This window comes from Anastrepha ludens, chromosome 2, assembly GCF_028408465.1.
Source record: "Anastrepha ludens isolate Willacy chromosome 2, idAnaLude1.1, whole genome shotgun sequence".
Taxonomy (NCBI): Eukaryota; Metazoa; Arthropoda; class Insecta; order Diptera; family Tephritidae; genus Anastrepha; species Anastrepha ludens.
Window position 1 is genome coordinate 23,057,324 of NC_071498.1, and position 128,916 is coordinate 23,186,239.

General features: G+C 36.5%; 12 protein-coding genes across 13 annotated transcripts; 5 read left to right on the plus strand and 7 right to left on the minus strand.

The window, feature by feature from the left end:
• Positions 1 to 10,081: 10,081 nt before the first annotated feature.
• Positions 10,082 to 21,174, plus strand: LOC128865194 (uncharacterized). Its single transcript, XM_054105296.1, has 3 exons — positions 10,082 to 10,355; positions 12,615 to 12,768; positions 20,408 to 21,174. Exons 1-3 carry the CDS (start codon positions 10,207 to 10,209, stop codon positions 20,768 to 20,770), a joined length of 666 nt encoding a protein of 221 aa, XP_053961271.1. The 5' UTR covers positions 10,082 to 10,206; the 3' UTR covers positions 20,771 to 21,174.
• A 5,167-nt stretch (positions 21,175 to 26,341) lies between these two features.
• On the plus strand, positions 26,342 to 31,914 carry LOC128865198 (beta-catenin-like protein 1). The gene is made up of 5 exons (XM_054105310.1): positions 26,342 to 26,501; positions 26,573 to 27,125; positions 27,192 to 28,060; positions 29,291 to 29,486; positions 31,754 to 31,914. The coding sequence occupies exons 1-5, from the start codon at positions 26,472 to 26,474 to the stop codon at positions 31,840 to 31,842; spliced, it is 1,737 nt and encodes a 578-aa protein (XP_053961285.1). The 5' UTR covers positions 26,342 to 26,471; the 3' UTR covers positions 31,843 to 31,914.
• Positions 31,863 to 45,896, minus strand: LOC128865202 (succinate--CoA ligase [ADP-forming] subunit beta, mitochondrial). The gene is made up of 9 exons (XM_054105325.1): positions 45,790 to 45,896; positions 45,627 to 45,698; positions 44,077 to 44,180; positions 37,397 to 37,549; positions 37,148 to 37,310; positions 36,819 to 37,083; positions 32,954 to 33,378; positions 32,720 to 32,889; positions 31,863 to 32,123 (listed from the first exon to the last, which is right to left on the minus strand). Exons 2-9 carry the CDS (start codon positions 45,690 to 45,692, stop codon positions 32,000 to 32,002), a joined length of 1,470 nt encoding a protein of 489 aa, XP_053961300.1. The 5' UTR covers positions 45,693 to 45,698; positions 45,790 to 45,896; the 3' UTR covers positions 31,863 to 31,999.
• A 517-nt stretch (positions 45,897 to 46,413) lies between these two features.
• Positions 46,414 to 52,074, plus strand: LOC128871822 (uncharacterized). The gene is made up of 2 exons (XM_054113947.1): positions 46,414 to 47,398; positions 52,064 to 52,074. Exons 1-2 carry the CDS (start codon positions 46,420 to 46,422, stop codon positions 52,072 to 52,074), a joined length of 990 nt encoding a protein of 329 aa, XP_053969922.1. The 5' UTR covers positions 46,414 to 46,419.
• Positions 52,021 to 54,168, plus strand: LOC128865210 (serendipity locus protein delta-like). The gene has a single exon (XM_054105335.1). It carries the CDS (start codon positions 52,149 to 52,151, stop codon positions 53,472 to 53,474), a length of 1,326 nt encoding a protein of 441 aa, XP_053961310.1. The 5' UTR covers positions 52,021 to 52,148; the 3' UTR covers positions 53,475 to 54,168.
• Positions 54,169 to 55,058: 890 nt separating this feature from the next.
• On the minus strand, positions 55,059 to 56,594 carry LOC128865217 (serendipity locus protein delta-like). The gene has a single exon (XM_054105346.1). The coding sequence runs from the start codon at positions 56,317 to 56,319 to the stop codon at positions 55,090 to 55,092; it is 1,230 nt and encodes a 409-aa protein (XP_053961321.1). The 5' UTR covers positions 56,320 to 56,594; the 3' UTR covers positions 55,059 to 55,089.
• A 2,075-nt stretch (positions 56,595 to 58,669) lies between these two features.
• Positions 58,670 to 60,887, plus strand: LOC128865229 (serendipity locus protein delta-like). The gene is made up of 2 exons (XM_054105357.1): positions 58,670 to 58,958; positions 59,523 to 60,887. Exons 1-2 carry the CDS (start codon positions 58,811 to 58,813, stop codon positions 60,830 to 60,832), a joined length of 1,458 nt encoding a protein of 485 aa, XP_053961332.1. The 5' UTR covers positions 58,670 to 58,810; the 3' UTR covers positions 60,833 to 60,887.
• A 1,915-nt stretch (positions 60,888 to 62,802) lies between these two features.
• LOC128865239 (60S ribosomal protein L32) lies at positions 62,803 to 63,690 on the minus strand. The gene is made up of 3 exons (XM_054105370.1): positions 63,584 to 63,690; positions 63,262 to 63,361; positions 62,803 to 63,201 (listed from the first exon to the last, which is right to left on the minus strand). Exons 1-3 carry the CDS (start codon positions 63,667 to 63,669, stop codon positions 62,890 to 62,892), a joined length of 498 nt encoding a protein of 165 aa, XP_053961345.1. The 5' UTR covers positions 63,670 to 63,690; the 3' UTR covers positions 62,803 to 62,889.
• An 8,582-nt stretch (positions 63,691 to 72,272) lies between these two features.
• Positions 72,273 to 82,755, minus strand: LOC128865251 (probable cytochrome P450 313a4). The gene is made up of 8 exons (XM_054105396.1): positions 82,460 to 82,755; positions 82,185 to 82,388; positions 79,806 to 79,991; positions 79,605 to 79,674; positions 75,562 to 75,676; positions 75,328 to 75,495; positions 74,817 to 75,240; positions 72,273 to 72,436 (listed from the first exon to the last, which is right to left on the minus strand). The coding sequence occupies exons 1-8, from the start codon at positions 82,656 to 82,658 to the stop codon at positions 72,273 to 72,275; spliced, it is 1,530 nt and encodes a 509-aa protein (XP_053961371.1). The 5' UTR covers positions 82,659 to 82,755.
• A 91-nt stretch (positions 82,756 to 82,846) lies between these two features.
• On the minus strand, positions 82,847 to 86,310 carry LOC128865244 (mitochondrial nicotinamide adenine dinucleotide transporter SLC25A51). The gene is made up of 4 exons (XM_054105383.1): positions 86,032 to 86,310; positions 85,261 to 85,970; positions 84,352 to 84,481; positions 82,847 to 84,293 (listed from the first exon to the last, which is right to left on the minus strand). The coding sequence occupies exons 2-4, from the start codon at positions 85,761 to 85,763 to the stop codon at positions 84,009 to 84,011; spliced, it is 918 nt and encodes a 305-aa protein (XP_053961358.1). The 5' UTR covers positions 85,764 to 85,970; positions 86,032 to 86,310; the 3' UTR covers positions 82,847 to 84,008.
• A 5,607-nt stretch (positions 86,311 to 91,917) lies between these two features.
• On the minus strand, positions 91,918 to 111,210 carry LOC128865257 (putative fatty acyl-CoA reductase CG5065). The gene is made up of 6 exons (XM_054105408.1): positions 110,914 to 111,210; positions 103,847 to 104,086; positions 96,856 to 97,250; positions 94,897 to 95,006; positions 92,660 to 93,095; positions 91,918 to 92,587 (listed from the first exon to the last, which is right to left on the minus strand). Exons 2-6 carry the CDS (start codon positions 104,066 to 104,068, stop codon positions 92,170 to 92,172), a joined length of 1,581 nt encoding a protein of 526 aa, XP_053961383.1. The 5' UTR covers positions 104,069 to 104,086; positions 110,914 to 111,210; the 3' UTR covers positions 91,918 to 92,169.
• A 13,980-nt stretch (positions 111,211 to 125,190) lies between these two features.
• On the minus strand, positions 125,191 to 126,189 carry LOC128856815 (uncharacterized). 2 transcript variants are annotated; one of them, XM_054092181.1, is made up of 2 exons: positions 125,861 to 126,189; positions 125,191 to 125,791 (listed from the first exon to the last, which is right to left on the minus strand). In XM_054092181.1, the coding sequence occupies exons 1-2, from the start codon at positions 126,083 to 126,085 to the stop codon at positions 125,297 to 125,299; spliced, it is 720 nt and encodes a 239-aa protein (XP_053948156.1). In that variant the 5' UTR covers positions 126,086 to 126,189; the 3' UTR covers positions 125,191 to 125,296. The 2 variants fall into 2 exon arrangements, with proteins under 2 accessions (XP_053948156.1, XP_053948147.1); XM_054092172.1 differs by having other exon boundaries at positions 125,191 to 125,800; positions 125,861 to 126,188.
• Positions 126,190 to 128,916: the final 2,727 nt, after the last annotated feature.

The window sequence follows — 128,916 nt, forward strand, 5'->3', positions numbered from 1 at the left end:
GATATTCTAGCACAAGAGCGCAAACGGAGATGGGAAGCAAAAAACACAGGAATCCCAGTACCACGCTTCCCCGATATTAGAGTTCAAACGCTCACACTCTGGCAGGCAAGATGGAACTCTGAACGGTGTGGTGGATGGACAGCGAGACTAGTACCTAACCTAAAAAAGTGGGTAGAAAGAAAGCACGGCGAGGTTAACTATTACCTCACACAGTTTTTGTCCGGACATGGGTCCTTTCGCAAGTATTTGTGGCGAATGGGAAAAGTGAGCCAACCAAACTGCATATATGGAGATACTGAGTATGATGATGCGGAGCACACCTTCTTTAAATGCGAGAGGTGGAACGTAGAGAGAACAGGTCTGCAACAAGCTATTGGTGTATTTACACCTGAAGAAATTATTGAGAAAATGATGATAGACGAAGAAAAATGGAATGCCGTCAAAAATTTTGTGGCGGATATTATCCGAAAAAAGAAGCGCGAAATGGAAAGTTATGCTGAAGAGCATTGAGCATAGGCTTCTCAAAACAGGCGACCCTGGACGCAGGGTGAGTAAGTAAGTGTCCTTCTTAGGACGCCGTCTTGGCCCTCTACCTCGAAGCAATGCGGAAGCATTTTAACCCAACCTAAAAAAAAAAACAAAAAAAAAACACCGACATGCAGAACAAAATTGACGATTTGTCCTCAACCTCATTAAATGCAGGGCTAAAAATAAATCACGAGAAAACGAAAGCCATGATAATTCGATCCATTAGCAACCGCCTGTTCCTTTTAAATGGTGATCAAATTGAGAACGTTGAAACTTTTACCTACTTGAGTAGTATCATTGCCGCTGAAGACAGTGCCAAACTCGACGTTATCGACAGAATAAATAAAGCGAACGGCGCCTATGCACAGCTCCGAGCTATCTGGCCTTCGAGCATTCCCAGCGTAGATACAAAATTACAGATCTTTAAGACAAATACACTATCACTACTCTTGTATGGATCGAAAACCTGGCTCACAAATAATTGAGTCGATAACAAAATTCAAAGCTGTGTGAACAGATGTTTATGTAGGGTATTGAAGTTCTGAAATCCAGCCGGTAGCTAGCATGATAAAACTGCGAAAGTTGAGGTGGATGAGGCATACACTTTGCAAATGAAATCTGTCGTCAAGTACTGGGTTGGAGTCCACAAGGTGCACGCAAGGTTGGCTGTCCAAAAATATCTTGGAGGAGAACTGTCCAGAAGGAAGTTGAAACGTCAGGAAAAACTGGGAACGAAATCAAGCTCCTTGCAAAAAATAGAGCAGATGGAGGTGTTTTACTGAAGCCCTATACTCCAGTGGGAAAAACAGGAACCGATGATGATGATGATGATGATGTGAATTCATACATTTCTGTTTGCAAATGTATGCAAATTTTACAGCTCGCCAACACAGCTTTTATATTGTGACGAAGATGCGCAGAACGAAAAATGGGCGCAATCTTTGTAAACTATCATTCTTGCAACCTTCTCGCTTACATACGCTATTCCTGCAAACATACCTTTCAGAGTTGTATTGGGATATTACAATTTTGCATGTGAAACAAAAACAACACTTGTGAATTACATAATTTTCTTTTTACTGATGTTACTTATCTATATACAAGTAATTTAAACAAATTCCCTACATCCACATAAAAATGCATTCAGCTACATCACTTTACACATTCAATGCAATTGTTATACAAAGGTGTGCGATCACATATGTATGTGCATACGTGTGTGTACGTGAAAATTACTCAAATAAACACGTGTAACACATTTTATTTTTTCTCATGGCACATTCTGATTCACTTTCGATGTGCATATAAAACGAAAGTTACATAAAAACGGGATTTTTACATTTTTTATCTTGTCTACATGCCAAGGTCAATAAGCATGGGGCTGTGCCACCAAGCATTATAAAACAATTTCACCAAAAATTTACAAAATCAACAAATCAACTCAGCAAACAACTTGCTCATCTGCGTCAGTAATAAAACACCCATACCTACATACTACATGCATACATACTACTTGTAAAATATATGAGCATAAAAATCATGAGGCGAAGACACCATAAATTTCTCGAGAAAAATTCCATTAAATGTGATGCGCATGCTCGCGCATTTTCAATTTTTACTTTGCTGCACTGAGTTTATTAAAAGATAAGAAGAAAAAATATAAAAACAATATTTTTCCCGTATGTACTTTTTTGAACATAGTTACCGCACGTACGTTGCTATTTCGAAAGCTTACTGATGTCCAAGAGTAATTTAAATATATAAGTTTTTTATTCATAAATTTGCAAGTATTCTTTAAGATTTTCAAATCGGCTAATTCACGCACCAAAATGCTCTTTTACGAAATATTTTTACCGAATTTGCAATTGTTTTGTTTCAGTCTTTTCGTAACCATTGGGTAATATTTGCAACATTTTGTTGTGAAATTTTAATAAACTCAGTAGCTAAAAATATAATTTAATTCCAAAACCTCGATGAGGAGAAGTCAATACCTCCTGCACTTGCATACACAACTGTCGGTTCCCACGATAATTGGTTCTGCGTTGCCGGAACGAAGCGTTTTTTTATATCCGGCCAAGCATAGTTACTCCAGCAGCATTTTCCAAACATTTATGTAGAATGCTTATGGTGACACATCAACACCAACCGTTTGATAAGACATTTCTTGCCTTAATTGTAATGTGTGTACCTATGTTACTCCTTTGCTCCACAGCCGGATATACAGAGATTTAAACTCTAACTCGGAAGGTAGTATTAGAAAAGTACGGATGGCGGAAGGTACAACTTTCAACGCGCCACACCTTTAATTGGGTAATTTCGGCAAGTGGTTTTTATTGATTTCTAAATGTTCGATATAAAATACGAGTACCTGATAGAAATGGTTGGTAGACCTGAGTCATATCAGATGACAGTGGTCACCACATTTATACTGACTGCTCAAATATGAACAATGGCGATGAATCGGGAGTGTACTCGGCACAATTATCTTTAAATTGCTCCTTCGGACTCCCAGACCGGTGGGGCGTCTTCCAAGCGGAGATCTACGCTATAGGCAAAACAGCAAAAACGATGAGACTAATGGTCATACCTTCGGAAAAACCTTGCCATTTTTGTTGATAGTCAAGAAGCGAGAAAGCACTGGCTCAGCGCGCATCAATTCAAGATGTGTTAAAGAATACAGGAGGCCGCTCTCGCTTATCCAACAACACAAGACCACACTTTGTTGGGTCTCCGACCACTCTGAAGTGGAGGGAAATGAAAGAGCGGATGAGTGTGCAAGGAAAAACTCTGAGATTGGCTTCAGCGAGGGGTAGAGGACAAGAGCATCCCTCTAAATGACCTGTACACTTCGATTGAATTGAACGTAATCGCGGAAACCAATAGAAGGTGATCTCTGGCTACTAACTGCAGAGAATGAATCTTAAAAGGACAAAATGTCCATTTGAATTCAACAGATTAACTACCAGTGTCCTCACAGGTGTGTCTAGTTTAAATTTCAATTTTTCCATTGTATTAAATTCAACCCTTGAGTCGCTTTTTGCCGCGTCATAGGCCAATACACCAATGTCATGATTGTGAACTTCAATGGATCTTTCATAAAAAAATTAATTATATACATTTATATATATATAGCGCATAGTAAGCACCGACAATCCAATCCCGCATTTACACACGCTGTATTTTGTCTTTGCAATGTCGGTTTGTGCCTTAAGTCTTTTGTTTGGTTGTGCCATTTCGCTTTGAATCTCTCTTCAGAGCGTGTTAAATTCACTTGTCCATTGAGTGTGGACAAAGATGCGCGCGAACCATGCAGGCCGCGGAAAACAAGCTGTAGGCAAGAGGCATAAGCTGAAATTTCTATTCCATAAATTTTGCTGTAATTTTATCAAGCAGTGCGTCACTTGTATGTGTGTGGGTGTCCATTGTCTCGTGTTTGGGGTAATTGCTGGCTGATTCGGCGTTGTGATTTATGTCATTCCATTAAATGTTTGGTCAACAAACAACGAAACGTTTTAAACTTATGAAACATATAACCTTTGTGCATTTCATAAATAAGTTTTTTTATCTCCTTCGAACGAAACGTCGCACTCAGCAGCAATGCTTACTTTTGATTATATTTATGTTTCGTTGGTTTTGCAATGGACTTTTAAGTTTATAAATTCAGTCTTTAACGATAATTGATGAATAACAGTAAATACATTAAATACAAGTGAAGAAGTGTCACAGTTCAGGAGAAACCGAACTTTATGTAGCTGATAAGGGCCATCATTAAAACATCAAAACTTTTTACTTTTGTATTTTTGCTTGAAGCCCGTCTTTGGTTAATGAAATTACGAAATTTTGAAAATTTTAATACTATCGTTATACGAGATTTGTTAGAGAAAAATTAACTTCTCAAATTTCATGGGCTACAATATGATATTCGTTTTTTTTTTGTTATGTTGGTACTCATATCCTCAAAATATGCTGGCATTATAAGCTCTAGTAATTTTAGTTGTTTTTAATATAGTAGAAAGAAAGATTAGACGTATTTGGTGCACTTGGTGATTTATTTATGAAATCGCTCAAATTTCATTTTTCACTTCGAGAACCGTTGCACTAGTATCGCTCAGATGCTGTTGAAAGACGCTAACCACGGCCCAGTTCTGCTCTAAAGAGTCCAAGCTGCTGACTTAATGTGAATTTTGGATTATAAAAAACGAAGCCCCTAATTGTCTAACAACCTGTCATACGTCATTGCGTGTTCCTGATTTTTGGCTAGAAACAACACCGTGTTCCAGCATCAGCCACCGCACTTACCGAACTTGGCTCCTTACGACTTTTTCCTGTTTCCACTGGGAAATTTAAGAGAGCCAAAAAGGATGAGATTTGCCACGATTGAGCAGATAAAGAACGTAAGAAAAACCCTAGCCCATTCCAAAGGAGGATTGGAAAAACGCTGCCACTACTACTTCTAGTGTATTATATTATATCTAATGCAGGTTACTTTGAAGTGACTAAATTGATAATAATAAATAAATAAGTATTTTTCAAGAAAAATATAAAAAAATCACATTTGTTTAACAAACCTCGTATGCCAATTGGGAGTGATTAGACCATTTCAACTATACTTATAAACAAATCCTTTGTCAGTGCTAAATGTGTTCCAAGTTTAGTTAGATAATACATTTTTACTTAAATTATGCCTTGCATTCGTCTGAGTGAGTTTGTGTGTGACTATTGGTACCGGTTCGGTGGCCACTATAAACAGGCAATGGAAAACATGCGAGTACATTTCTCGTACAAAAAATCTGTATGTGCCTAATTTTATGTGTATATATTTCTTGCACAGGCTCTTGGACGGACAGAAATCAAAATTGATGTGATTTTATATGAAATGGATCAATGAAACTACAAAACGCCTGGTTAACAGCATAATTGGAAGACTAGCATACTTGTCATAATTTTACCAATCCATAAGAAAGCCAAGATAGAAAATTGCATTGGCACGAACTACTTGCGGACAATTCCCTTGGAATCGTAAAAGCAAATGAGCATCGACTTGATTTTTGACTGCTCCAAACGCGATTTTTTGGATGGTGGCTGGTCTGGGGTCTTCCATTCGGCACTTTGATTCTCAGTTTTAGGAGGGTTGTAAAGGAAGTTCTCGTCTATTCTCGCCTCTTGAATGAGGTCTTTCGGATGTTGAATTCTTAGCAATTTTTAGTTCTCAGTTAACTTGTGAGGAATGAAACGTGCACATACCTTTCGTAAGCCCAAATGATTAGTTAAAATGCGATAAATCGACTTTTTTGAGATATTCAACTCCGATTCGGTTCATTTTTGATCATTTTGTTCATTGTCATTTATGTCCTCACAACCATCTCTGAAACGTGTAAACCACTCATGAACGCTGACACGAGATAGGCAATCATCGCCATAAACTTTCTTCATCAATTCAAATATTTCGGTAAACATTTTACCGATTTTAAAACAGAAATTGATATTAGCTCTTTGTTCGAAACTCCATTTTGTACCGATGACACAAACATACTGACACTTTAGGCGCAATAACTTCGCTTCCACTGAATCGAATGTCATCAAGCTTTCACTGGAAGTCAGTTAGAGATGTGGCTCCCAACGCACTAACTCATTAAAAAGATGGTGTCATCAAAAACATATTTATGACGCCAGTCTTGCTTATTTTAGACTTCACCTTATAGAATTTCTGAAAGCGTTCGATAGTATTGGAAGAGGCAAAATTGAACACGTGAATCGTATGCAAGGGAAAAATTGGCTTCGCTACTAAGTCTAACCCTCGCTGAGACCTATTCTAAAGCGTTTTTTATGTTTTTTTGATCCCAACCAGGTCAAATTAAATTTTACTTAAATGTGCACAGTATATAAAGTTTGGTTCGAACCGAATTTAGCCTTTCTTACTTATTTTAAATTTAGTTACCAATATTTGGCAATTTCTTGCATTCATCTTTGCCGTTGTTCATTTTCTTGGGCATTGCTTCCTCAATTCATTTCCATTAACGTTATCGTACTTCAATATCTATTGATTTTTGTCCATTATTAGCCATGTGTCTCTTAGCGGAATTTTATTTGCTATATCACTAAAAACGCAAGATTAAGACGTAGATTAAGGATTACGGTCATCAGGCCAAGTTTTTTTCAAACTGAAGTCAGTATCATTATTTTAAATTCTAGAATCAAACCAATTTGAAATAATATTCAATTTCAATGTCCAGTTCAAAATGTGAGAAATTTCCATATTTTGAAATCCTTATAAATGTAGATATTGAATTACTATATTATTTATTTAGCGTTGTTTTTTTTTTTTTTGTAAAATATTTTACTTGGTTATCCAGTAAAAATAATAATCATTAAATAATAATCATAATGTAGGGAAGTGCGCTTTTCTCTGTCCATAGCTGATCTACAGACCCTTTTTAAAATTTTCAAATTAAAAAAATCTCAAATTTTGCTATATATTTGATTTCAGCTTCAATAGAACGACGGATCGATGCTTGGTTTTCAATGTGTTAACATTATTCAATTTTATAATTCTAAATTATCATTTTTTATCTATAAAAATATTTCAAAAATTGAGCCCTCGATTCATGACAGCTCAATTTTTGGCTTGTGCAATGAAGTATTGTTTACCCTTATTTTATCCTAACCCTCAACCATTTATCTATAATACGATATAAGGACGTTTATTTGCAATATTTGCGAAATTCGTACGCGTTGCTGCTAATGGAAATTAATGAATTGTAAATAACTAAAGCTAAATATTCAGCACAAGTGCTTATAAATATACAAACAGGCGTATGGTATACGGTACATGTACATTTATATGTATGTTTTACTATACACTTCAATGCATACCACAGATGCATTTATTTTTCAGTTCATACTCCAAAGTGTTTGAAACCTGTGCAAAGCATCGAAAAAGTTGCGTAACTTAAGCGTCCAAAAGCATACTACAAGTACCATACAATAACAAAACACAGCATACATGCATAACAAACTGTAAATATTGATCACCAAAATGCTCACACCAAAGGAGTGAACCTCAGCTGACTGCGGCGAAATTTTCAGAGAAAATCTCGCAGTCGCAGCGTAACAAAATTTTGTATTCAAGACCCAGATGACACCTAAAAGCTCTACATATGTGTGTGCATATGTATGTAAAATTGTAAACGAAATTGTATTCGCATCATTTGATTTGTAAAATTAAGAAAAAAAAACACAATAATATAATGTACATGTGTGCTTATTCACAACATCACTTGTAGGAATACGAAATTAATCAGGCTTTTGGGCTCAAAAGTAATAACATAACGAATATACAGAAGCGCATACATTGTTATGTATTTACGTATCTATGCGTTGATATGTGCATATATAATCGGCATTTACACCCTTTATTGGGTGTTTGACTCAGCTTCTCTTGCTACTTGTCGGGATTTTTTCCACAAATGGAGGGACATACAGTTTTATGTCGCCCCCAAACGGCAGATGCATTTTCATGAGGAGCTTTTTTCATTGCAGAAATACACTCGACAGTTTATCATTGCCTGCCGAGGGATGACCGCTTTAGAAAAAACTTTTTCTATCATTTGGTGTTTCATGACCGGGGTTTCGAATCTGGGTACTACCGCAAGATAGCCACGCACCAACCATTCGGCGACGGTGTCGGTGTTTTTACAAGCTAAAATAATGACTTTACAAATGACATTTATTTCAGAAGTTATGCAAGAAAACTAAATACTGTGAGCGTCAAAATAAAGTGTACAAAGCATTTTGTTATAATATGGATTTTATTTGAGTCTTTTATAACAACACAATATATTTTAATTTCATGTCTTTTAAATTAGTATCTGATTCTCTACTTAATACTAGAAAACAACAAAAAATAAATTACAACAACAACGGTTTTAAAACAAAAACAAAATTTAGTGCATATTTTACGCGTCAAAATAAAGTGCACAGATATATATTTTATCAAAATTATATCGATTTAGTATTTTGTTGATTTTCCTTTTGCTTTTATAACGAAAGACAGCCTGCGGGGCATCGACTCAACTAGTTTTTTTGTCACGTCAGATGACAGATGCTGTGTGCTAGGGATCATTATCTTGTTGAAAGATCCAAGATCCCTGCAAGTCTAATTTCTGCACACTGGTTAGCAAATTATTTTGTAAAATATTCAGATAATCAGTTTTGTTCATTGTACTTTCAATAAAAACTAAATTTCCAACTCCGCTTGCCGCCATACATCCCCACAGCATCACAGAACCCCCACCGTGTTTAACTGTGGTTATCAAGTTTTTTTCGGCATACTCACTATTTTTGGTTCTCCAGACTATAACCGGTTTTTTCTGCCTCAATACCTCGAATTTACTTTCATCGCTAAACAAGACGTTATTTCGGAAAAAAATATCCCGATTTAGTACCAGTTCTCTAACATCAGTCGAAGTTTGTTTACCCATTATTGAAAAAAATAAATAATAGAATTTAATTTACTGTAGACAAAAACTTTTCACTCTGCCGATCGTAACCAATTAAAATACAATATGAAAAAAGTTTCAATGCAACGAAAAACGAAGTAAACAACCAAAAATAACGGTATTTTTCACGGTACAACATAGCTAAAATGCTACTGATGTATGTACGTTGTACACTTTATTTTGACGCGTAAAATATGCACTAAATTTTGTTTTGGTTTTAAAACTTTTGCTGTAGTAATTTATTTTTTTGTTTTTTTCTAGTATTGAGTAAAGAATCAAATACTAATTTAAAAAACATGAAATTAAAATATATTGTGTTGTTAAAAGACTCAAAAAAAATCCGTATTGTAACAAAAAGCTTTGTACACTTTATTTTGACGCTCACAGTATGTTGACTGCATTTCGAGGTAGAATAGTTTTTAAGTTCAGAGTGCCCAGCAAAATGTTGTCATATCAAAAATCGTTTTACCAAGTAGTACTACTGAACTTGAATTTTGTTTCCATTTTGTATGCCTTCTCAGATTGATATTGGTTTAAAATAATACAAAAAACGTTAAAATAATGTACCACATCAATTGGTATTCTAAGCTCACAGCGAACGGGAAACAAATATACATACATCCGTATATACCTATTAAAAAGCCTTCCGAAAAGCGGTTTCCTATGATGGACACAAGTAGCTAACTTTCAGCAAATAACACCCGATAATCACGTACCCAAATGAACTTAACGCTTTTTTTCCTTCTTTGTTTATTTTTTGGGTTTTTCTTTTTGATATTTTTGGTTTTCTCATTGATGTTTTTTGAATCAACGACTAACACAGTAAAAAACAAACAACAAATATCATTCAACAAATCGACTCAATGTTATGAACATGTCGTATCACGTTGCAATGACAAAACTCAATAAAAATTGAGCGCGCGCGAATCGTTGTTGGAGACCAACTGGCAGAGCAACGCACTCACAACTTACGAATACTCACTCAATACAACTCCGTCTTGAATGGTAGGCCGTATATAAAGCAAAGTAGCATAAAAAATTCCATGTCATTTCAAAAAATACATACGGCTGTGGTGGTGCTCGCGACTGACTGAAACTGAAACGAAATCGAAAGTGTTAAATAAATAGACGCTATTTGCTGTAAAACAAATAAGAAGCGTTGACATAATAGAGTATTAAAATGAAAGCGTTCATAGTGGCCGGTATTTGCTTGATTAGCATTGTGAGTTTAAGCTCTGCGCAATTTTCCAATGGTCGCGTTTTGGATCCACCCAATCCACAATTGTGCGCTCAAAGGATTATTCACGAAAAGACACCCGATGGCAAAGGGTGAGTAATGGATGGAAAAGATTAAACTCAACGAAAAAATCGCTATTACTAAAAATCTAGAAGTTTATCTAAATAATGTATATGTACTTTAATGAAATGGAGGCTTGCGCGTCGGATCATTTATGATCAAATAATATAAATAAACTATACACAGTCTAAGAATAATTTATGATAATGAGTGTTACTGAAAACCGTTTTGCATACAAAGAAACTAATGAGCTTCAATACCAAAAGGGCAAAAGTGCAATATTAGAATTAACTTTTTAGTGAAAAAATAATAAATAAAAATTTTAAATGAAGCTATGCAAAATTAAATATTTAGCTTCAAACAACTTTTTTTATATTTTAAATGAAAAATAAAAAATACTATTCCTTAATACTTTTATGGAGGCATACGTATTTGCAATAAATATAAGATATTCTACAGCAAATAAGTTGCTTTGTTAATATGATATATAGCAATGCATTTGTATACAAATGGTAAAAATTAAGAAATATTCTGCATGCATTTGGGTTTATTGAATTTTATGACATATTTTATATTTCATTTTAATTTCATCTTCTTTCATTTAATTTAATTTTATTTTAATTTATTTTTATTTTTTATTCCATTTTATTTTTTATTTTACTATTTTTATACTATTTCACCTCATACATTTGGGTTTATCGCATTTTATGACATATTTTGAACTTTACTTTATTTTTTTATTAATTTTATTTTATTTTATATTACTGTATTTTATTTAATTTTTTTTATTATTTTATCTTTTATTTTGTTATTTTTTCGGTGAAAGAAGGTTTTATCTCCTTATACTACGAGAAAAAATTATTCACACATTTGAGTTTATTGCTTTTTATTACATAATTAGAGATTTACTTTATTTGAATTAAATTTCATTTTTATTTATTGTTTCCTTTTATTTAATTTTTTTATTTAATTTAATTTTATTTTTTTTATTCTTTTTTTATTATTTTATCTCTTATTTTTTTCGGTGAAATATGGTTTTACCTCCATATATTACGAAACAAATTATTCAAACATTTGGGTTTAATGAATTTTAACACATAATTGGTATTTTACTTTGTTTTAATTTAATTTCGTTTTAATACATTTTTTAAATTTTATTTTAGTTTTAATTTACGTATTTTATTATATTCCACAATACTTTTTATTTAGTTTTTTTTTGAATGAACGAAGGTTTTCACCACACAGTTATATAGTATAAGAGGTGGCGCAAAATTAATCACCCTATCTAAAAAGTTGCAGTATATAAATAGATGAGCAATGGAGCGCGTAAAGGCTAAAATAAAGATTTGATTTACTCAAAAACATTATTTTTTTTAACCAAAAAACAAATTTTGATGATTAATTTTGCGCCACCTTATATAATCTCCTCGTAAGAAACCATCAGGAGGAGCTCGGCCAAACACGCAACAAAGTGTGTACATATAGGGTGGTTTTTAAGAGCTTGAGAACTTAAAATGATAATACAACACAGAAATATTGTTGCAATTAATTTTTTTAATCTATTGTAGTTCATAATTTCATGGCATTTATTTTTTGAATAATAGATAAGTTCACCGCGGCTATTAGTTACTTTATTCGTTCGGTCCAACTTTTGACTACTTTTTCTAATAAATCTGTATAAAAAATCTAAGTGAATCCAATTAGCAAAAATGCAACGCAAAGGATGGTCAGTTTGCTTCAATTCTTGTACTAGCTATATTTTATAGGCACGTAAACCTAGTTCCTTTGTAAAATTTTCCACGTCGTTGAAGGGAAAAGGCCAACAAGTTGAGAACGACGACGAATCGATGTTTCGGCGGCTTCTTCAACACTTCGTTCGATGAGCTTCGCAAACATATTTTGTTTTTCTTTTTTAAAGCAAATTTTGAGAAATTGGAAGTGTTTATCTGGCGGTTAAATTACTCATGATGGTTTGCCAAACCTTACTGAGCAGATATGTCAACAAAGTTTACCTTTCTTAGCTGTCAAATCATAGTTATCTATGTAGATAGTTCTTATACAGCTAAAAAAACACCCACAGTATTTATATGTATAAAGCGATTATAACTGCAGGGCAATACCCAATTTTAATTCAATATAATACCTATATAATAATATGGCATGATTTGATGGTTATATCTTAGAAATGTAATATAAAATAATTATATATATATATACTATATATCAATAGTATTTAAATTTTTTGTCTGCACCAACAATTTTTAAATTTGTGATTTTTTTCTTATATGCAGGTATTTCTTCTCGTGGCGCGATCCACAATTGAAGGGTGTGGAAGAAGATTGGTTGACAGCCAGAAACTTCTGTCGCAGACGTTGTATGGACTCAGTTTCGTTGGAAACAAGCTTAGAAAACGAATGGGTTAAACAGCGCTTGGTTAACGAAAACGTACGTACCAAAGTGCATTTCTTATACAAAAATATTATAAAATTTTACGCAATCAAACCTTTTTGAAAATACCATTAAATTCATACTATTACATATTATTATTTCAAACACACTTAATTTGATGGAGAAGTCCCAAGGAAACTACTTGTACATTGCCAAACTTATTTGTTCGCACATTAGTACACAATGACCAACTTACATACAAAAGACTGTGGAAACAAAGTAGGCAAATTTTTCACTGAATAATATCATCTCGTTAAATTTGCGATTCAAAAGCATTTCACACTTGACCAAAGTAAAAGCTTGTGTGTATTACAAATAGAGTAGAGTTGTAGAAAGTGAAACCCATTTCGAAACACAAGCAAGCATACTCTTTAGTAGGGGTACACATACCCGTACGAACTTATGTTACCAAAATTGGCCAGTCAACGTAATTGAACATTGAGGCTTTTTACAAATTTCATTCACTGCCCAAAAGTTGCCTAAGCATGCCGCATTCTGCAAACTTAAAAAAAGTTTTAGCGCTTATAGATATGAGCGAAAATTGTATGCTTCATATATCTGTATGTATGTATGTACTTTTCATACGCCCATAAGGCCACCAGAATAGTTATGACTATTGAAGAGTTAAGTTTAATTAGAAAGCACTGGAAAGTTACTGACGTTGTTCTCTTGGTAATTGTGGAAGTATTTTTGCTCTTATTACTCTAAATTACAGCCAACCAAATGCTAGGCTTGCTCGGATAATACGTTTCACAGCAAGACGAATCTATCAAGTGTTATTATTTGCTGCGTGACTTGTATTGCATTTTTCGCCTTGACGGGCATTGCCACCGAAGCCAAGTTCAGATTTTGGTCATTACCCAGACATCAACCAATCCCAGAAAAATAGAAACACAAAATACATTAGGATTTTTGTAGTTGTACAACTAATACCACCTCGCTAGATTCATCTTATTTCACACTTTATTCTTGTGATTTGCACTTCTTGCACGTTTTGCCGCTGTTTATGGCCGATTTTAAGACATGATACAAAGCAATGCCCTGTAAGTAGCGCCAAGTGGAAGAGTTGACTACCTCACGATTGGTGCATGGAAAGAGGTCGACACATGCATATATGGGTACGTCACCTAAGTGTACGCTCCTCTTGGCTAACTTTCCAGCTATTAATTTCACGAATCTCTTCTTTATTATTATTCCTATTCACTTATTTTCTCTTTCAATGCATTAAATTCAATATTTTGCTACGCCAAACCGCAAGAAAAGTTGGTTTTTTCACCATTCGACAAAGTTCAATGTGAAAATTAGCTTTTCGTCCCGGTAATGCAATGTGGAAATTGTAACAAATCATCTGGTGCCAACCAGTGATAGCTACATCGCACAACGGCCACCAGTGAAGTGTCAAATAGCGTGCTCATAACGGCACAGGTGCATGTGGGTATGTGTATGTGTATTTATAAATTTTTATTTACCAGTCAGTGGTTGGGAAAACTAATTTTCCATGATGTAAATAAACTTCGCAAAACATGGAGGCAGACATCGAGCGCTGTGGCTAATTGATTAGTGAGGATACACGCAAAGTGTTGCAATTCAATTAAAAAAAAACTTTGCTAAACAAATGATGCGAAGCGGAATTAATGCAAATTTCATAATATCTCCATGAAAAAGGAAGTAGCAAGAGCAATAGATAATCAAATTATCCAACATGCCAAAGTGGAAGTAATGAGGAACTGTAAGATCTTTTCTCTTCACCATTATATTCCTACAGCCGCTATATGTATGTATTTATTAAAGAGTTATTCTTTTTTTTAAGTATTACTTTATTGCGAATCCTACCATGTATGTATGTATATTTTGTTTTGTTTTTGTGGGCGAGGTAGGGCTCAAAATGCCTTCGCACTTACACCGACCGTCGTCTACTGCGTTGAGTGATATGGTTACTAAAATAGTCCCCCTATCCTTCTGGGGAGGAACCTTCCCCGCGACTACTTTCTGTTTTACTACGGGGGTGTACCCAGGACGGTATTCTATTCATCTACGTCTGGGTCCACCGTATTTGTAGCCAGCTTTCATGCTATAGGGTAGCCTTTCTTGTGTCTCTATCTGTGATGCTTCGCTTTGTTGCATTGTGTCGAGGTCTATCCTTTTTACCGTAGTACGTCCTCTATGTATCTCTTTACCACGTTCCAGCTGCCCTCGAGTTCGAACATTTATCTGATTATGTTGCTCGGCGCGATGTCCCTAAACTGCTTCCTCAGAGCATCTCTTTCCGTGAGCCATCTGCCACAACTAAAAAGCGTATGTTCAGCGTCATAAAATAGTGTTATTTGTGATATTTTTTTTTCATGCTCAGTCGAAGTTCCCAGTATTGCAAATAGAGAAATAAAAAAAGGAAACATAACGAAACAAAAATGTAATACTGGGCATGGGAATAAGTTTCCATCCTTTCTTAGCCAAAGTTACAAATTATTTAAACAATTAAATAATACATGATATTACGTGAAGTATTCAATGGCACGAAGCTACAACTTTATTCCATCTGGCAGCATACGGATTCCGCTCACCAATAAGGGCTGACTGCATTGATCGGAACAGATGGTAATCTGAAAGTGCAATGTCTGGGGAATACTGCGGATGCGGCAAGGTTTCCCAATTCAGCCCCTCTAAATGTTTCTGGACCGATTCAGTAAAATCAGTTTGTCATGTCTACATCCCATTCCGGCCGCTTTTCTTTGAGAGCTCGATTCAAACGCATTAGCTGCAGTCGGCAACGATCGCCAGTGATGGTCTCAGATGGTTTAAGGAGTTCATCATCACCCCTTCTGATCCCACTAGATGCACAACGTGAGGGTTATCATAATGGATCCAGCTTCCATCGCTAGTGACAATGCTATGCAGAAAACCTTTTCTTTTTTGCCGTTCAACAAGCATCTCACACGTCAACCAACATCCAACTCTTTAGGCATATCATCAAGGGTTCCCCATGCGTCTTCCTCCAATAATTGTTGTAGTTGAGTATCTTCGAATTTTTTCGGTGACCCTTTGCGATCTTTACCACTCTCGTCGAAATTGCCACTTTGGAAGCGTCAAAACCACTCTTTACAATTTGTATTTGATACATTTGTATGTACGATACGTTTCAGCTGAACTTTTCTTTAAAAAGGTAATAATGAAGCATGACTTCCAGCAAATGCTGTTTTTTCAGGACGAACGTAGATATTTTTGACGTCAGATAAAAGAGGACTACTGTCAACTACTGCACAACCATCTTAGATGAGTACAAGGAACTCAGGCTTCCACTTACTGATAATCTTCTCTGACAAAATATATATACAATTTTCGGATACACCCTTTTTGGGTGTTTGACTGAGCTCCTCTTTCGATTTGTGATGTGGATCTGTTCCAGAAATGAAGGAACCTACATTTTTGAGCCGACTCCGAAAGGCAGACGCTTTTTTATGAGGAGCTTTTTCATGGCAGAAATACTTACACTCGGATGTTTGCCATTACCTGCAGAGAGGCGACCGCTATTAGAAACAACTTTATCTATAAATTGGTGTTCGATGTACGGAGACTCGAAACTGTGCACTTCCGAATGACAATCACGCACCAACCTACGTCAGCTACGGCAGCCAAAAGGTTCAGCAAAAACGATATTCTCCCCAAAACAATTGACAGTCTAGATCGAACTAAAGTAATGATACCATTATCATTTATATAGATGACTCCAAGCTGCATAGAAAAGTTGGGTGAGGGGTATTTGCGGATAATTTAAATATAAGTGCTTCCAGCTTGTATACAGTTCGTTCGTTTGCAGTAACCTATGATGAGTTATTGCTGTGAGCTAAACTTGAAAAGTTATGTATTTGGTCTGAGCCGCTAGGTGTCATTAAGGGCTTGAAACTGTGAAAGATCATACTCATGATCCGATTTGGTTCATATTTTTGTATATATGCAAATTATACACATATTTATAAATGCCAAGGTAGGGATATCCCGTATACATATATTATTATATTGCTCGTACCATACAACGTAGTTAGTGAAACATATGTACATACATATACATATGTATGCAACTCAATTCTTTCTGAAGATGACTTTAGCGTTTATTGCTTATGACCACAGAAGTATTGTGTAAGTGAGTACAACAACTGTATAGTATAATATAAAAAATAGGCAACTCAACAGGTGGCTGCACTCACTTTCATCTTAATTGATGTCAACGCAATAAAGCTTGACATTTGTCACTGCTACAACCGAAAAACTTAAGTTTTTCATAAACCTATTCACTATACATGATTATATACTTGTGCATACATACATTCATACTCATTTCCGCACCTACCTGCAGTCAGTGTATTTGCCCTATAGTTGATGGTCGTTTGTTTTTTGTTGCTTGTGAGTTTGCTGTAATCTGTCGCCAGTTAAGAGAAAGTGAAAAACAAATATTGTGGTTAAGCTTGCCCGCGGCAATTGATGTGACAAAGGGGAATGCCAATGGCAGTAGTTGTGAGCATTCAAAACAACAACATTGACACTAATGCTTTAAACTGCAATTATGTATGTGTGTATGTAAGCCCATATTTATAGTGTATTTGCATTTATGAGAAACGGCATATTAAGTATGTCAACTTGTATGAGGGAATTTAAATGTATTTTCATACAATTATTTTCACTGTACATACATACATACTTAGCTAAAGAAATACATACACACATATATGTATGCTATGCACCTGTTTTTTTATCGTTTTACATTTTCTTTCTTGTCTTTTGCTTGACAGTAATGAGTTCAGTTAACATATTTATTCTGTCACTTTCGAACACACGACAATGGTGTTGTATTCATTTTTTGCTACTTGAATAATTTTTTACAACCAGTACATTTTACATACATACATATACTTATCGATGAAATACCACCATCATTTTTGTTAGGCCATTGTGTTGGATTAGTTGACGAGAAATTTTTCTTTTATGCTATCTATGCGCTAGTATGTACATATAATACATAACATAAGTGTTGTATGCGTTAGCCATAATTTTTCGTTGACTTACATGCTGGTTAAAATATACTGCCGATCAAAATCGGTGTCACACAACGTGTAAGGCAAAGCACGCAGACTCGGACACGCCAAATCACCAGTCTTTGCACTCGCCCGCAATTGGTCGTAAGACTTTTAAACGACTTAAAGTGCGTAAATAGATAATCGTGTAAATTTTGCTCATTTCAATTTGTGTAACTTAATTTCTTTTTTTTTAACTCCATTTATTAAATACACTCTGATATATATAACATTCAGTATTGCATTTAATTTAAATCATGAAAAGATGATGAGTGCATTACCTAAGGTCTACATTTTACATCTTTGTGACAGACCAGTAGGCATACAAGTTCTAAGTCTGCGTGGTACGTTGGTTTGGTGTGATAGGTTTGACGCCCGAGAATATAGATGGTTAGCAAGCCGGCTATTATATCTTATGCTGATGGTTCCAATTTCTTCATGTACCGATAGCATTACAAGATCACGATGAATTAAATCGGTGCAGGCAAGGGATGCGCAGCATTTTTGACTGGAATCTCTGTATGATGTCCAGATTTGATTTGGACCTAGCCCCCAGATTTGTACTCCATATACCCATATTGGTTTCAGTATGGCTTTATATATTATCCAGCGAAAGTTCTGATTTTCGTCCAAGTAGCCAATAGAGAGAACGAAGTTTTATTCCAAACGGCTTCCGCTCTGAAAATATATGAATGCCCAAGTATTTAGCGTGGTTTTGGGGTATCTCGCAATTGTTAAGATGCATTGGGGAAAAAGTATCCGCAAAAGTTATTTGCACTGATTTTACTTCATTGGCTTTTATACCCCATTTGTTCAGCCATGTGCTAAGGCTTTCGAGGTTTTGCTGAAATTGCACTTCCGTGCGGCAAACTTGCATGGATTTCAAACTCGAAAATGTCTGCTTTGTAAGTACGATTTTAGCAGCATAAAGAAATTATGAGGAACATTCATTTTTATTTGTATAGCAGGTCCTCATGCCATACCTTGTCAAATGCTTGTGCTATGCCTAGGAAAACGGCAACAACGTAATCTTTCTATTTTTCCTTTAATATGTCGAATAAAAATGTTAAATGAGTATGCAGTTTTATAATCCATTTTGACAATTTTTTTTGCATACAATGTTGAGCATTTTTTCCATATCACAAATCTCTGAAATTTTATATGGAGAAAATACGCAACACCGTCAGGGGAAGAAATATCAAAACTCAACGTAAATTTTGAGCCACTTCAAACTTGCTCTTAATTGCAATGAAAATTAATGGGCTATAAAACTGCGTATCAATTTTTTTTTAATTCGGATTAAAAATTTGTAATTTTGATGAAAGCTTGCCGAATTTTTATGAATTTTGTACAAAGTATGAAACATGAATTAATAAGTATTTTATTTTTATAAAAAAAAAAAAATAAAAAAATATAAAATAAAAATAAAAAATTATAAAAAATTGAATTTAAAAATAAATAAATAAATAGTCAAAACGTTGAGATCGTAAATTTTTTTTTAGTTTTTTGCAGGTATATGTACTAGTTTTTCGCAAGTTGCTTGCAGTTGTGTCGCGGCGATCTCAAATGCGATACTTTCAAACTAGGCTATATGGTTAGTTATCGGTTTAAAAACACTACACTTGAGGTGAAGTTCTTTGCTAAAGTCGTTTGATTAGTTAAAACAGCAATGCCACAGAGTGGTCATGTAAAATAAACTTACTCCGCTAAAACTTGCTTGCAATTCACAGCAATAGTCTTACTAAAACTTCGTTTAACCATAACGATGACTACGAATTAATGCTTATGGGGGAAAGAAACGCTAATTCGATCATAGGTATAAATGGAACTGTTAAAACATTGCTACGAAAACTTGGATAATATTTTCTTTAAATAGCGTATGTTGTCAGAATCCATGGGGGTGGATTACAAAAAAAAAAAAAAATAATTGGTGCGTACACTTCTGTTAGGTGTTTGGCCGAGCTCCTCCTCCTATTTGTGGTGTGCGTCTTGATGTTGTCCCACAAATGGAGGGACCTACAGTTTTAAGCCGACTCCGAACGGCAAATATTTTTATGAGGAGCTTTTTCATGGCAGAAATACTCTCGGAGGTTTGCCATTGCCTGCCGAGGGGCGACCGCTATTAGAAAAATGTTTTTATTAATTTTGCTTTCACCGAGATTCGAACCAACGACCTCTCTGTGAATTCCGAATGGTAATCACGCACCAACCCATTCGGCTACGGCGGCGGAGGTGGATTATTCATAATTAAAAAAACAAAATAAAAAAAAAAATTGTTAACTATGTAGGAATAACCACAGGCTTTTCTTTTATGCTGTGTAAAAAATTCGGGGTGATATCTATTAACAGCAATAAACAGATATAATAATAAAATAAAAATATTGTATATTATATATTATACATAAAATACTAAACAGTCATTAGATGAAAATATGCCTTTACTTTTACTTAAGTAGGCATTGTAAACTGAAAACTTTAAAGTCGTTTTTTACCACTTTTTTGATTTTTTAAATTTTGAAGTGAATGCAACTACAGAGTCTCTAATTTCTACACCTTTCTTTTGCTTTCAGGTGAAATACATCTGGACCAGCGGTCGATTGTGCGACTTTAAGGGTTGCGAACGTCCCGATTTACAGCCCACCAACATTAATGGTTGGTTCTGGACCGCTACTCTGCAAAAATTGGCACCCACCTCGGAACGTTCTCAGGGCGATTGGTCGCCCAGCGGTGGTATTGGACTTCCCCAACCTGACAACCGTGAATACAAACAGAACGGTGCTCCTGAGAATTGCCTGGCCCTGCTAAATCAGTTCTACAATGATGGCGTCAACTGGCACGATGTTGCGTGCCATCACAAGAAACCATTTGTGTGTGAGGAAAACGATGCCCTACTGAAGTACGTGCGCTACACAAACCCAAATCTGCGCATTTAAAGATGATGAATAATGAAATGGTTGCGTATAAAAGGAAGCAAAGCAAGGAGAATAATGCAACTGTACTAGAAAATGCTGGAGTGAAACCAAAAATGTTTTCTTTCGTATAAAATGTTATCGATAAAAGCAGATGCTCCTATGAGCGATGCACTCTTTCCTTCTTTCTGCTTTATACCTTTTGATCTATTTCCCCTTTCTATTAACTACAAGGCACATATATACATACATACCTATGTAAGCGCCAATATACATATTTATGTATATATATATATATATGTACACAGTTAATTGTACCTATGAAAGCTTTATACTTTCTAAAGCTCTTACTTACTGTTTAGTTAAATAAAATTTTTTTATTAATTTATGATTATAATTATATGTAAACGCCGAAAACAAAAATAAACATCATTTTAATTATTAGTTAAGTTTATTGTGAAGAGATTTTTTTTGGTGTAGTCCAAAATAAACAAGACTGGCGTCATAAAAATGTTTTTGATGGCACCATCTTTTTAGTGAGTTGGTGCGTTGGAAGCCACATTCCTAACTGATTTCCAGTGAAAACTTGGGGGCATTCGGTTCAGTTGGAGCGAAGTTATTACGCCTAAAGTGGCAGTATGTTTGTGTCATCGGTACAAAATGGAGTTTCAAACAAAAAGTTAATATCAAATTTTGTTTTAAAATCGATAAAACGTTTACCGAAACATTTGAATTGATGAAAAAAGTTTATGGTGATGATTGTCTATCTCGTGTCAGAGTTCATTAGTGGTGTACACGTTTCAGAGATGGTTGTGAGGACATAAATGACAATGAACATACGGGCCGCCCAAAATCAGTAGTCACCGAAAACTCCATCGAAATTGTTCGTAAAATAAAACAAATCCTCAGAATTCAACATTCGAAAGACCTCATGAAAGAGGCGAGAATAGACGAGAACTTCCTTTACAACATTGCAACTGGTGATGAAACGTGGTGTTTCCAACATGAACCTGCAACTAAGCGTCAAAGTGCCGAATGGAAGGTCCCAGACGATCCACCACCCCAAAAAAAAATGTGTTTGGAGAAGTCAAAAATCAAGTCGATGCTCATTTGTTTTTACGATTCCAAGTGAATTGTCCGCAAGGAGTTTATGTCAACGGGCCAAACCGTCAATGCAATTTGCCATCTTGGCATTTTGAAGCGTTTGTTGCGTCGCATTCGTCGAATTCGCCCTGAATACCGCGAAGGAGGAAGCTGGCGCTTATTGCTTGATAATGCATCATCTCATCGATCCACTCTTGTGACTGATTTTTGGACAAGAAATCGCATTTTAACCATGAGTCACTCACCGTATTCGCCTGATATGGCTCCCTTTTCGGGAAATTGCATTTGGCCATGAAAGGAAAACGTTTTGCTCCGGTAGAGGCCATCCAAAAGGCTTATTCTGACATCCTGAAGAACATTCCGGTCAATGGCCTGAAACACTCTTTCGAAAAGCTTTTAGATCGCGCAAAACAGTGTATCGAGGCCAGAGGGGACTATTTCGAATAAATAAACTCGAATTAACAGTTAAAAGTTTTCACGCCTAATTTTTTCAAGTCCTCGGTGACGTTATGCCACGAGGTTGTTTTCGGTTATTGTTGTTGTTTTAGCAGCATAAACATTCTTCATACTTACATACGGGGAATGCTGCTAGAGTGACAGTGCTTGGCCGGATATAAATCCGGGTCCTTTCGGTAACGTAGAACCGACTGTCGTGGGAACGAGGTTGTTGTTGTTGTTTTTGGTATTTCGCGTTTCTGTCATGTCTTGAGCATAAAGTATTGTATGACCTGCCCATCTAATGCATGGCAACTTGATAAATCTTACAATATATTCACCTTTGCAGAGACTCCTTATTGTGTCTGATTCTGTACACGTCATCTTCTTCGCATATTCGGCCAAATACTTTCGCAATATTTTGGGCTCTAATATTCTTAGGCGCTCCTCGTTTAAAAGATTCATGCTCTAAATTTCTGCGCCGTAGGTCAACACGGGTCGAATGAGTAATTTATAAAAAGCGAGTTTGCACCAAGTGAGATAGGTCTTAATTTCAGGGGATTTTTGTTAGCGTAGTATGCACGATTCGGCGGAATTATCTTGTCAGATATACAGTCCTGCATGCTGTTGTCGTTACTTATTAGTACGCCGAGATATGTAAATTTGAAAACGGCGATTTGTACGATCGAAATTCGTCGAGGAATGTTGACCATCCCTTTCGACCGCATCTGAATATTTCGTTCGGCGAAAAAAAAATGTAAACTGCCTTCGATCCGAAAAACGTTTAAAAATTTTTTGGCAAGCTTTAATTTACTGCTATTAAGGTTGTACGTTAGGGTGGTAGCCATATAGTGTTTGCTTTTTGAACCACCTATTTTTTTGAGAAATGGTAACACAAATGACATGTCAAATGTGTTCATAATTTACTTAAAGGTTTGACATTTACGAAAAGGGACGCTATACGCTTGAACAAAATTGGGAAATATTGAAAACCTATTTCCAAAGTAGTGAGTCTTCTTCTTCTTTTCTGATTTTCACATCGGTGGCTACGTCAATAAGCGAAATTGTCGGATTTGGGGCTCGGAAAATCCACACGTTACTGTACACAAGCAAATGCATCCACAATGACTCACTGTTTGGTGCGGTTTTTGGTCTGGCGGCATCATCGGGCCATTTTTTGTTTTAAATGAGCGAGGAGCCGCGGTTACACTAAATGGCGAGCGTTACCGTGACATGCTCAACGAGTTGTTTCCAAAACTTGAAGAGGATGACATGGACGACATTTGGTTTCAACAGGACGGTGCAACTTGTCACACTGCCAAAGTTACACTCGAACTTTTGGCTACCGTTTTTGAATTCCAATATCAATTAGTCGCATCGGAGCTGCGATTTAAGCCCATTGGACTATTTTTTGTGGGGAGCCGTTAAGGACAAATGCTATGCGAACCATCCAGAGACGATTGATGCTTTAAAACACAAAATCGAAGTTGCCATTTATGAAATTGGAGCCCAAACAATCGAAAATTGGCTTAAAAATTGGGTTGATCGAATGGCCTACTGTAAAGCCAGTCGTGGCAGTCATTTGAACGATATTATTTTTCATTCATAAATGACAATGTTCAATCTTCAAAATAAAAACAAAAGTTTGAAAAAATATTGATTATTTTTTTTCTATAGCCGATTCAAAAAGCAAATTTTACATGGCCCACCCTATACAACAAGCTGGCGCAAAATTAATCTTCCAACTTTGTTTTCGACTACTACTAGATAAAAAAAAAGATTTGAAGCGATGGAAATCTCTATTCTGACCTTTACGCACCCCATTGCTCGTCTGTTTGTATACTGCAGCATTTTAGTTCACAAGTGTCAAATGTGATTGGCATACGACGCTATTTGCAAAAATTATAAATCTTCCGATAAAGTTATTCATTTTGCACTACCTTGAAGAACGGGGTACCAATGAAATGTGAAAAAAACAAAGTTGTCTCCTCGTTACAAAAACTTCGATGTATCATAATTTAAAATGCGATTGAAAATGCCAAAGACATGAGGAAAAATGTCAAAAGGCGACCCCTACGTTCGGTTAACAAAAAAACCAATTTCGAAAATACCTCGCAAAAATAGTGTAGCCGCAGATGTTTGCAAACATTTTTTTCGGTACGATCTAATAGCAAATAATGTGATTTTTATAAAATATTTGTGCAATTACTGTGGCAGCGGATTGTAAGTCCGCCACACAACCAAATAGATTAGGGTTAGGTAGTGATGACGCGTTGTTTCACAAAAAAATTTAGCCTCGCCGTACGAAAATGGTGCGGATTTCATATGAGAATATATGATAACAAAAAAAATTGCAAAATCTATACAAATTCTTTTTTTACTTTCATGTTTCATTATTGTATTCTGTACATGCAAGAAACAAAACATAAGAAATCCATTTCAAATCACTTTAAGACAAGACACAATCAAATAAAAATTGAAAAAATATAAATAAATAATATAATAAAATATATACAGTCAGCGTCCAAAGAAAGTGTACACAACATATTATGAAGTTTTGACTATTTTATTATTTATTTTTTAATCTCAATTATTTTCTTATAAAACTATAATACTACATACAAAGAGCATGTAATGAAAAGTTTCAAACAAATTTACAAAAAAATTAAAGAAAATTCGGCGAATTTTCTTCAAAATTTCAAAGTTTGTAATCAGAATTTTTGGAAAAATTGTGTATGCAGTTTTGTAGTCTATTGAATTTTGTTATAACCATTTTTTCTGCTGACGGTATTGAGCTTTCCTCCATATAAAAAAAATTGTTTGAACATTCGTTAACAAAACTCAATGGACTATAAAACTGAATACTCGAATGCAATAAATGCGAAATTCCAAGCACCAATTATTTTTAAACCGCTACTTAACATGCTTCTTTAATTCATTATAAATGTTAAAGCATACATTTAGGAGGCATATCTTTACTAAAATGTATTCACCGCTTTGTTTCATGGAATATCCAAATTTAGCCCCTCAACTATGTAAAACAAACTGATCGTAAATTAAATTTTGTGAAATTCATACATTCCAAGAAAAACTTTTACTTCATAAAACAGTATTTTGAAAATTATGTTCTACATGTTCCTAATCCGTATGCTGCAGGTAATAATACGTTCACATATAAGCGGATGATCTAATTTTCCGTGCTTAACTCCCAATTCGTAATTAAAAAGCGAGATTTCCCATACAAAATTTCTCTCTCAAAATTGTAAAATAATCCTAGATAATAACCATACTTTTTCACATACAACCCTGTGTTTTCTGTGTAATAGCACTTTCCGAAAACCACTACTATATTCTTGGCCAATTTTAAAAATTGAGTGACGTCAACAAATCTTTTTACCTGCGTGTTAAATTATTTTAATTAAAAACTTTAGCGCATCCTAAATACCGCTTGTGTTTCCACGTGCTATAGCTTATTCTTCCTTTTCTTTTTGTTTGTTTATACTGAAATTTTATTAATTTTCTTCCTTCTTAGAAATATAGTTTAGCCGTAAAAGGGATTTAAAAAAACATGTTTGCTATTTATATATGCAAATAATTGCATAAAAATACCAAGAACACACCGCAACAATTCTTCGTGGACATATTGGACTTGATTTACGGCACGCACTATAAATACAATTAGTGTCAATTCGTGTTTGAAAAAAAAACCCTAGAGAAACTTCAAGATTGATTGTAATTCTGGTAAATTAAAGGTCTCCAGTTCGGTAACATCACAATTTGGTATTCGGTATCACAGGCTTGTTTTCCCCTAAATATATTTACTATATTCTGATATATAAATTATATTTATTTGATATGTTTATAAAAGAAAAAATTATGGAATGCGATTTTACTTAATAGCTGCATTGTGACTCGGTTTTATTGGGTAAAGCTGCTGTTTCAACTTAATATTTTATAACTTTTACAGGTAATTTTAAGCGCTGTGTTCCAAATATTATTTCCAGCGGTAACTTTAGTAATTGTGAATGTAATTATTTCATAAAATCTGGTTAGGCTGTGTACTCCTTATTGGCTAAGATGGCAACGCTTATAACAAAAAGTAGAACCAAATAAAATAAAACCTTTGTAAATATTATAATTTTCACTACTGAGTTCTTAGCCGGTAATTGCTTTATAATATTTAAATATGGATGTTGGCGAGTTACTTTCATTCAAGGTAAATAAATCATCAAGTTTTGAATTTCTGAAAAAAATTAATTTTCGTCTGTGGTAATTATTGTCGTACAGCCGGAACAAACCCCAAAGCGGCCTCATGAAGACGATGATGATTTCTTAGCAAATTCTACGGAAGAAAGATCTTCCAGAGAGTTGAAAAGGGATGAAAAATCAAAACGAATGCGTCGCATAGAGCAGGCAAAGGAATCTGCAGACTTCGTAAAACCTGATATACCGTCTTTGGATGCATTTTTTGGACCTGAACTTACAGAAGAAGAGCGAATGAATATTTTAAATTATGTGGAAAATGAAGATGCGGATGGTGATGTGCTTGATGAAGTGGGGTTAAAAAAGTTGTTGCTCGCTTTTGAAAAACGCAATTTAAAAAATCAGGAAATGAGAATCAAATATCCGGATAACCCGGAAAAATTTATGGAATCCGAAGTTGATCTGCACTCAGTTATACAAGAGCTAAAAGGTGTTGCAACAGTGCCGGACCTTTATCCTGTGTTGGTAGAGCTGCATGGTATTCCTAGTATATTAGAGTTACTTGCACATCCTAATACAGACATCGCGGTGGCAATTGTGGACCTTTTGCAAGAAATCACCGACGTAGATATATTGGGTGAGATGTTTGAATAAACTTAAACTTTTTGTGATTCTCGTTAATAAAAGAATGAAATATTTTCAGGTGAAAGTAGTGATGGGGCCGATGTATTAATTGAAGCTCTACGTAAACAACAGGTTTGTGCGCTTTTGGTACAAAACTTGGAGCGCCTGAACGAAGAAATAAAAGAGGAAGCTGATGGAGTACACAACTCCTTGGCAATTGTGGAAAACCTAACCGAAATGCACAGCGACATCGTTCATGAAGCGGCAACTCAGGGATTACTCGCTTGGCTCCTAAAGCGGCTGAAACAAAAATCGCCCTTTGATCCAAATAAGCTCTACTGCAGTGAGATACTATCCATACTAATACAGACCAATAACGATAACCGTTTAATGCTTGGCACAATAGAAGGTATCGATGTTTTATTGCAACAGCTAGCCATCTATAAACGACATGATCCATCATCTACAGAGGAGCAAGAATATATGGAAAACCTATTTAATTGCCTCTGTTCCGCCTTAATGGCAAAGGATAATAGAGAACGTTTCCTAAAAGGTGAAGGCTTACAACTTATGAATCTAATGTTGCGTGAGAAAAAAATGTCACGAAACGGTTCACTAAAAGTGCTCGACCATGCCATGTCTGGTCCAGATGGTCGTGAAAATTGTAATAAATTTGTCGATATCCTTGGCCTGCGTACAATTTTCCCGTTGTTTATGAAAACACCAAAACGCAACAAGCAGAGACTTTTGTCAGCAGATGAACACGAGGAACATGTTTGCTCCATAATAGCATCGATGCTTAGAAATTGCAGAGGAGCACAACGGCAAAGATTGCTATCAAAATTCACTGAGAACGATCACGAAAAGGTAGATCGTTTGCTGGAGCTGCACTTAAAATATTTGGAGAAGGTAGAAGCTGTTGACAGGGAAATTGATCAACAAGAGAAGGTTTGTTATTAAAAATAGTAGCCATCCTTAATGGATTTATGCGAAGTTCTAATTAATTTGTGTACCATAGTTTTGTCCTAACAATGAGGTGATAGGGTGATATACTGTTCACTAGACAGGGCTAGTTCGCTGGGGCGGCAGCCCTTGGTCGGGAAAAATCCGAGTCATTCCGGTAACGTAGAACCGACTGCCATGGGATCGGCATTATATGCCGCCTGATCGATTTATTTTATGAAGAGCTATTGCATATTGGAAATACACTCAGAAGTTTACCTTCATAGCTGCGAAAAATATGGCTTCATTTTTTCAAAAGCTATATACATATATACTATAATATCATCGCAACTTTTACACCCTTTTGGTAGCATACCTTCTGGCAAGTAACGACTTCAATCATTGCTATTGGAATTCTTGGCAATGTAATTTCCTCAAGGCTCTTAGACCAGTTGTGTACCATCTGAAAAGCTTTAACCTTGGGGTTAGATGGAATACGGCATGCCTCCCATTCGTATACTCTACAATTTTGGCCGATAGCCTCTTCCGATATGGCCAGTCGCGACATAATACGAATTATTCGCCCTCCTATCCCACCAAACATACAACATAACCTTCTTGGCCATTAATACTGTCATTTTGCGTCAATTCACATCATCCTGAAGTTCTTCTCCAGTCCAGCTCTTTACAAATGGTTCCAAAGAGTTTTCTGGCTAATCTTCAGTTCTTGGGCAATAAAGTTAGTGCTCACATGCCGATCAGACTTCATAAACATGACTTTATTTACATTTTCGACGATTGACCAACCAAAGCGTACCTCGTCATATACCTCAATATTACCAGATCGATACTGTTCACGGCCCATAAAAAGCATATACTTTTCTGGTCTCGTTTCCCGACTTTTCACCTTAGACGCAATGGCACTGAAGAATTTATTTTCTTTTTTTTAACCCATTTTGGTACTGAAGAATTTATAGAATTTCCTTTTTTTTAACCATTTTTGGATCGCTTTAACACACAACTGACTGCACCAAACACAAAACTGTCTAATCAATAATTTTTTTTTTAATAATATCACCTTCAAATCGAAAGATGCAATGTACCTTAAATATATCTAGGGGAAAATATCAGAACTTTTTAATCCACCTTATATGAACATAATGATTCCTGCTGTGTTCATGCTGCAGTGGGCTTTATTTATATTTATTTTCTTTCTCTTAATTGCTTTTCATTTAGAATCCTGAAATCGAAGATGATGAGGATACGGAAAATAATTACATCAAGCGTCTGACAGGCGGTCTTTTTACTCTTCAGCGTATCGACTATATAATTTTGGAAGTATCAGCTACAGCGGACACGGTAAAACAACGCGTTGTGCAGATTTTAAATTTGCGTGGAGCCTCAATGAAAACTATAAGGAATGTGATGCGAGGTTTGTACAAATTTATAATAAACTATTATCGCCACTCTCGTCATGTATTACAAAAATTATTCCTGAAATACTATACTTACCTTTTAAAAACCAAAAATTAAATATACAGTCTGTCTAATAGAAGCTTGACCGGCAAAATTCATTGCTATTGGTGACAATACATTTAATTGAATAAATTGCATATAATAAATTCTGTGAGCCCATACAATGCAGTCTGTGGAATCGGTCCTTTGCGCTCACGGCCAGCGCTCTAGCAATAATAATAGTAGTACAACGCAGTTGGTTAGAATCAAAGTGGTCAACAGACTGTTATTTTCTCTATATTTGCCCAATTAAATACACTGAACCTACACTCTTACCCTGATGTAAAAACGTTAGCTTATCGGCACTTTCACTTTCCTACCAACACCCTCTACCGATATAGAGCTGACTTGCGGCACTGAACAATTGCTCACTAGCCGTATTCGCTGGAGAAGCTCATGACATTTCAAATCAAATTAAAAAGAAACGAGCTTTGATAGCAGTATTCAAAACAAGTTACAAAATGTAAAAGTTGATAAAAGTTTTCTACAAAGAATATCAAGAAATTTTCCGCTAAAGTTCAACTCGTTTTTGGCCGAAGACGTAGTCGAGCCGAACTGAAATTGTTTGACCGAGCATGACCGAAATCGAAATTCGATCGTTCTCTAGTTGGTATAAACGAAATAGGGCAATAACTATGCCCATCTTCTATATAACTGTAATTTTCAAAAACGAAAAAAATGTGAGCCCTGTAAGTGAAGCCAAACGAAAACACTTGGAACAAATATTGAACAAAATAAAAAAAAAATATTCGGAAGTACATCTCGGTAGCGGCAGGTTAATCACCTACTCTACCAGAAAGGAAAAATAGATTAACGAAACCAACGCAAGAGTGTTGCCGAGGCCCTATGCCCCCGAGTGAAGTGAAAAAAAAACCATCTCGATAATGAGTTAAAAAATGTCGCATACTTGGTGTATGTATATATTGCTCCTCACCTCAATTAGATCATTCAAAAATATTATTGAGATCGGATAAAAACCACGCTTACTAAACTTCCGTCCGTCCGTCACTTACTAAAGGGTGAACCGGACAGAATTTTGCACTTCCTTCTGCTTTGTGCTTCTGGCTCCAGGTAGCAGATAAAATAAAACAATAAAACTCAAACAAAATGGAATCTAGTATATACTTAGTCCTGCCATAAGTTCTGTTACAAGTTATGTCCAATATAGGCATGAAATTATAATATCTTTTTCAATGAAGTTAGTATTATTTAGTCATGTAAATATAAAAAAAAAAAATTTCATTCGAAATGGTCACCATTTGCTTTTAAACGAGCTTTCAAACGATTAGGCCATTCAGCTATTGCAGCACGCACAGTTTCCGGCTGTTCGAACCAAAGATTGTTTGAGACTCCAATTTTCTGTGACGTCTTCGACAGGCCCTATTCACCAATTCTGACCACAAACTGTAGTACAATGGATTCAGATCTGGACTTCCAGACGGCTATGAAGCCAAGAATATTGTTTTTTAGCCATTAGGTGGTTTTTGTCATAAGGCTGAAGCGGAATCCTGCTGGAAGATCCAACGCTCTCCATTGAAGATAGTCCTCCTCAATTGCTTCATCACGCCTTCTAAGACATCCTCCTGGTACGCTTTTGCCCCGCTTTAACCCTTTACAAGACACTTCCCACCAAACCATTACGGAGGCTAGATGGTGGCCACGCTGAACTCTTCAACAAAATTTTTTGCGTCTTTAGAAGTTTTAGCATAGATTTTTTCGTTTTGCTTATTAAAAACTTCTTCAACAGTGAAAATTTTCTCATCTGTCAAAAGATGAGCAACAAAAATTTTTCACAAAATGTATGGCAATACTCAGTAATATTAGAATTGTGCTATTAATTTTTTGTTTTTCGTATTAACGTTATTTAAAAAAAAAAGCAAAAATGTAACTCAGTAAAGAATTTCTCCATATATTAGTTTTAAATTGCTGCAGCAGTTTTCAATATATTTGCGATAAGGCAAAAATTAGCCTATTTTAAAGTTTTTTTTTTATTGACACGCCTCTTTAAGAAGAGACAGATTTCAAAGTAGCAAACGTAGGAGAAAAAACATTTTGCAAAATCGGTTGAGTTTTATCTGAGCTGTGAACGAAACATACATAATTTGAGGCTTTATTTCATAAGATCGTATACATGTGATCTATGCGTATTTGACTATAAGAAACCTCTACTTTGATTTATTACAGAATACGCTGGAAATTTGGGTGATGATGGCGATGCCGATTGGAAGGAACAGGAGCAGTCCCATATTGTTTCATTGATTGATAGATTTTAAATTTTGTAAAAATGTTAATAAATTTAAACTACATCATCAGCATTTTATTTCATTATTAAATTCAGAAAGCAATTCAGAACTAGTTATAATTTTCTGTGGACACAAGTAAATAAATGATAGTTAACTGAAGATTTGGAGAACAGACAAACAATTTTGCTCATTTTTTCTTTTTGTCGCAGACGTTTTTTTTCTTAGGTTTACAAGTGCTGGGTTTATCACCGCCACTGGGTTTATCACTGCCACTGGGTTTATTGCTGCCGCATTTCTGATCCGTGCCTTTGCTGATAATGAAATATTTTTTTAAAAGCGAAAAGTACGGCAATCGATTTAAAGCAGATGGTATTTTTTGTAAAGAGTGTAAGGGTTGTTTGTAACAGTTGATTTCGGTTTTAATTGTTTAACAACATAGTTTAAGCTCTGCTAAGAATAACAATAAATAAGCATAAAATGTAAGAAAGAAGATTAAAATAAAATAAATTATAACGAATAAGGCATTTTATAATTTGTTGCTGTTTGCTCGCTGGTAAATTAAAACTAGGGCCCAACAAATTGGGACAAATAAAAAGTCAAAAGGAGTCATGTCATGTGTGTTAAACTTGCACTCGAATTTCTCGTATTTGTAGTTTCAGCAGCAAGTTATACAAATATTTCGTAGTGAATTTACTAATACATATTCGCTCATCTGCTTCTTTATACTTATTAACAATTCATAGATTAACAATTTTCGTGAATCAAGCCAGGCTTGAAGCGTACAATGCATGTTGCACATGGTTTATATGTACGTGTTATCAAATAATAAAATTAAATTGCGTGCCTATTTGCGTGTTGTGTTGATCGAGTTTGAATTATGATACTTTTAGTAATATGAAATATCTACTTCACACTGTCAGGAATCTCAAAGCTGACATCCATGTTCATTTCACGTGCCAAATGCACAATTTGGGCCAAGTGCACCGACAAATTTGCTGCCTCGTCTAAATCGTGACGCGGTATTATCCTCAGACCAGATTGACGAATCAATTCTCGTGCTTCATTCACATTTGTACCCTGAAGACATACAACAGATTTAGTATGAAGTATAAAATAGCAAAAAGATTATTTATTATCTTACCTGCAATCTGACTACAATCGGCATTTTCATGTTCAAATCTTTGGCAGCAGCAATAATACCCTCGGCAATAACATCACAACGCATAATACCACCGAAAATATTCACTAAAATGCAGTGCACTTTCGGATCGGCAGTAATAATTTTGAAGGCTTCCTTCACAGCCTGCGCAGTGGCACCGCCACCAACATCAAGGAAATTGGCTGGGTCACCGCCATACAGCTTAATAATATCCATTGTGGCCATGGCCAAGCCAGCACCGTTCACCATGCAACCAATGGTACCATCCAAAGCAATGTAATTCAAATCATATTTGGCCGCCTCCACTTCTTTGGGATCTTCTTGTGTCCAATCACGCAAAGCAAACAATTCCTTCTGACGGAATTCAGCATTGTCATCAAAACGGAATTTGGCATCCAATGCGAAAACTGGTATAAAGAGAGAATATAATGCCATAATATCTAATTAATAAATGTTCAAACGCGTTTGTGTGTATGTAAAAGTAAGAAAATCTTATATTAATTTGTTTGCCTAAAAAAAGCGAGCTTGATTTTGCTGTTCACACAGCTATTTGGAAGTGTGTAAGCTGTTCAAATTAGTATTGAAAAATAATAGAACCAAGATATTGAAAAGCACATAAAATAGATATCAGTCCTCTCATTTCGTTATAGTGACCTCACTACAAATAAATAAGTTCCCACGACAGTCGGTTCTACGTAACCAGAACGGCCCGCATTTATATTCGGCCAAGAACAGTCACTTCAGCAGCATTCCCGTATGTGTATGGAGAATGCTACAACAACAAATAAATAAGTAACTATATAGATATATATTAGAACGAGGGTGGGCGTGCAAACACAGAAGCTATCTAAATGAGTCAGAGGAAGAGACGATCTCGCATCTAACATTTTCATATGCCCTTCAAAACCCACTCATCTAACACCCCTCTCCCTCTAGACCCAACCTGTTCAAACAGCATGTTTCCTGGGCCTACCTTTAGATGAGTTAGGCGAAGACGACCGGTGATATGCACTACACTGACAGGGCTTGTATTACTGCAAAAACAACAATGATCTCGCATCGACAGAAGTTATTCGTTCCCCCGACAGTGGGTTCTACGTTACAGGAACGATCCGGATTTACTATATATATACCCGGCCAAGGACTGTCACTCCAGAGGCACTCACCGTACATGTATGGGGAATATTTTTGCTCCTACAACAACGACAACGACCTCGCACCTTCTGTGCCATTGTCCTGCTCTATACAGACGTAGATTCACCACTTTAGGTAAACCATTTTTTAATGACTTGGAAGATATCAGTGCTGTGGAAATAAGGATTTGCTAAAATTTTTTAAAAGTTCACACTACTTCTAGCAGAGATAAGGACAAGTTTTCCAAGCGGCATCACTAGTTACCGAAGAAATTGAGCCGTTCAATGTTTTTAATTTTCCCAATTTGAAAAAAAAAAATTACTAATCTGATTTGCAGCGGTTTTGGGGGAAAGCTTGACAAACACTTTACTCTAAATGATCAGAATTGTTATAATAATTGAAATAGAGCTGCCGAAAATATCAAAGTAAACATCAAATGGGAAATGTGTAAGAAAGAGTCTTCTATCTACGCGTACTTCAGCAGCATTCGCCGTATAAGTATGAAGAATGTTTATCCTGTAACAACAACAACCCGTACAATGCTATTCAGATTTGCAGGGCAATACTTATGTGGTAAAGAAATGAGCACATTTTATACATATGATTGCATAATAGATCCCTGGTGCCTATAATTACGTACTTTTTTATATTTTTTTTATTATTTTCTACTTTTTTATGTTTGCATAACATAATAGATCCTTGATTCATATAATTACGTATTTATTTATTTTTTAATTTTTTTAATTGTCTTTGCCTTTTTTATTTATTTTTTTACTGTTCACTCTATTTTATTTATTTTTTATTTTTTTTTGTTTTTTTTATTGTTTTTGTTTTTTTATTTATTTTTTTTTCTGGTTATTTTATTTTATTTTTTTTTTTATTTTTTTTTTTTTTCATGTTTGCCTAATAGATCCTTGATGCATATTTTTTATATATTTTATATACTTATATACTTACTATACATTTTTTTCTTTATTTTTTATCATTATTTTTCAATTTTTTTTTAATTTTTTTTTATTTATTTTTTTTATATATTTTTATTTATTTTTTTATTTATTTATTTATTTTTTTTATTAATATTTTACATACATATTTGCTCGCATTTGAAATAATAGTCCTTTTTTATTTGGCCAACAGCTGGAGCTATTTGCTTATTTTGTATGGAAGACCTAAACTAGTAAAGTAATCTAGCTAGGGAAGTTCAAAGCAATGGAAACTTTAAAAGAGTTTTATGGATTTATGTCCAAAATATCAAATTTTGGAGTCTTACTTTCTTATAAAGCATAATACTGATTGTGTGCTGTACCTAAATTTAAGAAAATCAGAGAAAAACTTAAGGAGATATCTGACTTTAATCGAAGTAGTCTAGTTAATCTAGTATTGGAATTTGAAAAGTTCTCTCTTAGCTTGTAAATTTAACTAGAGGCCTTGCAAGTGCATGCCTATTTCTGTGATGAAAGACAGGAGTACATGTTTACATCCATACACATGGCAACCGTTAAGAACTGTTCAGAAATCTGAGCGACAGCAAAACAATAATCGCAATTCGTAATTTTCCCCTTGCTGTTGCTTCACTTCTGTGTTGCAAAGATCGTCACAACACATTAACAGTCGAGTTGCATTTTTCTTCGCACTGTTGTTGTGCTGCTATTATCTTGACGACAAATCGGCAGTACAGGTCCTTGGTTTTGCTTTCGGTTTGCTGTTGGCTTTGAAAAGTCGAAGTGAATTAAATAAAAAAATTAAAGCATTTTCAAACGCTAATAATAAAAGTTGTTATTGTTGCAATTTGTGTTACGCCTTAAGCGTACTACTAAACACATCCGTAGGTGTTCCCACGACAGTCAGCCTGCGTTATTGGAAAGACCCGGAATTATATCCGGCCAAGGACTGCCCGTGCGTGTATGGGGAATGTTTCTGCTGCTACAACAAAAGCAAAAAAGCATCCTTCCAAAACATTCGTTATTAAACATATTTTAGGTAATTTTAAGCAATGAATGTAGAATAAGGGTTAAAAAATGTGCTAAATATTTTTCTGAATGTTTTTTAAAGCGACTATTTATTCAATTCAATGCCTTTGAGAGTTACAATCCGGCGCAAACAAGGGGTAATTGGTCCTAAAACCAAGAGCATAAATTAACGTAATAGCGAAATATAAATATAAAGTTAGGTTTTAAAACAATGTATATAAGCCGATTCCTTCAAAAAATTCATGAAGGTCGAAATATAAACCATTTTCTTAGGAACTAGAAATCATTGAACTCCCCATCGATTAAAACCTTCGATGAGTTAATTTGGTATCATTCAACAAAGTACTAACAAATTATTTAAGTTTATGGATTTATGATTCGAATTAGAAATAGATACAAGTAACTTTTACTAATATTTTTACAACGTATATATGTAATAAACAACGAACTACGCAAATATTAATGATATTTCAACTTTGCAAATCCAAAAATAATTTTTATATTAAACAAATATTACTTACAGGAACCTGCAGATGTCGTGGCAATAGAAATGCGTTTAATAAAGTGATTTTTACAAAAAAATTATGACAGAGTAATTCCATTGATTTTCATATCGAAATTGATTGATGATGCCACATTTGAGTCATTGTTGTTAGTATTGATTTAAGTTATTAGATTATATTAGTAAATTAAAAGGAAGTGCATATTCTTTAAATTCTCTAATTTAGTAAAAAAATACTTACATCCTTCAAGGGCATCCTCGGCATAAGGATTGATTTCGATGAGCAAAGCATCCTTCTTTACGAACAGCTGATACATATTCATCAACATTTTTACAGTATCCTCTTGAAACTCGCCCAAACCAACTTTTTCGACTACTTTACAAGCTTGTTCAGGCGTCAAGCCAACCTTAATATCAATAGGTTCGTAAGTAATGGCATCAGGATTCTCGGCAGCAACCTCCTCAATGTTCACACCTCCTTGCGACGAAGCAATTATAACTGGTCCCTTTTTTCATGTAAGAAAGTTATATGAGTTTCCTATTCCAAGTAGTATATAATTAAATACAAACATTAAAAGCACGCTCCATCATAACGGCAAAGTAGAATTCTCGGCGAGGAAATTTACGCTCTGCTACCATTACAGAATTGCAAATACGACCAGCTGCACCAGTTTGTTTGGTAACCAAAAGTTGATTTACCATTTTGGTGGCAATCTCTTGAGCCTCACTGGGTCTGTCGCCGTAAATAAGTAAATAATTATAATGCAATTAAATTAAATAAGAACAAAAATTTAAGGTATTAGTAACCGAGATACTTACGTATTTACAACACGTACACCACCCTTCAAACCATTCTTAAAGTGACCTTTACCACGACCACCAGCCAAAACTTGCGCTTTTAATACAAGGTTATTGGTTTCGAGTTTCTCAGCAATCGCCTTCGCTTCTTGACCGGACTTTGCGACGCCGAATCTGTGAAATGCCAAAAAAAAAAAAACGAGCAATATGTATGACTCAGAATAATGAATTCTATAGTATTAAGCGAAAACAGATTTAGTTAGATAACAGAGAATATGACGTACTTTGCGGCTAACACAAATGATAATATTATCACACATTCATAATAAGAGGCACATAACGCCTCTATATATATCTACATATCAATAATATGTGAACATAAAGGGTAGGCCAGCTACTGGTTTCTTCTTATATATCCCAATATTTCAACACCGACAGCTAACGCATAAAAAAACTTTCGAAATATTGCAATTTTTTTCCAAAGTGAATGCTTATGTACGTTTATTGAAAAGTATTCCAGAAAGAGGCGGATTCTCATCTCAGCGGCTATGTTCATATAGAAAATTATCGCTTCTGGTAATCGGAAAAGCCCCACGCAATTGTAAAGAGATTGACGGAATTTGGAAAAGTAGAATTAATAGTTATGTTCGATAACAAAATTACCTATCAACCCGAATCAAGAGAGGCATTCCCATGGCAGCCGGTTCTACGTTACCGGAATGACTCGGGTTTTTATTCCCGACCAAGGGCTGCCGCCCCAGTACACTAGCCCTGTCTAGTGTATCGTATATCACCCCACCCCTTACGTCACAGGAGCAAACTCCCGCAGCTAACCTGCTCCAAATACTTCTCCTCAGGGCTGGTGTCGAATCCAACCCTGGGCCAGAGGTATTCTACTGCTGCGTCTGCCATCAACGGCTCCACCCGAACTCCACCTCGGTTAGGTGCAATAAGTGCAACGGGTGGAGCCACCTTAAGACCTGCTCAGGCCTTAAGTCGCACAGGGAGTGGTCCACACGGTATGTGGCCACGTGTTGCTCCCGCCAACAGGCGTCTGATGCCTCCACGGCTACTACACCCCCTGATAGGCCGGCACTACCAACCGCCACCACAACCCACACCTCCACGGTGAGGAGCCTATCGGAGCAACACAACTCCCCTTTAACCCCTCCTATCCCTTCCTGCTCCAACCCCAGTGCGGGGACAAACCAGCAGCTCCTGGTCCCCCGTACAGTCTGTTCCGTGTGTCAGACCGTAATACCTCGGAATCTGGTATCAGTCCAGTGCAATTCCTGCAATGGCTGGTGCCATTTTCGGAGATGTTCCGGCCTGCGCACCACCCGTGAGTGGACAACTGCCTACGTTGCCCCCTGCTGCAGAGCTCTGCACCCACTACCTCCCCCGGAGGAGCGGCCGCCCACCACCATCAGGCCGCAACAACCACAGTGGATTGCACAGCAGGTCCAACGTAGACAACCCCACGCGTCCCTCACCCCCCGGATTACACTGACCTCACCGAGAAGCTTCAAGCTTCTCCAGTTTAACTGCAACGGACTTACGAGTAAGGTCGACGAGATAGTCGACTTTATGAACCGGCACAGTATCAAGATAGCTGCGGTCCAAGAAACAAAGTTGCACGCTAGGTCATCTCTGATCACCAGGGATGGCTATAACGTGCACAGACACGATCGCGAGCGAGACAACGGTGGTGGCCTAGCGTTTATAGTCCACCACACTGTGCAGTATCGTCTTATCGATGAAGGAATCGACCCCAGGGACAGCACCTTAGAATGTCAAGGCATAGCTGTCCGGTCAGGCGATTCCGAGCTCGAAATTTTTAATATATACATACCCCCTGTCACCTGCTGCCCGGCAGGATATCACCCTGATATAGGTGCGCTCATCAGAGGTGAAAACCGATTGGTTGTAGGTGACTTCAATGCGCATCACGATCTTTGGCATTCAAGCCTGCCAAATGATCGTAGGGGACAGCAATTGGCAGAGCAGATAGACGACTCGACATTCAGCACAGTGAACGACGACGCCCCCACCAGGGTAGTGGGCAATTGTAGCAGCTCGCCTGACCTAACAATAGCTAGCGCGGGTCTGATAAATAGCATAACGTGGCGACCCATGCTATCGCTTGCATCAGACCACTTGCCCATTATCGTCTCGATCGAGAGACCTGCCGATTTCGTTTCCGCGAATCACCGGTCCTATTTTAACTTTATAAAAGCTAATTGGGCCGGCTTCACGGAATTCACCGAGGACACCTTCGCCGCTCTTCCCATCCCCACTGATGTGCGCGTCGGCGAACGCGCATTCCGCAAGGTGCTCACAGCTGCTGCGGCTCGCTTCATCCCAGCTGGATGTTATAAGGACATCCGTCCCCACTTCCCAGCAGAAGCAGCCAGTTTAGCAAACGAGCGTGACCACCTACGCCAGGCCGATCCCGGGGATCCCCGCATAAGGGATCTCAATTTGGAGATCCGGCAACTGGTAAATCAACATAAGCGGACTAAATGGGTTGAGCACCTGAAGACTTGTAACCTCACCTCCGGAGTGAGTAAGCTCTGGTCCACCGTTAGGTCCTTGTCGAACCCGACGAAACACAACGACAAGGTGGCTATCACCTTCAACGGTTGTACTTCGTCGGACCCGAAGAGATGCGCGAGCTATTTTAGCCGGCTGTTTACACTGCATCCTCCGGGCGACAGAACCAAACGTCGTGTTACCAGAAGGCTGCACAAACTGACGAACGACAGTGCGCCACTCACTTTCTCCGGTGATGAGGTTCAGGGGGCCATCAACAAGTCGAAATCTTCGAAAGCCATTGGCCCTGACGGACTTAACGCGCTGATGCTGAAGCACCTGGGACCCCTGGGAGTAGGATACCTCACAAGGGTCTTCAATTTGTCTCTGGCCACTCTCATCATCCCTGACAAGTGGAAAGCAGGGAGAGTGGTCCCTATATTGAAACCTGGGAAACCCGCCAACCAAGGGGAGTCTTATCGGCCGATAACTCTCCTTTCCCCAGTAGTGAAGACACTTGAAGCCCTCCTACTCCCACTCTTCACGACCCACCTGGCCCCAGCCCCACATCAGCACGGATTCCGACGAGTGCACAGCACCACCACGGCACTCACCGCCATAAACGCCCAGATAAATCGCGGGCTTAACCAAAACCGCCCCTGCGAGAGGACTGTCCTAGTAGCGTTGGACCTAAAGAAGGCTTTCGATACAGTCAGCCATTCCACGCTACTAGATGATATTTATCAGTCGACGATCCCGCCAGGGCTGAAGAGGTGGTCCGCGAACTACCTGAGCGGTCGGCACTCGTCAGTGATTTTTCGAGATCAAGTGTCAAAGCAGAGGAAGATTAAGCAAGGCGTACCGCAGGGTGGTGTCCTTTCACCCTTGCTTTTTAACTTCTACATCTCGAAGCTCCCCCAACCACCAGCGGGAGTTTCCCTGATCTCATACGCTGACGACTGCACGATAATGGCGTCGGGCAATGACATCGATGGCCTGTGTTCCAAAGTGAACAACTACCTCACCGACCTTTCTCGCTTTTTCACTGCGAGGAATCTCCAACTTTCCCCCACTAAGTCCACGGCGACCCTTTTCACCACCTGGACAAAGGAGGTCAAGCTGTCCCTTAAGGTAAAAGTCGACGACACACCAATTCCGACCGTGAATAACCCCAAAATTTTGGGTGTAACCTTTGACAGCTTGCTCTCCTTCTCTGCGCACACAACCGCAATTGCCACTAAAGTCCAAAATCGCAACAAGGTCCTCAAATCGCTGGCCGGCAGCACTTGGGGCAAGGACAAAGAACTGTTGCTTTCGACATTTAAGGCAATTGGCCGGCCGGTTCTAAACTATGCTGCGCCTGTCTGGTCGCCTGGCACTAGTGATTCGCAGTGGATAAAGCTTCAGACATGTCAGAATACCGCCATTCGGACATCGACCGGGTGCCTCCTGATGTCACCCATACAACACCTGCACAACGAGGCACAAATGCTCCCAGTCGCGGAGCACAACAAACTGCTCAGCAAGCAGTTCCTGCTGGGGTGTTACCGCAGGTTTCACCCCTGCAGACACCTGCTTGAGCCTGAGCCGCCTCCCAGGCACGTCAGGAGACACCTCCTCGACTACGCTGACGAACTCCAGGACAAAACTGACCGAGACCTACTGGACCGGACAGTATTCAGACAGTCAATAAACGACATTCACCGGGAGTCCGTTACCACCTTCATGAACTCCCGTCCCGTGAATGCCGTAATCGGAGTCCAACCACCACCCATTGCAGATGAAGAGCTCCAGCTTCCCCGTGAGACTCGTGTAACATTGGCACAATTACGTTCTGGATATTGTAGCAGGTTAAACTCCTACTTATCCAGAATTGACCCCGACATACCAAACACATGTCCGGCATGTGAAGGTACCCCGCACGACACTAACCACCTCTTCACATGCCCCCTTAATCAGACTCATCTAACCCCCCTCTCCCTCTGGACCCAACCCGTCGAAACAGCATGTTTCCTGGGCCTACCCCTAGATGAGCTAGACGAAGACGACAGATGATATACCCACACTGACAGGGCTAACTATGCTGTTAAAACAACAACAACAACAACAACAACAACAAGAGAGGAAGTGAATACTCTCGCTCAAAGAGAAGAAAAAACAAAGAAGTTAACGAACGGAAAACTTGCCTTCACTTGCAAAAACCGGTAGAAGAATACATATCAGTTAGTTTACAAATTTTTGTGTTATCCAAAAAATTATCATAAATATACTTTATATGCTCGTGTTTTTTATTGAAATTTTTTACACTTTATCATTTCTGACTATAAACTGCAAATTGCTAATCAGTGTAAGGCCAAAAGTGCACAAAATACCAAATTTCACAAAATAATAAATTTGTTTATTTACAAAAGGTTCAGTCATATGTTTTCGTGATGGATAAATTTTACTGACTCAAGTATTACAAGCACAAAATGAGCGTCTCTCCTAAATCGAATTATCTCAATTTTTGAGTGATGGATAATTTTTTTCGATAAACAGCGTTCCAGTTAGAGAGGGAGCCACTATAACCTTTTTTTTTTTTGGAATTTACAATTATGTACTCGGCTGAGTTTTAGTATCAACTTGTTGGCGCAGCATGGAAAACAGATTGTCAAGCAATCGATATTTTGTTCACTTGTTCGATGGTGTGTTATCAGCCGTAACGTTTTTGTTGTACTTCGTTGTTATATAACATCAATATCACGAAGATAAACCAGAAGGAAGCATTTAATATGAATATGAACTGAGCTCTTCGTGATATGGGAAGATCCACTGCAGATATGGCCGGGGATTTAGATGAGGTAATATCTCATAATTTATCGGAAATTCTAATATTCCAAATGAGCAAAAGTCAGTGAAAAATATTTTTATATTGTAGCATTTCAAAAAACCACCCAATGGTGCACCCTCTATAACTCAAATTAGGACCAATATGGTAACACAAAAATGATTATTTACTTTTTAAACAGTACATTGCGTAGCTATTAAACATTGTAATCAACACTAGAGTACAAAGTCTTCTCACAGCGTGAACTAATAAATACAATAGAAATTGAATGAAATGTTTAAAAATTGCGTTGTTCCCATTATCCGATCACTGAAGCAAATAAACCACGGACAATATGTACTATAAATAAATATAAATAATCAGACAAATACAAAAAAATGAACTTCGGTAACCTAGTAAAGCTATAATTCTTGAGGGAAGGCAAATTTTACGTTCATTAACTTTTCCGCTTTTTGCGCTCTTTGGGAGAGGATTTTCAGTTACGCTCTTGATATGATGGCTAATTGTGTTATCGATCAAAGCAACCAGTTAGTTTTTTTTTTTTTAAACAATGAAGTTTGTTTTTAATAGACGTACAGAGCTCTCCCGAAATGTTGAAGATTTATCCTCAATTGCCGGTAGATATAAGAAAATGTAGCCGCTTAAAAAATGTTGTAAAACTACTGTAAAAAAACTAACGATTACACCCTTTATTGGGTGTTTGGCCGAGCTCCTCCTCCAATTTATGGTGTGCGTCTTGATATTTTTCCACAAATGGAGTAACCCGAACCGACTCCGAACGGAGCACTTAATAAAAATATAATTCAAAAAAATTCAATATTCAGAAAACATTGGCCACATCTTTGCTACGTCCTTGACAAAGGATTGTATGGTGGTTATCTGAATAGAAGTTGTAATACTTTTAGTACTTAGGATTGCGTTGTCTGACCGGCAGAAGAAAATTCAATATGTTAACTCGAATGTATCCAACATAGCAGTTGTTGTTGTAGCAGCATAAAAATTTCCATAAATGGTCTGGGATTCCAATCCTTGACCGGATAAAATTCCGGGTCTTTTCGGTAACGGGAACGGTAACAACTGACTTTCGTAGGAATGTATAGCTGGCACACCACGCCTTGTGTGACAATTACTTATACACTTTATTAAAACTTGAATTAATTTAAGAGAAACCCGGCTAAATTCTCTCTCAGGAACTAAACAAATCATATTCGGTATGTTAATTTATTTATGATAGCATCCTATTATTAGGACATCACACCACATATTGAAGAAATAGCTCAGGCAAATACCTAATATAGAATGCAGGCGCCATTATACATATCTGTATTATATATTAGCTTACTTTGGCGTTGGAATTCCAGCTTCATTAAGTAGAGTATAAGAGACGTGCTCCTGAACGTTAAGGTTCCTCTTCTGTAGATTTCCACCGGTTGCAAGCGCAAGAATCTAAACAAAGTATACGCATATTTTATTATCATATGAATCCTATGTTTAATTATTACTGCTTATTTGGAACTAAAAAAAAAAAATTGGCTGAGCTTTCCTTTTCTACCACGATATATTTGGTTATAATGTCTAAGTGCGTGGACCGAATTTAAAAATTATAACACGCAAATGTAGTCACTATATCAGCCTTTTGATTTATATTCTTTTTATAAATTAAAATTAAGAATTAATAGCAATATTTAACGTTAAAAATGCATCTTTTTTTCATAAGCTTGAAAAAATGCCCCATTACAGAGGCTTATTTCACTTAAATACAAACACAGAAAAGTAACAAAATCACTTATAAAGATTCTTTATTACATTAAGATTCGATTTAAAGCTATTTTTCTAAATAATAGTCCAAATTCTATTAAAATTCTATTATTACAAATGTTCTTCTAACCGTTTGTAATACCGTGCAGAATAAATTTGAGGAGCGAACTGTCAAACGAACGATGAGAGAGAGAAGAACAAAGCGAAATAAGAAAAACCCAGTCAACCAAAAGGGAACAATTCTTTCATTATTATTTTTATTATTTATAGGGGCGCTTTTTTGATTTCAAATATACGTATATATTACAAAAACAAATATTTTTACAAATACTGAAAATTTGGAATAAAAATCGCGCGATTTTTAGTCCAAATTTTCGCCTGCGGCGCTTTTTTGATTTCAAATATACATATATATTACAAAAACAAATATGTTTACAAATACTGAAAATTTGGAATAAAAGTCGCGCGATTTTTAGTCCAAATTTTCGCCTGCGGCGCTTTATGTGATTTCAAATATATATACATATATATTACAAAAACAAATATTTTTACAAAAAAAAAACATTTTATAAATAGTGAAATAATGCAAAATCGAACATTTTTTTACCTAAATTTTCGCCATTGGCACTCATAACTTTTACGATAAAACAACGTTTTCATAAGAGCTATGAAATATAAAACCTAAGTTAAATGCTTGCTGGGTTGACGACTGCTGTATACTCTTCTCTTCAACTGTATTTCAGTACAAACTGCAAATGCGGTCGGAAAAAACCTAATTTTTAAACATCTCCTGGGAGTTCTATAGGGACACTAGGAGGTTGGGACTTTCACAGTTATAATGGTGTAACCTTTCTCTTTCTAATGGGCGTGGTGGGTGGTGCCACGCCCCCTCCCTCTCCGCCCCCCATTCAAATATATCGTGGTAGTAAAGGAAAGTTTTGCCAAAAAATTAGATAGTAATTATTACGTCACTGATAAAACCGCAGACAGCTAAAAAATCTCTAATCTACAGGTGATTAAGCGAATCAGACACCGAAATATGTTTCTCTCCTTCTCCGCATTCAAATCAAGATCATACTACTACACCACATACTAAACAATTATGTAAAAATTTTCCTAAAATTTTCACCATACCTTTTGTCCAACCCTTGGATTCACAATCTCGGTTAATATACCCGTACGAGCCAAAAGAGAAGCCATTTTTAACTAATTTGTTTACAATAAAAAATAGACAAATTATCAGTATATTTTATAGCTAGTTCGAAAAATATATTAAAACTTATTTTCTAATTCGCACCACCAGAAATTCTCTATCACCGAAAATTGAGAGAAACAAGTGGAAAAAATGAAGAAAAAGTTCTATGAATTAAATGTCACACTGAAAAGTACTGCCAAGTTAATACGATTGGCTACAACCACTACAACCAAGTTCACGATATATAAAATGTAATCTATCGTTTTTGTACCAAATGGTATTACCAATTCAAAAATTATGCCGTATACACATAAGACAACGTATATGTTTACGGGAAGATCAAGCGGTAACTATTGGTAAAAGTTTCCTTTCAACAGCAAAGAAATTGAAAAAGAAATTGTTTATTATTATTATTAATGGAAAAGGAGATCACTTCTTTATCGAAGAAAGGATTACTAGAGTGAATACCTTCGACTCGCTCAATGAGAAAAATGATCGACAATATTTCAATTCATTTGGTTACAGTTGGGAGTTGGGTGTATATATTTTATTTTATTAAATATATAATTTGGGGAGGTTTGGTATTTTTTTGTTCTATTCTCATAGGAAAACGCAACATTTTCATAGACCATATACCTATATTTTCATAATGTTTACATATATGAGTTGAACTTTGTTTTTCGAGAAAAGAAAGCACTATAATAATACGTGGTGAAACATGGCACATTGGCTATGCCAATGGAGAGCCGAGTGAGTGTGAGCGATACACCGCCATCGAAACGATCTGAAGCAACTGAACAAGTTGTGGAGGATGTGGAGATGGCGGACAATCTCTCAGTAGACTCAGACGGATCTCTGGTACCGAGTAAGTCTTTGACAACGGTTAAACCTGGTGTGAATCAGGTAAGTACCGGTAAAAAGACCGAAGTTATTGGAGAGTCGAACGCAGGTGTTGGTCTAACCGCAAGGCAGATCAAACGAAGAAGACAGAAGGCGAGGCAAGCCGAAGCACTAGCTAAGGCAAGGACTCAAGCTCCGTCAACTTCGACACCTGTAACGGAAACGGGAAAGCGTGGCAGAACAGAGGATTCCTCTGTAGCGCTGCGCTCTTCCGGAAACGAAACGGGGTCTGTGCCAACGACCGGGAAGAGGAGGAAGGCAAAGAAGAGGAAAGTTGAAAAACGCAATTCGGAAATGCCTGCATCCTCGACCCCATCCAAGGCAGACAAACCTTTGCCTGACAAGGCAGAGGCTAAGGGACCTCAAATGTCGAATGACACTCTTCCGTCAACGTCTGGCGAATCATTCGCGAGAATGGCAGCAAAGGCAATGACGGTGGAGATACATACCGACAAACAAGATGGTCTACTGTCCAAAGGGCAACAAGACTATCTTGACAGCTATCTGTGGAAAGCTATCGGTGAGTCGAAAGACGCGCCGACTTTCGAGGGGAAAAGCGTGGTGGACGGCATCGTAAAGGTGCACTGTTCCAATGCTTTTTCCCGAGAATGGCTAGAAAAAGCGATAGCAAAAATCCCAGCCTGCGAAAACAGCAAGTTTATTCTTGTTGAGAGTAGCAAAGAAAGGCTGGTACGAGCGAGTGTCTGGATTCCGGGTCCTTCCTGTAATTCAGCAGAACTCCTCAAACGCATCCGTGTTCAGAATAAGGATCTTGACACGACTCTCTGGAGAGTATACTCGTGCACCAGGCAGAAATCCGCTACCACTTCGGAGGCAGGTTCCCATCTGGTACTGGGTATCGATCTTGGGTCCCTCAAGGTTCTTAAGTCGAAGTACGGGTGCCGTCCCCACTTACATCTGGGGCGGATCCAGTTCCGCGTCCAGGATAAGGTGGAGGACAAAGCGTAAATATACTCAGTCTCATGACTGAAGTAATATTTACACAGATAAATCTGCAGCATAGCAAAGCGTCTACGGCTCTCTTGTGCCGTAGGCATGCAAAACTGCAAACAAACCCACACATAATACTTATACAAGAACCATGGGTATGTCACAAGCGTATCTGTGGTCTAAGTGCTATGTCGTGGGGACAAATACTTCATTGTGAAGGGAATGTGAGACCGCGAGCATGTATTATCATGCCGAGGTTGATCGAACACACGATGTTAAAAGAGCTATGCTCCGGAGATATCGTTGCTGCAAAAATAAAGTACTTGAAAAGTGGGAACAGTGTCGAAGCTATTATAGTTTCGGCCTACCTACCCTACGACTCTTTACAGCCACCTCCTTCGAGGGAGCTAAGAGAAGTGGTCAAGTACGCAGAATCCAATAATCTGGGGCTAATAGTGGGCTGTGACGCAAATTCACAGAACATTGTGTGGGGAAGCAGCAAATGCAACCCCAGAGGTCTCAAGCTACTGGATTTTATCCTGTCATCCGATTTGGTCATTCAAAACACTGGTAACAAACCAACTTTTGTGACCAGAAGGAGACAAGAGGTGATTGATTTAACACTTACCAATAGGTCAGTTGGAAATCAAATCAACCGATGGCGAGTTTTGGAGGAGGACTCTCTTTCTGATCATCGTCTTATCGAATTCCGACTGGGAATTGACACAATATCAATACCTTCCGGTAGGAATCCTCGAAATGTGGACTGGGACAGGTATGGTGAGCTTGTAACAGAGCGATTACCAAACCTGAAAAAACTCAAATCAGCAGAAATGATTGAAGATGCGACTAAGAAATTAGAAGGTACTTTAATCAATTGCTTTGAGGAACTGTGTCCACTCAGGCAAAGCAGACAGGGGAAAGCGGTTCCTTGGTGGAGCCCTGAACTGTCGAAGCTTCGTGTACGGTCCAGGAAACTTCTTAATAAGGCCTTGAAGACCAAAACAGAAGAGGACTGGGCCAATCATCGACTTACACAGAGAGAATATAAGAAAAAAGTACGGCAAGCCAAACTTGAATCCTATAGAAATTTCTGCAGTAACGTCGAAGAAATGAGGGAAACAGCGAGACTTTGTAAGGTCCTTCATTTAGACCGCTCAGTAAGGCTGGATTCCATTCGAAAACCTGATGGTTCATACACCATTTCCAAATCGGAAACGTTTAATGCTCTACTCGAAACTCACTTTCCGGGTAGTAGAACTATCTCTGAAGTTGAGAGTGGCATGAACAACAACGGTGGCAACGGTGGAACCTCTAGGTACAGCTGGTATATTGCTAGTCGGATAGTGACAAGGGAATCGATAAGGTTTTCCTTATCTTCCTTTGAGAACTTTAAGTCCCCTGGACCTGACGGAATATATCCAGCAATGCTTAAAAAAGGAGGAGACAGGCTGATTGAGGCCCTGAAAAGGATCTTCACAGCCTGTCTTGCATTTGGTTATATACCATCCCAATGGCGACGCGTAAGAGTAGTATTTATTCCGAAACCAGGAAAAGATGACTATTCCCTAGCAAAAAGTTTCAGACCAATCAGTTTGACATCGTTCATGTTGAAAAGTCTGGAACGAGTGGTGGAGAAACATATTCGAGTGGGGGTATTGCCGAGAAGTCCACTTAGTAGAAATCAACACGCTTACCAGAGTGGAAAATCATGTGAATCAGCCTTACACGATCTTGTTAGCAAGATTGAAGCTGGGCTGGAAGCTGACGAATACACAATGGGCGTGTTCGTGGACATTGAGGGGGCTTTTGATAATGCCACTTTCGACTCGATATGTTCTTCTGCCGAACGACACGGAGTTAATCAAGCCATTATAAAATGGATATACTCCATGCTCTCTGAGAGGCTGTTAACCGCTGGTGGGAGCGATGACGAGCAAATCACAGTCAGGGCCAAGCAAGGATGTCCCCAAGGGGGTGTTCTTTCTCCGCTGCTGTGGTGCTTCGTCGTAGACTCCCTATTAGTGGAGATGCAGGAACTCGGCTTTCACGTCCAAGCATATGCGGACGACGTCTGTGCGCTAACATCGGATAAATCCTTAAGGAGGCTTTGCACGAAAGTGCAGAGGATTCTTGACAAAATCGATGATTGGTGCATGAGACAAGGTCTTTCCGTTAATCCGAACAAAACAACTATAGTCTTGTTTACGAGAAAACGGAAATTGGAGGGACTCAGTCTTCCAACACTGAAAGGTGTGACACTTGGTCTTTCCAACGAAGTTAAATATCTAGGAGTAATCTTGGATAAGAAGCTGACTTGGGAGACACACGTTTCACTGAAGGTGAATCGTGCATTGAAGATTTTTCAGCAATGCCGTAGAGCCTTTGGCAAAACTTGGGGTCTGAAACCTGCTGTGGTCCTATGGGTATACACGGCACTTATCAGACCAATCATCACTTACGCTTCTGTGGTCTGGTGGCGACGGAGCATGGTTAAGTCCACAATCCGGGAACTATACACGCTGCAAAGAAGTGTATGTTTATGCATCACGGGTGCCATGAGTACAACCTCTGGAGATGCCCTAAATGCTATGCTTGATTTGCTCCCCCTGGATCTTAAGATACAACAGGAAGCAATAAAAGCTATGTGTAGACTCCATAAATATGGTTTCTGGCACGAAGATGGAGCTTCGGGACACAGAGAAATCTTTAAGTTGCTGTCGGAGCAGTATCCACTGTTTTTGGCACCTAAAGATGACCTGATACCCACAGTTTCATTCGGAAGGAAATTTGATGTCAGATTTCCATTGCGTGAGCAATGGAGCAATCCAGGAGGCATGCAGGGAGGTTTGACGGATATTTTCTTTACCGATGGGTCCAAGACTGAAATAGGGTCTGGAGCCGGATGGTACTTAAACGATAGTAATAAGTATCACTACGCTATGGGGGGAATGGCAACTGTCTTCCAAACAGAAGTTTTTGCCATCCTAAAAGTAGCCGAATGGATAATCGAGAGGAGATGGAGCGGGAAACAGATTGGAGTCTTCAGTGACAGTCAGGCTGCATTGAAGGCCCTGGAGAACGCGAAGCAAACCTCAAAGATTGTTCAAGAATGTAAGAAGAAGCTTAATTCTGTCGCAAAACAGAACAGGCTTGTACTTATATGGGTTCCAGGACACTCCGGTGTTCAAGGAAACGAAATTGCCGACGAATTGGCCAACCGTGGATCAGCGGTGCCTCCACAGGGGCCAGAGCCAATAATCGGAATCAGTCCCGCAGGAATCAAGAACTGGATCAACGATTATGTAGGCAATCTACATAAAGAGCGATGGTCCGGTCTAGAACGCTGCAGAACTGCAAAGTGTTTTGTGACGAGTCCGAACAGAAAACTGTCAAACTTTCTACTAAAACTTAGAAGGAAAGACATTCGGTTGATGGTCGGCATCATTACAGGACACAACCCATGGGGTCAGCATATGGCCACCATTGGAATCATCGAGGACCCGGTATGCCTGTCGTGCTTGGAGGAGGCGGATAGCACTGAGCACTTTCTCTGTGAGTGTCCTGCCTTTGCTAGAGCGCGACTACGAGTATTGGGTTCCGATGTCATGAGAATGAGTATTATTCGTTCTCTAAAACTGGAGGATATTTACAAATTTGTCAAAGAATCTGGAAAATTCTCACAGGACTAACTATCTCTATCTCTGTCTCTATTCTTTCCTATCTCTTTCTATGATACTTTTCTCCCTCCCTCCTTGACTATCTACCCCCTTTCCAGAGCTTTAAATACAATGGGCTTTTTTAGCCTGAGTGTTTTAGGAGCCACCAAATCTCCTGGTGCTCCTTGGCTCGACCTTTTCAAATTCAAATTCAAATTCATAATAATACGTTCACACATAAGTAGATGATCTACTTTTTCGCGCCTTACTCAAAATCCGTTATTAAAAAGCGCGATTTCCCATACAAAATTTCTCTCCCAAAATCTGAGATTATAAAATAGTCCTCGATAATAACGATACTTTTCGACATATAACGTTGTGTTTTCTGTGTTACTGATAATTATTATTACAAATGTAAGGAGAAAAATCATAATAAAAACTAAATGAAATGAATACCGGCAAAGAGAACAGGTCTTTAAAAATAATTCCAATAAATTTTTTGTTAAATATTTTTAAATAGGGATTCATTTTATAGAAAAAAGCGTGTGTCCATAAACATTTTGTCCTCCTTTTACTTATTATAAAATGTAATATAGAATTTCCTATGTGTATTACTGCAATAATTTTTTGCAACCTCAGTAAACGTCGCATACGGATTTTCTCCAACTGTTTATTATTAGCAGTCAATTGCGTAATTAAATTAGCTATTCCTTCTCCTTGTATTTTCTTCATATCATTAATAATAATTAAAGAAAACGGGGTAAACAGCTCTATAATTCAGATTTATCATCGATAAGCAATAGTCGATTTTAAATAAAGTCCCCCATCAATGTTTCGTTTCCAAAATAATGTTGATATTCTTACAGCTGTGGTATAAGTTTTCTGCAGATATTTTTTATTTAAAATTTATTGAAGTAATTGAGTTAAATAAACACTGAAACTAATTTTAAAATGGCGACGGCACAGACAGAAATTACTAGAATAAGATGCTTTTTGTGTCGACGGAAAGTCACATCTACGCGGGATCAGTATATCGTTGACAGTAGTAGGTGCCCTGCATCAAAGAAGTCCTTTAGAGATGTATTGTCTTATTTGGCGCGTCATGCTAATACAGAACTACACATTGCCCGAGGGGAATCTGTTTGCTCTTCATGTCATTTCGATCTGGTGGAATACGATACTTACCTTATGAAAGCTCTAAAGAAACAACGCATTCTTTTGGATTTAATTGAAAAAGCTGTGACGGGATTTGATTCCGATTTTGAAAATGAGATCGAACCCGATGTGAGTGCGCTGGACGATCTCACTGACGATCATTTTTTTGACGATGCACAGATATCAGATTCAGAAATCGCGCAAACCATAGAGGATGTTATGGGAGAAACCGCTGAAGGCCAATCTAGAAGTTCAGGTAGTAATAATCGCAGAAGCCGCTCAATCAAGATTAAGTGCGACTTTTGTGCGATGAAATTTCATACTAAATCGGGTTTAAAAAAACACGTATCCAATGCTCATAAAAAATTCAGTTGCGAATTGTGTAGTTACAGCCATCGAAACGAAGACTACGTCATGTTACATATGAATACACACGAAGGACGAAATGAAAACCAATGTCGGTTTTGTGATAAAGAGTTTACTACAAAAATTAGCACTATCCGACATATGGAAGTGCATTACAATTCGAAAAAATATCAATGCGATAAGTGTGGCCTTTGTTTTTCACAAACAACTGTTTTGTACAACCACAAATTACAACATGAAGCTGAAGAGCAACCGTTACAGTGCGAAGTTTGTTCGCAAGTATTTAAGACAAAGCGCACATATCGCCATCATATGATAACGCACCGAGAGGATCGTCCGCGTTACAATTGTGAATACTGCTCTAAAACGTTTACAGAGAAATATACACTTAAAGTTCACAAACGTACACATCCTGAAGCCGTTGAATCTAATGAAACAGCACAATCACAACAACAGGTGCAAAATACGGCACGAGATAACGATGAATCTACGTATACCCCAACGAAAGCTCTATCTCAAGAAATAAAGTTTAATTGTATAATTTGTGACCAAATATTTTCAGTAAAGGATCACTTAAACAAGCACATGGAAAAAGAGCATGACGTTATACTTAAGTCTTTAACGATCAACAATTTTTCTGAATTCGATGTGGTAGAAGACGACGCCAAGAAAGCGTGTCATATATGCGGACAAATGTTTAGTGCCCAAGCAAACTTAGATTACCATCTAAAATATGTTCACACAAGTACATTGTAAGCATTTTCACATACACACATGTCTAGTACCAGCTTTAAGTTCATTTAAGTATAATTCTGAATTATAGAAAATCAATTTTTGTTTTATAAAATAATAATTAGCTTACCTTAAACATGTATTTATAACATCGTACATATGTATGTACATAAGAGATCATATTTGTAGTTAATATTGACTATTATAACTTTTTAAAAGCAATTTATATTTAGTTTTACGCCCAAACTACTAATTACAAAAAAATTATACTAGAGCGGAAACGGCAGGAACTATCGAATGATAAAGTATAAAATTTTTTTTAGTATCCTGTGAGTCTTAGAACTAGTGGCACATGTAAGCTATCAGCCATTGGATTAATTGGTTCTTATTAGACGTCAATCTTAAGGGCATGCATGTTATTCCGACTTAAACAATTTTTCCGTACGTAGATTTTGTTGAAAGCAATTTAGCTGGACGTCGTACTGTTATTGTATAAGTATCCCTAAGCCCTTCTGCACATTATACTCCTAATCGTAGTAAGAGTAATTTTTTTTTCATTCCGTCTTGATTCTGGCTCATGTGAATATGTAAACTTCAAATATGCGTACTACCGTATTAATACAAAGTGTACCAGCCAGTTTGATGTACATAAAAATTACGTGTTAGACGAATTATGTTAATTTATGTTCAAATAAAGATATTTTCGTAACATTAAAAAGGAGAAGAAAAATTTAATATCATATTTTTGAATGGGGTTGAGGTCAGGGAATTCCTGAATGACTAAGTCTTGCACTTAACTAGATTGACCCTAACCAGCCCTTTGCCAGAGTAGTTAGAATCATTGCATGTTTGGAATATCGATTTTAGTAGCTTATTACACTCATTTTATAGCAGCATCACCTTGACAAAAATTTGCGCATAAATGCATTCTCTGGTCCATGAGTTCCTAAGTGGATGGAACCTACATAGGAAAGTTTTTAGCGCAAAGTTAAATTCAAATCAAACGAAGTTATTAGTCCATAATTTAAAATAACACGTTCGGCGCGAAATACCTGCTACAATATTGCGGCAGCTAATCAGCGCAAAGTTAAATTCAAATCAAACGAAGTTATTAGTCCATAATTTAAAATAACACGTTCGGCGCGAAATACCTGCTACAATATTGCGGCAGCTAATCAGTGGAGTATCAGCCATTAAAAACCATCCAAAAAGTAACAGGTTCGCAATATTACTGTAAATGAACACCCCTTTTACTTGATGTAGAAAAAACGTGTTTATTATATCAATTTTTTATACACAACTTTTTGATATGCAAAATTTACCGTAAATACATACTTACTTACATATGCCAAACGATTGATGTTGGGAATGAGGATGAAATCGTTGCCTATCTCATCGAACTTTTGAATTCCTTTGACTTACCAGGAATGCCGCCATTGCTTGCAGTCAATGTTGGTGCGCCTGTTATTCTCCACAATCCACTTCGGTTTTGTAATGGAAGTATACTTGCTATAAAAGAATTGTTTACCTACATTACATTAGTGCATTATTAACTCGATGATTCCTAAATAATGTGCATATGAAAATCCATATCTCAAATAAGTGAACACATATTTTATCATGAGCTCATAAATTTATTTTACATAAAAATATTTTCCGCTCTCAAAATTACATCGTGTTGAACTTTCATGTGTTGATCACATAAATCTTTAGAGGAAAATTGCTCGCCACATATGACACATTCAAAGGTTTGTTCCTCCTGCCGTGGTTCATTTATGATTTTCCGACGTCCAGTACTACGTTCTTCCTCTTTTCCATTATGGCACCTCAGATGCACTTTAAGTGTATATTTTTCAACAAAAGTCTTGCCACAAATTTCACAGCTATAACGTGGTCGATCTTCACGATGCACCCACAAATGATTCCTATAGGTGCGCCGAGTTTTGAACGATTGATTACACACTTCACAAATAAGTGGGTCTTCCTCAGCTTCATGTTGTAATCTGTGGTTATAATAAATTGGCCTCTCGGAGAATCTTAAACCACATCTTTCGCACTGAAATTTCTTTTTGTCCCAATGCTTGTGCATATGCCGTATAACATTGATTTTTCGGGTATACCGTTTGTTGCAGTATCGACACTCTAAATCTGATTTTCCTTCATGAATATTCTTATGCAATTCTAAGTATTCTTCATCCTTCGTGGTAATTCCGCAAATTTCACATTTCCAAATTTGTTTAGTGGGCTTATGTACAACGTTTACATGGCGACGTCGCTGCGTTTTATTTTTAAAAATTTTGTTACATACATGACAATTTACCGGAACATTGCATCTCCTATTGTTTGGGGTAGATTCCTCAACAGTTTCATCTAATTCACTTAAATCTTCTAAATCTTCGACGTTTCCAAAATCTTCATTGTAATTTACATCAGTTTCTTTTATTTCGTTATCTTCAAGCGAAGAGTTATTTCCATCATCATTACCGCAATCACTTGATTCAATATTAGCTTCGACACTTATTTCAACCTTTTCAATTTTTAAATCAACATTGCTCATAGATTCGTCTAATGATTGAATCACAAGATATTCTTCATTTATCGGCGGATTTCGCAAAGACGAAATAATCCGTTTTTGTACTTCTAATAGTTTTATCATATACTCATCATAAATTAAGATGTCATTAACACAAATTTTACATATGTTGGCATAGGTGTCACCACTCCATGGCACATCTATAGCGGGTTTAGCTGTTTTCGCTAAATAAGTTATAATTGCGCGGATAGACTTTCTAGAGAAAGGAGTTTTTTTGTTTATATCCTCCAGGTCATCAAATCCACCAACTGCTATTTGACATAGTTGACAACGCATGATTCACATGAATAACAGTATAGATCTTTCGTTGTTGTTAAGTGTACATTAGAAATTTTTATATATCTTAAATTAAACAAATTATTTTATCACAACAAATTCGCAATTATTATGTACAGACAACATGCAAACGATTCATCGATTTATTTATTAGTGGGAATTAATCGAAACAGTTCCGAGATATCGCATGGACAACCGGCTGCTAAAATAATATAATTTTGAGATGAGTGCCTTTTAATTATAATATTTATAGTTACATTACTAGTAAATAAATAAATAAAATAAAACTATATTTAGTGCCTGAGCACTTTAAATGAGAAAAAGGAGTAAAAAACGAACACCTAATCAAAACTAAATCGTTACGGTTTTCAGCAAAAGTAGTAGGTGGGTTTATGAAGCGATAGTTTTGCATTATTTAAATTACGCATTTGTCCTTGTTTTTCGGTCACAAATTTTACAAACCGACCATATATTTTGACAGGTGACAAAAAAGCGGTTTTGAACGATCATCTGTTTGTCTGATGCAAAAGAAAGTTGACAATATGTAATTATATAAACACCTTTTAAATAACAAATGCCAAATTTGGTAAAAGATATAACCTTTTTTTATATAGAACATAAACGGGACCTTCCAGGGCTTTAATAAACTTAATATTCAGTTCAACTATGCATTCAACTTTTGAAAAGAAAAATTATTGAAGTGAAACTTCTTTAGGCACGTCGGGGGCCCCAAGGCAGATTGAAAATAGGCGAGTGAAACGGTAAGTTCGGAGCGTTACCGAAATCCGTCAAATGGGCGGGGCCAAGGAGCAGCTGCTCCTTCCCACTCTCGCCTATTCGCTCTCTCTGTCGCTCTCTCGCATCGCAAGCGCTGAACGATGTGAGGGAGCCACCGAGACACGCCGAAATGTATATAGCACACAAGTAAGCATTGAAGTAGACTAGCGACATGCAGGCAACCGACAATCGACAACCGACAACGGGTATTATAGATAGCCATAGCCCGTGCAAATGAGTGCTGTGTGTGAGTATCAGATAAAGCGCCGATTGAATGTGTGTAAGCGGGAAAGCAATAAGAAACTGCTGTGAAGTAAATAGATGGTAGGTATGGAGGAGACGAAGCGATACAATGAGTGCGTTTGCCAAACGAGTGACGATAGTTGAAGTAGAAGGTTGTAAAATGACATTTCAACCGTTTCGGTGATCAAAGCAAATTGATTAACGCGGCAAAAGTAGGCAAAAAATACCATTGGAAGTGCAAAGAAATGTCAGCGTCAAGTGCAACACTGCACCCAAGTGTCAAATTTGAAGCTAATAAGGACAAAAATAAATAGTACAAATTTATGTGGAGTGATATAGAAAAAAAAAAAATGAAAACCTGAATTTAACACGAGAGAGGGGGGAGAGATCTAAACCGGGGCTCCCATGCATGGAACAACCAACTTAGAAGTTTCACTTCTACCGTGCGTGAGTCTGACAGACCCTAGTTTTTTTATATTATCTGCATTCTTGTTCAACTGGCCTATCTGTCAATTGGTTGTTGTGGTTGTGTTTCCCATACAAATGCCGGTGTGAAAGTCCTTGGCAGGATATAAACGGTGGTAATTGGTAGCACTGGTAAGTGAATGATTCATGAACAAGGATTTGTGTGAAGTAAATAAAAAAAAACCTTTTATTTCAGAGACACATTCCATGGAGAATGGGATTTTTTGCAGAACATTTTCATGCTTTAGACATTAAGCACTAACTATTACGGCAAACTAATGTCATTTTAATTGATTAGCTTTGAAGAACTATATTATCCCGGGTTCCAGTTGAAATATCGTTCTTTTGAAAATTTTTATTATTTACAGGCTACAATTTGATAAAAAATTTTGCAGTGTTCTATCAGATCATATGCTTCCGGGGTTTATGAGGCATTAAATCGTTAAGATAAATTACCCTATCGCATCATTTCGAAGAACCTAAGCCAAATATATTTATTTAATTTTAAATAAAAACTCAAGTTGTTCAATGACGCAAATAATTTTGGTTTATAAAAAGTCTGAAAAAATAAAATTGATTTTGAAAACTTTATATTATATTTTGTACCCTAGTAAATGGTCACTATATATTCGGATATCTTCTTATTTGTTCACTTATATATAATTAATTTATTTTTATTAAGTATTAAATTTAGAAAATATTATTTGGTTTGAACTAAATAACTCAACTTATTGTATTATTTTTTTAAATATCTTGATTTTTCCGTCTTTGGAGATGAAATTATTATTTAGAATAATCTTAGAGACAGTAAACGATTTTATTTTCAGACGGCGCATATCATTAGTCTACCATCCTTTGTTTCAATAATTCCACTCGTTTCCACACGGCCAGCGATGGTCAACTACTAAAGTTATTTATTAGTGTGCACCATTAATAAATTTATTACGGAATACCTCGTAAATGTGCACGATAAAATAAAGTTTGCCAAATTTTTTAATATTAAATAATGCGAGTGAGCGCAGTTTGGCGGCATTTTGTCAAAGTTGATGAAGGAAGAAGAGTTAGATGCAAAGAGTGTAATAAATTGTTGAAATACAATAAAAGCACCACGACACTTTCGTTCCACCTAAGAGCTATGCATGGAATAGATACAGGTATATTATTTATCGCTAATCGCTAGTCTAAATAAACGAAATATTAGCTCCTTGTGTTTCCCCATCGCTTAAGTAAGTAGTCGATCTTAGAGTTTGTAATAAATAGTAATATAGTTTATAAATCGGATATCGACTAACCATCCCTAACCCCACTTTTCGGCGGTACATTTGTCGCCATTGTCCAAATCGATAAAGGTCAAAATCGACTTCCAGAAATTCATAATGCTACCCGCGTTATGGTAAATATTTTTCGGCTTAGAACAGGTTTAAGCCTTGATTTTTGATAATTTTTAGGTTTGGAGTTTAGTTACTAAAAGATTTCGGGTTTTTGTGTTCCATGGGCTGACCCGATCCAAACTTTAATTTAAAACAAAATTTCTGTATACAAATTTATTAATAAACTCAGTTTGAAATACGCATTTTTCTGAAAATTTAAAAATCTTTTCAACATGGATAACAACCACCATGCGATTGACGCGATTGTAGAGTTTTAATTAATTTTTTTTGTTGAACAAGTAAATTAATAGCATTTGCACAGAAATAACTCCATTCTTTTCTTTCCAGCTAAGTCTAGCACACAACTAGATGTTTCCGAAACAGCAAGTACCATCCGAGAGTTGACCAGCGAGTATTGTTTCTTATGTGGCAAATCAAGCAAACTTTCAAACCAAACATTCCAAAATATAGAGACATGCAAAGTTCCTGCGTCAGGAAAACCTATTCAGGTTGTATTACAACATTTGGCTAATTGCGTCAAAACGAATTTGGTGTTTCAAGGAGTTGCTAGTATATGTTTGGAATGTTGTGACGAATTAGCCGAATATGACAATTTAATGGTTAATTTACTTTCTTTCCAAAAACGGTTAACTGAACGTCTTCGATCAGTTTTATCTGGCGAACTCAAATTGGAGCAAGTCGACTACGATGAGTCGATTTCCGAGGCTATAATTGTTGAAGACGATGGTCAGATAGAAGATGCCTTTAACCCAGATTTAGACGCAAAAGAAGAATTCATTGAAATCGTTGGTAATGAAGAAAATGTTGAGTGTAATGTCCAAGACGAAGAAAGTTTGCAAAGCGAAAAAGGTATTGACGACGATGATGATGACGATTGGATGGGGGGAGATAGCAGTTTAGGTGAGAAAAACCAAGAATGCGTTGTTTGTGGACTGATATTCAAAACAAAGTCTGAACTTTCAAAACATATAAGCTCAGCTCATAATATAAAACAATTTATTTGCCCTATTTGTGGGGTAGTGCGAAGGGACGAGGAGTATTTGGAGTTACATATGAATGTGCATGATGGTAAAACAGAAAATGAATGCCGATACTGTGAAAAGCGCTTCACAAGGCCAGTAAATACCCTGCGCCACATGCGTAAACATTGGGATAAAAAGGAATACCAGTGCGAAAAATGTGGAGAACGTTTCTCTTTGGACAATATGCTATATAATCACCGAATGCGACATGAAGCCGAAGAGAATCCACTTATATGTAGTATATGCAACCAATCATTTAGGTCACGAAAAACTTACAATCACCACATGCTCATACATCAAGAGAATAGACCACGGCACCACTGCACACACTGCTCAAAATCTTTCACCGAACGTTATACACTAAAAATGCACATGAGAACGCACAATATTGAATTACCATCGTGTCGGTATCGCGTGGCTCAATTATTAGATGAACAGGAGCAAAACGAAACAAAGGAAGCAGTGTCAACGCTCATATCAAAATTTGAAACGACATCACCTCAGAAGGAGTTTAGGTGTGTCATTTGCAGTCGAATATTTGAGAATAAGGAAAACTTGGAGAAACATTTGGAAAGCGATCATGATGTTATCTTAGACGAAGAACAAAACCAATGATTTGCATATGTATATATTTTATTATAAAAACAAATAAATGGTAATAAAAACTAAATGTTTGAATTATGAATTAGATGTTTTGAGGAATGTTGCTGAAGTGAAAATATTTGTGAAACAAAAATACTATAAAACGACAAAAAATAGTACTAGAGAGTGCCGCAAATGACTAAAATAAATTATTTAAAAATATTGAAGGAGCACATTCCTAAAACTGACGGAAATTACAGTTACCACCAACGTTCATTTTCATGCACGAAAACGACCCAAACAATACTACGCAGATTGTAAGGGAATGGTGGCTTCACTTTGTAAAGAAAGTATTGCCCATCCTCTTCACAACGCAGATCTCAATCCCATTGAGCACTTGTGGGCGCTCGCTGAACGAGAATTGCGCAAACGGCAGATTAGTGGTAAAAATTCCCTAAAATCAGGGAAAATATTCTAGGAGTTGCCACCAAAACTCAAGTAACGACATCTACAAGCAGCATTTTGTGCAAAGGCATATCTTTCATTTCTATATTTTCTTCACTGTCTCACTTTGTGTTTGAGTTATAAAATTAAGTGAATGCTTTGCTTACTGGAAAACTTCTAAATAATTTAAATATATTATTTTCTTTTTTTATAATACAATTCTGAATTAAATACTTTATACCGGTTTTTGCCTTTTGAAAATTGGTTGAACCGTTCTAAAGTTTTAAAGGATTGATGTCAGAACAAACAAGCGCCCCAGTTTGTTTTTGGTTACCTGTAACATATACTCGTATAGTAAATATATGAACGGATGGCTTCGGCTCAACTACCGTTTTAACTTGTCGCTATAAGGATCTACCGACAAAACGTTGCCAACGAAAATAAAGTGCACCCGGAAAATCCACACCATCAATAATAAATAACCTTATGGAGGGAAAAACTCAAGCTAGACAAAAAGCGAGTGAATGGTAGCTCTCCGTAGATGATGAGCAGATGCCGTAATGGATGATTTAAAATAAAAATCATTTGATACAACAAAACAATTCTCGTTAGATAAGATTAACGATGACATCTCCGCGCTTGATAGATTATTATAAAAAAGGATTTAGATCCAACTTTTAAGTACACTAAAAGTTTTTAAGGTATTTAGTTCAACTGAAATGTTGTAGAAGATTGTCGCAGCGCTTTGGGCACCTTTAACAAAGATATTGCTTCTGCTGATGTTTTAATTTCTAAGGTAGTGCATATACATATATAATGTCTATTAGTATTAAATATTACTTTTGCTATGACGAATAATTTTGTTCAAGGGGGTATACGGAAGCCTTATTTTCTTGCCTATATTGTAGAAGGTGCAGATGCAGACGGGCATATGGTCTATTTGTTGTATTTTTTTAACACTAAACCTACCGATATGTTATGTATTCCTATTCCTACAAAAGTGGGTCAAATGACCCGTCTTAAAAATATTATATATATTATTAAGATCACATATATTTCTCGGTAAAACAATTAGCAAGAGAATAAATCTTGAAAAATACATTCGATGTATTTTTTAATAAAAGTCGTGAAGGCAAACGACGATTTAATAATGTTATTTCTAAGAACTTCTGACAAAAAGTTTAAAATGGGTCATTTGACTCGCCCATGGTAGGTTTAGTGCTAAGGATTTTATAAAAATGGGGACTAATTTTTTATCGTATTGAAGTTCCTTACCACGTTTCTGTAAGATATGTTGTGGCAATATTTCATCCAAACCCAGTTACCTCAATAAACTTAGGTTGGGCTGAGCGCATTTACTTTTACACCGGCTTCTGAAGCAATTTCGGGGAAATGCGAAGATTTGTCATTGCCACTTTGCTGTAAATAACTATTAGAAAACTATTTGTAATCATTATATTCTCATTTAGCTTTTTGTACACATCTGCTGTGGTTGCCGAACTCGTTGTTTTGGTGACACAAACTTCCAGTACATACTCCTTAAAAGTAAGAAACCGCCATTAAAATGTAAAATACTACACATTTTTGGAGTTAATTTCTATTTAAGTTGTTGAGGAAAATAAAAACGAACAGCGACAAACTTAAACTTATTCGTTCTCCTGTGATCGCAACCGACTGTTGGGGTTGGTAAGACGAATCGCCAGCTGCTTGGCACGCTCAACAATTTCCTTCCGCTTCTTGGAGGATACGCCGTGAGCAATTTCACCGCAGTATTCGCGATTTTGCATCAACAGCACTTCCAATTCTCGAACATTGTGGACCAAAAACTTCTTGAAACCGGTTGGCAGCATATGACGAGTACGTTTGTTTGAACCATAACCAATATTTGGCATCAGGTACTGGCCCTTAAAACGACGTCGTACTCTGTTGTCGATACCTTTTGGTTTACGCCATTTGTGCTAGGAATAGGAATTATTTATTAGCAATGAATAATTGAAGTAATATTTTGAATATTTTACCGAAAGTTTCGCATAGCGATCCGACTGGTGGCGAATGAAGTGCTTTGTGCGCTTCTTCACAATTTTAGGCCTGTAAGCGGGACGAATCGTCATCTTCACGCTATAAATATAAAATATTTTCTTGTTAATGCAAATTGCATACTGTGATGTACTAATATCTGCTGTCAACAACATAAATGAATCCCATAAATTCAGCCAAAGTAAGGATAGATTTACACACAGAATTCACAGCTGACATCATGAAACCATGATAATTTATATTTATAATTATTTAACTTAAAGATGCTAGATATATTTTATGATTATATTAAAAACTACACACCGATATTTCTTAAGGTGCACGTCAAAAAGAAAGAAACTTGAAGTTGGTGGCAGTAGGGCAAATTTCAGGCTGTCAGTTGTTGTCATACAACAGTACTGACAATGTCTAAACTTGTAATATTTCCGGTTCGTACATTCGCTAAAATGCAGAATAAAATGGTATAGACTAAAAATATAAATTTGGCATTAATAAGCTAAAGATGTAAATATGCGATATTATTATATTCAGTTTCGCTCTGGCTAAATCACTTTTATTTATTTATTTAATAACAATAATCTAAAGGTACAGCATTTCTTACAGACTATATTAACAGATTAATGCGATAAATTAGATGAGTTAAGTATGTATACGAAAGTGTTATAATTTAGCGAATTGAAACACCAAGACTTTATTTGTTAGGTCAAATTGCCATTTTAGCTAGTTAAGGGGTTAGGTGTAGTCAGAATTTAAAAAAAATTGGATTTTTTGCATTTCATTAAAGTATAATATCTTCAAAATATTGTTTGAAAATTTGAAGTTAATCCGACAAATACTTTTCGAATTATTCAAGAATTAACAAAGGGCGCTCGGGCGCTCCGGATATTGATAGCAAAACTTTAAATACATTTTCTCAAAGCTATGTTTTTTGAACAGGTGATCACTGGAACGTAAAAACCGCATGGTAGATTTCAATAAATTTTATACTGCTTTTGAAAACCATAATAAACTCGTGCCTGATCGAAGGATTTTTTTCATTAAATTTCGATTTTTTTAAAGAAACGCCTTATTGTTAATTTTGAAAAAAAAAGGTTCGATTGACTATCAAATTAACTCTAACCCCTTAATATGAATATGATTTACACAGAACCGTTTAGGCGGTTACGATGTCACTCCAGAAAAGGAAAAGTTAAAGGCTTATGAAACACTAATTGGTCTGTACTTAACATCAAAAACTGAAATTTAAGCAATAAAAAACGTAAAAGTAGGAAAATTCTGTATATTATAGAAAACGAATCAAAATACATAGAAAAACATATACAAAATAAAAAATATTAATTGTGCAAACTGAAATACTACAAGCACTGCTCATATATAAAATTAATCACAATATCAGAAGGCTTATAATTTTTGCAAATGGCGTAATACGTCAATCAGCTGGTGAAAATAAAGATTTCTATCGCTCAAAATCATTTTTTTATTTAGTATTAAATTTATTCAAAAGCAAAATTGGATGACTAATTTTATGCCACATTGTAGTACTTACCCACCAGATCTGAGTTGCTACTACCCTAAAGTACCACTTTAATACCAGTAATTTAAGCTTGCCAAAAAATTTTCAACTTTTTTCGATTCGAATGCAAAAAATATATATATATTTTTTTTTTTTTGCCGAGCACAGGTGTCGCCTTTTTACATGTTGTGATATCTTACAGTAGGATCTTAGAGTACGAAAAGTCCCGGGCCTAACAAGCAGATGGCACTAGTTTTATTGCGTACACCTCCGTTTCAGTTAGTATATAAGTTATAAGTATTGGTTCACTTTCCCTCTGGAGCAGTGATGATGCCTTGGTCCAGCGGCGGGTGTTGCTGACACGTCTCAGCTACTTCTTGATTCTAATTAGCTTTAGGATGTTTAGGTTGGGAGACTTGACTTCGTCCCCTTTGTTGGACTATTGGCCTTGTGGCTCAACAGTGTAAATCAATACATCAAATATTAACGGCGGCGTGCCGGAGTAAAGTCAATCGTTCTTTATTAAACAATTGTCTGGACAAAACTGATTATAAGAATGGAATGAATAAAAGACTAAAGCTAAGTACATAAATGGAAATATGAATCTAAACCTAAATACATAATAAGTACATAAAGATCATGCCATGGGTTTGTGGTCTGTAAAACCGACTCAGCATATTTCCGATCAGAATTCCAACGCTTGCGACACAACGGAAACGGCTGACCGTTGCTCCGACTCACATTATTTTGTTTATGTTGCATATGTGGTCGGGCTCAGCGACATTGTTTGCGCGCGGGTTGCTCGGTGAATTCATTGCGAGGGACGTTCGATGATTTGGCTGTTAACTAGCTCCCCTTTAAGATTGTTGCCGTCCTCGGTGACACTTAACTCCTTTACCAGTTCTTGCAATTTGATGGAAGATCTTCTCCGGTACCAACACTGATAGATGATGCCAATACAGCCAAAGGCAAGGCTGAGTGTTACACCAACCATGAACCAGACTCTGGGAGTCCCTCCGGAAAACATATCGTCTCTTAACTTCTGAATTATATGCAGATTGTGCTCATTCATCCTTTGTAACATTGGTAGGCTGAGCACTTGGTCGTGTCCTGTAATATTCAGCAATGGTGACGCCGCGATGCCTGGACTCTTGTTTACAACACCATTGTAGTTAATGTACGTGGCCTCGTTTATAGTCGCAATACGTTCAAATGTGATGAGATGTGTGCCTTCAATTGTCATCACTGGGCCGTCATCTACTCTTACTCTTGCTGATAGTTCGTTGACAACGATTATTCCTTCGTCTAATAGGGTAATCGGTTCCAAGTGGCTTGGCTGTGTGTGGCATAACGCTGAACCTCCGGAATGTAATCCGCTGGCGCATGTGTCATAAGCAGATTTCTTGCAGAACGTCGCAAAGTTGGTTGTAGCGCATTCTGTCACAGCTAGGACTCCATCGTCGCATTCAGCTACTATGTCATCATGTACTTGCAGAATGGTGTTATTTGTTATTTGAAATATTTTTATATTTGATACTGCCATTAAACTAACTATTGGGACCTCTGCGAGCTGTTCGGTAAAAATTGATTTTAAATCTTCGTGGTCGAGAATTGCGGGGTTTATGATGTTAGATTTGGCGAGCGTTATAGTGAGCATAAGGTTTTGGATTTCAGTGGTTAACATTCTATTTCGTGCAAGTAAAGTTTCATACAAATGAGGAGAGTCTACGAACTCGCCTTTTTTTTCTTTAATTAATTTATTTACTGCATCAGTTAAAAGGTTAATTTGTTTCTGTGCTTCAGTGATTACTATTACTTGTCTGTTGTTTGATTCTATGAGCTCGGCTTCGGTAAGTTTTATCTTTTCTAAGTCTGATGCATCAGGCGTACCTGCAACGATTTTTAAAGCTGTTCCTAGAAAGTCTAAACTTCTGGCCATTCTATGGTGTACCGTTAAGCTAGATAAAATATTCTGAATATGGTCGATATCTACATCTAACAATTTTCGCATGTGTGACTGAGGGAAAAGTTTTGATAATTTAATTGTATCATCTATAATGCTCACGAAATTAGATAAATTTGTAGAATGTCTCACGTAACTATGTTGTTCCCATACAAAAACGTTTCCGTCCAATATCGGAATGTAGCTTGCGTGCGAGAAATCGGTGATGCGTGCGTGAGTTGTGGATAAGAGTATGAGGGTCACTCCGATGAACCTGTATGAAATGATTAAACTGAATTGTAGTAACTATCTGTAAGAATCTTATGCGTTATGACCTATGTTTACCTCACATTGTCCTTATGGACCACCCTCCCCTTAACAAGTATAGACGTTCCCAGGTCTGCTTGTACGGCGCCCTCTGTGCACAAGGGAGATAGTTTGTTACCTAATCTTTTGTTATTTTTGAGGTAAACTTTTTCTCCTACATCAAACATCCTGTTCTGTCTGTTCGGGTTGCATCTAGCTAATTGATCTTGCTGAGCTTTTATTAGTCGATCTTTGATTTTTTGCTTAATTTCGTCCGGTATAGAGTGAATTATATTACATCGAGTGGTTTTTGTTCTGTTACTGAATGTATGGTTTTATTATATTCTATTGTTGCTCTCATGATAGCCTGAACTGTATCGCTAACTTTTTTATCCAACTTTAAACACCTTGCGATTTCTATTAATGTACTGTGGAAACGTTCCGCTTGCCCATTGGAACAGCTATGTAATGGGGGGGCGTTTACAACGTCAATGTTAAACTGATTTTTTAACAATGAAGTGATCGTTTCGGAATTAAACGCTGGCTCATTGTCGCAATAAACGGTTTTTGTGTTTGGAAATGTATTAATTATAAGTAAAATGGGGTTAACAATATCGACTATTGATCTAGAAGGTAAGGGCTGGACGACGGTGAATTTGGAAAATTTATCGATGCAAGTCAGGAAAAGTTTCTGATCGGTAGAAAATATGTCAATGTGTAACATTTCTCCGACAAATGAGGGAATTGGCGTCTTCCCGAGTTCTTGTTTTTTGGGGTGTCGGTCGTACTTGGCGATAGCGCAAACTTTGCAATTTAGTACAACCTCGTTAGCCAATTTAGTCATTTTTGGGAAGTAGTAGTCCCGAAGTATCTGTTTTACGTTTTCTTGTGCCGCTCTGTGCGCACGATTATGTTCGGTGTTGACTATTTCTACCTGTTCGTCTTTGTTAGTGATGTCTGACACTATTCTTTTGCAATGCCAGAATTTGGTTGTCGGGAAAATTGAAACCAGCTCATGTTGAAATGCAGCTAAAGTTGTGAGTTCGCAATAAAACGCGTTTACAACATCGGGGTTCACAGCAAGCTTTAATGTTTCTATGAGATTAGTTTTATCTGTAAATTTTTTTTTTTTTTTTTTTTTTTTTCAACAAAAAAACTGCACTTGCACGTCAATAATTTCGCGACTATACCGTAATGCTCACTTTCGCATTGCCAATTTGTTCACAATTTTTTTTATTTAAAATAGTTTTTCATCAATACTTTTTCTAATTTTTACCGAACATTCACTTACATGTTCTTGTTTAGGGCCATGGTGTTCCTAACTTAATAGATATCGTAAGATTATCTAATTCCAGTTTTAACTCTGTTGGGCGCCAGTTATAAGTATTGGTTCACTTTCCCTCTGGAGCAGTGATGATGCCTTGGTCCAGCGGCGGGTGTTGCTGACACGTCTCAGCTACTTCTTGATTCTAATTAGCTTTAGGATGTTTAGGTTGGGAGACTTGACTTCGTCCCCTTTGTTGGACTATTGGCCTTGTGGCTCAACAGTGTAAATCAATACATCAAATATTAACGGCGGCGTGCCGGAGTAAAGTCAATCGTTCTTTATTAAACAATTGTCTGGACAAAACTGATTATAAGAATGGAATGAATAAAAGACTAAAGCTAAGTACATAAATGGAAATATGAATCTAAACCTAAATACATAATAAGTACATAAAGATCATGCCATGGGTTTGTGGTCTGTAAAACCGACTCAGCATATTTCCGATCAGAATTCCAACGCTTGCGACACAACGGAAACGGCTGGCCGTTGCTCCGACTCACATTATTTTGTTTATGTTGCATATGTGGTCGGGTTCAGCGACATTGTTTGCGCGCGGGTTGCTCGGTGAATTCATTGCGAGGGACGTTCGATGATTTGGCTGTTAACTTATATGTATATATATATATAATTGGCGCGTACACCCCTTTTTGGGTGTTTGGCCGAGCTCCTCCTCATATTTGTGGTGTGCGTTTTGATGTTGTTCCACAAATGGAGGGTGGACAGTCTTAAGCCGACTCCTAACGGCAAATTGTTTTTATGAGGAGCTTTTTCATGGCAGAAATACACTCGAAAGTTTGCCATTGCCTGCCAAGGGGCGACCGCTATTAGAAAAATATTTTTTTTCATTTTGTTGTTCACGTGTGTTTTCAATTAGTACTAATCTTAAAAAGACAGCAGTTAAAATTTCATGATATTCTATTCATTAGTTCGTGACGCTACTTTTGTTATTTTCAAAACAATGGATCAAAAAGGATTTCGTGTTTTAATTTTACACTGTTTCTTGATGAGAAAAAATATCGTTAAAGCGAAGGAATGGGTTGAGAAGTATTATGGGGACTCCGCTTCATAAGAAACAACAATAAAACATTTGCTGACTTCAAACGAGGTCGTTGAGACACTGATGATGCACAACGCAGTGGACATCCAAATGAGGCGGGAAGACTAAAAAAAATTAACAAAATTGTTTTGAATAATCGAAAAGTGAAGTTGCGTGAGTTAGCTGACATCGTAAAGATATCCAAAGAACGTGTTGGCTTTATATTGCAGGAGGATTTAATTATGAGAAAACCCTGTTCGAAGCTCACTTTCAAAACAACGCACCGTATCACAAGGCAAAACTACATGAATTTAACTTCGAATTGCTCCTATATCCACCGTATTAGCCAGATTTGGCTCCCAGCGACTACTGGCTATTTACAGATCTAAAAAAAGTGCTTGCCGGTAAGAAATTTCGCTCGAATGAAGAACTGTAGCTGAGGCCTGTTTTGAGGCAAAAGATAAATCGTTCTACAAAAGTGGTACTGAAATGTTAAAGCGGCACTGAAATGACTTGATGGAAATTGATGAATAAAGTCAATTTTGAGCAAAAAATTGTGTTTTCTTTGTTAAGTCCGTGACTTTTCAGTTCAGTCATATATAACTTTATATATATCGGAAGGTTTATAATTTTTGGAAGTAGCGGCGAACGTCAATAACCCTCTTCAAAATAAAGGTACAAACTTACTCCGAAGCGAAACGCACCATTTGGCACCCATGTAATTTAATATATCATATAACTTGTGTAAAATTAAATTAAAGTCAATTTTCTAAAGAGGCTATGACTTTTTCAAACCTTCTCTTCGCCAAGATGCACCGTTTGGCACCCATATATTAATATTTCATACAACTGATGTAGATATAAATTAGTTAAATGTGACTTTTCATAGAAAATACAGGTGGACACCTTTTCCTCGCCGAGACGAACACGTAGGTATGTTCCAGAAGCAGATGCACGGTTTCGACGTCTATAGAGTTCTAACAAACATAAATTTTTAGAAGTAAATGTATATAGTTTGGCACGTACATTCCTGGTTGAGTTTTTGGGCGAGGCCCTTCTCCAATTTGTGGTGTGTGTCTTGATGCTGTTCCATAAATGGAGATACTTGCATATTTATGCCATCACCGAGCGTCAGATGGGTTTTTATGAGAAGCTTTGCCAAAAATATCTACATTCTAAATTAAAGGAATCGAGATAGATATAGACATATGTATATGTATATATGTTACTAAAATCCTTAGAGTGATGAAAAGATTTTGCCATGTCTGTCTGTCTGTCCATGCGTCCATGTCATGGCCACGATAACTGGAGCAAAAATTAATATAATTTAATGAAACTTGGTGCACAAATTACACTTTTTCTAAAGTAGGTTGGTATTGTAAATGGGAGAAAAAAGAATTAAGGACTGATCAATGCTCCCCTGAATTTCTAGAAATTACTGTTCTAAATATGTCTCTGTGGTGACGCCTTTTTTTCCATACAAAGTATATGTTCGAAATTTTTTCATGTGGAAAACAAGTCCTAGCACCGTAAAAAAAATTGCCAAAATAAACGGTAGTTTATTGTCACTTGAAACTTGCTCTTTATTATATTTAAATTTTCAAATTCAATGATCTATAAAATTGCATACCCAAAAATATTCTGAAAATTCTGGTTAAAAATTTTAAGGTATTAATGAAATTTTGATAAACTTTGTTCAAAGTTTGAAAGTGGCACGAAGTAAGGAGGTCAGTACCAACTGGTACCACCTCGAATATTTTCAGAGCCGGAGCGTTTGTATCCATTCGAACGACATGACCCAGCCAACGGGGCCGCTGGATTTTTCTTCGCTGCACTATGTCTATGTCGTCCATTTGTAGAGCAACATCAAGACGCACGCCACAAATACGAGGAGGGGCTCGGCTAAACACCTAACAAAAGTGTACGCGTTATTTATTTGTTTTTATGCCTATGTTGTCGTAAAGCTTATACAGGTCATTGTTCCATCGCCTATGATATTCGCCGTCGCTAAAGCGCAAAGGATTAAAAATCTTTCTCTCAAACACTTCATCGGTTGTTGTTATCGTCAAAGCTTCTGTGCCATCGGTAAGGCCAAGGGTGTCAATGTCATCGGCATACGCGAGTAAATGATCGCTCTTATAAAAAATAAAAAAAATGTGCCTGAGCGATTGAGTTTTGCGACTCGCACCACCTTTTCCAGCATCAGGATAAAGAATTCACACGGTCAACATTTAAAGGAAATATGATAATAAAAAAAATCCACTTTTCTTTTCTTTGTAATGTTCCTGTGAAGTATAGTATTCAAGACGCACGTCACAAATAGGGTGAGGAGCTCGGCCAAACACCTAACTGAGGTGTACGCGCCAATTCTTTATTTATTTATTTTTGGTCTTATTCGCAATTGTTATTGTAATAAACTTTTATCATTAGTAATTTAATTTTAATTTAGTTGTTAATTTCTAATTCAGCCACCGAGAAATACTAATACTAATACTAATATGTTTAGTAATACCGTAAATACCTTTTCTACTTTTTATCTGGATATAAATACTTGTATATGCACTTATATACACTTAAAAGGACGTCTGGTATCCGGAAGAAGGAGTTAAATGAGTACAAAATTGTTTTATTTACTGTTGAATTCGCACTAGAGAGCCCTTTTAGATAGCCATTAGATGGTATTTACCCCTCATTTGGCAATACCCCTCATTATATAATATATAATATTTATTGAATGTTACACGCTATTCTAAAAACTTTCCGAACAAATTATATGATAAAGAGCAGTAGAAAATTCTTGGTGTAAACATGCTTTAATTAGTTCTTTGATTCTTTTAATTTTATTCATTACAAAAGAACAAATATTAGTTAAATTTCCCTTAAATCTACTTGTAAATTTGGCTCCACATCATACAACAAACTTATATGGTCGACAAAATGTAAATCTTCGTATTTGAAAGATGTTGAGAATTTGAGATTCCGCACGAGCGCGATTAGAGAAATTCTTACTGCAATTTCCGCATATCGCCAGCCTGAAAGTTAAATTGAAATGCAAATACTTAACAAACAGTTTAAAATAAATCGCATACCGTTATATGTTATAAATTAATGAATTCGAATATAGAAGAAATTGTGGGAAGTCTTGGGGAGCACTTGTACTGAAGGGGGTATGATGCTTTACAGATAAAATTTGGCGTCAATACCGTTTTTGCATTCTGTTGCGTCCGAACTGCAAGAATAACACCGAAAATCGGTTATCTTTTACATTTACTTCGAGTTGCTCTAACTTTTTTCGTTTTATGTGCGTATCCAGAATTTGGACGTTTCGTTTTATTCAAGACGAATCCATACAAGGTGATAGCAGTAGTACAAACCCCAACTTTGCAAGTTTCTTCTCTGCACCTATTTTAGTTTTGCAATTTTTGGTTTGTGTGTCAAAATTTCAACCAAAATGTAAACAAACAATTCAAACAACGACAAAAAGCCTATCATTCTGTCATTGAAAACACCAAATCACAAGAAAAAAAGCAAATCAGCTATTCTACTGCTATCACCTAGAATTTATGCGCCTTTGTTTTATATGTGTGTCCATGATTCAATAATAAAAGGTTTGCTCAGCAAGCAGCATTCTCCTTCCCTCTTGACAAATCGGTGGCATTAGCAAGGCACAAAGGTTGATAACTCTAGGAATTTTGAGTGAAAGTGGGGGAAGAATAAAATTTGTGGGAAAAACATTTCGTTTTCAAAAGGGTATGTTTATGAGCATGTCCAGGACCACAACGATATCATAGAGCATTTTTATGGGCATAGCGCGAAATAGATGGATATTTTGACAAGCTGAGGCCGATCAAATATAGGTTGGGGTAGTACTTATTACGATGCTTCAAAAATACATAAGTTACCAACAAGTTACCGTTATTAGAAAAAACTATTTCTTCATTTTGGTGTTTCACGGAGATTCGAACCTACACACACTCTGAATAGTAGTCACGCACTAACCCATTCGGCTACGGCGGCTGCCGTCGATATAATAATTATAAGAATAATCGTGACTTGGGGGTCAAAAATCCACACTTACGTGGAAAGTAAGGCGTGAGTATGTTCAAAGTTTATTTTTAGTCAACCAAATTTATGACGAATCCGCTTCTTCTATCAAAGAATTCATTAGGGTCATAATGCTTAGGTAACATAATAGCATCATATTAGCGAAACTTCGCAACTTCGCGATCAGTTTTGAATTTGAAAATTAATTCCCAAAATACAATTCTGGGATTAATCCATTTTTTTCACGTCGGTGTCTATGTAAACAAACAGAATTATCATTTGGGGTCGTCGTAGGAAAGTCGATGCATCCACAACAGTGGCTGTTTAGTGCGGTTTTTAGTTGGGCATGAGGGCGAGTATAACCGCGACATGTTACCCAAGTTTTGTTTTTCTCGAATTTAAAACCATTATGTATATGTATATACAGGGTCCGGCACTCGAAGTGTAACTAACTTCAGAACGCAGACGCAACGTCACGTGAAATGGTTTAAAAAGTGAAGAAGCGACTTGAACGAGATCCCCGACGAAGTACCAATCAAATAGCAAAAGTCAAGCCTTACAAGATCCAAAAGGCGCATGATCTCACACCATAGCAGCAACAAGTCAGACTTGGAAGAGCGAAAGAGTTGCTTCGCTTGGCGGAAAGCGGTCAATTTCCGAACATTGTGTTTTCTGACGAGAAAATGTTTCAAATTGAGCAATTCGTAAACTGCCGAAACGATAGGGTTTATTTGACCGACCGTCCATATGATAATTTGAGTCATCGATTGGCCACCAGGAGGCAGCACGCGCCACAGGTAATGGTTTGGGCCACTGTAACCGCAGATGTGCGCTCTCCAATCATTTTTATCGAGCCTGGCGTCAAGGTAAATGAGAAATATTATCGGGAAAGTATTCTGGAGGTTGCTTTGAGTCGTGACGAGTCGCAACTACTCAATAAGCCGCGTAGTCTTCATCGCTGTCGAGTATAGCCTGACATCTTCTTAATGCTTTCAACCAGCTTTTCTGCATAGCTCGTCGAAAAACAGGACTAGATTTCGAATGCGTCATAAAAATACCCCCTCAAAACGCTTCGCGTGCTTCTCACTCATTTTCTGTTTGGTTGCGTTTACGGTTACGATGCTAACCTGAGTTAGCACTGGCGTCGTAGCCCTTGAGTGGGACTATTATGCAGCAAAAAGCAGAACGAAATATATCTTGAAGTTGCAAGAAAAAACTGGTTCTTTTCTTTTGACACAGACTGTAGGTAATGCATGAAATACATGGTATATGGGAACCATTTTGATCTACGCAGTTATACAAATTATGTGAACGTACTTTGTTAAATGAGTATTTTTGAATTTTTCAAAAAGTTACTTCAATACTTACCAACACAATTTCTGGCTCCTTTCGAGAATGGCATGTATGCATACGGATGTCTTTTGGCAATATTTTCTGGTAAGAAATTATTAGGATTGAAAAGGTGAGCTTCGGGGCCCCACCAAGTTTTAGAACGATGCAAACTAAAAATAGGAATTATCACTTGCATTTTCGGTGGCAAAACCATTTGAGATGTTAATTTCGTTTTGTGAATAGTTTCCCGTCCTACAACTGGTATGGATGGCATAAGACGTAACGTTTCCTCCACGACCATATCTAGATAAGGAACTTGTTTCAGATGTTCGTAGGTAACTTTCATGTTCTTTTCTGGAGATAACGTATAGATTTCTTGAAAGAGATTTTCTTGTACATCCGGATGCATGGCTAACATTAACAAAGCCGAATAAATTGATGTGGCAACTGTTTCGAACGACTGAATTTAGAAAGAAATCATGAATAAAAAAAAGAAAAAATACTTAAATGTGAAATACCGTTAAGCGTCATATTATGATTTGCTTACCGCGCCAATCAAACTGATTGATTCGATGATAACATCCTCCCTTTGTAATTGTCCCCGTTCACAATAATTCAGAGCGATTTCCAAGAATGAACTCATGCTTTCTTTGCCATCTGTCCAAGTTTCACTATTACGGGAAGTGTTATTGTTGTCCGTATGCTGTTCTATTAACTAATCGAATTGTTAATGAGTTTTAGAAATAAACATATATGCAATTATGTGAGTATGGGAACCAACTTTATTTAGAAACTTTCGTAGGAAACGGATTGATTTATAATAACTGGAAGTGCGTGCTAAGAAACCGAGACCCATGGTGGAACACACTGCAACTTTGGCAATTCTGTTCATCATGCTATAAAGAAATTGGAGTTGTAAAATAAATATTACTTTTTGAAACCATGTACGAGGTCCATACAGTAAACAGGTATTAAAATATGATTAATATAAAATAAAATATGATGATCGAAGTGTAAAAAATTCAGACCGCTCGCTCGTTAGTTGGCTAAATGACAGTCCAGAGTATTGTTTACAAGCGCGTGGAAACATTTTGCCGAGAGTAGACGCGAAAAAAGAAAATCAGTAATGAATTTCAAACGTCATAGCGTGATTGCATTATATTTGGCTGGAAAATCGCAACCAGCGATTTTTCGTGAGCTCGAGCACCTTAAAGTAAATAAATTTTTTGTTTATCGCACCATTACTCGTTACAATGATTCTGGTAGCATCGCGAAACGTCATGGAGATGGTCATCAAAAGACTGCAACGTAACGTGAAATGGTTCAAAAAGTGAAGAAGCGACTTGAGCGAAATCACCGACGAAGTTCCAAACAAAAGAACTAAAAAAATCTGAAAGTAGCATCCGCCGCATACTAAAAAATGATCTCAAAGTCAAGACTTACAAGATCCAAAAGGCGCTTGATCTCACACCAAAGCAGCAACAAGTCAGACTTGAGAGAGCGAAGGAGTTGCTTCGCTTGGCCGAAAGCGGTCAATTTCCGAACATTGTGTTTTTTGACGAAACATTTTTCAAATTGAGCAATCGCTCTCCAATTATTTTCATCGAGCCTGGCGTCAAGTTAAATGCGAAATATTATTGGGAAAGTATTCTGGAGGTTGCTTTGAAGCCGTGGGCAGACAAACATTTTGCTGGCAGATCATGGACGTTTCAACAGAACTCGGTACAGCCTCACAAAGCTCGAGTGAACTAAGAATGGTTAAAAAACAACGTTCGGAACTTCATAACGTCCACACATTGGCTCTCAAATTCACCAGACGCGAATCCGATGAACTATTTTTTTTAGCCATTTTGAAGAGCAAGGCCCGAACTAAAAGATTCACCAGTCTGGAGGCGCTGAAAAAATCCATTGTCCGCGAGCTTTCGAGCAAAAATAAATTGATTACTAATTTTGTATTATTTTCACACATTTTTTACTTTGAATTCAATAAGAGTAATTTTCCAAAATAAATTTATGGCCTTTTTAATTAGTTACACTTCGTGTGCCGGACCCTATATACACATATAAGTATAAAGAATAGGTGTTTCACAGAACTTCTTCTCCAATGGTTGTGTGGATTTTGTTGTTGCACTACAAATGGAAGGACCTACAAGTTTATGTCGACTTCAATGTCAGATGGTTATGAGGAGATTTATGGCACAAATACTCTGGGAAGTTAGCCATTGCCTACCGTGAAACGATCGCCATAATTTTATGTTTCATGTATCAAAAACTCATTTAAACTCCCTAATTATTGCACTTTGAAACACAGTTGAGATATTTGCTGTAAAGAAAGCAGCAGAGCTTGTATGTACAAGCGAAATAACTAACGTGGACAGCCAAGCGGCTAAAAAAGCAATAAAATCATACTATGATTCAAAAATGTCTATGATTCAAAAATGTCAATGAATGCAAGGAACCAATCAACAACGGCAGGTTTTTGTATATTGGGTTGAGAGGCATAAAGGCATAGAGGAAAATGAGATAGTGGACGGAATAGCTAAAGAAGGTGTGAGACTTGTAGGGGATCAAATAAGTCAGGTACTTAAACAGGTTAAAAAATAACTAGAGGAGCGCACATGTGAAGAAAGGCGAAAGGCAGATGGCTTAGCTTAACCAATTGCAAAGTTTCCAGGACCAATATGCACAGCAAGCAAACTAAATCGGTTACAACTTTCGATAGAAGAAACCGTAGTACTTTAGTTGGTTTACTAACAGGGCATTGCCTAGTTGCAGCGCATGCTTACAAGATAAATCTAACTCTTAACGATGCTTGCAGGAAATGTATAGAGATAAACCCTAGAGCATCTTCTAAACTACTGTCCGAAAACTAGACTATGCTACCTGGGTGCTCTCGGTTTTGAAAGACTAGAATCTAACCCTGAACTGGAGCTTGAGCGACTCCTAAAATTCGCGAACAGTACTCGCATCTTCGCTAAAACAAAAATATAAATACTCCGATCTGGTATCGCTATAGTGAACTTCAATTAGAGGCTCACTGAATGGTAGATGCGCACAAGCCCACTCGGACACGGTGGCGACCGATTTGCATGAGATTTAATGCACGAAAAATAGTTCCCTTCCGACGTGATGCATGATTTTCGACTTCAAATATGCAAAAGTCATGTCATGTCATCATTTTACAACTGGGCATGCGGAATTAGCTACCGAAAAGTTAGGCGACTTATACCTGCACAAAATTCTTTCATTTCATCGGCTAATGTGTTTTTCAAATAGGTAATAAGAATATAATAGCCAACTTAGTGCTTAAAGCACTAGATTCAGTGCTCTTTGAAAATTAAAACGAATGGTTTAGTGCCTAATGCCCTTTTTAGTGCTTTTTTCTGAACCCAAATTCAATGTACATACATATATCCATACTTAAACATGCACAGATAATTCAAAATATGAAATAATTTGAGGTATTTAAAGCTGATGATTTTATGGCCACACGTTGAAAATGATGAAGAAATAGACACTTTAAATGTATTGCGGCAAATTTTTTTTACAGAATCATTTTGAACGATTAAATTTGGTGCTAACGAATTATATGTATAATACATTATACATATGTTAATTTGTTTTAAATACAAAAACAAAGTTTTTGTTTTTATTTAAACAAATTTAGTACTTTTATGGTGAGATAGACTTAAAAAACCAGCACTAAGGTCTTGGAAAACTGGATTAATTGGATGCACTACTGCCAAGCCAGCCGAGGCAGCCACATGATTGACATCGTCTTCCATAAATAATATATATTTTTCGTAGCATTTATTTAAATGGCGGGATGAAAATTCACAAAACGCCAGGGTATTCCGCCGCCTGTGAGATCATGAGTGTGTAAGGGAATGCTAAAATTCAATGTTAGCTTAATTAGTAAACGAAAGCAAATTTGCTGTGTAATTTTCATTTAAAATCTTTATAGTTATCGAATTGCTTATATTAACTCCTTATTGGATTAAGTCTGACCCAATGAAAAACTTGGTGTGTGTGGGATATTACCTCTCCGCACTCACATAGCTCTGAATCGATGGCATGAATCATGTGCAAGCAACTGCAGTCGTAAGCGTGGCCAACCAATATTCTGTTGATAAGTTTTTGTGCCTTTAACATTGAACTTACAATTTTTGAACCAGGTCTTTGTTGGTAACTTTGTGAAAATTTGTGCAAAAAGTATAGGTGGATTACTTGCAGATAATAGAAACCCTTCGAACCATTCAGATAAAATGCTACTGCGATTCATTCTCAAAGCTTCTTCGACAGTGTATTCAACTTAGATAACAGTGACCATTATCTGCTGATTGTTTTGTAATTTGATCTGCCTTTTCATTAATCATAAATAATATTATTATTTGCTCTTTCGAATAGACCAAAAATATTCCGAAAAAAATTATTTTTGTTAGTTTTTTTTTTTTTTTAATTTTTACAAAAAAACCAAATAAATGGACCACCCTGTATAGCATTAAGTTTGGTAGTTTCACAGCCAATTTTTTATTTCGACGAAATGCTCAACGCACAAATTTAAAAAGGGTTTGTTTATTTAGTCTATAAGTTAGAAAAAAATCAACTAATACAAAAAAAAGCAAGCCAATTCAACGCATAAAAAACAAATCCGAAGCATCGGAAGCACAGCACATTGAATTAAAATAGGTGTCGTCAATTCGACGAATATGGGATTTAGCGTGAAGTGCCACCTAGCCATAAAGAACTTTTGGCAATTTTATTTAATTTTTAATAATTTATTTGCATTTGGCCCACCTGGTATGAAGGAATAGGAGTACTTACATACTAAATGATTCTACCAGCTCCTTGTTTTCCGTGGATCCTTCTTTCATTTCGATTCCCATGGTAGTTTCTAAAACAAATAAATATGCCTGAGATTTTTTAATTCAATTTACTTTAAAAAATGTGTAATATACCAGTAGGTAAAACTTTCAATATGCATGGGGGCACATACTCGTATATACCTAGTCATTAAGAACTTACCTATCGATACCTCCAGTATGACACGTTTGATGAGATCAAATAATTTGTGCTCGCCGCGACCAGACATTTTTCTTAAACGGTTCACAGCTATATTCGAGCCTCGGTTAAATACAGGAATAAAACTCATCAGCGCCTTGTGGTTGAAAAACCCATTCATTAATTTGCGATTGTGTTTCCATTTATTAACTGAAAAATGTAAATTGTGAAATTATGAAAATCCTTATTGAATTAGACAAGCGTCTAGAAATTAGAATTTTCATTTGTCTTTTACTTATTGCAACTATAAGTATGATGTATTATATCATCATATGCGATTAACTGCAAAGTACTGAATGGAATGGACGGGTTTGATCTGAAACGTAAAGTAACTTAGCTGCATAGAGACGCTGCAATGGCGAAAGACGAGGTATTTAGTAGTAGTAGTGGTTTTGGTATGGGAGTTTATTTGTCTTTGAGTGGATACACAGACTATGCTTAGCTAGTGGTCAATAGTTCAATAATTTTTTTCCTTGTTCGCTCCTCTCGGGAGCATAGACCCTCGACAAGACTTGCCTTGCGTTGGTTTTGTTAATCTATTTGATTTCTGACAGGGTAGGTGATTAACCTGCCGCTACTAGTCCTAAATAGTGGAAATGCCCACCTGTCGTTGCTTAGGAACAACGCCTTCTTACTACTTGGAGCGCCATCTGTGTTTCACATTTTTCTGGCAGAAGGATCGCACAGATGGTTGAGGACTTCGCTAAATTTGGTATGTCTGCGCTATTACCGCGGTTGCCCGTTTTCTATTGCTGGTGCTACTGATGCAATGTGTAACCGTGTGCTTTTCTTTATTGTTGCTTGTTTTAGCAGCCAGAATGCAAATAATGCGTTGACCATTGTGGGGGAGTAAGGATGGAAAGGATAATTTTTTTTTTTTGGGTTTGAGGAAGGAGACTTTTTTATTCTTTTTCTGTTTCTAAAATTACTAAGAAAAAAAAAACGATTCAAGATGGTTTTCTAAGATGCCTTACGGCCATGCAAAAGAATTCGGAGCATTCACCCCGTTATTGGTTCTTGAGAAACAAATTTTCAAGGTTTCATATTGTTGTAGTTTCTTACTTGGAGCATTAAATTGAATTTCATTCAGGAGGGAAGGGCTATCTATAGTTCTAGTAATGATACGAATAGTAAATGACAACGTTGTAGTGGTTGTATTAGGAGTAGACCATCAATCATTTGAAGAAAGCTGACTCACTTTAAACTCATTCAATCAAAAAATGTTTATATTGTACTTACTCGTATGGTAACATTATTCACTTCAATCTCAACAGTTATTTTCCTTAAATAATAATAACTTTGACAGCTTTTATAGTTCTCGAGATATACAGGCATGTTCTGCAAATCGTTAGATTTAAAATCGCTGTAAAAGATGAGTTTATGTTCAACGTTGCGATTTTAGAATTTAACTTTCACATGAGAGAAAAAAAGTTCCGTACCAAATTTTTAGTCAATTTAATGTTGTTGTTGTAACAGCGTCAACACGGAGAATGCTGCTGGATCTGCTGCAATTGAATTATTCAAATCAATCAAATTTTATACTGTCCGCCGAGAAATTTTCCAACAGAGTTTACTGTAACTTCGGATCCAGCAGCGTTAAATCGATATATTATTATTTTCGAAACAACAGGATTATTTACTGAAAATTTTTCTTTGATGTTTTCATGTTAATAAATAATCACTGCAGCTCTTTTAACCAGGACTTGCACATGTTCCAAGGCTTAGTTTAAAATTTTAGTTTGGGGAAAAATAAATCTTTTTTTTTTGTTAAAGAAAATATCGATAAAATCACAGAGATAATCGAAGTTGACCGGCATGTTAGTAGTCATAGCATCGCCTAGGAGCTAAAGATCGACCATACACTAGTTTTGAACCATTTTCGCAAACATAAAATAATTGATTTCTTGCTCCTCAAACTAATATCATTACTTGTGAAACAGCCGAGTTAGTTACTGAAAACTTTTCTTCGATATTTTTTTTTTGGTAATAAATAATCACTGCAGAACTTTTAACCAGCCCGTGCACATGTTTCTAGGTTTAGTTTAAAATTTTTTACATGTTACACAAATTCTAATTTACCATGCTTTAGAGCAAAACTGATTTACCTACGAATGTCTAACGAATTAGGCAGTTATTGGTTGAGAAATCCTAACTCTAATTAAGTTAGTTAGTATTGGTCAAGGAAAAACGGCTTCCTTTTCAGGTATTTGCAAAATATATAAAAATTAGGGAAACATGGTTTCATTTTTTTTTTTTTTTTTTTAAATGTTCTAAAGGGCTGATTTCACTCGATTTAGTTTTGACCACGCGTTTTACTAAATGCACTTAAAAACTCAATATTACCTTTGCTAGTAATGATCCCTTCCGGTACAGCACCATCAAGAGGGTCGTATAACGTTTCCGCTTTGTTCAAAAACTCCGCAGACGATGTAACTGTCTTTATTATTTCTGGATCTATCGTGATAATTATTGGACTTATTCCGAGCCACACTGCATATGTTGAAGTATTAAGTTCTTCAAAATACGAACTTATTGCATACAAAAACCCTGTCAGGTTCAATAAAATAAAATTCTATTAAAATATTAGATTTTCACTAAATGCATTTTATTCAGCGTACGTTTTATGGGTATCAATTTATATACTACTCCAATAAATGGTATTCCAAAAACCGTTGGTATATTTGAAGTAATATTTTGAAATCGTCTCCGTTTAAGGTACAGGTAGAAGTATGCTAAAACGGTTATAAAAGTTATTAAATACAAAAATCGCCATTGCCCGCACGAACAACTGTCAAACTTCTCCGAACGCGTTAACATTTTTAGACGGAACTACAATACGCATATGCCGGTACTAGTACTAACTTCGGCACCAACATTGTTTTTATAGCTTAATGGTTTTAAAGTTTCGCGAAATTTTCACTCATCATTCCAAGCGCATACATACAATAATTGTCGTTGCCCGTCGTTTATATATTCATACTACAAAAGAGCAAACATCTTTGCGGTTATTTTGTAGTAATTATTTTTTATTTCCATTACTTTATTTTTGTGATTTTTTATTATTGAAACATATGAACAGTGCTTATATACACGTTAATGTGTGCAGGTTTAATACAACTACTCTCGAACTGTTGATACAAAGGGCAAATGACTAGAAGATATTAAAGTACAACTACGAAAAATACAAAAATGATCAGACGTGAGAAGCTTCCTGTATCCCAAAGCGATACGCACATAAGTAATGACCGCGCCGTGTGCGCACTTTGAACTTATTTTTAACAGAAAATGTACGCATATAGCAATAACAGCAATAATACTTCAAAATACATGTATGCCATGCTAAACAAAAGTAAAACGTTTTGATGAAACGCGCTTTTGCAAGTGAAGAAAATAAATATATATACCACATTAAAATATAATGCATTGACCTCTTCAAATATATACACACATGCATGCATCCTAAAAACATATGCACATACGAATGTACACTACACACTAGTAACTTGTTGTAAAACATAAACGTTATGGCAAATTACAAAGCAAATTTTTAGCGTGCGAAAGTTCTGCACTCTGTAGTAGTAAAATACCTAAATGCGTATTTTATTTATATTTAATACACGAAACACCTATGTTTTTGTTACTTTACATGTTCTTGTATTTTTATATGCAATTTAATAGAGGTATGAAATAATAATATAGAGAATATGTAGTAAATAGAATGCGAACAATCTTAATAGGGTGACCTGCACTACTTCTCTCTCAGCTTCTATATTGATCACATTGCTAATGTAAAAATACTACGATATATCCCGTCTAGAATGGCATGATATAAGGGCAGTTTATAAAAATAATTTAAATGATATTAAACTTTACTTAAATTTACGTAACAATTTTGCTAATAACAAACTTCAAAACACTAATTCTTATTTCATATATAAACTCGTAAACAAAGTCTACTTTGGTTTCATGACGACACTTGGAGCAGGCGTCACAGTACACATACGTACACATGAATTTTTAGTATTTATATATGGTACATGCACGATCATCTCCTGTCGGACTCGGTTCAGTCACCTTCCAATAAAATGCGACACTGTCACACAATGGACATTTCATATGCACGGTAGTCATTTGCTGAAATTCACGATTGCAGCAGTATAAATAAATTTACGACATGACTTTCTTCAAATTTTCATAAGCTGTGTTCATAATTCCCCAACTGAGAAAGGAACGAAATGAATTGAAGCCACATCCTCGATAGAAATATCGAATCCGATTTCCGCGTTCAAAGTAGATTCGTTTGCATATTGCCCACATTGTTTCCGATTTTTGACCCATTTCACTTTGCATGGCAACTTTTATCACATTAAATGGATAAAAAATTGTGCTAATTGACGCTCCAATGATTGCTCCTGCCACAAATTCTTGTGCTGTTTTAGTTGCTTTGGATGTCTGCATAAAGAAAGAATGAAAGTTTGGCAAAATGGTATTTGTGTTAATTAATTCTTACAGTATCTGGCAAAAATATGGATGCTTCTTCCCGAAGTATAAAGAACATGGCATTGGATGGCCCATTTCTCCAAAGCACTGGCACAATACCCCTGTATAATTCTAAAAATCCATGGTGAACCAATACATAGCTGAAATTAAATGAAAAGTTATTTAATTACAAAATGGATACAAAGTTTTACTGAACTAAAGAAATTTTGAAATTTTCGTAACAATAATTTTTATAATCGTCGCTGTAGCCGAAGGCGCTACGTGAGTACCATTCGGCCTGGGTTCTAAACTCAACGTGTTTATGAAACATCAAATAATAAAACAAATTTTGTCTAATAGCGGTCGCTCTTCGGTAGTGTGTATTCCTGCTATGAAAAAGCACTTCGAAGGGGGCACAAAACTGTAGGTGCCCTCATTTGCGGAATAGCCTCAAAATGCTCACCACAAAGTGGAGGAAGTGCTCGAACAAACATCTAGATGTACGCAGAAATAATTTAAAACTGTTCTATAGTATATCTTTAGCTCCTGGGCGATGCTACGACTAGTAACATGCCGGTCAACTTCGATTGTTTCTGCGACTTTATCGACATTTTTTTTAACATAAAAAAAAAATATATGTATACACGTATATAATTTTTAAATACATTGACTTTTTAACATTACAGGCGATTATATATTAACTCCCGACATTCCATACATATGCCCTGTAGTAGATCCCACCATCTCTGCATGAAAACCGGTCTATACCTATAGTAGTACTTTTATTTTTTGCAAAAACATGTTAACTATTGTTTTAAACTATGCTTTTTCAAGTGCTTGTATTGAGCGGATTCAGCCTACTATTTTACGAAAAGAAAAAAATTGCTTTACCTTAAATAATTATTGCATATATTAAAAGTTTTAAATTCTCGTAACTTACTTGAATGCTCGCGGAGTATTAGCAAAGTATTCGTGGTATTTGGAGTGCGCCAGTAGTGTTTGTATTCTCTCGAAGGGAAGAAGTACAGCTTCGACGGTGCCTGATGAAATACCGGCTACTATTTTGATTGTGTATTCATTCATACTAAAGTTATTGATTAAATATCGACGGGATCCATCAAACACGCCAAACATAATGGATAAGGAAATAGTCTTTTGTGCCATTGGTGGGAAGATGCCACGATAAAGAAAAGCTAATCCTTCATGGCGTAACTGACCGAAGGCCGATGTTATTGGCACACCATGGAGCATTTGGCGAAAAATCATTTTGTAAATAGGATAGGTGACGCCTATATTTATAAAAGCTGCTCCACAGCCACATGCAAACTCTTTCCAATCAAATGCGGTTAGTATTGACTGTGTGTAAATATGAGGATTTGTTGTTAGAGCCTCAGCGCTGACATCCGTCAATTTTGAATTGTTATTCATGGTGCGTTTTAACATGAACCGCGTCGTGACAATTTGTTTGAATTTGGATATCAACTTGCAATATGCCGTGTCACCTAAATCTCATCATTTGACAAGTTTTATCAGATAAAGGTGGTATATGGGTAAGCTACTGGATTATGTTTACTGTTATACGATGTTATATTTTCCAGCCTCTTTCGCAATTATCAAAATAATGTCACTGAATAAGCCGCTGTGGTAAATCTGCGGAAGTTTAATCGAAAATATTTTATATATTATATAACTTTTAATAAGCATAACTTACGGGCAGAACTGTCCCTTTGATGATTTGGTTCCTTATGTGTTACTTTGTGCTTTTTTTACACACGTCACATTTCCATTTAGCATACCCTTTCACGCTAGAAGCTTTGGTCTATATCTCACAGGAGAAGCAACACATCCGTATGAAGGAATGTTGCTTCTCTGTTGTATGTTTATAGATTTAACAGCAATAACAAGGCTTGCACTATATAATTTTTCTTTTTAATTTTTTAAAAAATCGTCGATCTTTTCGCAATCAGGGTGGTTAACCTGTCATTCTGTAAACAGCTGATTTATAGATGGCGTGGCCGACTTCATAAATGTAACGGCGGGAACAAGCGTTGATCTGAATTTCAGCGCCGGAAATATAAATACCCAAAACGAATAACCACATGAGACGGTCGCTACAATTAAAACACAATTTCCTTTTTTATGGATTTTCCAATGAAAAGAAATGTTGATTTGAGTTCACTAAAATTAACGTTACACTATTCACATATTAACAAACTTTTTATATATTACTAGCATCACCCAGTGGGCTTCGCACCACCATACATAAAATGTTTTTTTTATATCGCAAGAAATTTTTCATATTAAGTTTTCTTTATAGAACTCGTAAAATGTTTAAACAGTTGAATTAGTTGATTTTTTTCATTCAACATACTTTCTAAAGATGTCACAATAGCCTTTTCTGTACTTTTTTAAAATTTGATTGTGGTGGTCACCTATATACAGGTAAGGTGAAAGAGCCGATAAAAACTTGTAATTAAACTTTGATTCTTTAATTTCCATTTCAATTTTTTACGCTAAATAAATTATTCTAAAATAAATAAAGTTAAAAATGTTTTTCCAGTTCCTTGAAAGCTCCAGTTTTTATTATATTTTCGCCCAAAATTAATATTAACATAATACACTTACAACCACAACAGTACAACAGAAACGCTCATAAGCGGCTGTGTATTTGTTATTGTTTTTCCCATACAGGCATTTCGTATGAGAGGAAACCATTACTCACATAAAATATCATAACTCAGGAACGGCTGCACCGATTTCAATCAAACTTCACACAAACTATCTCCTTAAAGATAGAAAAGAACTCTAAAATTTTTGTGTCAATCGGTTCCGCGGTTCTTGAGTTATAAGATTACCAAGGAAATGTAATATATAACGACAACTTGAAATAACCCAGGATCAGCAGTGTGGTTAGGAATTTCAGCTGATATAAGGCTATCGATTTGATTCGGAGTTATTTCATGTACCAGCCAAATTAGTATATGTGCGTGCGGCAATCCCCTTTTCTGCCATTAGATGGAGTACATATGGCAATGCACCTCCCCAAATACATATAATTTCACAATTAAATCCATAATTGCTTAACATTTTTGCCGAAATGGATACTCATGTGGTTCAAACACATCCTAGGGTTATCCAGGTCCACGTTTTGGTCTATATATCGAGACCCTAGTCACGGAACGGTATGAAAAATACTCTATACTATACAATCATCAGCAGCTTCCATTTGCTACACATATTGTACAAACCCATCCTGGGGTTACCCGGGTCCACGTTTTGGATTATATCTCAAGACCCTAGTCACGGAGCGGCATCAAAAATACTCTATAATATAGAAATCATCAACAGCTTCCATTTGCTACCCATATTGTACGAACACATTCTTAATTTATCGGGGTCCACATTTTGGGCGATATCTCGAGACCCTAGTCACGGAGCGGCATCAAAAATACTCTATACTGTAGAATCATCAGCAGCTTCCATTTGCTACCCATATTGTACAAACACATCCTAGGGTTACTCGGGTCCACGTTTTGGATTATATCTCGAGACCCTAGTCACGGAACGGTATGAAAAATACTCTATACTATAGAAATCATCAACAGCTCCCATTTGCTACCCATATTGTATGAACACATCCTTAAGTTATCGGGGTCCACATTTTGGGCGATATCTCGAGACCCTAGTCACGGAACGGTATGAAAAATACTCTATACTATAGAAATCATCAACAGCTTCCATTTGCCACCCATATTGTACGAACACATTCTTAATTTATTGGGGTCCACATTTTGGGCGATATCTCGAGACCCTAGTCACGGAGCGGCATCAAAAATACTCTATACTGTAGAATCATCAGCAGCTTCCATTTGCTACCCATATTGTACAAACACATCCTAGGGTTACTCGGGTCCACGTTTTGGATTATATCTCGAGACCCTAGTCACGGAACGGTATGAAAAATACTCTATACTATAGAAATCATCAACAGCTCCCATTTGCTACCCATATTGTATGAACACATCCTTAAGTTATCGGGGTCCACATTTTGGGCGATATCTCGAGACCCTAGTCACGGAGCGGCATCAAAAATACTCTATACTATAGAATCATCAGCAGCTTCCATTTGCTACCCATATTGTACAAACACATCCTAGGGTTACTCGGGTCCACGTTTTGGATTATATCTCGAGACCCTAGTCACGGAACGGTATGAAAAATACTCTATACTATAGAAATCATCAACAGCTCCCATTTGCTACCCATATTGTACGAACACATCCTTAAGTTATCGGGGTCCACATTTTGGGCGATATCTCGAGACCCTAGTCACGGAGCGGCATCAAAAATACTCTATACTATAGAATCATCAACAGCTTCCATTTGCTACCCATATTGTACAAACACATCCTAGGGTTACTCGGGTCCACGTTTTGGATTATATCTCGAGACCCTAGTCACGGAACGGTATGAAAAATACTCTATACTATAGAAATCATCAACAGCTCCCATTTGCTACCCATATTGTACGAACACATCCTTAAGTTATCGGGGTCCACATTTTGGGCGATATCTCGAGACCCTAGTCACGGAGCGGCATCAAAAATACTCTATACTATAGAATCATCAACAGCTTCCATTTGCTACCCATATTGTACAAACACATCCTAGGGTTACCCGGGTTCATGTTTTGGCCTATTTCTCGAGACCCTGGTATCCGATTCTTAAAATTTTAAAACACAAACCATCCACTGAATGGTCCAAACAAAGCCAAAAAATTTGGTTTGGATAGGTGAGTCCGTTCTTGAGTTATAAGGTTACCAAGGAAATGTAACTTCTTTTTATATATATAGAAGATTATTTGTAATGTGAGTGATCAAATACTATCATTTATTAAAATTTTGTAGTTTTAGACAGAAATAACACTTTTGAAACAACTTATTGGTGGCAAAACGCTTAAGCGCAAGAAGTTTAGGGTTAATATCTTTTATCATTATTAGATCTTCTAAGTATGTATAGAGTTATTGAATAACGTGAATTGCAATTATAAATTTCACTTTTACCAAACCTCCAGTCGAATTAACAATATCTGAAAATTGACGAAAGAAATGTGTTGCCAAATGCAAACAAGCTCTTACAAGAAAGAAGGAAGGAAACGCTGGACAAAGGAGGAGAATCGTCTTTTCCTGCAGTGTCCGCAAAGACGAGTTTAAGCATAGCAGAAAGAAGAAATTTGCTTATGCTAACGTGTTAGAAGACATGATTAGACAAAGCCTTTCGGTAAGAATTTTGTTTACAAACTTGCATATTCCTAAGCGTCTACTTGTTTTCTTTTGGATTTATAGGAGACCAATATAACAACGAGAGCATTGGAAGCGAAGATGCGTACGCTTTTACAATCATATAACAACGCAAAAGACGACAAAAGGCAGAATGGTTCTGCACATTGCCAAGCTCCATTTATGGAAGAAATGGAGAAGATTTTTGAACGTGAGCCAATGATATCCCCTTCACACTGCTTAAATTTAGGTGCGGGAATCCAGAGACCCTTACCGGAAAACGGTGCATAAGTTACTGTTGGTAAATTGATTAACTTTTTTTTGCATTATATTATTCATAATTCTTGTTTTGTTGGTAGATCAATCTTCGTTATCAAATACCGCCTTATCATCCAATGGAGACTCGTTCCTCAACGCGCCCTCATGGTCCAATACAGCCTCCCCATCAAGTACTTTCTCGGTCTCCAATGTTGCCATACCTTTCATCAATGCTGATAGTAATGCAAGAAAAAGTTATAGTGTTAAAGAAAAATACTATGAAAAAAACTGGAGTTACAAAAAAAGTTTTAGGAGGATATAAAAAACATGATTGCCAAAAAACTGAATAATCCATAAGACATAAAAGGGGAAAAATGGATTTAAAAACCAATTAGTAGTTTTTAAAGAATATTTTCTTAGAAAATAAGTTAATTGGTAAATCAGGTAAATGAGAAAGTTGTGGCAATTTTATTTTATTGAAAGAGATGTGACTTAATTTGTTAATAGTTTAGTAAGTGAATGAAACATAATGAATGAAACAAAGTATTTTTAAACTGAGTTGTGTGATAATTAATTAAGTAATTGTAAATACGAGAGAATTACATTTAAAATGTAAATTTTTTTTAATTTAACAGGAAAATATAAAAAGAAAACGTAAAGTATAGTTTAAATAAAAGATGCCTATATATAGCACATCAGCATTAAGATTTGGGGAAAAGATAGTCAAATAATCTATCTCGTCGACTTAGTCGTATTTTATGGCTCGTATTTTAGCAATCATCGGAAACGTGTTTTGAGCAAACCGAAAGTATTTTCCCCTAAAACAAGTAGATGTGAATGCCGCTGGCTAAAACTTTTTTGTATTTTTTTCCGCTCTTGCAAAAATAGATGATCTTCTAATAACGAATGTTGTTCGCCTCAGTAAATATCTAAGAACTTTTTGTGTGAATCAGAGATAAACTTCATGTTGAATGAGGTTTTTAAGTTTTAAACTAATTAGCTCTTGAAAAACGCCGATTTTTGTTTAAAATATGGTTTTCTTGAAAATTTGTATTCATAGGTTCTTCATTTTCTATTAATGCATCATCTTGAATGCTGTCATCGTCTAAACAGCAAATTTTGTATACAATACATCCACATATAATTGTTTTAACGATTGAGTTTTTGTCTGAATTTTTCTTGAAATGAAGTTATCGTCAGAATTTTGTTTTAAGTATCCTGAATGAATTTTCGACAACGATTTTCGTAGATGAATGTAATAAATTGTACACGTCTCTTCTTCTTCGTACTATCAAAACAGTAGATTTATATCAGTGCTGCCACCACCAATAAAAATGATCCGGATTGTTTCCATGGGAACTGATCGGGATGCTTAACTGGATAAACCAAAGAAACCCGTTACTTGATTTAATATTTTTTGAACAGGGATGCCAAGTGATTTGCGAATTATAGACAATTTTCGATGAGCGTTTTTTTTGCTGTAAAATACCGGAATGACTACTCAACCAACCTTGTCTTTTGTCACTGGAGTATCTCTATGCAGCTGCGTTGCTCCAAACACTTTTATTCAGAGCTGACAGCGAACCTAATCCTGAATAATATTTCTGGAACTCCTTTGAATTCCTTATTACAAAGCCATTTTAACCACCATGTTTATGTAAATTTAGAACTTTGACTCAATTCACAAATTCTAATTCGTGTTTTTTTCCTTTGCGATCAGCTGTTTTTCTCACTTGCAAATTCTTACAAATAAAAATTTATCCAGTCAAAACTTATCACTTCCCCTCAAAATGAAACGTCACCTTGCTCTCGCACTTTCCCCTACTTTGCAATTTTTTTTGGATACATAAACACCAAAACATGATAATTTGTAATTGTTAATTGTTACAAATAATTTGCTTCATGAACAGATCTAATGTGTGCTCTTTTTAGTAAAACCATATGATTCAAACATAAATATATTGCTTTTTTTAATTATGTTTTATTTCAGTTTAAATGAGCTTGTTTTTGGACCACCCTCTATGTATGTATTTTATATACTAAGAATACAAACAATTAGATCTTCTTGGCAAGAATCTTGGTACTTCAAATGGCAATATGTTTATTTAATCTTTGAGTTATATTCAGTTTTACAGTTTTACATATAGTACCTGTGCATGTATGCCTGGGATAGGTTTATGTATAGATATGTATTTCTTGAATTTAAAGAGTATATGTATGTAGACACATACCGACATATTTATGTATATACAAAGTAATGTAGTATTTAGTAAATAACAAAAAATTAGACAGGTCACTTTCAAACATTTAAACTACAAATGCACAGTTTTGTTGCAGTCTTTGTAAATTATCTGCAGAGAAGATCGTATTATTGCATCGCTCTGCTCCAAAAAGCCTTCTAAATGAGCCCACAAGAACCAAAAAACTAATATATAAAACGTGTATGTTGTTATGCGATCTAAAATATATAATCTGCGCAACACCCTCTTCGCTTTCGGAATTGTCTCTTCATTTTCGCCAAGTATGTACGTTCTCATACCGATTATGTAGCCTCGTATGTATTGCTCCCAATTCACTTGACCTACGGATGTGTCAAACAACTCCTGATCTGTTTGGTTTAGGTTATCACTTAAGCGTTGGAAATTCTCGTTGCGAAAATCCCAGTCCTTAGTGGTGTAGTACTGCAATAGTTTAAGTCCCGTTGATATCTTATTTTGTATATGCACCATACTAAAAAAGAAAGACGGCAAAGTGCCATAATTTTAAATTTTAGTCAATAAAAATATGCTATGAATAACTTACAAAGGTTTTCGTCCAACAATTAATAATAAAAAATCGATGATGTATGCCGGAAGATAATGAAATAAAATCACGCAGAATAGATGATGATAATAGCTCTTTTTGATCGATCCATCTGGAAACCATAATGCATAACTGAGCGGGAATTCGTAGAAAAATCTTTTTCCAGTCTCGATGCTTTCACCCCAAGAAAATAAGGCCTTCTTCGAAATGCAAAGATTACAAAATTCTATAGAGCCTTTTTCCTTTGATTTGCTACGTTTGTAACCCGCTACGATCATGCCATTAATAGCTTTATCCACTGGTATGACTGTCGATGAGTATTCAGGATTGCAATGCATTGAGCGAATAATACCGCGTGCTGCTCCAATCATTAAACCGGTGGGACCGTTAACGCCCTCTATCCAACCGGGCAGAGGTTCCTTGATTGCTGCGGTGACTGAAGTGGATATTAAGTATAAATTCCTCCTTATTAGCTCGTTTTAATTATTTTAATGTATACATATGTATATATATACATTCATGTATACATTATATATATAATATGTTTAAGAAGCTTAGGTGAAACGATATTTTTAATATGAAACTGTTATGTTACTGGATAACATTTTCAATTCAAATCTGCATTCAAATTCTCCATGCAATTCATTCTTGTACGCACCTATAATTTTTGCACGTATTAAATATTTCAATATTGACTTTTACGAATTGCTGTCAGTATTATTTTTGCTCTATAAAAACTTTTTATGAAATATCTCAAGAAATTTAATAAAAGTTTGGCCTTAATCCGTAAGTGACCTTGTCCTATATTTCAAAACAATGTCGAGCCTATGGCTTGTATACTATACAAGGTGGCGCAAAATTAATAATCCAATTTTGTTTTTGAATAACTTTTTTTGCTAAATAATAAAATAATTTTTTGCTAAATGATTTTGAGTGATGGAAATCTTTATTTTGACCTTTACGCGTTCCATTGCTTGTCTGTTTATATACTGCAGCTGTCTAGTTCACACGTGTTAAATGTGAATGACACAACACGCAATTCGCACACACGCAAAAATTATAAATCTTTCTTTAGGGGGATTGATTTTGCGCTATCTGGTATAACAGAACAACTTTTGGACATAGTAATTTAAAGCAACGGAAAATGACAACAAAAAATTGTCTATGAGGCCTAGAAACCGAAGAAATTTCTAAACTAGTAAGGAAATTTTATTTTGGCTGGCTATAAATTACAGTTCTATGAAAGATGGGCATGGTTATTAACCTATTTCGCCTATTTTAAATATCAGTTAGAGAACAAACGTCTTCATAAAGGGCAGTAATGTGCAATTTGAATATTCCAAAAGGATTCAAATCGGGAATCCTTCTAGCCGGGAAAACTAAGAATTGTCTTATTCTTCGGTTACCTACAAAAAATCAACTTTGCCAAAACCGTTTTTAGTTTTTTCTTAGTTTTTAGTTTCCTTAATTTTACGCCTGTCCAGGAACTTTTGCGGCAGACTTTGTACTCGTATAACACCCAGGCAACGTAGTGGAGAGTACTATGGTATATATTTCAATTTGTTCACTGTAGTATACTTATTAGGCCGGGTCGATTTGTGGGGAGGCAAAAAAATCGCCCATTGCTCTGTTAATATCATATTCTAGGGATCAAAAGAAGAAACTTTACCGAAGGAACCATACCTCTAAAACGAATTCTGATGTCCCCCAATTTGGGTTGAACTTTTAGTGTCTTTTGTGGGAAGGCAAAAAAATCGCCCATTGCTCTGTGAAAATCATATTCTAGGGATCAAAATAAGAAACTTTGCCGAAGGAACCATACCTCTAAAACGAATTCTGATGTCCCCCAATTTGGGTCGAACTTTTTAGTTTCTTTTCTCATGTAAAGGCCAAAAATGGTGGTTTTGAAATGATTGTATGGGGAACGCCCCAGGGGAGTTCCAGGGGGTGTGCCACTGGCATGGGTGGATCAGCCGTCCAAAGTTAGTGGGGGTCGGTCATACATTTGGGCTCGATTGGAGCACTCTAAATGGGTCAAAGTGGGATTTTTCGTTCGACCAAAATTGGGCGACATCAGAATTCGTTTTAGAGGTATGGTTCCTTCGGCAAAGTTTCTTATTTTGATCCCTAGAATACGATTTTCACAAAGCAATGAGCGATTTTTAAATCGACCCGCCCTAATACTTATATATTGAAACATTTTTTAGAGATCTAAGGCAAAGCGGAGAAATTCTTACCAATTGACGGTCGAGTAATAATTATAGGTAAGTTTTTTCCATATCGACATATCAGGTCCTCAGTAAGTGCTTTGCTGTAGGCGTAGGTGTTCGGAAGTCCATTAAGCAGTCTAACATTCAATAAAAATAAAAATCTAATTATCATCCAATTATATACTTAGAGTTAACATCTCAATAATAGATACTATATTTAGGGCTAGTTATGAAGTGAGGGATGTGATGTTCTTAAAATGTATTCCTAGCTTAGTAAAAAATGTTGAAAATTGTCAAAAATAACAAATCGTGATCAGTGATTTCCGTCCAGAAAAAATCGTTTATTATGACTCTGTGGCGCTTACCGTTGACCGAAATGCCGTTACCAGCAGCATTTTCAAAGAAAAATGAGTCCGTGATGCAATTGTCCGAAATTCGCAAACCACTTTCACTCTTTGAGGATATATTCACTTCTCAACGATGAGAGTGCGCTTCGCCAGATCAAAAAATGATTTTGATTACAACATTAACTTTATTGGAATCCTAAGCGACTAATTTTATTCCGCGAAGTTCTGATACTAATTTTCTTCCAAAAAAGCTCTTCAATACTCTTGACTCGTCCGATCAGAGGAATACTAAGGGCTGCGAATTCGCTTCCACAGCTTTTACCACCCCTCATCATTGTGAAAAACGCTTTCCAAGCATGCATTTTTTTTAGGTCTGGAAATAAATGGAAGTCGCCAGACGCCAAATCTGGTGGCTTAATTAAAAATATTTTTTTTCTTTTGAAAGCTTAGTCTTTTTTTACGAGTTTTTTCAGAATTCAGAGTTGATTGTTTCCACAAACAAAATTTCTTTCGCATGTTGTGTTTTGTTCCATTGTTTTTGTTCCATTGTCAGCGAATGCGGCACCCACACGGCTTTCTGAAACACAATACTTCAGTCAAAATATTGCTTACACTATCCAATGTCAATCGGCGTTCTACTAAATCTCTTTCAGACACTCGACGATTCTCCAATACTATATCCTTTTTTTCTCTACGATTTCTGGTGTTGTTGCGGTTTTTGGACGTCCTTGACGTGGACCGTCACGTTTAAATTCAGCAACCCACCTTTCTGCTGTACTAATTGATGGCGAAAAGTCCTTATACACTTTTAACTTTCGTTCATAAATTTCCGTTGCTTTTAAACCTTCCAAAATAAAAATTCAATCACCGCACGATACTTGATTTCTTCCATTGTAGGAAATACTGTGAGACGTCGGTACTAAATGGCTTGTAAACAAATGTTGTATTGACAGATTCACATACGTTCATATGAAGAGAGTATGGACATAACAAAAACAATTTAGGTTGTTAGCAACGTCCTCTCTTATAGAAATCAAAACTTATTGAACAACCTAGTACATCGATGCCGCATTCACGCGCATCAGAAAACAGCTGTTTGCCACTAACGCCTGAAACGCCTGTAAAAAGTAGAAAATTCGGTTACATTCAGGTGTTTTGGGTGTTTCCAACTTGGCTTGTGGAGGTGTATTCATATATTCTAAAGTTGCAGTTATATACATATCTTTTGAGGCATACGCGGAGTATGCGGAAACGCCTGAAAGGACAGGTATCGAGTTATAGTTTAGGGCTTGCTCTTAAGCGCAATATCATAGTGCTACTGCAAGAACGAATCCTACATTTTGGTTTTGGTTTTACGCAACAGCAAAATGTTTACTTCACAGGCTGCAAAAATTTGACGCAGTATTGCCAATTAAAACAATCTTTATTCAAATTCATACTTCCACACCACTTTTTTGCTATCTTCAATCGTGCGGTACAACTACGTGTAAATACTACGATTACGTACGAATCAATATAATTATACGCATATTACACTGAATTTCTGACACTTTTTTAACGAGAAATAGATCTCAAAAATGATATGGAACGAATAGGGAATTAATGTTTTTTTGTGTCTGATTGTGGTTTGTATTCATACCTTGGGGTTATTTCCTTCAAATCTTCATCATTCATTTCTTCCACCATTTTTATTACATCGTAAGGATTTTGTGGCGCTGGATAGGCACGTTCCTCCAGAACGCTTTCATTACACTGACAATATGATGTAGATACGTGTATGATAACTTTGAGGTTTGCCATTGTTTCTGCTAACTGGAGTACCTTCAATGTACCGGCAACATTCATCCGCACCATTGGTCGAAGTGGCTGGTCAAATCTTACATTAGCAGCACAATGAAATATCACTTCAACATTCGATACCAATTCGTTGGTGTCATTTGCGCTCAAGCCCAGGCCATAATCCATCACATCACCTTTGACAACTTGGATCTTATTCACGATATCAGGATTTTCCTTCAACACTTTGTTAAAAATCTGCAATAATATTATGTAAGAGTAGTTAGTTAGTAAGTACGCACACACGTATACAAACATATAAGTATTTATTATTATAAATATTCTATTGGCTTTGCACGAAAGTACCAGTAGTTGACCCATTTTATTTGTTTTTGGACACAAATATGGGCGTACATACCTATATCTTTAACAAGTAAGGTAAGAATTATAAAGGATTCCAACGATTTAAATAAATCTCTCTATAATACAATACCAATATTCATAACATCTAATTGAGCATTAAATCATATCGCAAACCCTTCTGGAATTACATAAAATATGGAAGTTGTAGTGCCAGTGTTCCCACCGGCATCTCTTTATATAACAGTCAAGCGCGAAACGTTAAATTTATTTGCTGAGTTTTTTAAATCTATTTTTGTTGACGAAGAACTTGATCAGCCGTGTGACTTTTCCTCTGACCCAGATTACGCCTTGAACTTCGGAACTCTATGTCTTTTTCCTGAGGATATTAGTAATGCGTTATTTAAACTGAAATCTTCCTTTTCTGGACTTTAAGCAGTTTTGATAAAAATTTGTCCCCTGAAAGTAATACTCAACAAAATGAAATCTGTACCATTGAAGCTCCCTTGCATAACGCCCTTCTTTAAGAGTAGCAATAAAAATGTCGTTAGAAATTATGGGCCTATGTAAAGCTATCGACTATTTCCACAGTTGTTGAACGCGCAGTCAATGCAAAACTCAGCTTTGCGGTTAAATTTTTAGCATACAATCTGGCTGTTTTTAGTGAATACTGCATTGATTCTTTTTCGGCTGATTTTCAGGTCGACTGTACTTTTCCTTCCACAAGGTTTCTCATAGAGTCCTAAAAAGTAGCTTATTTTGGCTTTGATTCTGTTTTTCTGCAGTGGATAAATTGATCTTATTTGGGCAATATACATTCTGTTGTAACAATTTATGGTATTTCATCTACCCCCTCCCTGCCACCTCTGGTTTTCCGCAAGGAAGAATCTTGAGACCTCTCTTATTTGCCTTATTTATTGATGATATTAAACATTTTTTTCTCATTTGCTAAATTATTGCTTTATGCTTATAACCATAAAAACTTCCTAGTGGTAAAGACTCAATAGGTTGTCATTAATCTTCAAGCCAATATTGATAGACTTTACTTGTGCTGCCAGAAATCACGTCTTTCGCTGAACTTGTCCACGTGCTTTCAAATGTCTTACTCGAAAATATTGAACATTGTGCGTACTAAGTACAGTAACTCGACTTGCGTCCTTCAGTGTGTTAGTGACATTAAAGACCTCGTACTCATACTTAAACATCATTTGTAAGGTCTCATTTAGAAAATGCTGTTCTTATTTGGATACCATATAGTTAGCATGCTAACAAAAAATGTTTCTCAAATATATCTGAGCTTTATTGAACCCATATCATCATATTTTTCTCGTCTCATACTTCCCCAGCGATCATTTAGGAACCTCTATCAACAGTATGGAGAAATTTTTAAAACTAAGTATGCCAGTCATGCTCCATTACTCGCGCTAACATGAATGATAATAATGATGTTGTTCTTGGTTGGTTGTTCGCTTTCAAGAGTTGCTCTCTTAAGTCTTTTGAATTCTTTATTAGAGTTGTTTTTAAATATAAACAATTAGCTTTAGCACGGCATAATTCTGTCATGGCACTATTCTGTCACCGCAATTAATTTAAGGCATCGATGTGGTTACATACAAACAAAAATATGTACATACGCACGTACAGTACACACATACATATGTACAAATGCTCATGCAAGTAGAAACAATGTTGGGCATTGAAAAAATTAACCACATCACTTCAGTTTTGAAATATTTACAGTTGGCAAAATGTGTTCATATGCGATATTATAAGTAGCAAACAAATTATTTCGGTATTGTCTATTGCATTCTGAGGGCCATGGCTTAATTAAAGTAATCATTGGTTAATATTGTACAATTGGTTACATACATATGTAGGTATGTACATAAGTGCTTATTCATTTTAAGTTTGTCGCTTATTTGCTGATTTACAAGTTGATTGCTGGCCACTAATTGTTTGTAGAAGCTTTAGAAAATTTAAGTCACCAAAAATGTAAAGATGTGAATACAGGGTGATGCAAATGTTTATTTAATAATCACATCTCCACCGAAATCGTGATCCACGTGGAGAAATATTGCAAACTTACTCCAAAGCAAGCACTATGTTGCCCGAATACTACAGTAGCTGCAGTTGAAAAGAAGTTTTGGCCAAAATGAAGCGCCTACCTCTCCTACTATGCCTACTATGCAGGGCTATGATTTGATCGATATTATTCAGACAATCTTGAGTGAGGCTCTTAAAACGAAAATACGAGTTGCTGCACCATCGCGAAATTATATTTGACTCACAAACTGGCAACTGTATTTTTTTAACATGCGAGTATTTCTGTGTTAGTCCAGTCGAAATAGATTGCACGCTTGGTTTGTGTATTATGCGAGTTTTTCGCAGAGGGACTCTCCTTATAGCTCCGATATCATTCGCTCATGGCGACATGTTTACCAAGGATGGTTCCAAACATGAGAGAATGTTGGAATCGTTGTGTAGAGTTAGTGGAAGACTATTGTAAAGGTCCTTGGGGCTCTTTGTTCCTCCTTGGAACCATTGGAAATAATAATAATTATAAAGGTCGATAACTGAATGTTCGTAACTTAATTTGCTTGTATTTTATTGATTAATTCCCGGACCTCAATTAAGGGGTCAGGGGTAGTCAGAATTTTCAAAAAATTTGATTTTTTTGCATTTTCTTAAAGTATAATATCATACAAATATTGTGTGAAAATTTGGGGTGAATTCGAGTTATTCAACAATCAACAAAGGGCGCTCGGGCGCTCCGGAGCGTTCGCAAAACTTTAAATGCGTTTTTCTCAAAACTATGTTTTTTGAACTGTTGATCATTGTAACTTAAAAACCGCTTGGTAGATTTTAATAAAATTTATACCGCTTTTGAAAAACATAAGAAACTCGTGTCTGATCGAAGGATTTTTTTTTTCAAAAATGTCAATTTTTTTAAACAATTAATTGTCGGTTTCTTCTCGAAAGTCTGAAAAATTTTTCCAAAGTCCACCATATTGTTAATTTTGAAAAAACCAAAAAGAGTTTCGATCAAGCACAAGATTATCTATTAACGAAACTAGTTTCTCTTGTCCGATTGATTTTAGATGAATTACTAAGGGCTTGTGATGATCGCCGCAAAGAACTTCTAGAGAAACGGACACAAACAGCGATAACTTTTACAATTATTAATTGAAATTTTGCTAAAGTCAAGTCGGCATATGATGCATTAATGCTATGTTTTTATTTTTGTAAAATAAAGAAATTGGCTAACAAACAAAAAAAGACATTGAAAAACATAATTTTTTCGGGCCTCTAACTACCCCTAACTCCTTAACAAATCTTTTGGTCCAAGCCATTCATGATATAAAGTCAGAGAATGTCTATTGGTTTTGTAAGTTACGCTAGGGTGAGGCAATCTGAGGCAGCTATATAAAAGAAATCATGTACCAAAATAGGGAATACTTGCTTTTGTTGTAAAACTTGTATTTGGATTAGCCTTAATGTATGTAAATATATATGTATGCAGGCTATTTGTGAGGCTGAACGAGCAAATTATTTGTTTAAAGGAAAAGCGAAATATAACAGTTTTCATTTGAAAAAGAGCAAAAACACTCTCGTTTTGTATGTGAACTTATGGGGCTGTCACAATGGGTCCTTTACGTCCATTGCGGCAACGCATTTCAGTGAGCTGACGTGTCAAACGTAACGTGGTGCCACAATGAAAGTATTGCCGTACATAAACAAAAAAAAAAAAACAACCATACATATCCTTGTCGTGAAAGCAGATATCATATTTCGTTATGTATCATTAGGCTTTTGTTGAAATATATTATAAAATTAATGCTTATTGAAGCGAAGGAGGGTTTTAATAAAATTTTTAGTAGTCGTAGATGGTGGGTGTCACCATAACTTCAGAATCGTGACGTACATTCTTATTTCAGGGCAACTTAGTTATGTCTAGCCTATTCTCTACTCGTTTAAGCTTTTATCGAAAAGGCTAGGGTGCATTTGAATTGACTTAATTAGTTTAAATTTCAATTCAATTCCATTTTTATCTGCATTTAATTTGATATAATAAAAAACACCATCGATAAAAATTTGCGTGCCACAAAATTTTTCTTCTATACAGTTGACATTTTTGCCGCACTTGACAAAAGTAGAAAGTTGCCACTTTTTGTGCATTCCGGCAGGGCGTACGACACGTATGTTGTGACGCCTTCCACTCAAATACACATAATCAATTTTGCTTCCAGTTAAATTCGTTGCCAAACCCATTGTGACTGGCTTATTGCTTTGACTTACATTCTTTGCTGTAGCCGAACTCCTCCTTCGATTTGAGGAGGGCCGACCGCTATTAGAAAAAAGTATTTTCTTTAATTTTGGTGATTTGTGCCCGCAGTTGGTTTCGAATCCGGACATTACCGAATGATTGTCACATACCTTCCCATTCGGCTACGGCGGCCGATGCAATATTTGTGCTTGCAATACTTAACGAATATCCAATTTCTTTACAAAATTTCTAACAATTAAAAATATAAATTTGTCTACTTAAAACATAAGAAATTTAAATTTGTATGCGCAAGGGACTATGCAAAATATATATGTGAGCCACTGTATATATAATGTATGTAGGTATGCATGCACATATATCTAACAAATGATTTAATACTCTACACTATAATAAGCTTTTTATCAATGAATACTAACTTCCGCTTTCAATATGGTGTAGTTGGTGTTAAACTGGCACTTGCGCACTCAAGTAGATAAATGCTAGCTTTCATTAATCCAACAGTTAATTGCGAACAAATTAAACAAGTAATAATAGTTGTTCTATTTACAGGTTTTTTCATAGTCATTTCATAAATATAATATTATATTATTACATGATTGAATCTATCTGTATATACTTAAATACATACAGCGCATGCAGACTTGCCATTTTTTTATGAGTAGCCATTGAGTTGTTGTAAGTTTTATACCCGCGCACTTATGCCCAAGTGTGTTATAATTTTCATCACACAACGGCTGTATGTAAAAGTATAAAGGATTCGAGAAAAATAGGTTCATACAAGTTGGCGCAAAATTAATCATAGAATTTTGTTTTTGCAAATCTTTTTTGCTAAATAGAAAAAACAATATTTTCAGGGATGGAAATCTTTATTTTGACCTTCACGCGCTGCATTCCTTGTCTGTATATTGAAGTTTATAGTTCACAAGTGTCAAATACAATTAACGTACGACGCCATATATAGAAATTTTACATCTTCCGATAGGGTGACTAATTTTGCGGCACCTTATATATGCATACCCAAATACTCAGAATGATGAGAGGAGGTGGTTTAGCCACAATAACGCTGTGCACAACAAGTCGACAAACAATTTATATATCGGGTGTTTTTTAAGAGCTTGAGCTGACCGTATGGCGTCTATGTTGGCTTGAATATTGCAATAAATCGATTTTTAAGCGCGCTATATGGCAAGTTGCGCCGTCTTGGTAGAACCAAATGTCAAAAATTCAGTCAGTATGGCCTGATAGTGCTCGCCATTCGCAGTAACGGCAGCTTTTTCCTCATTTCGAAAGAAATAAGGACCGGTTATGCCGCCAGTTCCCTATAAATTTCGAAAACAAATTTTTTGAATTTGTTTTACTTTATTTATTTCAATAGTTTTATTTATTTATTTTATTTTTAATTAATTTATTTTTTTAATTTATTTAATTTGTTTTCTAAGTAAATTTCTATAATTTGGAAGCGTTGTTTTGGCGCTAAACGATTCATGATGACTTGCCAAACCTTAGTGAACAGAAATGTGAAAACACAGTTTACCATTCTCAGCAGTCAATCCATAGCTATCGATATCGATAGCTCTCATACAGCTTAAAAAAACACCCGATTCATATTTCAATGAAACTTGGTATAGGTATTACTTTTTGTCCAAAGCAGTTAGGTTGTTGTTCTTGTAATATCAATTCATTAGCAGGGGTTATTTATTGGTTATAGAAAAAATATTTAATATACCTATTAACAAAGTATGCATAAGAATTTCATTAATTAAAGTTTTCTGAAGTGAAATATTGCTAATTTATCAAAAAATACTTGTTTTTAACGATTTTATAGCAAATTTGTGAAAAAATGTATGTCCCACATGTGAAATAATTGCGAAACTTCTAAGCTCTGGCTGCTAATAAATATTTACCGATTTCAAAATAAAAAAAATTGGTCTCTTTTTTATACATTCTTTAATTCTGAAGGGTGGGAGTTCGAGAATTCCAAAAAAAAAAATGATTATCCTGTTCATTTTAGACAACCTTAATGTTATGATCCCTCGGCAGGCAATGGCAAACCTCCGAGAGTGCTTCTACCACGAAAAAGCTCCTCATAAAGAACTATTTGCCGTTCGGAGTCGGTTTAAAACTGTAGGCCCATAAGTAATTATTTTGAGATTTTGCAGCTTAAACAAGCATTTAGATTACCTTTGTCATAAAAATAACTTTTACTTACCACGCATTTAAGAAATTGATCCTTGCGTGCCAAAGGGTCAACACCTTTCTTTGATCTGATCAGCAGATAAATCCTTTTAACTCCTGAGCAACTGCGCAACAACTTCTCCACTAACACTTTTCCCATAAATCCTGTGGCGCCGGTTATAAGTACATTTTTACCGGAATACCATTGGGCTATTTCTGAGTTCTCGCATCCGTCCACGGTAGTAAGGAGGTCCATTGTACAAGAGTGATTTTTCTGCATAAAAACAATAATAAAAAAAAAACCAATTAGAATATTTAGAAATATTAAAAATGGGCCATTTGTATAAATATGTGCGTTTGTGTAACTTGTATTAAGTGGCAATACAGATGTGATTGAACCGTTATTTATTTGCGCATATATGTAGTGCAATTTTTAACCCTTTCGCATCACCGTTCGAAATGCGCGATGTACTCGAAATACCTTGCGTCGGCAAGACGCAAGACTTTTACTTTTTGTTCTAATGAAAGTTATTTATTTTCCTCAATCTTTAACAAAAGAATTATTTATTGCGGATTATTCCGTTCTTGGTGACCAGAGAGAGTTTTTGTTCGCGGGTTATTCCGTCGAATGATGCAACAGGGTTAAACATATTAACATATTTTTTTTTTTAAATTGCTATGTTGATTTAATTCTTTCAGCTTGTTGGTTACTTGGCGTTTAGATGGCTTACAATTTTACAATTTTTTTTAAATATCAATACGTTCGCACTTTTTACTAATCCATTCACAATTCTCTCATTGTCTATGATTTTTCAAAGAAGTAAATTTGGCAAATGGTTTGACGTAACTGGCCGACTCGGCGACGCTTCATTGCAATTCGCGAAAGAAATCAAAGGCGCGAAATTCGGAGAAAATTATTTTAATGTGGAGATTTTGGTAAGTGTTATTAAAATATTATTGTATTCTATATTTCACTCAAATCTAAATTCAAAAAAATTGATGTAGTAGCAAAAAATTTTACGAAACGACACTGATCTCAGTTGCTTAAAAGTGAATTGCCTTTATAGGTAACTGGTTGCCTAGGATACAACCATAAAGCAATAATTATAGGCTACGCAAGATGTTTAATTTTCGTCCTGTGTCGGCCACCTCGAGCTACTTAATAAAGCCGTGATATTCTCTTGGAAAATCTACTTTTTATTTCAGAGAAATTTTAAAGAAAAAGTACTAAAAAGCATAGAAGTGAAAACTTTAGCAAAAAAAGTTAGCATGGCAATACTTTTATGCCAAAAAATGTGGGAAAAAGAGGGCGTTAAAATTTGTTCATGTCGCAAAAGACAAAATGAAAAGAAAAGATTGGATGAAATTCTGCAGCACTTCATCGAAACCAGGCAAAAAAATGTGTGTGTATCACGAGGTCCGGCCAGATCGGAAGAGGGAGAAGTTGTCTAGTGATGCTCCTCCGATGCCTATCGAAATTTTTCATTGTTGGAATGAGCCCAAGCCCATCCTTTGATTGATGCTTCTATACAAGATTAGATTAGATTAGATTTGCGGGGGGGTTGGACAAGTCTAAGCACTCAGTCAGGAGACCATTGCACTACACCCGGATAGATTTGAGTAGAAAGAATAGAGAGATAGTAAAGGTCAAATGCGGGTGGTAAGACGGAAAAATTAGTTTGATGTCACACTTCCACAAATCACTTGCATTCATTGATCAATCTTAAGAGATCTGGAAGCGAAAGAGTATGAACTTTATCCATACTCAGTATATCGCAACCCAATATCCTAAGTCTGATTCTGGAAAACGCCGGACAGCTACAGAGAAAATGCTCTGCAGTGTCGTCATAATCAAAACAGGTTAGGCATATCGGGCTGTCGACAACCCCCATGGTTGACCACAGGCGTTGTGCCCTGTGATTACACCCACCAGTACTCTCAGGTACTTTCTGCTGTTTTAGGAGAAAGATCGTTATTTTCCTGTTTGGTTTTTTCCCAAAGCACTTGGCCACTCTGCACGAGTTCAACCTAGACCAACGTCCTCTATGGGTAGACCTCATGAAGTCGTCAATCCATAGTTGAATCGATGCAGAATCGACACCTAGAAAGGGTTCAGGACGTAGTGGCATACTTAGGGCTCTGCAAGCCAGTTAGCCAGTTTATCAGCTAACTCGTTCCCTGTAGTACCACAATGTCCAGGCACCCAAATAAGACTAACTTTGTTGTGCTTTGCAACACTGTTCAGTTTTGTCTTACATTCACCGACTAACTTTGAAGAACAGCGTGGGTTAGCAAAAGCTTTTAGTGCAGCTTGACTTCCACTACAAATTCCAATACTGCTACCCCACCACTTTTTCTCAATTAGCCAGTATGCCATGTTCAAGATGGCATAGACTTCCGCTTCAAACAGAGCAAATAATTTTTTTAAACGAATTTTGATTTAAATCATATAACGTCCTGTGTTTCACCTAGAAAAAGAATGAACCCATCTTAAGGAGCGTCTTGTGAAACTGGATAAATTTAAACCCAAAGTGAGTCAAATACCTTCTGAGAAGCAGATTAAAAAGTTGAAAGACACAACCAAAATAATTCATTGGGCTTCGGATGACAAGGCAATATCCAAAATCCATGGATTAACATAAAATGAGAATGGGAAAATAACTTTTCTTTCTTTTTGTTCATTTCCCTTGTTAACACCCTGTAACCTACAACTGAAAGGAGTAAACAAAAAACTCCAAAAGAATTTTTTTAGTGCGAAATGACAACGAACATAAACTTTAAATTGCTTGATCGATACTTTACACGAGATGTCAATCACTACACTAATGGATTTGTTTTTCCCCAAAACTAATATAATCCAGATCAGGCAAATGATAAATCTATAATTCATTCCTGTTCCTTCAATAAGTATTTAAATAAAAATATTTTAAAGCGACATATACCTACATAGATTATTTTTTAATGGTAACTAAAAATAGGATTTTTTTTTTAATTTTTTATTTGCGTTTACCTGTAACGCAAAGCAAAATTTATTGTCATTTTGTATTGCACAATATGTGAGCGATGGAATCTTAAATGACTTTGTTTGCTGAAGTTTTGAAGAAGCACACAATAACAACTAAAACAACAATTAGCACTTTTACTGCTTTGCACGCGATATTCAGTTAACACGCATGCATATGTATGGATGTATGTTTGTTTTGTTTGGTTTGTATAAGCGCCTAGCATACGTCTATAGTATATACACACATACATAGATCTGGATTCTGAACATATTACATTTATTTTGTGCTAATTTTTGCCATGTATTGATTACTCGTAGATTAAAGGTATTATAAGTTTATAACAGAAGCTGCGCCACAATGTGCCTTTTGCATTTGGATAAGTCGATTTTGAATAACAAAATCTTATATGCGATAATTTGCATGAATCAGGCACTCAAATATGATTACTAATTCGTGTTAAAGAAGTGCAATATTTTTCGAGATTTTTTTGTTTGTTTTCTATTTCCATATGACTTCCTTTTACACATTGTTTTCAGGCCGTGCAAAACAAAAAAAAAATATATATTATATACTTAAAAGGTGTGCCAGCTCTGCATTGTCCATTTGGATATACATATGTTTATCTACATATCATATATCTGGAGAGAGAGGTCCCTCCTTTAGACTCAGTCGACAACATGTTTGTTTTGTTTACTATGCGTGTTTTTTTTAAGTAATTTTTTTAGTGGCGTCGAGAAAATTAGTTAGGTTTTAGTCAAATCTGGTAAGAAACTCTCAGATATGACCCGAAAATTGCAGTCGGTTTATGGACGCAGGCACGCATTTTCCATGTGCTACCATTTACCATGTGCTATGCGGCCGCCGTAGCCGAATAGGTTGGTGCGTGACTACCATTCGGAATTCAGAGAGAACTTAGGTTCGAATCTCGGTGAAAGACCAAAATAAAGAAAAAGTTTTTTCTAATAGCGGTCGTCCCTCGGCAGGCAATGAAAAAGCTCGTCATAAAAAACGGCTACATAGATTACCCAATTCCTCATTAATTGAACAACAGTTTTTGTCAAAAAAGGCATTTTAAAGTTGTCACACCCAACCCGATACCGCTCTTTGTGACTTTTTTTATTCGCCAAGATGAAGTTACGGCTGCGTATAAGAGGAGAGTTAGTTCATTACCATCATTTCCTATAACTCCTGTGGGAGGATAAGGCCGAGATGAAGCAACCGAACCGAGTTCGATTTTCTACTAAATCTTGTATCTCCAGACATGATTTTCAAGCATTTTCTGATTCCTTCAAAACGTTGCGGCGCCATGAAGTTTAAGGCCTTTCTCTTTTTCGGCTCCCTTGGGGATTATAGTCAAGTGCATAGCGATAGACGGGAGGTTTCCGTAAAGCACGCCCGAACCAACCTCATGTTCGCTTTTTTATGATTATGGCGATGGGTTCGATGTTACAGCGTTAGTATGTATAACGACGAGTTACTTTTGAGAATGCGTCCCAGTACTCCATTTATAAAGGCTTGTAACTTGCTTGTAAGGCTGTCGTTAGCTAGCCATGTCTCGGAACCATGTAAAAGAACTGTGAATACATTGGATTTGAAAATGTTCACCTTTGTCTTCACAGATAAATTGGTAGAGTTCAATCTTTTCCGTAAGCTGACGAAAGCTCCAGCGCTTTTTGCTAATCTGTATTCTATATCCCATAAAGTTGTGTATTTATTCCCTCCAAACATTAATTTTGCTATTTAATTTGAGTACCCTCGCTAACATTGTAAATAGTGCTAGCGGAAAATCGCCTCAGGGATACCTCAAGAAACGTTTCCTTTAACAAATGCATTTTGATTTCCATTTTTTTATGATTCTGTTGCGAATTATGATGTACGCCGCTTTGGGCAACATACCTACCCTAACCTATGATGTCCCACGCGCCTCCGGAGATTCACTCAATTTTTAATATTGTGCAATGAAAATTTAGGAGAATATTGTTCCATATTTCAATGTGGAAATCGTCTGAATAAAGTAATACTATCTATATTTTCTGTTTTCACTATCTGTATTTTGTTTTTTTATCTTTAGTTTCAATTTTTCTTTTATAAAAACACCGTTCATATTATAACAAAAACCATATAAAGAAAAGTTTCAAACTTTATACAAAATTTGTAAGAAATTTTCATCAAAACTTCAAACTTTTTACTACGAATTTCTGAAAAATTTGCAAACATGCAACTTTATAGCTTATTAAATTTTGAAGTAGTAAAGTGTAAGTTTCAAGTAGGACAAAAATCACATTGATTTTTCCGACGTGGTCTTGTGCATTTTCTCCATTTAACGCCAACTCCAGCAAAAAAATTGTGAAAAATCAACGCAATTTTCGAACCACTTGAAACTTGCACTTTATTACACCAAAATTCAATCATCTATAAAACCGCATACCCAAAATTTTTCTAAAAACTCTGAGTAGGTTAGGTTAGGTATATCTGGATGATCTGAAAAGCTCTCACATATGCCACAAGGGTATGTAGTGTTACGAGAGAAACATAGTTTGTGATACCTGTCTTGGCGAAATTTAATAAAAAGTTTAAGCTTTTGTCAGCAATATCCTTCAGAGATAAAAAGTATACTAATCCCAGGCAGTTGTAACTGTAACTGTTGTAAGTTCTGCTTAGAGCAGGTCAATGGCAAAGGAGGTGTTCTAACGTATCAATTTTTCTTCGCATAAGCTACACGTGTAGTTCTGGACCAATCCCATTTTAGCTGCCTGAATTGGAATGAGACAATGCCCCGTCAGTACTCCAACCGATATTTTACATTCCTTCCTTGTGAGTGATAAAATAAAGTTGGTTGTGTTCATGTTGCAAGTTCGTAACATTATTTTGGCAATCCTGTGGGAGGTCGAGGCTTCCCTTATAGACTGTGCTTTCAGAGTTAGTTCCTCGCCTATTTCCGTCTTCAAAACTGACAGTGAAGGATATATGCTCAACGTACTCATCCTAGGCAAGCGGGTGCCTACCTTAGCAAGCTCGTCAACTCTCTCACTTCTCTCTATTCCCTTGTGAACTGATACCCAGTAAATTCTGAGTAAAAAGTTTTGCATTTTTATGAAAATTTGCCAAATTTTATACGAAGTTTATATACTTTTTGTTGTATTGTAGTATGAACTATAGTTTTATAAAAAAAATAGTTGAAATTACAAAATAAATAAATAAAAAGTTAAAAATTATCAATATGTGCTGTACAACTTCTTTTGACGCTGGTATATTTAAGATAATTTCATATGTTTTTTCCTTTCTTAGTGGTATTTCCTTTACAAGTGGCATATTTTATGCTTGCTACTGTACTTGCAATCGTATGAATGTGGATGCACACTTAAATCAATCGAGTAAACATTAAACAAATAAATACATATCTTTATTTTCGGGCATTCACATTCACTTCTTAGCAAGTTCGCAAAGGCCAGTAATCAAACTTCAATAAATGTAATCGCATTTGTAGGTAACGAATAATCTTTTTGACACAGCTTTTTCACTTTTGAGCACTCTTTTATCATTATTGAAAATTTTTCACGCAAACTAAAATAATATTGGTCAACAGTTACAATCGGTTGAACGGAAAAAGTCACGGTGCCATTTCTTAACAAAATAATCTTAATTATAGCTACTGTTTGCAATTTTTGGTTGGAATGAGGAATGAGTGCACTTTTATAATGTCACAAAGTACTTGCAAATATATTATTAATTAAAGTTTCCATTTCTATCTGCAATTAAAAAAAACTTTTTAACAATTTTTAATTTCAATTAGTTTTAATTTTGTAAGAATTTCCCAATAATAATTTTAATATTAATTGTAATAAATATTTAAGCGCTTTTCAGCACATATTAAGGGTGAAACGAAGGCTGTCTCATTAGCTACTAAACATTATTTATAGTCCACGATGCAAACTAAAAATTTATTTATTTACAAATTTTTTTTATTATTTAGCTTGATACATATAATCACATTTAAATTCGCTCACACCACTTATGATCTTGACGATTGCTTCTATTTATTAGCACATCTGTATTAAGTTTATTTATAAGCAATTAAATATAAAATACCACTCACTTCCTTGATATACAGTAAAGTTCGTGACTATGTTTTCGCTGGCTAGGGCCTCTGTTGCACCGACTGACTAACTGACTGACTGACTGACTAATCTAATGTAAACAACACACAACTTTTATATATTCAATTGCACGCAATTGACGACTCGGGAACTTGAGAAAATACTACATAAATTTCAGTTACTTGTTCCAACGACTATTTGTGGTATTTCCAATAGCAGAGCGATCGCCGCTGCACTGCGAGCTACTTAGCTTTAAAGCGGTTAGTTGTGGTTTTCGTCTGAAGTCACAGCACAAACTAAACTGAATATCATGAAACAGTAGGAAATTATATGATCTCCGTAGCAAAGGAGCCTAGGCCGAAAGATGTACACACACATGTATATACCCATATTATGTAGTAAGTAGTTGATAATATGAGTGGAAAGAAAAACAAGAATAGGTAAATAAAGAAGTGTCTTTTGAGGTGAATCCGTTGAGTGTCAAATGTGTGAGTGTAGCAGTTACATGTAATTTACAATATTTCAATGTGCAGTGATTTGCAAGAAAATAGTTTGGCTCAGCTTAATATGTAGTAAATGCTAATTAAAGGCTGTGCACATTTATCAACGTGTTTACATTTCATTAACATGAGAATTTTGTTGACCTTCCTGCACTACCCATCTGCAAACATATGTAGTCGATGTATTAAAACCAAATTTTTGTTGAAAGAAGATGACTTAGAATGTTAAAACAAATTAAGTCTTTCGTCAAAAATATGAATTATGGGTGTGAGGATGTTAGTTATATTATGAAAGTAGAATTATATAAAACTAGATATCAATAACAATAATTATAATAATAACAATAATAATAAGAACAACAACAATAGTACGATTCTTTGCTTAAAAAATAGTCCAGATTTAATGTTAATTATTTAGAATTTGTTGATTAAAATTAGAATTATATTTTATTTATACGCAAATAACAAAATAACAGCACTAGTACAAGGCCATCGACTGGTTGTTACAACACATTGATAAAGCTAATATAACGTCAGGGAAGTAATCTTACTCTTCTTCTTCTTCTTAATTGGCAAGATAACCGCTAAGCGATTTTGGTCGAGTTTAACAAAGCAAGCCAGTCGTTTATTTCTCATGCTAATCGGCACCAGTTGGATACACCAACTGAAGCCAAGTCCTTATCCACCTGAGAGGAGGCCTTCCTCTTCCCCTGCTACTACCAGCTGGTACCAGCTATTGATAGCATTGACAACATAATTATTTGTTATTACAGTATAAAGTTTTGTGCATGAGCCCAGTAATCGTGTAGTTCACACGTTCAGTTATGCTCGGAAGTCCAGATTCAGGTAAAATGTTGCGGATTGGAGTGCTAAGGTTTATATTAGGATTGTCTTGTATATTTTGCGCCCAATACTGAAAATACAGTAAAATAATAATCATTGTTTTTCTAAATATTCTCCTTGGAAGTCAATACACTTCTGCATTCGCTTCAACCAATTTCCAAAGCACCTTTGCCACTCAGAAGTGGATACCTCCAAAACGAGCTGTTCAAAGGCTTCAACAGCCAACAGAAATTGGCCTCGCATTTTAATTTTGATGTTCGTTGGGTGATCCATTAATTCGATCTTTTGAGTGCTTAAAAACTCCCTTATGTGAGCCGATACGTGATTCGTCTTCGGCGGTTGGTTTTCTTTAATTCTCCGAAAACTTCTGGGAAACAAATGGTTGTGTACCATTCAGAAGTGTCTGTTTTAAATTTCTCTGGTGATCTAGTGGCGACATGACCAGATTTTCCGGAAAAATCAAGCGACCATTTGCATTGAGATGAGTTATTCGTTTAAGCTCGTCTTGGAACACCTACACTGCAAATTGCTCTTTTGTTTCTGGCGATTACTGATTTGTTCCTGGCAAATACGCATAGATCCAAATTTTGTCACTTGTCATTTGTCACCGTGGCTGAATTTCTTCAACATTTCTTTATACCAATCGACACGAGTTCTTTTTGGGTATCTATGATTCCTGTGGGGAAGTCGTTTAGATTGTTCTATGTTGACCGTGAACACGATTTTTTGTATGGTGATGCGAAAAGGAGCACTTCGGTGAAACACACCAGTTGTCAACCCTTAATGAGCCTGGATTTGATACTAAAAGAAATAAATAAATAATTGGCGCGTACACTTCTGTTAGGTGTTTGGCCGAGCTCCTCTTCCTATTTGTGGTGTGCGTCTTGATGTTGTTCCACAAATGGAGGGACCTACAGTTTCAAGCCGACTCCGAACGGCAGATATTTTTATGAGGAGCTTTTTCATGGCAGAAATACACTCGGAGGTTTGCCATTGTCTGCCGAGGGGCGACCGCTATTAGAAAAATGTTTTTATTAATTTTGCTTTCACCGAGATTCTAACCAACGACCTCTCTGTGAATTTCGAATGGTAATCACGCACCAACCCATTCGGCTACGGCGGCCGCCTAGGGTTATATTAATAACCTCCTCCGCCATCCTATTATAGTATATGGGATGATTACCACGATTACATATATTGAGATTAGTAGAGAGTAAGTATTAAAAAAGAGATTTCCTCGGCCATGATGCACATTCGGATCACAACCTAACACCAGATACAGTTCTCTTCCGCTGGCATGCTGATGTAAGCAGGAGGTTTGGGCCTTCGCTCTGCTCACACCCTGCCGTCGTCGGACCCGCGTTGCAATACTGCGGGAAGAGAAATAAAGGGGTTTCCAATAACAGGTGTTAACAGAATTGGATGGGTTGATCTGGACAACGTTTATTTTCAACAAGACGGCGCTACGTGCCACACAAGCAACGAAACCATTGATCGGAACGGAAAAAGTTTCCGGACCGTGTTATCTCTCGAAGAGGTGATCATAATTGGCCATCGAGATCTTGTGATTTAACACCTTATGACTTGTTTCTTTAGGTCCACGTGAAAGACCTCAAAGATGGAATTCGTGATTCTATCGTGGTCATAGGGCAGCCACTTTGCAATTCGGTTATGGAAAAATTCATGAAAAGGATATTGTACTGTAAGCATGGTCGTGGTGGGCATTTGCCTGATGTTATTTCCACTATTAATGGTATACCTTCCTCTTTATAATGAAATAAACATCCGATCATTTATATTAAAAAATAGAATTTTTCTTTGAATATCAAAATAACACCTCTTATTAGATAACCCTATATATTAATGAATTTGCCATTAAAGTGCCAAGATGCAACTTCTTATCTTACCTTGAGTGGTAGGAATAAGTAGCGTGTAGTTAGGCTTGCCCAGCCCAGCGAGTTTGCCCTGCACGATCCATGGTTCCTGTATAAGGGCTTCCCCCACCCTCTTCTCCTGCATAAAGAGGGGCAAGTCTACAAGTTGCCGGTCTACGAATTAATTTACACCACCTTTACTGGCTGTGGTTTTACTGCTGCTCTTGTGCTTCTCTTCGGGTAAGACAAGATTTAGGTCCCTATTTCGTATCTCAAATTTCCGTGCAAATCTTTGAGGATTTGCTCCGATCGGTGGCTGATGCCCAACCAGAGATCTTTTCAGTTTCACTTATTCCTGGCGCGGTCTCTCATTATGGTCCAAGGGTCGGGCTCATTTAATTGGGCACCATCTGATTATTATTATTTAGCGATTTGGGCAAGTTTAACAAAGCTTATTTCTCATGCTAACCGGTGCCAGTTGAACACACCAAGTGAAGCCAAGTCCATCTGCACCTCATCTTATCAACGCAGAGGGGGTTCTCCTTTTCTCTGTTACCACCAGCTGGTAAAGCATCGAATACTTTCAGAGCCGGAGCGTTTGTATTCGTTCGGACAACATGATCCAGCCAACGAAGCCGCTGGATCTTTTTTCGTTGCACTTTGTCTATGTCGTCACAAAGCGCACACTCGTACATCTCATTGTTCCATCGCCTACAATACTCACCGTTACCAACCCAAAAATCTTCCACAGAATCTTTTCTCAAACAATCCAAGAGACGCCTTAACGAATATTGTCATCGTCCAAACTAATGCGCCATGCGATGGGAGCCTTGTAAACTACTGAGAGAGCTTTATATATTTACTATTACCTAAAACTTGCCTGAAAATAAAGAAATTACCTAAGCATTTGCCTGAGGCTACATAGCAAATTGCACTATGGCAAGGCCTGATGTATGAAGTTCAGTAACGTCAGAATTGAGATATTTTTCTACCTGAAAGCGTACCGCAATTAATTACGACTTCTGCAGTATTCCTCAACAGTCCTTAATTTAGACAAGCATTCTGGAAAATCTCTTTGCGGAGCATTTCACGAATCCCTCACCATTGCCAACTCATAATCCAATTTCCGAAGTTAACAGTGTGAAGAATGCTTCTTTGTCCTTCTAGGTTTTTTTTCCACCAGTCTAATTCGCTTTCGCTGATTAAATACACACCTTTAGACCTGCCAATGAAAGGTTTTCGTCCGTTGCGGCAAACCATGCAATGAAAGCGTTGCTGTAAACAAACCAACTATTTTTGATTGGCTGCAAATACATTTCGGCAGCGAATGTATGGGAAATGCATTGTTCTCCATGCAAAGATACACAATTTACTCAGCTATCGGTCTCATATGTATATTGGCGTAACGGGCGAAACGTATTATATTAATGATGTCAAGCCTGTGACCTTAATCGATTTCACTAATTCGCTAAAATGCACCAGCAAAATCTTAAACTTTTTTAATTTATTATGATGCTAAAACTAAAGGAAGTGAGATTGAAATTTGTTCGGTCGATTAAGTTAATTCGCAAGTTATCTAAAATGGTTTATGTACTGAAAATACGCTAAATATGTTACGAAAATAAATATCCTTACTGATGTATACATATGCATGTACATATGTACATATAAGGAATGAGTAGAAATTTTTATAATGGAAAACCTAAATCTAAGCAGTAAAATAATAGATAATGACGACATTATAAAGAACTTTGTAAAAGATTTTGGTAATAGTGCACTTTAGTACACGTGTAAGTTACCTTAAATGGCATCGCAGTTGCATATATACGCACTTGCATATACCTACATATATGAATGCATGTGTTCATTCACTGAGAAATAAAAAGTGCATAAGTAGTTTGCTTTTAGGATGGTGTCATTTTTTATATTGCAGATGTGTGTGAATATGTGTATTTACAGCAGACCAAAAATGTTAAGGATGCAGAAGAAATGTGTTAATGGGATTCACAATATGAGCACACACATACATGCATATGGGCATGTGCAAAATATAAACAAGTTGAAAATGTGACAAAGAAACTGGTTAAGATGATTACTCCTTGCCTTGGCATGTATATAAAATGAAAGTGAAACTTAGCCGGTTTGCGAGCGTATCCACTGAGTACATTTCGATAAGTTAATATTTCTTTGTTTCAGCCAAGCACAACAGTGCTCTCACATGACAGCAAAGTAGATACGAGTACACACTTTACATGCTATACGTATGTATGTAAATAAATATGTGGTGTAACTGACTCAGAATTAATTAATTAAGTGGTTAATATTCTTAAAGATTTTAAAAACAATAAAAGTAATTGCCTTCTTATACTGAATACTAGGGTTGCCAGCTTCGCTGTTAACTGTGTTGCAGAAAATATAGATATGATTAGCCCATTTTGCTTCCGCCTTTCTCGTACTCATTTAATTTGAATATCCATAATTTTCCAATTGTACAAATGGATGCTGATTACCGGTACTGAAGATTTTTATTTAGCTTTGGGCCTCTTTCTCATCTAGCCGATTAAGTGAACTTTATTAACCAAACTGATAAACTAATCCTAAGTTTAAAGTGCCTTTTAACTCTTTTTGTTTACTCAACTCATCAATTATCGTAGTTTTCTAGTTGCATAAGAAACTCCTGTAAAGAAGTAAGAATCCATAATTTTTTTTCACTTTTTTAGGTCGGATGGCTTTTTTAATTTCATCGCCTTAATTAATTTCAGTTCACCTAAAATTTACCTAACAAGCTTTTGAGAGCAGAAAAATGTGTTTTTTGGCGCAGTAAATTGAGCTCTAGCGTTAGAGAATAGCTGAACTTCTGAACTTTTAACTTCTGAAAAAATCATCACCAGCATTCCGGAAATTTGTACTATATTTCCAAGTTAAAAGTTGGTTAAAAAGTAGTGAAAAATAGAAGTCAATATCAAGTCAAATCCTTGATCTTCTTGTATTTGTGATTTGATTTTCAAGTTAATAAATAAAACCACTTTTTAATTGTTGAATTCACATTTATTCAAACTTTTTGTTCCCCACATAGTATGTACATTTTTTCTGAATTTCTCTACATTAATTTTTCTGAATTTATTTGAAAACTGTCACGTGCTTAAACTTTTTCCCAACCAGCTTTTCAGGTTTTCTTGTTACATATCACTATCAAAGCCTACTTTTCCCCGACTAGTTTTTCGGGTTGTGTTGTAGCTTTTATGTGAGGAAAATTGTTTGTGGATGTGTGCGCATGTTGTTGATAATTTATTGTGGGTCTCAACTATTATATTAACTTATACATATAAGCCATTTTAATACTCCATATTTCATTTGAACAGACAAAACCTATTATAAGGTGATTTCTATCGCAGGCAAAAATGAATGAAAAATTGAAAATTAAGCGATGTATTGCTTCGACTCTTTCCACACCACTTCAGCGCTGAAGATCTATCTTATAAGTCAAATTATATAAACGTTTAGGTCAAGTTTAAATTTGAGCAAAAATGATAAATTAAAATAATTAACAAAAATGAGTGAAAATTTATTTGTTATTGTTTCTCTTTGAGGTCCTAAAAAACTCCTCAAGTTAGAAAGAAACCTTTAAATATGAATAGGTCAAAATGTTCGTTAAAAAAAGCGTTAAATGAAAGTTTTAAAGACACATTTTTATCAAATAAGTTTGAAGTAGTACAGCCCTTAATTTTCAAATTATGGTACCCGGGTACACCACCCCACGTTCCGAAAATTAGATTTTAAGTTCACGATGATGTGTTTCATTGAAAGCAAAAAATAAAATTGGAATCCGACATGAAAGGCACAATTAGCTTTTTTGGCCGAATTTACTGCACTATTTAGTAATCAATGGAAAGAAAAACGTTGGTCAATTTATGTTAAATAATGCAGTATATACATAGTGGCGCATTGTTTTTTTTTTTTTGTTTTTGTTTTTTTTGGAATCACTGTTTTTACGAAATATCAAAACGAATGACTTTATGGCATAGAAATTTTTATTTTGACCTTAACGCGCCCCATTGCTTGTCTGTCTAAATTTATTTCTTTTTTGTATGCTGTAAAAATAAAAGGAGCGGTTGTAGGTCATTTCACGTCAGCATAGAACGTAGTGGCCAGAAGCAGGTCTTATATAAGTTATGCATGGCTAGCCCTGGTCTTAGACAACCCCGAAAGTTAAATATTTTGAATATCATTAAACAAATTCTCCAAGGTGGCGCAAAATTAATCATCGAATTTTGTTTTTGAATAACTTTTTTACTTAACAAAAAATGATTTTGAGAGGTGAGAATTTTTACTTTGACCTTTACGCGACCATTGCCTGTCTCCTTGTACACTAAAGCTAGCTTTTTCACAAGTGTCAAATATGATTGCCGTACGACAATATTTGTAATAACTTTGTCTAAACTTTCCGTCAGTGCGATTAATTTTGCGCCACCTTGAATTTTCCCTAACCACTATAAATTCGTACTCCTACACCCTGTGGCTAAATTATAAACACAACACGGTTTTTGTATAAAAATATAGTTTATATTACAACAAAAACCATATAATGCAAAGTTTAAAATTGTGTAATATATTTTTCAAAATTGGTCCAAATTTCATCAAACCTTTCTACTTTTTATCTGTAATTTTTAAAATTTTTTTAGTGTTTACAAAAGCGTTGATTTTTTTTTTTGTTTTCTATGCTGCCAGGCTTTTACTTCCATATAAAAAAGTTCGAACTTATAATTTGTGTGCAAGAAAAGGCTTTCACGATTCACCGAAAAAATTTTATTAAAAGTCAACGATATTTCATAGTGACATGAAACTTATAAAAACATGAAATTCAAGGCGTATCTATAAAAGGTGATATCAGTAGAACAGCTGATTAATTCGCCTAGGATACTTATGTCAAAAATGTATGATTTGTTTACATATAATATTTCATTGTTTACATTGCTATTGTATAAATTCGCCTTGATGAAATTCAGTCGCTGCAAAATTGCATACTCAGAAATTCTACAAGTTCAAGTTAAAAAGTTGAAAGTTTGTAGCATATTTTTATTTAATTAAAATTATATAATGCGGTTTTGGCCAATTGTCTTATTTAGCCAATCGCGTTGAAAGTTTTGGTAACACTGCTAAGTACTTACTTACATACACATCTTGGTACATATGCCCACACAATCACTAAAGGTAATTAAGAATAGTAATTTACCATTTTATTATTTTAGAGATATTAATGCTTTGGCTTGAATTCGTATATAAAATTAATTAAATAAATGTTTAGCACAATTATATTGTATTTATTTGCGGAAGTAAATTTTGGCGCAAGTTTTTTCGCTAAGCATTGGTTATTTTTACATCTGTACAACTGTATGTACATCCATACACATGTGTATGTATATAATATGTATGTACGTATGCATACATACTTCCAATAAAATGCAGTATTTTCAAATTTATTTTTGAAAAGATTTCTACGATTTGCCATTTTACACTCCTTATTAACCCGAACAGGCTATAAAAAGATAACATTTTCGTCAAGGCCATCGCAAAGTGACTTGCAACTTAAAAAAAAAAAAATTCCAAACCTGTTTAGGACTGGACTTGTGGCCGCGTTGCATTTTGCATGTAAAACCCGAATCCACTTCTGGTAAACAAACTCTTTTTAGGCAAAAAGCAAAGCTGAGCTCAAAATGAATGCGGGAGTTTAAAATTGCACTAAAAAGTTAGCAAAAATTAACCTGTGGTGATGTGCGTACATATGTATGTATGAATGATGTACGTATTGATGTGGTCTGTGTAGTCTGTGCATGTACGAGTATGTGTGCATATACAGGTGGGCTTGAAACCTATCATGAACATGCAATTTCAAATACTGAAAAAAGGTTTTTTCAAACGGCGGTCTCCCCTAGGCACGCAATGACAAGCATCTCTGCCATGAAAAAGTTTCTCATAAAAAACCACCTAACAAAGGATGTACGCCCCAACTATAAATGTATACATTGTTGCTTAAGGATATCAAAAAAAAAAAATACTTTACACATTTGTATTGCAATGATTTTGGATTCTAAAATTGAACTGGTAAAACTACCGTTTTTAAACACTCTTCTTCCTTCAATTGTCACAGTATGTGTGAATCGCTAAGGCTTCTTATACTATGAATATTTCGGTGATTTGGATGAGTGTTTTTGGTGTTAATATGTGCACATAGGCTTTACTGCCAAGATGAGAAGCAGCTGGTCTAGCTTAAATTTTGTGAATTATGTAAGTATTGTAAAGGGTGTTTTTTTTTAGAGGTTAGGTTTTCAAGATGAAATAAAACGTATATAATTTAATGTTATGGCCAAGAATTTAGCTTTATTATAAAGATAAGGGTTTGCCATTATGTTTTAAAAATGATTTCGGGCAAGTGGCCGCCGCGGCTGGCTCGAATAAATTCCAGCCGAGAGGCCCAATTTTCGACCACTTTTTGCAGCAATTGGGGTCGTATGTCAGCAATAACGCGCCGAATATTCTCTTCCAAGACGTCAATCGTCTCGGACTTATCTGCGTAGACAAGCGACTTCACATAGCCCCACAAGAAATAGTCCAGCGGTGTTATATCGCACGATCTTGGAGGCCACGCCACAGGTCCACGGCGCGAGATAATGCACTCACCAAAAGTTTCCTTTAATAAATCGATTGTTGCGTTGGCTGTATGGCATGTAGCGCCGTCTTGTTGGAACCAAAGGTCGCCCACATCAACATCGTCCAATTCAGGCACGAAAAAGTCATTAATCATGGCTCTATAGCGCTCTCCATTGACTGTAACATTATGGCCGGCTTCATTTTTAAAGAAATATGGACCAATGATTCCCTCTGCCCATAGAGCACACCAAACAGTGACTTTTTGAGGATGTAACGGCGTCTCAGCAATGGCTTGTGGATTATGTTCACTCCAAATGTGACAATTTTGCTTACTGGCATACCCATTCAACCAAAAGTGAGCTTCATCGCTGAACAAAATTTTCTTGTGAAAATCGGGATCGGTGGCCATCTCGTTTTGGGCCCAAATTTGCACGATTTGCAAACGTTGTTCAGGTGTAAGTCTATTCATTATGAAATGGCAAACTAAACTGAGCATAAATCAAGTGACAGCTGTCAAAAAGACCATCTACGAAAAAAGTAGTGCCAACTTGAAAACCCAACCTCTAAAAAAACACCCTTTATTTTACGAGTGCAATTTTTTTTTGTGCAATCTTAAATTAGCAATGAGCAATCTTAAATTATGGAGGGAACACTTCTCGAACCTGTTAAACAGTGACAGCTGCGCATGTCATAGAGAAAGTGAAGATCCCGATACCCCAATCGTTGACGACGGAATTATCGTTCCGTTACCCGACCATGACGAGGTGAGAATAGCAATATCACGGCTAAAGAACAACAAAGCCGCGGGCGCCGACGGACTGCCGGCTGAGCTATTCAAATATGGCGGCGAGGAGCTGGTAAGGTGCATGCATCAGCTCCTATGCAAAATATGGTCGGATGAAAGCATGCCTGCCGATTGGAATTTAAGTGTGCTCTGCCCAATCCATAAGAAGGGCGATCCTGCAATTTGTGCCAATTACCGCGGGATTAGTCTTCTAAATATCGCCTATAAGGTTCTAGCGAGCGTATTGTGTGAAAGGCTGAAGCCCACCGTCAACCAACTGATTGGACCTTATCAGTGTGGCTTCAGACCTGGAAAGTCTACCATCGACCAAATATTCACAATACGCCAAATCTTGGAAAAGACCCATGAAAGGAGAATCGACACACACCATCTTTTCGTCGACTTCAAAGCTGCATTCGACAGTACGGAAAGGAGTTACCTGTATGCCGCTATGTCTGAATTTGGTATCCCCGCAAAACTAATACGGCTATGTAAGATGACGTTGCTCAACACCAGCAGCGCCGTCAGAATTGGGAAGGACCTCTCCGAGCCGTTTGATACCAAACGAGGTTTCAGACAGGGTGACTCGCTGTCGTGTGACTTCTTTAACCTGATGTTGGAGAGCATCGTACGAGCCGCAGAACTTAATCGCTCAGGCACAATATTTTATAAGAGCGTACAATTGTTGGCGTATGCCGATGATATTGATATCATCGGCCTTAACAACCGCGCTGTTAGTTCTGCCTTCTCCAAACTGGATAAAGAGGCAAAGCGAATGGGTTTGGTGGTGAACGAGGACAAAACGAAGTACCTCCTGTCTTCAAACAAACAGTCGGCGCACTCGCGTATCGGCACTCACGTCACTGTAGACAGTTATAATTTCGAGGTTGTAAAAGACTTCGTTTATTTAGGAACCAGCATTAACACCGATAACAATGTCAGCCTTGAAATCCAACGTAGAATCTCTCTTGCCAACAAGTGCTACTTTGGACTAAGTAGGCAACTGAGCAGTAAAGTCCTCTCTCGACGAACAAAACTAACACTCTACAAGACTCTCATCATGCCCGTCCTAACGTATGGCGCAGAAGCGTGGACGATGACAACATCCGATGAAGCGACGCTTGGAGTGTTCGAGAGAAAGATTCTGCGTAAGATTTTTGGACCTTTGCACGTTGGCAACGGCGAATATCGCAGGCGATGGAACGATGAGCTGTATGAGCTTTACGGCGACATAGACATAGCGCAGCGAATAAAGATCCAGCGGCTTCGTTGGCTGGGTCATGTCGTCCGAATGGATACAAACGCTCCGGCTTTGAAAGTATTCGATGCGGTACCAGCTGGTGGTAGCAGAGGAAGAGGAAGGCCTCCTCTGCGTTGGAAAGATCAGGTGGAGAAGGACTTGGCTTCACTTGGTGTGTCCAACTGGCGCCGGTTAGCACGAGAAAGAAACGACTGGCGCGCTTTGTTAAGCTCGGCCAAAATCGCGTAAGCGGTTATCGCGCCAATTAAGAAGAAGAAGAATTTTTTTTTGTGATTGCTAAATAATTGTTTCAGAACGAACAACAAACCCGAATGCTAGCCCTGTTTTAGGCGAACGTAGCAAACGTTTTAACGACTATGATGACAAGCGGCCACGGTGAAGAGAATACAGAAGGTGGGACAATCCAATCCGCTGTCCCGCTCTTAGTGAATTTGACGTAATAATTTTATATGTATTACTTTTATTTTTATTTCTTATTTTATTGTTGTATGATTATTAATTGTATAATTGTGTAATAGAGTAGAAGATTGCGCCCTGAGAATTTCTCTGGCGAAACAATAAAATGGGAGAAATCCAAGAATGGTGCAAATGATAGACAAATTTTCGAACGTTTGCGTAAAATTGTAAACTAATCAACATTTATTAGTTTATTATGAAAATTAGTATATAAATATACCTCAAGTATCTGTAACCATAGGCAATCAGAAGTTACTTAAGTGGAAAAGAAATCTATTGGGGCGTCCATCAGCGCCGCAAGTGTCGCATTGTTCAATGTCGTAAACTTTAAACGAAACTAGAAATACATTTAGGTATCGTACAAGTCATACTATGAATTTTCATGTAGTTAAAAAATAATTGGCTGTCATTTGGAGTGCTCATCCGATTCTTTGTTTTGTTTTTCATTGGGGGAGGTCATTAAATAAACAGTCGGCGCACTCGCAAATCAGCACCCATGTCACTGTTGACAGTTATGATTTTGAGGTTGTAAGAGACTTTGTTTATCTAGGAACCAGCATTAGCACTGATAATAACGTCAGCCTTGAAGTCCCACGGAGAATCTCTCTTGTGAACAAGTGCTACTTTGGACCAAGTAGGCAATTGAGAAGTATACTCCTGCCTCGACGAACAAAACTAACAGTTTTTAAGTCTCTCATCCAGCGCGTCCTATTGTATAGCACAGAAGTTTTAACGATAATATCAACCGATGAAGCGTCCCTTGAAGTGTTTGAGAGAAATATTCTCCGCAAGATTTTTGATCCTTTGCACTTTAGCGACGACGAGTATCATGAGCGATGGAACAATGAGCTGTATAAGCTTTACGACGACATAGACATAAAAACAAATAAATAATTGTCGCGTGCACTTTTGTTAGGTGTTTAGGCGATCCCCTCCTCGTATTTGTGGCGTGCGTCTTGATGTTGCTCCACAAATGAACAACATAGACATAGTGCAGCGAATAAAGATCCAGCGGCTACGCTGGCTGGGTCATGTCGTCCGAATGGATACAAACGCTCCGGCTCTGAAAGTATTCGATGTGGTACCAGCTGGTGGTAGCAGATGAAGAGGAAGGCCCCCACTGCGTTGGAAAGATTAGATGGAGGAGGACTTGGCTTTACTTGGTGTTTCCAACTGGCGCCGGTTAGCACGAGAAAGGAACTCGTTTTTTCAAAGTCGGCCAAAGCGCTTCAGCGGTTATCGCGCCAATCAAGAAGAAGAAGAATTTCGAGTCCTGTAAACATTTATTTATCCGTTAAAAACTTTAGTACATAAGACAATACGACGCTACCACCACCCTGTTAATCACCTATTCCTCTGATGCCAACTGGGGTGACGTGCAATTTAATGAAATTCCAGTTTGCTGTGGGTCTGGTTTTTGCGATGGCAATTAATGAAACAAGGACAGCCTTTCGCATGTTGCGTACTCAAGAATTGGAAAACGGAGTATTCTACATATTTATTTGCGCACTGGATGGAAAAACGGTAAATATTACATAATTGGCACTAAGCCCCCTGTTGGATGTTTGGTCAAGGCCTCTTGTTATTATGCGTCTTAATGCTTTTCCGTAAATGGAGGACCTACAGGTTTATGCCGCCCCCGAAAGGCAGATGGGTTTTCAAGAAGAGCTTTTTCAAGGCAGAAATATACTCGGAGGTTTGCCATTGACTACTGAGGAGTGACCGCTATTAGAAAAAATTCTTTCTATCGTTTGGTATTCCATGCCCGAGGTTTCGAACCTAGACGCTTCGGAATGGCTAGAGTGGTCGCATCACTTTAATTCTCAATAATTAAAGCTCCAAAAAATTGTGTGGGCTGGCGAAGCGGACCGGAGTAAAGCTAGAAACTCATAAAGTAGTTGATATTTAATTTATTCCCATGTATGTGCCGACACATCAGTTTTATTAATTTTTAATTTAATACATATATTTATATTTACACACGTTCAAATATACATATAGAGTAGCTTTGTCTCTTTATGCGGTGTCTCCAAATTGAGCTTTCTTAACCACTTTTGTTGGACCACAGATTCGAGTTTCAGCTGCCTCGCCAATAGATCTTGGAGTTGCTTCATTCGAAATTTTTTTTTTGAGCGAAGCAGCGCTGGCTACAGCCCGCAAATTTTTTGATTTCTTATTTTGTACACTGGAGAGGCTACTAGCCTTTTGCTGTTGAGCAAGCTTTACCCGCTTCAGAATAGGATATTGCGGACTCTTCATTTGCGATGGGAATTGCCTAAATCCTCTAACAGACTTCTTTGTCCCTTTCGGTTTTTCTGGTGGTTCCTTGGGCTTGTTTAACTCCAACGACTGCGGCGGATTTTGCAGAGTCATTATAGCATCCTTATTTTGTTTTATTCTTCTATATCCCTCCGGAGTAATGCTTCTAAATTTCGTTTCTCTTATGGCCCATAAAGTGGACGCGAGCTGTGCAATGACCGCGGTTGAATGTCTAACTTTTTCTTTTATTTGCTGCAATGACTTTGCATTGTTTCCATTAGTATTGAAGTATTGTGAAAGATACATATAAGTTTTATCTACCTTTTGATCTTTTTCGAATATCGTCAGCATAGATACGACCAAAAATGTCAGGAAAATGAGCACAAAGGAAGACAACAACATTGCGTCGAATGTGCCCACAGAGTCTAAATGGTTGTCGAAAATGAAACGGAATAATTTTGAGAAACCGTTACACATCTTTTGTGAATATGGATAGGCGCAGGTGAATTCAGTCCAAAATTTTAAAGTCGGATCATTATCGTCCATCCTGCTTTTTTCTCACTTGACGTAACAATTTAAAATATTGAAAAAAAATATTTACTTTTAACTGATTTCCTAAATTATATGAAAACTAATTTTTTGATTGAACATTAAAATACAAGAGAAGTAGAAAAATGATACGCAGGAAAGTGTTTTTCTTAAATTTCATTGTTTTTTTTTCATCAAACAGCAAATAAAAAATAGAATCCACGTCACGGGAGTGATTCGTCAGTCGAATTCTGGTCGATCATTTCGCATACATTCACACACTCGTCCAATCAGTAGTTGTTCAGATGGCAACGAAGTGACATTGTGTTAATTTTTTCGTATACCACTAACACATTCTTATTTTTTTCGTAAACAAACCGATTCGTAGCTCCTGCTACGTCAACGGCCGGTTGTGTCAACATCCCTGAGAGCCGGCTAACGGTCTAATATTGGCCACACCATTAAACATCTTTTCCCCATGCAGCAAGTCTATTAAAGGTGATAGCAGTAGACCGACGGATTTCGTCTTTTTCTCTTCATTTTTTATTTCCTTCCAATTTGCAAAACATTGTTGTTGGCCTAATGCCATCACCTTTAATAAATGCGCCTTACGTTTTCATCATAAAATTTTTTACAATTTCCGAAAAAGCTATGAGAGCATTCTTAAAATTACACATCCATATACTTATATATATTTGGACATAAACAAGATTGCGCAAAATTAATCACCCTATCAGCAGATTTGTATTACAAGCGGTATTGCCACTTGAGAGCCATGATGAGAAAGGTTCATCGTCTGACATGTAATGCTACAAAAAGAATATGGCCAAAATGGGACACCAGGAGCTCAAGGGCGCTACTTAATCGATCAAGGAAAAACGTCTCCATGCTAGTTACTTTGATCGCAGACCATTCAGTTGCAAGTTACAGGGTGTTAACAATGGAAGTCAATAAAGAGAAAATTAGATACATTTTACAGTTTTTCTTTAAAGGCGAAAATGCAAGCCGGGCCGCTGAAATTAATTGTGAATGGTGTTTATGGGGCCGATACTGTAACAGCTAATTAAATGCAATTTTATTATCCTCGATTCCGTTCAGGCATTTTTGATGCTAAAGAAAATGTCGATAATAAATACACATAGTCGTTGCAACAACAAAAAAGCTTCAGACCTTCATTAATCGCTGCCTTAGAGTCATGTTGCGCATATGGCGGCCGAATAACAGGGAGTCAAATGATAATCTCCTCACCGAAGTTAGGTAAAGGCCAGTTCAAATTACGATTCGCGAGCGTAAATGGAGATGAATTGGCGATACTTTGTGAAAATTTGCGACTAAAATCAACAAGATGTCCTTAAATTGGAATCCACAAGACTCACACCGTAGAGGTAAACCCAAAGGATCTGGGAGACGAAGCTTGAACGATTCACGACAGCTGATGACTCGCTGGCATGACCGGAAAATCCAGGAATCGATCCCAATAGAATTTATTTGATTCGGCTTTTTGCGGCCCCCACCGGCGCGCTAGCAAATAATAATAATAATAACTTTTTTGTGCCTAAAGTTTTTTTCATCCTGTTTTGGGCCATCCTAGTGTAGAAATTTATTGGTTCAATCATGACATAATTGCCATAAGTAATCACAAGTATATATGGCAAAATGTTTAGAATTCCCAGAAAAACAAATGGAAAATTATCAGGCAGGTTCTGTGTGTGCAAATGTACGTATGTATGTATTTGCATGGATATTTCTTATATACTTTAAGTCTCAATGTACAATATGGGATTCACCACACTGGGGTTCTCGATCCACGTTTAAAAGTGTCGTGTGTAGATTCATATGTTCTACAAACATACATTCATGTATACTTATATATACATACATAAGATGTGCATATGCATATACTACTTATATATTAGATCAGAAACCGGATGGCCTTTAACAAACAATAAATTTAGTTATAAGGGAAAATAAATGCAAGTTATGGCATTTGTAAAGCTTTAATTCTAAGAACCCCAATAGTATCATATTAGCAAATAGCACTTAAAATATCTTAAGGGTATTTTAACGTTAGTCGCAACTTCTAAATTTAAATTATTCAACGCTTACTGGCTTTAGATTAGGTTACATATGTATATGACCCCGTTTCATATAATTAGTTTGGTGGCCACCGTAGCCGACAACCATGCGACTACCGGTTCGAATCTCCGTGAAACACTAAAATGAAGAAAAAGTTTTTCCAATAGCAGGCAATGGCAAACCTCCGAGTGTACTTCTACCATGAAAAAACTTCTCATAAAAAAATATCTTCCGTTCGGAGTCGGCTTAAAACTGTAGGTCCCTCCATTTGTGGAACAACATCAAGACGCACGCCACAAATAGGAGGAGGAGCTCGGCCAAACACCCAAAAAGGGTGTACGCGGCAATTATATGCTGCTTCACAAGACCATTAACTCTCGTGAGCCCAAATACCTTGGCGAACGAATTCAATTTACTGGATCGGCCCAATATCTCAACTTGCTTAGTATGAAACACAGTTGCCTTGTAACTGAACGTCGGTTCTTCGTTTTTACTGTTCGTCTTTGGCACGCTCAGCCACAAAAGATCTGAAGTACATTGTGCTTTATTATTATAAAAAAATATAGATATTAAACCTAATTGCATATAAGAATGCAATCTACATTGGCCAGATTGCAAAGGCAGTGTTTGTTGTTTTAGAGCCGTCAATAAAAATAGTTAAAAAATTTTCTTGTTTGTAGTTATTGACGATTACCAAAAAAAAAATGTTATAAACTTTCATTGGTAGTGTTCGATTTCATTAAAGCGTGCAGAGATATATCAATTTTGAATTC

Excerpts from the sequence above, each read along its gene's own strand:
- LOC128865194 (XM_054105296.1), top strand. The coding sequence starts at position 10,207 with ATGAAAGCGTTCATAGTGGCCGGTATTTGCTTGATTAGCATTGTGAGT. Across the intron at positions 10,356-12,614 it reads AAGACACCCGATGGCAAAGG|GTATTTCTTCTCGTGGCGCG; the intron begins GTGAGTAATGGA and ends TCTTATATGCAG. Across the intron at positions 12,769-20,407 it reads AGCGCTTGGTTAACGAAAAC|GTGAAATACATCTGGACCAG; the intron begins GTACGTACCAAA and ends TTTTGCTTTCAG.
- LOC128865198 (XM_054105310.1), top strand. The coding sequence starts at position 26,472 with ATGGATGTTGGCGAGTTACTTTCATTCAAG. Across the intron at positions 27,126-27,191 it reads CACCGACGTAGATATATTGG|GTGAAAGTAGTGATGGGGCC; the intron begins GTGAGATGTTTG and ends AAATATTTTCAG. Across the intron at positions 29,487-31,753 it reads TATAAGGAATGTGATGCGAG|AATACGCTGGAAATTTGGGT; the intron begins GTTTGTACAAAT and ends GATTTATTACAG.
- LOC128865202 (XM_054105325.1), bottom strand. The coding sequence starts at position 45,692 with ATGGCTTCTCTTTTGGCTCGTACGGGTATATTAACCGAGATTGTGAAT. Across the intron at positions 37,550-44,076 it reads GCTGGAATTCCAACGCCAAA|ATTCGGCGTCGCAAAGTCCG; the intron begins GTAAGCTAATAT and ends GGCATTTCACAG. Across the intron at positions 33,379-36,818 it reads CGAGGATGCCCTTGAAGGAT|TTTTCGCATTGGATGCCAAA; the intron begins GTAAGTATTTTT and ends TCTTTATACCAG.
- LOC128871822 (XM_054113947.1), top strand. The coding sequence starts at position 46,420 with ATGCCAATGGAGAGCCGAGTGAGTGTGAGCGATACACCGCCATCGAAA.
- LOC128865210 (XM_054105335.1), top strand. The coding sequence starts at position 52,149 with ATGGCGACGGCACAGACAGAAATTACTAGAATAAGATGCTTTTTGTGT.
- LOC128865217 (XM_054105346.1), bottom strand. The coding sequence starts at position 56,319 with ATGCGTTGTCAACTATGTCAAATAGCAGTTGGTGGATTTGATGACCTG.
- LOC128865229 (XM_054105357.1), top strand. The coding sequence starts at position 58,811 with ATGCGAGTGAGCGCAGTTTGGCGGCATTTTGTCAAAGTTGATGAAGGA. Across the intron at positions 58,959-59,522 it reads TATGCATGGAATAGATACAG|CTAAGTCTAGCACACAACTA; the intron begins GTATATTATTTA and ends TTTTCTTTCCAG.
- LOC128865239 (XM_054105370.1), bottom strand. The coding sequence starts at position 63,669 with ATGACAACAACTGACAGCCTGAAATTTGCCCTACTGCCACCAACTTCA. Across the intron at positions 63,362-63,583 it reads GTGCACCTTAAGAAATATCG|CGTGAAGATGACGATTCGTC; the intron begins GTGTGTAGTTTT and ends TTATATTTATAG. Across the intron at positions 63,202-63,261 it reads ATCGCTATGCGAAACTTTCG|CACAAATGGCGTAAACCAAA; the intron begins GTAAAATATTCA and ends TCCTATTCCTAG.
- LOC128865251 (XM_054105396.1), bottom strand. The coding sequence starts at position 82,658 with ATGTTAACGCGTTCGGAGAAGTTTGACAGTTGTTCGTGCGGGCAATGG. Across the intron at positions 82,389-82,459 it reads TAAATTGATACCCATAAAAC|GGTTTTTGTATGCAATAAGT; the intron begins GTACGCTGAATA and ends TGAACCTGACAG. Across the intron at positions 72,437-74,816 it reads AGGAGCCAGAAATTGTGTTG|GCTGGCGATATGCGGAAATT; the intron begins GTAAGTATTGAA and ends TTTAACTTTCAG.
- LOC128865244 (XM_054105383.1), bottom strand. The coding sequence starts at position 85,763 with ATGTTAAAACGCACCATGAATAACAATTCAAAATTGACGGATGTCAGC. Across the intron at positions 84,482-85,260 it reads AATACTCCGCGAGCATTCAA|CTATGTATTGGTTCACCATG; the intron begins GTAAGTTACGAG and ends ATTTAATTTCAG. Across the intron at positions 84,294-84,351 it reads CCATATTTTTGCCAGATACT|ACATCCAAAGCAACTAAAAC; the intron begins GTAAGAATTAAT and ends TTCTTTATGCAG.
- LOC128865257 (XM_054105408.1), bottom strand. The coding sequence starts at position 104,068 with ATGGACCTCCTTACTACCGTGGACGGATGCGAGAACTCAGAAATAGCC. Across the intron at positions 93,096-94,896 it reads TATTACTCGACCGTCAATTG|TCACCGCAGCAATCAAGGAA; the intron begins GTAAGAATTTCT and ends TATCCACTTCAG. Across the intron at positions 92,588-92,659 it reads ATTGTTGGACGAAAACCTTT|TATGGTGCATATACAAAATA; the intron begins GTAAGTTATTCA and ends TTTCTTTTTTAG.
- LOC128856815 (XM_054092172.1), bottom strand. The coding sequence starts at position 126,085 with ATGGACGATAATGATCCGACTTTAAAATTTTGGACTGAATTCACCTGC. Across the intron at positions 125,801-125,860 it reads TATTCGAAAAAGATCAAAAG|TCATTGCAGCAAATAAAAGA; the intron begins GTAGATAAAACT and ends AACAATGCAAAG.